A 144,179-nucleotide genomic window follows, 5' to 3' on the forward strand; every position below is an offset into this window, starting at 1 on the left:
GAAATTGAATGTTCGGAGCTCTGCTGAAGTCCGGCAGTGAGAAAATTGAAGAAGGCTCATACTTCTATCGGTTTGCCAAAAAACTTTTTGCATTGCCCACAAACCGCCCAAAACTGCCACGCCCACGCTTTCGAAAAATGTTTTGAAATTTTTCCATTTTCTTATTAGTATTGTAAATTTCTATCGATCTGGATATGGATATCAGATAGTCGGAACTCGACTATAGCGTTCTTTCTTGTTTTTAATAATGGAATTTGTATAATAAAAGCAAATGCACAAACGGTAATAGTGGGGACAATGGATCTGGAGAGCAAAGACCCCGAGGATTGACGAAGGCCTATTAAGCGGGCCGAGCGCAAGAAGTTGGACTGTCAACGAAAATCAAAAATTAACAACATGAAGCAAGTAAATTTCAAAAGAGATAAGGCCGTAAGTCAGCAAGAAGAGAGATCGTTACCTGAATTGAGACACAGGAGCCTGAGGTCCTCGAAGGCAGAGCTCGGACGGGTTGATACGCCTTGTTGAAAGTTTTCGTATATGAGTAATAGTATATTTTGTTTTCATTTTGTATACATATATACCACGTAACTTCACCGGAACAAAACTAAGGGGATACTTAAACTGGACCTGGGTTTTGTTTTTCTTTACTTCATTGTTTTAAATTTGTAAATTTCATTAATCGCATTGTTGGTGAATTAATAAATAAATAAATTACAGAAAAATATTGATAAATATTGATAAATATTAATTACAGAATAAAATCATTAGCAAAAAGAGGATAACTTTTTCGAGCTGGATCATGTTCCCACTGAATGCCAACTAACACCAGAGAAAAGATAGTGTGAAATACATTTTGTGGTACTTTTGACGCTCAAAACCTTAAATAATCCTATTCAAGTTCTTGGGCGATCTAGACAAATGGCTATAAAACGTTCTTACGACTTGGAACGAAAACTTTAGCATCAAACAGAATTGCGTTAGCAGTATGTAATTGTAATAGAGGAGTATTTCGAAATACACCAAATACAGAAGCTAGCGCTATGTTTTAGAGGCAGACATCCAAAAGTATGTACCGATGCATTGATATGCACCCGATCGACTCTTAATTTAAAAGAGACAACAGTTAGGTTTGAAACCTCATTAGCTCCGTATACTGCCATCCGCGTGATTCACTAGATCTCGAAGGACAGAAAATGTTTTACAATGGAGCAATACATCGTAAAGCTTAAAGTTGCATATGTTTTGCGATGGATCGTCCTCCGGATATCTACCTCCGACCTCTAAGTATGAACGGGACAACACATCCTAATTTACTCCTGCAGGTTGCGCAACACGTGCTTTAACCCCAGTACAGCTGTCGCAAATTCAATATACTATTGATTGTTTTTTAATGCTTTATTTGCTGCTATGAATAAATTATTTTAATAATATTTTAACAGGTATATAACAAATATGTAATTTCAAGGTGGGTTGTATTTTCGATTTTTCGTTTTTTAAACTCAGTTTTAGTTATCAATTATGTATATACTTTTTTAATTCTTTCTTCTCTCTTACTGTCTCATAATTTGGTTTCTCGCAGTTGACGCTTATTCCGGCAATGGTTGGCTAATTTTTTTATAGTTACTTTTAAAAATGGTTTATTTTCTGGTTTATTGTGCTAATGCAATCTTTCTCTATTCAAATAACCTACATGTCTATCATACGACACCTTATGCAATTAAAGAATATTTATTTATAATATTGAACTGTTGACTTCATTTTTTTTTAATTTTAAACCAGCGTAACAATGTGTTTCCTTGATTTTTATTGAACTATTTTATTTTAGAATTTAACAATTCAATCGTATTATATACATTTTCCAAAATTAAATGATTTTTTCTTCATATATTTTTAATTTTGACAGTGGCTATCTTGCAAATATATATCGATAGACATATCCAACTTTCTTATCGTTTAAATGTATTATTTAACACCTGTACCCGATTTCTTTTAAAAATGTTAGGATCGTATTCAAAAACACACAACAGTTTTAAATTTATAAAATGTTTTTTTTTTGAAGAAATGCATTTTTTAGCGAACTAGAATATTAACAAACTGAATGTAAATTCCTTAAGTTAAAGAAAGAACAAAATATAAACATTTTATGAAATATTTAATAAAAGTAATCGCGCATTATTTAACGCTTTTTAAAACCATTAATACACATTTTTACTTCTTTTCAACTTTATTAGGATTGAAATATGATCACGAAATTGATTAATTTCTCAAGATTCCACGCAAATGACACTCAGGAAAATACATTTTAAATAATTTGAAAGAAAGAACTCTAAAATTGCATTTGGTCATGTTTTTGAACGGGTTGTCTTTAACGCCTTAATAAAATAAAGTGATGGACAACAGTATTTTTCAACTTTAAGGACTTTTCCATCGAAAAGTGGTACATCTTTGTGGTACTTCAGTGTTTTAACGGGATTTTTGGAACGAATTTACAATCGTTTATAATATTTGTATAATAATAATATCCCTACAAAACATATATATATTATATTTATATGTTTTCTAAGGACAATATATATATATACGTATAAAACTATTGCTCTTATCAAAACAAATACTACATTTTATTTGTATAGCTATTTTGTAAAGGTACAATTTTTTTAAACAATAAACATTAATTTGTGCAGAATTAAATTATTTTCGTCTTTATACACTAATTTGGTATGATTATGATATTGCTATAAAAGCAACTATAAATAAACTAATGTATGTACATCCATTAATGTACGGTGTTATCCGATGTAGTTACTGGTGGTAATTATATGTTATTACGGAATTCGTATTAAAGTTACTCAGGTTTTAAGCGATGCCATTGTACTACAGTTTGTCTGGGCTTTGAGATCATGTCTTGCCAATGTTTAGTTTCCGATGCTCCAGAACCGTTTTTCCCTAGTAATTGCATACAAAAATAATGATTTTAGTAAGGAATCGTTACAATTGAGCTGTAGATAAATATTTCATTTTCATTATTACCAGCTAATAATATTCGTCCTATTAACTCGTTCCTTCCAATGTTATCAAAATCCATCACCATAACATCCAAGGAACATTCTCTTATTTTTTCCCATGGTACGTTAAAACTAAACGATTCATTAAATACTGGATTCAATGTACACGTAAATATAGGGGTTTTTCTCTTTTCTACCCTTTTATCGCCAAACTGAAGCCAAACCTTTACGTAAGGATCTATAAGTAAAGGAATATAACATTTGCATTTTTGGTGGAAAGTATTTAAACAAGTCAATAAAGAATTTGATGTTAAGCTTAAATCACTAAATCATGTTTTGGCGGATCAACTACGACTACAATATACAAAAGTAAAGGAATGCAAAATCTGCAGTAATCGTCCTATCATAATGAATCAAAACGTAATTTAATAGCGCAGTGAATCTGGCCATGTCCTGTTCTATACTTTTACTCCAAGAGTAACGGATATATTTATTCCATTTCTTAATTAAGTAAAAACATACGTAACAAAAATATTAAAAATGATATTATGTCAAAAACTAGTGCTCTTGCTTACCAGATTTTCCGTTGATATCTTTTGCCTTTAAATTTCTCGCTTTAATTAATGTTAAAGTCAAAATTGAGTTCGACGGGTGATAGCAAAGAGAGGAGAGAAGTTCTCCGCATTTATCCTTTGCAGGGGGCTTTAATGCCTTCCAAAAAGACTGTTTTCCAGCAAAGTCAACCTTATTAAATACACAACATAAACTTTAAGAAATACGTCTTAGATTATTTATTTACCTGACATAAAGGAAGAAATACTTCCCCTATGGAGTCATCTCTTGAGAACCGATCGTAATCAAAAACATGTAAGTGTAAAACCTTCACCATTTGGAATTGTCCATATAAAAATACAATAATATTTAAATTGTAATTGAAATTTCATTTAAAACTTGAAAGTAGTTTAAATTTATAAGTGTACCTTGGATTTCTATATTATACCCTCGCAAAAGATTTAAAATTTCCATCAGAAGATTACAGCGCCATGAATCACGTTACCGAGCGAATTTACATATTTTTGGTTAAAATCGCTAGACGAATCGAAATAGTTATATCCGCCCCTCCGTGCTTAAGATCACAAAGTATTTGATTGTTTAATTTAATATCGACAATTAAAAATAAAAATGTAATTCTGTACATCACCCAATAATAACGAAGGGTATATACAAAACAAACAATGTACAGTTTTTGTTAAAGTTGATGGATTGCTTGAATGGAAGCTACATATCGTTTTTCGACCCAAATCGTCCTTTCTTAAATACTACTTGCAATAAAAAGAGATTTAAACTAAAAGACTATATCGATTCGTCTAGGGAGATGGTCTAAAATACATTTACGCTTTAGGGATCTTACAACCCTCATAAAATAATGAACCAAATTTCATTTCAAATATTAATTTGTATAGTAATATTATAAATTTTTATTGCATAGTACATACATTTTTTGTGTAACTTTAAAATACAGTCTTAAAACAGTTCCAAGCATTCGTAAAGTATAAATATTAAATTTTCTTCTCAAGTTTTAAAAGCTTGTACTTGTAAATATAAGAATAGATGAATGCAAATTTGTAATTTAATCAACTTTTAGGTCCAAATGCCTGGAAATTTCTTCCTTTGCTTATAATAAGTCTTATTAGAATCAGTTCTAACTCGTTACTTACACGTGATTGAAGTTTTTGAATGGGAAAACCCTCAAAATAAAATGTTTCATTCCATCGTGGATTTAGGGTTCGCCGTTTTATTTTGGTTTCCAATCTATGCTTTTTGTCTGGTAATAGCGTTACACGAACATATGGATCAGAAGTACCGCTTAAATCCTTTGCTGGAAGCTCTTTTCCTTGAAGAACTTTTAAAATTAATGTTGTATTCTGGAAATCATACTCCAAAGAGAAATGTATTTGCCCAACATTTTCACTTGGATCGGTACTATCCAAATACATGTCTGTCATTGAGATACTTTTATTCTAGAAATTTTAAAGAAGGTAGGTAATTGTAAGTACATCGAACAAATTATCAAACACCTTCTCTAATCACCAAAACCAATAAAAGGTAAACAAAAGGATTGAATACAATCAAACGACAAATAATAAAAGTTCTGGAGGCCGTGGACGTGGTGGACATGCGCACACATCAACTTACGATGTCGGGAGGACTTTAGGGGAAATTACAAGTAAGTTAGAGTTGCTTCAGACAACTATGACAGCTCCATCTCCTCCGCCTCACTCAAGGATTTTAGTTAAGCAACCCGATTTTTGATAATTAGGGCCACTAATTAATTCTAACTATTATTTACAATTCTAACCATCCCTTCATGGGTTCATCCTTGATCGTCTATTTTTTAAGGAAAAGGTCAAAGTGAAAATTGTCTTGAAAATTAACAAAACACTAGCCCCGCAATCGGCGGCGCTTATAAGGTCGCACAGAAAGCAGACGTATGTAAATACGTATACGGTTACCTAATACTGTGAAATAATTGGTAGCTTTGAAGGACGGCAATGATGTAGGCAAGTTCGAACGGCGCCTTTCGTGGGGACCACACTGTACGGGAAGAATCTCGTTCTTGATATTGTCTCCATAGGTACTATATTTGGCGTGATACACTCCTAGCAAGTAGGTCCTTGTGGGTGCTCCAGTATGTACGCATTATTGTCAAAAGCCTCGACCACCTTCGCTTTCAGGACTTAACGTGCGAGCTCAGCACAAATTCCTACACTTTTCCCTATCCCCACTTGCATCTTGAAGTTTGGAGCTCTGGTTTCCCCACATTTGCAGACGAACTCACGTACCTGGATGGTTATCCCTGGCCAATAGAAGTATCGTCGCACGACCCCCAATGTCTTCGCCATTTGATGCTTCTTATTGGTCTCGTCTTCTTGCATTAACTCCAGATAATTTTCTGCAGCAAATTCGGTAGTCTCAAACCCCACAAACTTTGTTAGATCCGAGAGGACTTCCTCGACGAATCGGGACAGGTTATCGGCGACATCGTTCTAGCTTCCCTTGCGATGTTCGATGCTGAACTGGTATCCTTGCAGCTGAAGCGACCATCTGACGAGTCGTCCCGACAGCTCCTTATGCCGTATACAGAATATACGCAGGAAATGCTTGAAAGATCCAGTCGTCACTGACTGGAGTGACTGCGCGTGTCCCTCTCCGTAATCGGAGCATGTTGCACCGATTGCCCCCCGCGGAGAAAGTCCGATCGGCCCTCGATATTTTTGAGATCAATGCTAGTGTGAGCGAAGTTCTTTCGGAAGTCTGCAGATGTCAAATAGGACTTTAAAAAGAATGCCGAGAGATGGGGTTGTGGCAGAGCTTCTTCTCAGGTTGAAGCGCAGTTATCCGAAGCAGTTTTGGAATTTTAAATGTTCCAGTAACCAGGGCGTGTCCGCAGTGATCCATCAGAGGACCACACATTTGGGATCTGATGATAGATGTACTGCTCAGATGCCTTGTGCCTTGAGTGCTTTGCTGCTTCACGTCGAGGGAAATTCCCGATTCGTGCTCGATGAAAAAGTAGCGCAACTGATGTCTATCATTAAAACGTGGGGAGCGGAAGTCGGTGTGACCGTTTCGACCAGCAAGACGGTGATAATGCTGCGTAGATAATGCGTAGACCTAGAGGTGCGCTAAGTCGCACTCCTTCGGTAAGATTCGCTGGAGCAAATATACCATATGTCCGCACCTGCTGGTAACTTGGCATCACAGTCAGCGAGAGTTTAGGTTTTCTCAGCCATGTCGAATCTTTTTGACAGCGAATGACTGGGGTCGTTGAAGCATTGGCGTGCGTGCTTCGAGCTGACTGGGTATTTAGTCTTCGAGCCATATATCGGAGCATATTACTGCACTTATGGTGCCCGGTGCACTATTCAGTGCTTCGGTGTGGTAGGTTACGACGACAACGCAGGTAGTTCCTAGGCCTATTCTTCTTGGAAGGCGATTCACTGGAGGATTTGCAGCACGTTCTTTATATTGGCCCATGAAATTTCGGTAATTTCGTTACCACGGGTTAAGTATGCTTTCCAAGGGTCTACTCATACATCAGTAGAGATTTTAGTTAGATCTCACCAAGGAGAGTGTCTTTCCGGATTTAAATTGCTACACGCATTTAAATTGCTACCAGAGTGGTTGGTACCTATGCCGTAACGGCATACCTTGCACCAAACTTCCGAAAGGCTACAATGGCTGCCAGACACTCCCTCTCTGTGACCTGGTGTTTATTCATCTTGGCCGAGAAGAACGCGATCGGTGGTTCTTCACCGTCCTGGTTCCGCTGAAACAGTGTCGTTTCTAAACCAACGTGAAATGCGTCGCAATGGATGGCAAAATGTTTATTGAAATCCGCATGAACCAGGACCGGCGCGCTCGGCAGGGCCAACTTAAAAAACGGTCCAACGGTCTTCGAGGAACCGTAAACCCAGTTTATTCCTTGCTTTTGCCGTCCAGTTTGATTTTCCAGAACGCAAACTTGAGGTCCACACTGGAGATATAGTGCGTCAGGTCTATCCTAGAGAAGATTACATCGACGCTGGGTAGAGGGTATGTATCCTTCACCGTCTAAGCGTTCAGCTTCCGAGCATCCAGATAAAAACGATATTTTCCCGGTTCGGACACCAACGTTGTGCGATTGCCCAATGCCAGCATTTTGTTTTTCATTCTCAACCACCGTTTGTTATGCTGGAGTCATGTGATATGGTTGATCCTTGAAGATATTTTTCGACTAGCTCTATTGAATGCTTTTCCACGCTAGACACTCCTATGCCATCCCGTTAAAAAGTATAAAACCCCTTGCTTCGTCCATGTATTTTAGGTCAGCGTAGTGCTCCATTTGCCTGGCATACTCTTTTGCAGTTTCCTCCATTAGCATTGGCACGGATTTTTTACACCCGCTGGTGCTAGTTGAAACGGCTCGAAATCGATCCCAAAGTACGTAGCTTCTTCAAGGTAAGGAAAAAGTTAGAACGATATTGTCTAACTTATTAACCCCCATAATGATAATGATCCAAACTTCGTCAGACGCCGTTCTTATCACCCAGAAGTAAGGATGGCACCTAGTGCTTTTACGCTAGCACTGGCTCCCGTGTGCATCCCGGTGCCTACCCAGGATCGTCACTTCTGCGAAGGGTCCAGGATCCCAAGAACCGATGCGCTTTGTGGCAGCCGTCGTCGTTTAGATATCCTGATCCTGAAGCGGTCCCTCGCGTTTCAAACCTTCCTTGAAACTAGCCGCATGCCGCTCATCTGATGTGTAGTTTCGATTTCGAACTTTTAAATAGCGTTGCATCCTGACTCTCTGACATACCGTCACCGTCTCGGGTCTTCCTAAACCTCTGCGGACCTGCGGTCTTCGGTCCAACACGAGCGTGAAGGATGGTCACTTCTACCGGCAATATGTAATTCCGGTAAATAGCTCCCACTGCTCTCAACAAGCGGGGAGTTTAGGACTGGTGGCCGATGCCGCTACCTCTACCCCTCTCTGGTTGGTAAGGCCTCTCCACTGGTCTATACGCGTTAGCGTATGCCTTGGCCGGCTTGTTTGCTGTGAGCCTGTGCCTGGCGATCCAGGTCCTTTGGCAGCGACCGTTGGTTTTTTTGAGTTAGCCTCAATACCTCGATCAGCATCCTCATTATGCCAAGGAAACCGTTTCGGATCTTGTCCCTCAACACATCGCCTACTCCGGACTCCTACGCTGCGCGGTAGGTGCGCAAATGCTGCGTTTACTGCCGATTCCGCTGCAGTGTCGGTTCGGAATTCCGGTTCCTTTGAACCTCTTAATCCTGAGTCTGCGGCTGGCACATTTCCTCGACTTTTATACCCGTTACTCAAAGAGTAAAAGGGTATACTAGATTCCTTGAAAAGTATGTAACAGGCATAAGGAGACGTTTCCAATCATATAAAGAATCCATTATCAGGATCAATAGCCGAGTCGATCTGGCCATGTCCGTCTGTCTGTCCGTATGAATGGCGAGATCTTAGGAACCATAAAAGCTAGAATGTTGAAATTAAATATGCAGCTTCCAGAGACGTAGACGCACAGTTTCCAAATATTGCCAACGCCTACCCTAACGCTCACAAACCGCACAAAACTGTCACGACTACACTTTTAAAAAATGTTTTGAAATGTTGTCATTTTTGTATTAGACTCGTAAATTTCTATCGATTTGCCAATAAATTTTTGGCCACGCCACTCGAACGCTAACAACCACCCAAACCAGACATGACATCAAAAGTGGAAATAATTCTAATATAAATATCAATGACATAAATATCAATACCTTTCTTCGATTTCCTCAACTAACAGACAACCGTTACTGAGCTAGTCGTTGTACTAGGGAGAAATTTCAACCATTTTCTTGGATAGAGCAGAAATGGTAAAAAAGGAAAGTAGTAAAGGAAAAAAAAACATTTTCTAAAAGTGTGGGAGTGACGGCACTGAGCGGTTTCTGGGCGTTAAAGATGTGTATCCAAATATTTTTAAATATAAATTAAATATAAATAAATATGACATTTTTTGGGCTTGTGAGAGTGGGCGTAGAAACGAACGTTTTAACGAACTAGTATATCCATTTCTTTACGAGTATGAAGTTTTTGGTGGAAGCCGGTTTTGTGGCCTGAATACTAGGCCTAATAAAATACTAAATTTACACGAGTTTTTTAAAATAAATCACAACTCACTTATTTGTCTACCTGGTTTGCCCATTTTAGCCAAAGCATATCCTAATTGACAACAGTGGACAAGGACCAATATGTCAAGGTTCTAATAGGGCTGATTTGGAGGCCATACCACAAAATAATTATTAAAAAGTTTATTTTTATTTTAATATGTTATTAACTTATAATCTTATCCCACCACATAAGCAAAACTTAAATTTAGTTAAAGTTAAGAATGGGAAAAATAATACAACTTCGAGACGAAAGCTTTAACAGCAAGATCCAAAATCTACAGCACCTGTTTCCGAAACAGCGTTCGCCTGGATTCCCTTGAGGAGGACATCCCAGCAAAAGTGAAGACGATGGACCTCGCCCAGGCTTGATTAACGAAACATACGTACATAGGTATGGGCGGAATGTGGTAGCTTAAAATGAAAATACCTCCGTTTTATAACCCAGGAGGCGCGTCGATATAGTCATGTCCGTCTGTCCACTTTTCGATACAGTTTGAAAATCAGCAGATAAGTACATATGAAAAATGTTTACTGTCCTATATCTATACAGCCTATGTAACGGGAATTTGATTGTTTTTGATTTGTAGGTTCAAGACAAAAATGTAAATGTACTTACTGCAGAATCTTTTGTAGTCCCATCTCCAGGATTTGCAACAGAAGAAACGCTTTGCGGTTTTGTTTGAGAGGCTCCCGAAACGCTTTCAACGTTATAACAGTTTATAAATATTGACTCTTTGGCTGAAGTCATACTTGCGTACATACCCTATCAAAGGAGTTCTTAGACTTAAAAATCCATTTAGTTTTCGGTTAATATTGTTTTGCAGAGGAGTTGTGATAGCTTGTGTCACCGGCACTTGCGGTTTTGTAGGTGGATTTCCAGAGTCCACAATATCCTGAGCAGCCCTGAAAATTCGCATTAAAAAAATATATTAGGGGTTTTATGTTTCTGTCCATTTTTTGTACGCTTATGAATTTTCCTATCTAATTACAACGAAAATCAGTTAAGATCATCGGACATCGAATCAAAATACATGACACAATATTTGTGATGCCATTAAGCATGCCATGCTCTAAAACACGCTAACATTTTCAATTCGTGTCTGGCTGGGCTATGAAATAAGTCAAAAAGGGTCTAAGTACGTTTTGCACAGACTGCAGATTTGTTACATAGTCTTAGCATTGGGCTCTAGTGATGGGGAACATGTTGCGTTTTAGTTGGGCATAAGACTTGTCAATATATATATACTCGATATTCGAATCATTAGCTAACGTTGACAAACTTCTCTTAATTAATTTTGTTTACACTTTCGTATATATCTATATATATAAAAATTGAGAACAAGTTTGGTGAACGATTATAACTCCAGAACGCATGAGCCGATTTCAACGGTTTTGCATTCGTTGGAAAGGTCTCGGGCTCCGTTAGGACAAGAGCAAAGAAAATTCTGGAAAAACTCAAAAGAAAAGCGGGAAAACCGTTATTTACATGCAGCGCCATTTTTAAAACATAGGATGTCATTCTTCTCTGCTCATTTCGTTTTATTTAATTTATGAGACAAACTTTATTTGGTTCATAAATAAATTGTAACAGCAGGCATTTGTTTTTGAGGTGGTAAGTTGAACTGTGTTAATTATGTGTACCGTGCATTTGAGGTTAAACTCACCACTTCCACCTCCTTCGACTTCCTCATCCTCATCCTCCTTCTTCTTCATCAATTAGAAGATACACGAGCCGAACGCAATAAAGCAAGAAGACTAAAGCATCAACAATCACGCAGGTTTTCAGAAGAAGGAGGAGGAGGAAGATGAAGAAGGAAGAAGAAAAAGGTAGAGGAAGAAGAAAGAGGATGAAGAAAAAAAAAAAAGATGAAGAAGAAGAAGGAAGAGGAGGAAGACGAAGAAGGAAGAAGGAGACGGATTAAGAAGATGGAGGAGGAAGAAGAAGGAGAAGGATTAAGATGATAGAGGAGGAAGAAGGAGGATGAAGAAGAAGAAGGAAGAAGGAATAAGGAGCATGAAGAAGTCAGAAGAAGAAGGAGGAGGAAGAAGAAGGAAGAGGTGGAAGACGAAGGAGGAGGAGGAAGACGAAGAGGGATAAAACTGTGAATTTAACCTCAAATGCACGATCCACATCATTTACACAGTTCAACTTACCACTTTATTGAATCTAAAATTTCATTGGTTTAAGCTGCAGCGCCATTTCTGAAATATAGGATGTCATTTTTCTCTGCTCAGTTAGTTCTAGAGTGCTATTCTCTTTCATTCAATTTTGTGCTTTTGGAAATTAAATTGGATATTTTATTTGGAAAAACTGACATTGAACATAAACATGCGTGTTCAATTGCACAATGATCAATCTGCAGAACGGTTTTCGAAGCAATTATTAGAAATCGGAAGTGGCAAAGTTCCAAATACAAATGGCTTGATCACTTTGCCAAACAATTTTTGTACAATTCAACAATCTAAAGGCGAATTAATAGAAAGCGTTTTTCCAAATATAATTCAAAATCACAGAAATCACGATTGGTTGACAGATCGAGCAATATTGTCACCAAAAAATGTACATGTCAATGAAATCAATTTTCACATTCAAGAAAAATTGCCAGGCGCAATCATATAAATCTTTTGATAGCGCAATGAAAGAAGATGGTGCAGTGAATTATCCAGTTGAATTTTTAAATTCCCTAGAACCGCCTGGTAGTCCACCGCATTTTTTGAACTTAAAAATCGGCTCATCAATTATTTTACTGTGCAATGTCACAAGATTGGTTGTAAAAAAATTGATGCCGAAATTAATTGAAGCCACGATATTGACTGGAAAAGCGAAAGGAGAAATGGTGCTCATACCGCGTATTCCGTTGATACCAACAGACATGCCGTTTGAATTTAAGCGACTGATATTCCCAGTGCTTCTATCATTTGCCATGTCCATCAATAAGGCACAAGGACAAACGCTTCAAGTATGCGGGTTGAATTTGGAAGAGCCGTGTTTTTCTCATGAGCAGCTATATGTAGCCTGTTCAAGAGTTGGCATTCCAAACTCTTTATTTGTATTCGCTCCAAATGGACCAACGAAAAATATAGTTTATCCAAATGTTTTGGATTGAAAATAACAATTTTCAAATAAAATAAATGACTTTCATATAACAAATTCTAGGAATTTTTCATTGAATTTTGAGACTGCATGCGGCGAAGCGCATAGTGCCAACTAGTACATATATATGAAACACGTAGAAGGAACCTATAAAGTATATATATTATATTTTAGCCGAGTCGATCTGGCAATGTCTGTCCATCTTGGAAGGCATTGTTTTTTGGTATACAACTACTTAAGTCCTCTTTACCTTTTAATTATCAATTGTTATGATCGGACAACTACAGCACCTTGCTAATTTTGTTGTGTATATGTAGTAGACGCTTTCGCATACTCTAGTAGTGCGCAGTATTAAATGAATGCGTAGAGGTGATACAAACTGCGAGACAAAAAAATATTCAATTATTCAACATAGAAAATACAATAGCTGCCGTTATCTTTCAATTGGTGTATCATTCTTTAAGATTGGAAAATAGAGAAATTGAAGATGGGATATATAGAGGTTGCCTTCGCTTACTATTCTGGAGCTTCTTGCTCCCTACGTGGGCTACAGTCCATAATGATTTTTGATCAGGATCACTAGCTGAGATGATCTGGCCATTTCCCTCTGTCCTTCCGTCCGTCTGCCCGTCCGTCCGGTTTGTATACATATTAGTCTGTGGGTTTCGATGCTAACTGCATGAAACTCTCGCCAAAGTCTTCTTTCAATCGCATATTTATATATGTCGGAAGGGAATAGAGCTGACCACCATATCATATAGCTGGATGGATTACAACAAAAATGAATTGAAAAACAAATGTACCTTCGTTGTTTTCAATGATATTATTCGGCATACGTCAGTTTTTCGACAATATATTATTTTGGTTTTAGTTTAATCAAAATTAGATATCTATGTCATAGGCAAAGTTCATTTCATGAAATGATCTGCTAATTAATGAAACAAAATCGATGTTTTACTTGATACTTGTAGAGTAAAAGGGTATACTAAATTAGTTGAAAAGTGTGTACAAGGTAGAAGGAAGTGTTTTTGACCCAATAAAATATATATATTCTTGATCAAGATAATCAAGTCGATCTGACCATGTCCGGCTGTTTGTCCATATAAACGCTCTGATCTCGAAATCTCAAAAAGCTAGAGAGATTTAGCAAGCAGACTACAGAGACATAGACGCGGTGTAATATGGTTTCCTGATGTTATGTTATTGTTTATCTATGTATTTATTTATTTATCTATTTATTTAATTTATTATTTGTCTTGCCAATTTATAGATATATACTATAGGTATGCCAAAAATGTCTTAGCCAAGCCAATTTAACGAACTCAAATCGTTCAAAACTGCTGCATTTTGAAAAATGTTTTGATATTAATTCATTTGGCTTTGTATTGCCCATATATAATATATTATCCACGCCAAAAGGTCCGCCCAAAACTGATACGCCCACATTTTTAAAAAATGTTTTGATATTTTATGATTTTGTATGTCTTGTAAATTTCTATCGATATATCAAAAAACTTTGCCAAAAAAACTACCACGCCTATATTGTTCATATTATTTTCAATTATGTTCATATTATTAGTCTTGTAATTTATTATCGATTTGATAAAAAAAAACTTTTTTCAACGCACACAAACCCCTTAAATCTGTCACGTCCTCACTTTTAAAACATTTTAAAATTTTTGTTTATTTAAATTTTTTTCCAATATTTCTAAAAATATGTCAGAAAAATTTAAAAACTTCTTGTTTACACTTCCACTAGCTGAGTAACAGTTATCAGATAGTAACGGAACTCGACTATAGCATTTCTATTGTTTAATTTATACTATTACACTTTTAGCGCTTAACCTACTAAATTATTTTAATTAAATTGAAGTCTTGCTATGTAATCGCCTTTGATTACCTTACGATTGACCTCTCGCTCGTAATGTTTGGACAACCTTCTTTAATTTGTTCGTATATATTTAAATACGCCTTTTTTACCCCTCCGCGCTTTGCACATACACGATAGTTAAAATAGTTAGTTGTGCTAAGCAGAAACGTCAGTCCGGTCAGCTGTCCGTATGAACGTCAAGATCTCGAAAGATAGCCTGCAATACTAACTCCAAATCTTACACTTTTGAAAAATGGCTTGCTAATTATACCCGTTACTCGTAGAGTAAAAGGGTATACTAGATCGTTGAAAAATATGTAACAGGGAAAAGGAAGCGTTTCCGACCATATAAAGTATATATATTCTTGATCAGGATCAATAGCCGAGTCGATCTGACCATGTCCGTCTGTCCGTCCGTCTGTCTGTCTGTCCGACTGGGCTACCGTCCGGACCTATGCAATGGTACAATCACGCTAACACGAGTTTATTATCAATATCGAAGAAAAGGAACTCATAATGAAAATTTACCCTGCTTTTATTTTATAGCAATATATTATTATATTATATTGGTCCTTGGTATGAACTGAACAGCAAATTTACCGACGACCATCTAGATTAAAAATATATGTATATATTTTAATATGTTGGTTTTTTTTACTCCAAAATATACAACTACTTAATTATGGTATTTGTAAAGAAGTTAAATAAATAGAAAACTTTACAAATAAATGCACACTCAAAAATCCGTCGTTGACATAATTACAACTCTCAATCGATTATTAATTTGGACATTTGAATGATAACATATACATATACATATGTGGTACAATACTGAACAGCAAAAAAAAATTATGCAAAGATACAAAACAAACTTTATACTTACCGAAGACTATAACTACTAGATTCCTCGTCTTCATTTGGTTCAATAAACTGTAACTGGGATCTTTTATGCCTCCACCACAAGTATCCTCCAGCAAGAAAAAGAGCTATTGAAATAATTAAGCCCAATATAGCCAAGCAAGCTATAAGAACTATGCTTGCCATTTCTGTAATGGTATGAAATTATAGTCATATTTTAATTCAAGTAAATTCTCATGTTCAGGAGAAAGAAACGAAGAAATCGATTACGTAAGATATAACATCTTCATGCATACATATTAATTTCATGCAGATAAAAACGTAACTTTCTGAAACTAAGGCGTATAATAATATATAATAACAACACCCATCTTATTTAAGGCCAAAGACATATTTTATACCACAGTAATGATTAAGTCGTACTTTAAATTGTTAAGAATAGATTTTTGCAATTTAATGGCTTTCTATTTAATGGAGTACACATTGTTTTATGTTTAACTAATGTAAAACTCGAAAGCTTGGTCCAAAATTATTTGCGTAATTCGGTTGCACAAAGGTTGCAGCTGCCGGAGTGCTCAAATGAGTAATGAGCAGAAAAAACTAATACAACTTTCAGGAAAATAGTTTAAGTACTCTCTATTTAAACACCGTCTTGTTAGATTGCGTGTTGTTATTACAAATGTAAGTGTTTTCTTTAAATTTAATAGAAGGCAACCGATCCGATTTATTATAAAACAACTTTATTCTTAAAACAATATGTCGTATAAGTTAATATCGAGCTACTTATGCCAATGAAAACACGTCGAATACATATTTTTATAAGAGCTCGTTTGAATGAAAAGCTCGACTCCTTGCGCATGTCATTTGAAAATACTAGTGTATCTATGTACATAGGTAAGAGATATAATGCGGAGTACTTTGAAACATTCAAAGTTTTTCTAAATTTAATTGTGGTTCAGTTAGCTTACCAGTTATGGAGTTGTTCCATTCATTAGGAAATCCAAAAACTGCAATAAGGCGGAAACAAGCTAAAGAATTGTTCTCGAAATGGGTTGGAATACCATTCAACACTTCTTTGAAAAATGCATCGAAATATGTCCTTCCCCCATAAAATATATTTCCTGGCAAATCCCGATATGCCACGCACACTCTAATGCCCAGAAATATTATAAAAAAAAATTTTAATTCAGATCTTAAGCAATAGACAAACGCCGACAAATGGATCCCGTGAGCTATCTGGGGAACGGTCGCTATCCCTTTTATGTATATCCATTGCACTATATTTAGCTGAGATTGCAAAATATTTTAAAATATGTATATTTCATATCAATCTATTTTCTTTTTAAGTTAAATTATGAAAACTGGAGTTCCGGTCTACAGGAGGTATTATTGGTAAATAATAAATATGTAAATAATATCAATAAGTTGTATTAATGACAGACAGACAAACAAAAAAAAAACTTTGTATTATTAAGGATATTATAAATTACCAAATTACCAACCCTTCGGCGCAATATTTATAAAAACTCTGTAATAATTTGGTTTTACCTAAATATATATGACTTCCATTTTTTAAAAGTTTGTAGTTCCAAGATAATATTTAAGAAAGCATTGTCGTGAAAAGCTTTTCTGTATATCTATAAGTTAACTTGTTAATATAATAATGTACTAACTGCAGCTGGACCATTTTTAAAAAAGTTGGTTGACTAGTTACTGTAAATAATGCCTGATTATCTCGCTGCATTTCCATCAGCATGTGTGAATATGTTGTAAGAACTATTCGACAGTGTGGATCGTGCTGCGATTTGGTATCTTTAAGCAAGGTGGTATAATTTTTTAGTCCAAGTACGGTCATCCTGATGACAAATCGTTTTGTCAAGTGTTTTTGGGAAGCGCGAGTCAGCTTTTGCATATGTATATAAAATACAGTTTTGGTTTTGTCTAATACACAAGATGATTATTACAATAAAAAATCTTCAACAGCAAACTTTTACTATTGAGTTTGCCCCGGAAAAAACGGTATGTGTTTTATATAGGCATATACAAATATAATGACATATATGAACATACATATAATTATTGCAATATAAATATGTGTGTATATAAAATTATTTGCTACGAATAATTTGTGATATCATAATAAGCAGTGATTCTTTTTAACAAGGTTTTGGAACTCAAGAAGAAAATATTCGACGAGCGCGGTCCAGAATACGTCGCCGAAAAACAAAAACTGATTTATGCTGGCGTCATATTGACGGATGACCGTACCGTTGGTTCATACAATGTTGATGAAAAAAAGTTCATTGTGGTAATGTTGACACGCGATTCATCTAGTTCAAATACAAATCAGCTTAGTGTAAAAGAAAGTGACAAATTGACTAGCACTAACGATTTAAAGGATTCCATGCCCCGCGAAGAATCCAACCATAGTAATTCCCCTGTCACCAGAAATTCAGAAGAGTCAATTTTATCAAGTGAAACGGGACCTATATCTACTGACAATTTGATTGGCGAGTTGGCCCAGGCTTCCTTACAATCGCGCGCTGAATCTAATTTGCTTATGGGTGACGAATACAACCAGACTGTACTATCAATGGTGGAAATGGGTTACCCACGAGAGCAGGCGGAACGTGCGATGGCTGCTAGCTATAACAACCCGGAAAGAGCCGTTGAATATCTCATTAATGGCATACCTGCAGAGGAAGGTACTATTGACAATGACGTCAATGAATCAACGAATCCTAGTGTAATCGCTTCCGGACCACAAACTGGGTCGGCGTCCTCTGTCGAGCGTCCATCAGAATCAAATTCAGGTAACTTGAAAATTTCTAAATCAGTAGTAAATTAAAAAAATTAAGGGTGCACATATGTATGTATGCCACGGTCGCAGCTTCAACAAACATCATTTGTGATATCAACTTTATTAAGTGATATAATCAATACTATTTTGCTTGCTATATGACACATACAAGCTTAAACATAAATCATAATAGAGTTATCTTGGTACTGAAAATATGAGTATAAGTTTAGTACTGCATTATACCCCACAGTATAATTTACATACATACAGCTGTGTTCATTAAAATAGCAGTGCATGAGAAACTAAGAAATATTAAGGTATTTTCGTGAAGGATTTTATATTAATAATATAGTTATAATTAAAATAATTATATTGTAAAATAGACTTTAAAAGAAAAAAAAAAAAAGTAAATCCCGTTAGTTTTTTAAGTTATCCTTATTTTGTTTACATTCTTGAGCAAATTCACAACTGTTCATTGGAATAGCAGTATCTAGTTTTGTCCAACGAAGGGACCCGAAATGATCAGCATTTTGTAAAAAGTGAGTTTGATTAGTATATTTGAATGGGGAATACATAAAAATATTTATTTTTTTGGTAACGGTAGCACTGCTTCCAGGAAGAAAAAAAGTTGTGTTTTTAGCTTAGAGAGAAGAGAAAAATATTAACAGAAATTCAAAAATCCTTTAATGCTCTGGCGAAATGGTATCCAATGCCATAAGATATGATTTGAAGCCCGAAAATCATGGTGTTTCAGTGAACAGCAGAATTTAGGCCTTTTATGTCGTTTTTGTCCCTATTTTTAAAACTATTAAAGAAAAAAAAGTAAATCAATTTTTGATTTGTTTAAAATTAAATACCTAATGATATTAAACAGAAATTTGTTCCATTAAAAATGTAAATCATAGTTTAATCATAGATTAAACTCGCAGGTCATAAGCACTACTATTTTAATGAACACAGCTGTACACCAACATGTACACATGAATCGATAACCACCGAATTTTCGTCACAACTATCTTCAAGGACAGGGCATAACTATATGTTTTTAGTTAATTAATTAAAAATTACGTTTTCAGACCCCTTTGAATTTTTACGTAGTCAGCCACAGTTTCTTCAAATGCGTTCTTTAATATATCAAAACCCTCATCTTTTGCATGCGGTATTGCAGCAGGTAAGTACCATAATAATTACATGACGCGTATAGAATAACTATTTTTACGAATAGATTGGTCAGACAAACCCAGCCCTTTTACAACTTATTTCGGAGAACCAGGATGCGTTTCTTAATATGCTAAATCAACCGATTGAACGCGAATCAGAGTCAAGCGCAACAGTACCCCGCGTTTCGAGTGCGCGAACTCATTCAACTCTGGCTAATGTTAATAACCTGTTTTCGTCAGATTTAGGAGCCGCTACAGCCCAAAGGTCAACAGCGGCTACAAGTGCAGCACAGCAAAGTGGTAGCGCAGCGGAAAACGAAGATTTGGAACAACCTTTAGGAGTTTCAACCATTCGTTTAAATCGCCAAGATCAGGACGCAATAGAACGGGTATAAGACTGAATAATTATATAATGACTGTCGAGTTACACAATATTTTTCTATAGCTTAAAGCTCTTGGATTTCCAGAGACACTTGTAGTGCAAGCTTACTTCGCTTGTGAAAAGAACGAGGAACTAGCAGCTAATTTTTTGCTTTCTTCTAGCTTCGATGACTAAGATGACCAAATGTAAGAAGATAAATATAAAATACACCGGAAGCGTTACAATTAATGTTAGATGTTTTAAAATTAAATGTAAAATGTCAAACATACAAATAGTTCTATATTCTTTTAATATCGTCGACATGGTTAAATGCGTATTATTTAGTTGAAAATCGCAGCCAAAGGTAATATTCAGGCACAACTTCCTTTTTCTTAGAAATTGATTATAATTTGGTTAATTAATTTGATTAATATTTGGTTGTCTAAACCTTATTACCAAAAACAGTTGCGCAACGTTTTGGCATGGAGTTAACCAGGTGCAGGCATCTCGCTTTGTGAATATTTTGCTCCAGGAATCCTTAATTATAGCTCAAAAGTATTCCTTGTTAGTTGACATAGAAGCAACAACTGCCTTTTTAATATCAGACCAAAGATTTTCGATAGGATTACGGTCTGGGGACTGTGCAGGCCACTTCAAAACAGGAACAGATTTATTTTATAACCAATCCTTTCCTGCTGGTGTGCTTGGAGTCCTAGTCTTGTTGGAAGACCCAATTTAGCGGCATATCATAGGCTAAGGGCAGCATCACCGTCTCCCAAATATCCGCATACACATGTTGATCCATTATGGTTTTTATCTAACGATTGTCCCAACTCTATTACACGAGAATCAAGCCCCTACCGTTATACTGGATCCTCCTTGTTTAATTGTTTCTACTGTGTACACTGGCTTATATTCGGTGTTCTTAGGGCGCCTTACATACGGTAAAGATCCATTGACACCAAAAATAACAACCTTGCTCTCATCTAAACATTGAATGTTGCTCAATTTTTCGCATGGCCAATTTAAATATTAAGGCGAACTTAACGCGCTGGCGATGTATCTCCCATATAAAAGAAGGATTTTCCTTAGACTACAGGCTTTTAAACCATGTTTCCTGAGCGGATATGTTGAGCTCCTTTTTCAGTTCGGTAGCAGCTTTAAATGGATCCTTTTTGTTCTCGCGCACAAGTATTTTGACGTGATGGGTGCCCATTGATTTATCCCACGTCTTTCGGACTTCTCATTGTAAGTGATTGCAATACGTATCATTTTGTTCAAACATTGAAGGATTTTTTGTATGATTTTTCTTCAGACATTAAATTTTTTATGGTATGCTTTTAAAAATAATATTCGAGATAGGAATACAAATGTCAATTTTTTGACCCTAAAAATTATGCATATACATATATGTTTGCATTCTAGCCAAGTCAATCGAAAAAGCTTATCTGCCCCCAACTTTCCATCCTCGCGAAAAAAAATTACCACCACTATCTATATTTCAAATATTCGATACTTGTCCTTTCCACCGAATCGTTTACTTTTTTTACTCTACCATCGACAGTTGGTTTAATCATTACATATGTATGTACAGTAAGTACAGTCGAGTTCCCCGACTATCAGGTACCCGTTACACAGGTAGTGGAAGTTTTGGGCGGTTTATGGGCGTTGCTACATTTGGAAACAAACTTGCACTTCTCTGGAAACTGCATGCTTAATGTCAAAATTATAGCTTGTATAGTTCCTGAGATCGGGGCGTTTATATGGGCAGACGGACATGACCAGTTCTACTCGCCCATTGATTTCGATATACTATATGGTCGAAAACACTTCCTTTTGCCTGTTACATTCTTTACAACGAAGTAAGGAGTAACGGATATAAAAATAGAAGCGAATGCTCTTTCAAATTGGGGATATTAATATTTTGGTATGTGATTGACTTTTTTTTTTCTGTCACCTCTGTTATGAAATATTGAGAAATTAATACATAATTCGACTTCGAAATCCGACTCCGATCGGTCTTAAATGGAATTGAATCAAGGAATCACTCTCATCCGACTACATTGCCAACACATTGTGCTTAACACATTAGATTATATATAGTATGCATAATTGCATCATCTTATTTAAAAATTAGTTTTTTTTTATAGAACTTTTGGCGACCGGCTACGAGCAACACGAGAGCAAGGACCCAGCATCAACGGGAGTGTCGATACTAAAAATCGCATAATAATAAGAGGATGAGGGCAAAAGCAACTCACTCTAGTGCGTATAATGGTGCGGGCCAAGTATTACTGTGCATTTTGAAGTATGATAAAAAAAAGATTATTGATGAACATATATACGAATTAAACCCAACGTGTTGATTTCTACAAATAAGCGAGTTATTGCATAACCTATAAGCAAATCGTAGATCACCCCTTCCCAACAGAGCAACTCTACAGTACACATCGGCGGGATCATCGCAACCAGCGCAGTCACTTAGAATAGGGACATCCGCCATCGTCAGCCTTCTTGACCTTCGTCGGAATAAACAAAAAATAAAAGGCACTTAATCCAGACCCTCTCATTTGCTTTCTGAGTTTTGCGTACGACTTATTTACATATACACATATGTTAAAATTTAACAAGGGCAATCCGATTGCCGTTACAATACAATAACATAACAAAATCATTTATCTCTTAAAAAAATGTATGACTTAAATCGTGTCGTTTCATAGATATTGTTAAGGAACCAGTTACATTTTATTTGATAAGTTTAGTTTGATAAAAAATGTTTTCGTACAATGGTACATCAAATTAACAATTGGAGAATCGTATTTTTATTGAACACATTTATATATTTTTATATTTAAAATAAAAGACATAAAAAACTATGATCCAAGAACGTTTCGCTCTAACTTTCTTTCATCAGCGTTGCGTGGATCGTTATTGTCGGTAGAAACATAGGTAATTGTCGATCGATACTAATCCATCTTGTCTTGGAGATGAATTATTAGTACGGAGGAATATATATAGAGCTGGCAATATAAGGAATAGTCTGTTCCAATTGATAATTTGCTGCGATAGCGATTAACGTACATATAAGTAAAGAGGGCCTGCATTGCTGCGATATAGGGTTTTACCAACATGACAATGACTTAGGAACTAATCTTATAATTGAGACTATTCCTGACGTTCATTTATTACGCAACTGAACAGGCAAATACAACTTAGATAGAAGGGTCAGGAAGGAGCGAAAAAAAAGAAATAATGAAGAAATGGATTATCGAATTCCTTTGCTAAAGACACGCAGCCTTTTTCGCGGATTCACTGCAACTCACAAAAATTATCATGATTTTGTAGATACTAGATTTGATACTGGCCACAATTTTAGTCTGAAATCAAGAAATCATACATTTTCTTACTCGGGAGGGTTTTTTTTTACTCTATGAACTAAAATGTTTTTAAAATTCAAAAATGAACCGTCAAACTAGCTCCGAAAAACAAAATTCTGGATTAACACTTACACAATTGTAAAAAACATGGTTTAGAGAAAATGACATCTAAAGTTTGCGGTATCGGAAAGACTGGTTCGGCGCCAGTAACTTCCGGAAGGCATCCCTTTTGCAATTTCAGGAATTAGCATTTAAAACTTTCACTCGATTATCTGAGGCAATACACGTAACGATTAAAACTATAAAAATATTTGTTTAAGTTAGTTTAAGGAAGTTCCATCCTTGAGGTAATTACATACACACACACATAAAACACATACACAAACATTATTAATTGTTGTTTCTTTATTACTAATATTTTGTATTAATTTTACCAACCTATCATTTTTCTGAGCATACATACCTGGGGACAGGTGTCCTGCGGAGCGCGAGAGCTTCGATGACCCGCTGGCAAAGGCTACTTTCTAAGCTTACGGCAGTCAAACCTTCAACACACCAATTGGTCGGGAAAGTCTACTAAGTTCTTACTAACATTCTCAGCAATCGCACGTTTAAATACACAACCTTAACATACATACATTATACATCTATTCATTTACGGCAGGGTCTTAATTCTGATGCTTTTGGCTTGCTGGCCAATCACCAGCCAAGTCTTCATAAAACAAAACGGAAAAAGAAACAATATTTCTTGCATTATTTTTTGATCTTCCGCACTATGGTTGCTTTATTTGCATCCTCGGATAAGGCCTCTTAAATCACTAAAATATACAGAAAACTGAAAGAAGTTGACGTCGGTTCCAAACTTGGCATAAATTGGGCCCTTTTTTACAAAAATTACTTAATTTACTTACTTCATTGTGCAAAACACCTAATGTAAATAAATGTAAAACCGAGTAATTGAACGCAAACATATGTATATTGCTTGATATCCCTTAACTTTTACTTCTGGTTTGTCAAAAATGTCTAGACGCCTATACTAGTGCTTATGTCCAAGTGTTATAATCAGCGGAAGCAGTGCACCGCAAATCATAATAACCAATTCACTATATTTTAATGCTTGTATACTATTGCCTCCATTTGTATCATTCGTAGCATCGCGAGATTCCTCTAGCAAATGATAATTTTGCTGATCGCTCTTCGTCAATCCCCCTTGGGTAAGCTCTGGTAGAACATGAACAGTTGCTACGTACAAAAATGTTCCAGCGGAAAACAGCATAGCTATACCAGTAGCATTTACGGAGTTTAAAGTATCCTTCTGCTCCTGGCCGATTCCAAAATACGTTAAAATAGTCAAAAGGGGAGCCGACAGGGAAAACAAGACTAGGTGTCTGCGAATTTGATGTCTGTCAACTTTTTCGTGCAGTAGGAAAGTCACTAACCCAAATGCTGCTGGTGCCTTATGAAGCATTATAGCTAAAAATACAATTATCTCAACGTCTTGATGGCTAGTGGTGGCAGCTGCTCCCAAGGCAACTCCATCAGCTGCAGTGAAACACAAAGTTTTATGAATTGCTTAATACACATATAGTAGCATATTTACCTGCGGCGTGTACAACCAATCCTAGAGTTAGTGTGGCATTGTTTTTTTTATTACTTCCAACATTGCTCTTTCGCTGAGAAATGTCTACCAACATCATGAAGACAAATCCAAGCACAAGGGAAAGTCCAATGGTCTGTGAGTAATCTGGTTGCTCCGGAACCGATGTTAGATTTTGGGATTGCGCACTCCCCACATACAATGAACGAATACCCTCCGGTATAATAACGACTAGAGCAGTTCCCACTAACAATCCAGCTCCCAGCACAGTGACACATTTTAGCTTTTCCTAATAACATTTAGTGAGTAGAACAAATTAATGCCCAAGTGGTGCTCGGAATACCGCATTTAAAAATTTCTTTTGTATTTAAAATGCCCTTGTAAAGTACCAACCTCGCTTAGTTTCATCAACATCGGTATGCTACCTGCCAAATACGACCCCACAAGCATAACCAACACTAATAAAACTAGAATTATTGTCTCCTCAGTCATGATTGCCCAAATCAATTGTAATGGGCATAATATCATTCAGGTTACATCTTTTTGCCAACTCAATCAATTACTAGAGATGAGCCTTATTAACATTTTAAAATCGTTTATAGCGGCAACCAACTGTGGAACGTAATACCATATTCTACAAAAACACTTCACCCAAATTAGCATATCCTATAAAAGATAGGAGGACGGCAACCCGTTGGAACTATCCAATCATCTCTAATTTGGCATGTCAAGTATTACAAATAATCTATATATATATATAAATTGAGAACAAGTTTGGTGAATGATTATAACTCCAAGACGCATGAGCCGATTTCAACGGCTTTGCATTCGTTGGAAAGGTCTCGGGCTCCGTTAGGACAAGAGCAAAGAAAATTCTGGAAAAAGTCAAAAGAAAAGCGGGAAAACCGTTTTTTACATGCATCGCCATTTCTAAAACATAGGATGTCATTCTTCTCTGCTCGTTTCATTTTATTTAATTCATGAGACAAACTTTATTTGGTTCATAAATAAATTGTAACAGCAGGCATTTGTTTTTGAGGTGGTAAGTTGAACTGTGTTAATTATGTGTACCGTGCATTTGAGGTTAAACTCACCACTTCCACCTTCTTCGACTTCCTCATCCTCCTACTTCTTCATCAATTAGAAGATACACGAGCCGAACGCAATAAAGCAAGAAGACTAAAGCATCAGCAATCACGCAGGTTTTCAGAAGAAGGAGGAAGAGCAAGACGAAGAAGGAAGAAGAAAAGGGTAGAGGAAGAAGAAAAAGGATGAAGAAGAAAAAAGGATGAAGAAGAAGAAGGAAGAGGAGGAAGACGAAGAAGGACGAAGAAGAAGGAGAAGGAAGAAGAAGGAGGAGCATTAAGAAGATGGAGGAGGAAGAAGAAGAAGGATTAAGAAGATGGAGGAGGAAGAAGGAGGATGAAGAAGGAAGAAGGAATAAGGAGCATGAAGAAGTCAGAAGAAGAAGGAGGAAGAAGAAGGAAAAGGTGGAAGACGAAGGAGGAGGAGGAAGACGAAGAGGGATAAAACGGTGAATTTAACCTCAAATGCACGATCCACATCATTTACACAGTTCAACTTACCACTTTATTGAATCTAAAATTTCATTGGTTTAAGCTGCAGCGCCATTTCTGAAATATAGGATGTCATTTTTCTCTGCTCAGTTAGTTCTAGAGTGCTATTCTCTTTCATTCAATTTTGTGCTTTTGGAAATTAAATTGGATATTTTATTTGGAAAAACTGACGTTGAACATAAACATGCGTGTTCAATTGCACAATGATCAATCTGCAGAACGGTTTTCGAAGCAATTATTAGAAATCGGAAGTGGCAAAGTTCCAAATACAAATGGCTTTATCACTTTGCCAAACAATTTTTGTACAATTCTACAATCTTAAGGCGAATTAATAGAAAGTGTTTTTCCAAATTTAATTCAAAATCACAGAAATCACGATTGGTTGACAGAACGAACAATATTGTCACCAAAAAATGTACATGTCAATGAAATCAATATTCACATTCAAGAAAAATTCCCAGGCGCACTGACATCATATAAATCTTTTGATAGCGTAATGAAAGAAGATGATGCAGAGAATTATCCAGTTGAATTTTTAAATTCCCTAGAACCGCCTTGTATGCCGCCGCATTTTTTGAACTCATAAATCGGCTCATCAATTATTTTACTACGGAATTTAAATGCACCAAAATTGTGCAATGGCACAGGATTGGTTGTAAAAAAATTGATGCCGAATTTAATTGAAGCCACGATATTGACTGGAAAAGCGAAAGGAGAAATGGTGCTCATACCGCGTATTCCGTTGATACCAACAGACATGCCGTTTGAATTTAAGCGACTGCAATTCCCAGTGCGTCTATCATTTGCCATGTCCATCAATAAGGCACAAGGACAAACGCTTCAAGTATGCGGGTTGAATTTTGAAATTCTCATGGGCAGCTATACGTAGCCTGTTCAAGAGTTGGCATTCCAACTCATTATTTGTATTCGCTCCAAATGGACAAACGAAAAATATAGTTTATCCAAATGTTTTGGATTGAAAATAACAATTTTCAAATAAAATAAATGACTTTCATACAACAAATTCTAGGAATTTTTAACTGAATTTTAAGACTGCATGCGGCGAAGCGCATAGGGCCCACTAGTAACTTATAATTATATATAATAACTTAAAAATACATTGAGCTTGTCCTACATACCGCAAACCACTCTTCACTGGGCTTCTGAAAGATACTTTACTTAAAAAGCTGCAGTATTCTCTAAAACATCTGCATTAAAACATTATTTTTTATAATGGCAATGATTTTTTACTGTCTAGAAAAGTAACTTACTGAAATATATATATATTGGAAATGTGAAATTAAAAAAAAGAGTCATTAAAAACATTTTCAATCATTTAATGTTTACTCGGAAATATACTCTAAAATCTTGTTTTGTAATTATCGTTCGAATGAAGCACTAAACAAAAAACTCGTTTTTGTTTTAAACTTTTCTTTACCACTTTTTCTTCTTAACAATTGTTTTACAATTCACAAATATTAATATTGTAATTCGTGCGAGTATATTATAATCGACTTTGCACATTCTCCTGGTATGACTCGTCTCTTAGTGAATTATCGTTCTTTGGAAATTCCTATTCTGACTAATTAATATTACGTTAGATATCACAGAAGATCGGCAGGGTATGCATGCAACATAAGCATGTAACATAACATAAGCTCTTGGAATAAAATTGATTATAAAAAAACTTAATAAATGGATGGCGATCAATGAGAATGTAAATTATCTCAGTGCACAACTTGTATTATACAATTTACATGAAGCAGTTAAGGTCACACTATCAAACAGCACTGTTGATTTTGGTCTATTTATTGTCAAATAGGTAAATTCTCGACAAATATGTAATAAGTCGACTTTTCATAAGTTAAACGATTATCAGGTGGGTCCCTTGCATTTTAAAACAAAGTAACATTTTATAAGTTTATATAAGCACAACTAACTGCTTACACAAATGTTTATTAAGATCGTTGTGAATATGAACTTGAATTATGTGCATTTTATATACATACATGCATAAGTACCTTCAATCTTATTAATTTCCGAATTATTAAAAAAAGTGGTTTTTGAAATCCGATGTCCTTTTTTTGAGAAACATTTAAGTTTACTTTTTTTTAGCTAAAAGTGTTAAAATATTGAACAAAAACAGATTTATTGCCTATGACTCGTAGATTAATTATCATTTACCCGTTACTCGTTAAAGCTGCCAGTTTGGCTGCAAAACATTATTACTTTTCTCCCAATGGTGCCTCTTAGCCAAACTGGCAACAAAATACGGTTGATACTGTTTCCATGTAACACTTTTGCACGTATGCATGTATTTGGGTCCTTCTGTTTTATGTTTAAAATTAAACCGTACGTGATGGCAGTCCACTTCACCAGTTGTTTCTCTTCGCCGCCGAAGAGGAAAGACGGGGCCGTCTGTACCGACTTGCTGCAGCGGCACCACCTCCTATTCTTTCCTGACTAATCGGACAGCTACCTTATATTGTTGACTCGTGTTCTGATGACTGCCTGAACTTCCAGCGGTGAACCCGATTATATAGTTTTTATAGTGCGGTTATTCCTCAAAATCTTCATTCTTACGGTCCTTAGACCGTACGACCGGTGCAAAGTCCAGATTTTTACCGTTACTTTCTTGTAACCCGCACGCATATGTGTGCTGTTTTTGTTTTCCGATACAAAGCGCTGATTCGCGCTGATCCTAGCGAAGTCGATTTCTGAATTTCAGCAAAGCTATATCTACTTTTTATTTTGTGTTTGTTATGTTAAAATTTTAAAACACTACCACTCTCTATAAGTCCTAATTTTTACTAATTAATTGAATAAAAGCTAAAACGCTGCTTTATATTTTTTCTTTACGTGTGTATGTATTTCAGCTTAATCTTCGTAAATCGAATGAAATGGGTAATTGCTTAAAAATAAGAACTTCAGATGACATTTCACTTTTACGCGGCAATGACAGTGCTAACGGGCAAATCAGCGGGGCACAGCCAATGTATCATGTAAGTACCAATGCCCCGGTGCGGTTTTACCAATAATCGACAACTTTTGAAAGAAATACAGTACAGAAATACAGAAAAACAGTAAACCAATGAATGAATTCGTCGAAATATCACCTCAATGTTGTGAAAATCCTTTTTTTATACCCGTCACTCGTAGAGTAAAAGGCATAGCTCGCAAATAACTGTCAACCGTTTTTCGTTTCGCGGTCTGCACTCGAACACAACCGAAATAGACGACGCGCGAGTGCTCTCGCTCTGAACAGAACTTTTCGTTTCTCTTTGTTTTGGTTTTCGGTCAACTGTTCTCAGTCGCGTGGTTCTTGTTATGCTCACTCAACAACAACTCAGAGAGAGCGAGCCAGCTGAACGCTCGCTCGTTGAGGGTCAGCAGAAGACCGAAAAAACGAAAGACTCATCGTAAACGGTCTTTTAAACAAAGATTAGCAAAATTTTTTTTTTTTGGCACAAAAATTAAAACACTCCAAACGCACCGAATCCACAAGCACGTGTGACTTACAAGTTGACTGATAATTCGCATATACATACACAAATGCAAATGCAAAAGACTTTTATTTTCTTCGCTCGTTGCAAAACGGTCAGCGAATAAGCAGAGCAATAGGGAAACACGAAATTTGTTTTTGGTTGAGTACAGACCATTCGTTCAAGAGACACTGGTGGTTCTTGTCTGATTTTTTGCGCAAGTGGTGCGCATAAAACAGTTATTTGGTGACTGCAAGAAACGGTCAACTGTTATTTGCGAGCTCTGGTAAAAGGGTATACTAGATTCGTTGAAAAGTATGTAACAGGCAGAAGGAAGCGTTTCCGACCATATAAAGTGTATATATTCCTGATCAGGATCAATAGCCGAGTCGATCTAGCCATGTCCGTCTGTCCGTATGAACATCGAGATCTCAGGAACTATAAAAGCTAGAAAGTTGAGATTAAGCATGCACACTCCAGAGACATAGACGCAGCTTAAGTTTGTCGATTCATGTAATGCCTCTGTAATGCCCACATACCGCACAAAACTGCAACGCCCACACTTTTGAAAAATGATTTGATATTTTTTAATTTTTGCATTAGTATTGTAAATTTCTATCGATCTGCAGAAAAACTTTTTGCTACGCCCACCCTAACGCCCACAAACCGACAGAAACTGCCACGCCCACACTTTTGAATTTCTCTCGATTTTCCAAAAATCTTTTTGTCACGCCCACAATCCGCCAAAAACTGTCGGTGCTGAAATTTCTGTTTCGCACTTCCCTTAGCTGAGTAACGGGTATCAGATAGTCGGGGAACTCGACTGAAGCGTTCTCTCTTGTTTTGACTTTGAAATGAAGCAAACGGATTCTTGGTCAGTAAATATCTTCCTTTTGTATTATATTTTTCCCCAATTTTTACAGATTTTCCAAAAAAAAGTTGCAATTCTCGACTATTGCATTCTGTCTTGTTGATTATAAATTTGTAACTATAAATACGTGCTCTTTAAGAATGTGAAGATTTGTTATGACGAGAACCGTCTTTCTTTTTATTCTTTATCGCTCTAATTGCAAGGATGCACATTTTTGACCCAGTCAAAATAATAGCAGTGCCATTTAAGTCCGCAATAAAATTAAATTGTAATCACTTTTAAACAAGGTTTGTGGTATTTTACAATACTCTTGGGTGTTTTAGTTCCTTGCATTTTTATTTTTTAATGCCGGGAGGCTTAATATGAAAATTATATATGGCCCAAGTTATTGGTCAAAAGGTTAGGTCGTTGCTTAGGAGGACAGTCAAGGATTCAGCCTTTCGGGCCTGCTGCAAAAATCACTTGTAACATAAATGTAAGTTAATTAGTAATTAAAAGACGACTCAAAGATAATAACCTCATTTCAAGAAACCCAATAAAAGGCGTTAAACACAAAAAAACATGCAGGCAAACGTTTCAAGTTGGCAAGACACCACTTATTTTGGCCCTTGAAGAAGGGGAGGAATGTTTAGGGGTCGGTGAAAACCAGTATGGTTTTTTTCTAAGGAATAGGAAAGCACGGTGGTTCATCAATTATGATTTGGAGAAGAATTCTACATTATTATAGTGTCAAAACCGGATCACGGATCGTTATCTATACATCAGAATTTTTAACGTGATGCTCACATATGCCTTAGAAAACACTCCACTTGTTTAGACGTTCAAACAGGACAATGATTTAAAACAAGTAAACTTTACAAACAGTGCTTTGCCAAGTCGATGACATAGAGTGACCCGCACAGTCAATCCTATCATATCAATTTCATGTGATGTTATGGCAGAAGACTTGGAAATAATATCAAGTAATAAACTTTTGTAAGATTTACAAAAAGAGGCCTATATTAGATTTACATGGAACCCTATTCCTGTGAACAAACAGAATTTAGTTGATAATAAAAATAAAGAATACAAAACAAAATACCGAAGTAAGCCTGAAATATAGGGCTATGTCATAATTTGAATCATTTAAAACCATTTTTTGGCTCTGATGATTTTTGAAAGATTCAGTATTGTTATTTGGACCGAGTAATATTTTGTCCATTTTCCTTTCTTTTTATTTTTTTCTGAAAATTAAATGAATTAACCTAAGAGAATTTTAAAACGTTGCAAAATAATATTTTGACAGCAGCTGTATATACCAACCCCATTGCAAACGAACTCGTTGTTACTGACTATAAAATTATACAAATTATTTGGAAACCAAATCATGAAAAGTGTATCTTGATAGCTAAGCTTCATATAAAAAGAAACGGAGCGGGAATTTTTGGCGTGCCTTAATTAATATGCCAAGTGTAATTTGTTCCGCGCAATTCGATACCATGCAGTCAAAGGTTTCCGACCAATGTATCGTCAATGTATTTAAGATTTTAGCAGAAAGAGTGGTACCCGTTTCTCTTTACGTCATCAAAGATCGCGACTCAATAGATACCCGTTACGCAGAAATTAATTATTTTAAACTTTTTTGTGTTATATTTTTGGTCCCAACGTTATGAAAAAACTTAATAAATGGATGGCGATCAATGAGAATGTAAATTATTTCAGAGCACAACTTGTATTATACAATTTACATGAAGCAGTTAAGGTCACACTATCAAACAGCACTGTTGATTTTGGTCTATTTATTGTCAAATAGGTAAATACTCGACCAATATGTAATAAGTCTACTTTTCATAAGTTAAACGTTTATCAGGTGGGTCCCTTGTAACATTTTATAAGTTTATATAAGCACAACTAACTGCTTACACAAATGTTTATTAAGATCGTTGTGAATATGTACTTGAATTATGTGCATTTTATATACATACATGCATAAGTACCTTCAATCTTATTAATTTCCGAATTATTAACAAAGTGGTTTTTGAAATCCGATGTCCTTTTTTTGAGAAACATTTAAGTTTCCTTTTTTTTTAGCTAAAAGTGTTAAAATATTGAACAAACTTTTTTGTGTTATATTTTTTGTCCCAACGTTATTTTTATTATGATTATAAATATATATTATGCAATATCAATAGTAACAACGAGGTGATATATACTTTTATTATATTATTTAATAAAACTTTAATTTCAGCAGGGCGAGCATTATCAACGAGAATTTTACCCTTCCACGTCGGCTCCGGCAACGCGGCCATCTTCTAATATTCGTCAACTTTCCGATGAAAATCAAGTCAAAATTGCAAAGCGTATTGGATTAATGCAGTACTTGCCGATAGGAACATACGACGGGTGCTCGAAAAAAGAACGAGAATGTGTTATTTGCATGGCTGAATTTTCTATTAATGAAGCTGTGCGTTATCTTCCTTGCATGCATATTTATCATGTTAATTGTATAGATGATTGGTTATTGAGAAGTCTTACTTGTCCCAGTTGCTTAGAGCCTGTTGACGCTGCTTTACTGACGAGTTATGATTCGACATAGCGTTATAAAAATAATAATTTTGCCTCTGTAATGTGTTTTGGGATAACAAAAAAACTTTAGCTTACCAGGTATAAATTATTATTTTATTTAAATTGAATTCATTAATATATTCATTTGTTATTGCTTTATTATCGAAACGTGTTATAATATTTAATTCGTTTTAAACTAAAATAAAATTATATATAAATGCAAGCTCAAGAATTTAAAAGCTAAATTAGTTTGTGTACATATCTAAATGGTTTTACCAATAATAATGCGATAATGGGTATTTCATAAGTCATTGCAAAAAAGATTTAATAAAAGTGAGTTTTATTTAAATTCGTCATTATTTAATTTTGTCTGAATATGGTCTGGTATGATTCTGGGTAGCACCTATCGACGCTCTTCTAGGTGATAAATTCTTTCAGAATTATCTAATTCTATCTTATTATAATTCCAGAATTTTTTAACCGAGCTACCTTTTAAGGTTTACGAAGACTTATACTTTTAATTATACCATTTACTTACATATGCCAATATGAATTGAACAAAACAAAAAAATTTCTCTTTTATGGTTAGAAACTAGCATTAACTTAACAAATGGGTATAAACTCTTAAAACACGTAGATTTAGATGAATAAATTCCTGCTTTTGCTCACCAAAGCGTAACTGAGGATCCTTGCCGAAATAGCACGAACGGTTAAATCGTTCATGTATGCATCGCACCGGTAGAAAAATTTGTTGATACTCAGCCGTGCTCTTGCTATTAACCTTTTCCATGGGTAAGTAAATAAAAACATGTTTTTTGAGTTACTCATTTATTAAATGTAATACGATATAACATTAATTTATGGCTTCAGTGTGTGAGATAAAACCGCTTACATTTTGAGTTAGTTATAGGAAAAATTGTTATATTCAAGGTATGTTTGCCTTTGCATTACAATTATATTAATATTAAGTACCTTTTATATTTTGTTAGCACACATATTAACAAAAAAAATTCGAAAATATACATTTTCTGTACGGATTTTTGTATTATTTGCTGAATTACAGAATGATTTTTAAACAGTTCTTAGCTGCATTTTCTGGTATTTTGAACAAAACATTTTTATAAAAATTCAAAAGAAATTGTTTGTGAACTCACAATTAAGCTGTGCCAGGGATTTTTTTTGAATTGTTATTTTTTAGAATGTGTGCGGTTTGTATGTTTTCTATGGATAAGGATGCCAATGAACTTCAAACTGCGGTTTCAGTATGACTGTGGGATGATAGGCGTTCGACATCTATTTCCGGTATGGTCAGCTCATCAGGTATATTATCGGCATACTCAATGGAAGATGTTTCCGAAAGGCGTTTGCTCAACGAAGTCTGCTTACGCAGTACCTCTGCCAAGGATGTGTTTGTGTGATCACCGTACCGGGCGTCCAGACCCTGGCGGAATGCGTTTACCACACGAATCTAAGCGTACATTTAGTAAAAAGAAAAGAACAACACCAAGAACATTGACAAAAGAGACATAAAAAACAGTATAAGAAGAACATTTTTAATCATTCAAGCTAAAGATCCAATTGTGTATATATGAACATACGTTCATTTATGTATATGTATAGTTCAAATGAAATACAAAATAATGTTCACAATTTTTACTTCGAGCATATGCGCGCACATGAATTGTAATTTAGATCTTAAGCTAATAATGGAATATCCAAAAACCAATAAATTCAGACGGACAAATAATAGTAACGACAGTTCATATATGTAGCTTATCCTATTATATTGCGTTTAAGTTTGTCATAACTCGGACGACCGTAGTTCATCAAATTCCAAATAATTAACAATCTAAAAGCAATGTTCGTTTAATCATGCAATATGCAACAACTATTTCTTGATTTTCATTTAAGTGGTAACGAACAAACACATTAAACAAATTAAATCGTTTTTCTACAGGATAAAAGTTAAACCAAAAACCAGTGGGTAAGATGAACCAACAAAAATCATAGTTTACAAAGAAATGGAACCATCAATATGTTGGATATATTCGGGATTCCGAACCTTTTCTTTTATTACTATAAGTATTGTATCATTTCTATTAGGTGGATTAAATAAATCCGGCATATTTGTTTAAACCTGTGTTTGTCTTCCATTCAGAGATAATTATCACGGACAAACAGACGATTAAAACAAAAAATTTAAATTGTGTTCTTAATGAATGACAAACGTATTAAAAGTATATCATCATAGCTCACTCTAATGGTTACACTTTGGCCGAGATCAAACTTAATATTTCGGCTTATTATAAAACTGTAAAAATAACATAAAACAAAATTGTGAAGGCTTACAGCTTGATCAGTGTTGCTCTTGCTATATGGGACCGGAATTAAGCGTTCTTGCAATTCGCCGCCTATTACCTTTAAGAATGAAGAGAAAGAGAGGGAGATAGAAAGTAACATAGAAAAAATAAGTGGGAAAGAGTAAAATAGTCATAAGAAGGTTGAAATTTATATTAATCTTGCCGCTATAAAATGGATCACTACAAACATTCGGCTTTACTGTATTAATTTTCAATTGTTTAAAAGCAAATAAATATATGTTTTTATAAGTAGAATTTTGTTGTTTAAAAGTATACAAAAATATGTAATTATCATAACAATGTTTGTTTTTTGAAAATAATTTAAATACAAATATTCATGTGATATGATTAAGATTTTTACCTATTAATAATTCTGGAAAGGACACACCAGGTCTGTTATAAGAAATTGGACAATATATGCTAAAGACAAGTATTGATTATATAAAACCTTTTCTGAATTGTCCTGCAAAATGTATTAACATGCCAAGCCCTATTTGCTATGTATGCTCATTTGCACCTACGACCGCTTAATTAGAAGATCAATAGAAATACCTTATTTGTTATTCATTTGTATGCGCCTCTATGTAAATAATATATTTAATCATGTAAATGTCTTTACATCGTAAGATAATTCGCGTTTACAGGCATTTTCAGTATAAATGTAGACATTTGTAAATATATCATTATTAGATATGGAAGAGAACGCCATTGGAATTTTGTGATGTCGAAAGCTGCGATAAAAGTACTGAACAAAGCAGTTATGTTGACAAACAATCAAATGCTTAAAATTTCGGTAATACTACACATTAATCAGAGAAAATACACATAAGATTTGAAATGTGGTTAGTAAAAAAATACAACTAAAGTAATACATTTTTGTTTTTGCAAAAGACGAAGTTAGTTTCCTTAAATGCATGCTTGCTTAAATTTTCTAGATTGAAAAGTTAGGCAATATAAAATGGAACATCATTTTACTTAAACCTCTGGAAAATATTGGTTAATTTCTATTGGGTGTTTCATATACGGATACGGATAAAAACAAGTTAACTTATGTAAATAATGTTACATCTTCGAAATTGCTTACTATACATGCATTTCTGTATTAATAAGCTAAATAAATTCAAGTTGCCCCTTTAGAGTAACAAGTTTAATAGAAAAATTATGGCGCATACTCTTTTTTTTTGAAAAACTTTTTCGAAATAAGCATGTGGTTTCATATATTTTTTTAAACACGTTGAGTCGCTCATTTGGGATTGCGTTTAAAGAAGCATGTCCAGTCTTTTTTGGAATTGTTATTAAGCTTAACCACTTTTTGGTGCCTCAAATGAATTACAAAATTCATTTTAATTGGGACGCTACAATATTTCAAACACCCACTAAAACCGTTTAAATTCGAGTCTCATTCTGTCCATTGGAATGTTTAGTTTCGTTGTTATCACGTATTTCTTGTTGTAAGGTTTGTGCAGTTTTAGAGAAGCTTTGGCTCGAGGAAGGGTCGTCTGAGGGCATTGCTGAGCGCTGGAAAGTTAGTCCGTTGTGCAAAGTACGTTGTTGCTGCTGCGGGTCTTCGTCAATATAAGATATGTCCGGCGGCAGCATGGCACTTGACACGTTGTGTTGAGTCTGCGATGGTAGTTTTGGTTGCTGTTGTTGCTGGTGCTTGATGTAATTGGGGTTCAGTAGATTAAAATTGTACAACGGGTGACCACCGCCCACTGCAACTGGGATACCCGCACGGGGACTGCGTAAGCTATGTAAACTGTGCATCGATCGGCGTTCATTTAGGTCTTCCAATGTCGAACGGAAAGCACGAATCACACGCAACTGAAACAAACAAAATTAGACAAAAAACGAACAAAAACGGGAACATAAGCATAAAAGAAACAACAAACAAAACAACATTACAGTTTAAATATACATATATATTTTTGCATATACTTCATGTAAATTCCTATTTAAAAAATTAAATATGAAATGAATAATAAAAAAAAAAAAGCACAAAACAAATTAGTTTTTTTGGGTGTCTATAAAACGCTTTATATACAACTATTTAAATTTTCATCTTAGCAATATAAGTTCTTTGCATTTGCCGCTAAGGGAGTTGTTTCATACATACGTGTAGTGTAAAAAATAGAGTTTTTCACATGCATATAAGTTTTATTAGATAAGGCGGGCTCAAATTTTTGATATTTTCCAAATAAAGCGGACGAACAAATGTGTATAGAATTTGAGTTTATTTTTAGTTCGTAAACAATAAAAGTACCTTTCGCCTGTAAAAATTAATACTGTTAGATATATTATAATTATAATTCAAATGTAAGTTTCTTAGTACCTGGAAAAGGTATTTTATTAGATGATGAATGAGGTAGCGCATGATAAAACGGTTTAGGTTTTCGCGCTTATTATTCGTATGGTTTGATAAGTTTTAGATCAGGTTCTCTGCTGTTAGATAACCCGTGAATAATTATTGTAGCAATATTTTTTAAGAAGCTTTTACAGCATAGTCACCCCAAGATTATGATTTTTTTACCAAACTCGTAAGCCGTATAATTTGATTAATTAAAGCGCCGTTCTTTTTCTTGCATCTAAATTTAGGTAATTATGGTACCAGCTACCTAGATAACGTTAGATTTTGTTCATTGTATACATTACAATTTGTTCATTTAGTTTAATTGTATGATACGTAATTGCATGTGTCTCTCCATTTTATTATATAAAATAAATTGAAACTTAAAACGTGACATCAAAAATCAGTTAAGAACTCAAATAACGATTTCATGCGTTGGAAGAAAAACCAAAAATGTTTTCGACTTGCAATTAGAAATTTACAATTATAAAATTATATTGAAATTTTAAATGAAGCAATAACAAAAAAGCAAATTAGTTTGGGCAAGAAAAAAGTTAACCTACCGTTGCAGTAATAATATTTAGAAAAAAAAAAGAACGAGTCTAATATACCTTTTACCCTACGACTAACAAGTATAAACACTGATGTATACTGAATAAGAATACCTAATGATAAAAAAACAACAAAACTATGACTCTTTCATCATCTCTTCATATTTAATTATTTTCCGATTGCTCCTATAGCAGATACATGATGTACTCATCCGATTTTGATTAAATTAAAATTGATATTGAATATTAAAAATGTATGTATACTGTCTTAAAACGCAATGATCAAGGAAGGTACAATTAAACCGAGAAACTAGCAAAAAACGAACGTAAGGACATGGTGTGCGAGAGGTTGAAGTAAGTCACAATCAAAAAAAAGAGTCTACCATATGACTAGACCGTTTTGCAATTTGTGGACGTTTGACATGATTGTGGCATATCGATAGGAGTTGAAAAAAATACAAATAATAAAATAAATAATTTGCAGCATGTGGGCGTGATAGTTTCGGGCGTTTTGTGCTTTCGGGCGAATTGAGCTCGTGAAAATCTTCTGAAGCAATCTTGCGCTGCGTACTAGTCACTAAAATCTCCACGCTTAATCTTAACTGTACATTGTTTCCAAATTTTTGAAGATTTTACGAAAAGGAATCTAGTATACCCATTTACTCTACGAGTAGTAATGGGTTCAACCACAATAATTTCAAACGTCCCTGGCTTTCGGCTTTTGTTTTTAGCATATTTTTATCTCCTTTGCACGCCCCATTATGAAATACCCGGTACCATAATTGACTATGGCGTTATTTCTTGTTTTTCGTGAGGATTACCAAACTTTTTTTTTAGTTGTTTGCGCTATTACAATACTGCGGAAGTATGTACATAGTACAGAAACAGACAAACAGAAATATTTCATTTAGCATAGTCTTTTGACACAAATAGTTAAATCATTTATATGCATACAAAAATCCATCCGGAAAGTCAAAACTTTTCGTTTTTATGTGAAAGAATTCTAAATTTTCAGATAAACATTACGAGCAAAGGCCGAAACCAATATTAGTAAGATGTGATTAATAAATCAACAATCTATGCCTTAATTTAAAAATCTGCTATAAGAAATCTCAATTATAGAACATTTATAAAAAAGTTTATATAAAAAGGACTATATGACATCAACATGTTTGAGCATACATAAGCTAAATACAAAATGATTGTAATTTAGGTGGACTAAAAACAAATTATCGTACAAACCGAATGGTGAAATACTAACCAAATATATTTATTTATATTTTTATATATTTATTTATATATTTATATATTTATATATTTATATATTTATATATTTATATATTTATATATTTATATATTTATATATTTATATATTTATATATTTATATATTTATATATTTATATATTTTTATATTTTTATATTTATATATTTATATATTTATATATTTATATATATTTTCATGTATGATTTTTACCGTCACTTTGTAAAGACGACTGTTTTATTAAAGAAAATGTAATGTGTAAAGTGAGAATGTTTATTAAAGAGCTAAACCAGATGTTTGGAGAGGTGTCATACAGAACCATTTAAAAACCATTTATTAAATATTTATGATGTCCACTTTTTTTAACCGGTTCTTTACTAAATTTCCGCCATCTTTTTCTTGTAATTCTAGATATTACTTTATAAGAATAATAATAACGAACAAATTAAAACGTTCTGGTCGTAAGGGAGAAATTCGGACAGCATTTGTTATTAGTTGTGTGCTGGTATAGTTCAGTGTAAACTTCCGCGAACATGTAAGAAAACTATAGGTACATTTGTATATGCGAGCAGAGCTTTACTCTAAGCAGCATATGTACTCATTCGATTGTGAATGATTGACGATTTGTACTACTAAAGTTTTTACTTTTATCGACGTGCATGGTGGGTTTCGTTAATAAGGTTTTAAGTAAAGTAAAAATAAAAATATTTATTACGTACGTTTGAATGCCCTTTTGGAAGTTTAGAGATGGATTAGCTTTTGTTTTAAAGGTGGTTGTAGAAGAAAGTTTAGAAGAAATCAGAGAAATGGTAGTAAACATACAGAACTTGAAGCAGAGCAGAAGACACTTTTAGCCCGATGTTGCTGTTGTAGTTGTATATTGTAGTTTCAATTAGTAACTGATGCATCTTTTGATGGTGATCGATTGATTGTTTTTTGTCAGATTTATAGTTGTTTTAGTTTTTGATACCATTTAGTAATATTAAATATAGAAGTATGATTAATATAAATTTAAGTTGCCGTATTAATTTTATTTTTTTGTTGAATACTATTGTTTTGTTACAATCAAGTAGTGTCAATTTAATTGATTATACTAACACACATTTTCGAAGAACAAAAATTGAAGAAATTTATATGTAACTAAGTATAAAGACAGACAATCTGTCTACAAAACTATTTTATCGGTTCAAGAAGTTAATTACCTATACAATTTTACTATTGTCATTTCTTTCTACTTTGTTGTGGTCTATTCCAGTGCCATAAATTTATGTTATAATGAACATATGAAAATTTAATTTATATGCTTTTTGTAACGTTAAACACATACTTCATTTTAGCACTTAGATAAGTGTTGGACTTTGCGAGGATAATTGCGGGTTAGTTTCAATATTACATTTATGTAGATCTTGTTGAAATTTTATTGCAACTGTCAATTACACCTCAGTCTCTCGTATTGGTTCCGCCAGCTTTAAATTACAAAAATTAATAACAAATATCTCATAATTACTTTTGAAACAAACGATAATGAAATTTTAAAGCGGATCAATCAATAATTTTAGAATTGAAGAAGAATAATATTAATTGTAGAAAATAATCAAGAAAGTAAAAGGTATAGACTGGTGTATATGTATATAAATATATATGTATAATGAGCAGATCTTTTTCTAATGAAAGAAACAAAAAGTAAAAGTAAGTTTGTGTTAAATGTCATAAATTTATAACCTCTATGGTCATACGTAAAACAATTATACGTAAAACGTAGCAACCGGATACTTTAGTTTACATGTACTTTTTAAAATATCGCAATTATTTAAAAAAAGATTTCTTTCATTTTCTCTAAGATTAGTTTATCCAAATAGCCATATATCTATATAGTCAGCTGGCGACTAAAATAGGTACCTTTCCATGTTAGATTTTTGACATAGCTAATTTACTATTATAGGAAGTGAAACATTTAACCAAGAAAAAAAATTATTTATAAAAAAGGAGAGGAATAATGCGAATTCGAAGAGCTCCAACTATTTTTTGTCCAAAATCCACACCGAATCCAGAGTGCCACAGTATCAATAGTACCGTGACACAAGCAACAGACAGTTTTTTCCTATATAACGAACATTTTAGATTTTAGCCAATTTTAAAATTACTATTCATTAATTTGTGCCTTCCTGAAAACCTGTTATTGTAAATTATAATAGCTTCATTCATAGTAACCGCACCCTAATCGTAACCAGTAATAATGTTCTGTAAAACAAACGCCGCTAATAAAATTACGTAATGGAAAACATTGTTTCTTTTAATTTGAATCTTGGTGAAGCAGCAAAGAAGTAGAGAATTGCGTAATAGAGCTACTAATTTGTATAAGTTATAAATGTGTGTAAGTAAGGATACCCAGTTTACATGCAAATATTATAGTGCACTTGGTACAAAAATGAAATTAGTAACGCACGGACAAAAATAAAACATGTAATCGAAACTGTCTTTTTACCGGAGTTCGATGAGCTACAACTTTTAATGATTATTCGTATATTTGCCGATTTGTTTGCCTGAATACATTCATGATAATTTAGCTAAGCCGCTAGGAGATCAACAATTTGCATATATTATTTTGAAAATTACCGTTGAACAACAACGTTTTTCACGAGTTAAGGAATTACTTTTATTATGCTATTCTATACATAAGAAAATGTTCATTGATTTTATATTAACCTATTTACCAGAATTACAAAATAGTAGAAATAAGATACAAGTGAAAAAAGGTAAAATCACCATTGTATATACTTCCCATAGGACGCAGGCCCAGTTACAAAAAAAAAAAAAAAAATCCCCTTTTGACATTGCGCTTTTAAACGGCAATGAATCAGAAATTCAGGTGAAATAACTATAGATTATCTGTCATTGACTTAAAACAATAAAATCCAAGGATAAGATTTTTCAAAAAGTCTCCCGTATAGGACAAAGTCCAAGTAACTTTTATACATCAACTCCACACTAAAATATTGTTAGTATTATTATTAATATTAAAATAAAATAAGCCTTATATTCTTTTATACTATATTAGCGATAATTTAAGCTGTAAAAAATATATATCAAGACTTAAATTCACATTAGCATTTTCTTAAACATAAACTATTGTTCGATTTTGTGACTGATAATAGAAAACGAGGTAATCCGTTCGACATTTGATATATGTAGTGGTAAACAGTGGAGTAGCTCACATTTTGTAGATAACAAACCAAACCATTAAACGGACCACCGCGGCTGATTTCGTTAACAAATCGGACTACTTCGTTTTCTATGGAACGCCTAGCTTGAAATGAATTAAAACTTCTTACTGAAAGAAAACAAGAGATGGCGACGAAACTGGAAACAATTAAGAAAGAAGCCAGAGTTGACCCTCTAAATATTAATTGTTATCTTTTATAATAGAGAATAGAATAAAATACGCTTTACGATTTATTTAAAAACTTAATTATCAGCATGTCGCGGAACTAATTGGCAAATCGGAAGCCTATTATCAATCGTTAAGGCTCGAGCCTCAAACCGAAACCAAAGCCAAAATGATATGGGTTGGTTATAAAGTCGTGCTATTTGATAACAGGAAAATACATCTGTGAAATTCATTTCGGACAGCGGCTTTAAATATCTCATTATTTAGCAACTTTTGGTTCAACGGAGTTAGGAAGAGATCAACATATTAAATAGGCGAATGAAGGAAGATCTATAAAATATATAAGGATAACACAATCTGGATCATAAAAACAGCAAGTCAATCTGGTCCTTATGGTCTTTGCTTTTGTTGGTCGTAAGTGTCAGAGATATTTGTTAGCCTCTAAACTTGCACACTTTTCAACTGTGTCCTTTCCAGAATGGTACATATATGTACATCTTGCTTTTTATAACAAGCAACAGAAATGGTTAAAATGGTTTTTTGTAAACTAAAATTGTGTAGTACATAAATATGTATTTACAGTTAAAAAAACAATTTAAGCAAGAGCCCTTATTTTTCTGTAAATGTATAAATAAGCATGTTTCAGAGACTAGTCCGAAATGGGTAAGAATTAATGCATATTAACATAAGCAACACACAATAAGTTCTCATTAATGGCAGGGTGCGAATAATATAAAAGTCAATTTTAAAAACAAAACTGGAGATGATTTTGGTTTTTGATATAACAAAACACTGTCTAGCTGCCAATACATAAAATCATAGACAATTCTTACCGGTACTGAAATCTGGTCGTTAGTTGAGTTTGCACGTGAGTTTTCAATTGCAATTAATGATGGTAATGACGATAGTCATACGTACAAAGAAAATTCGTTAATTTTTGTAGGTTTATTAATTTTTTTTTGTTATGTTTTATATAGTTTTCCAATTAGTTTTTTATAGTAATTTATGTTGTAGGTTGAATCAATCGGGAATGGATAAGCAATAATTATAAAGGGATGAAAAATATTGAAATAAAATTAGAAGGTTTAGCAACATTTTTTGCATGATGTTTATGGTGATTGTGGTTCTTGTATTACTATATATTTGCTATCTAAACTCTTAAATTCGGTAATACAAATAATGTTGTGATGTTAATATAAACATTCCGATAAACATCCATCACTATATGATATATGACGTTTTAAGTTTTATTTCGAAATACTTATCCAAAGTTTAAAAAAAGTATCAACACATGAAACCAACAACATACGCCCTTATAGATTGAGTAAAGTTTATACTATAACATTAAAGAAATTTTTCACCGCCTCGAGTAAATAAAGTGGCAGACAAATATTGCAGATAGGATTATTGTAATGTGAGTATCTGGATGGTTCTAAACAAATCCGGATATTTTCGATTATCTCGGATAAAAATGTTAATCCACGAAACTAACGAAATCCATTATCTGAAATATACAATTGGTTCGGAACTATGAATAGGAGCTTTCCACCAAAGACATTAGAATAACAAGATGCGTAACGGGCCTAAATCAATTTTGATCTAATAAACGATTTGATTAATGTTTTGTTCAATTTCAATTTGATCTAATAAAATATTTCAGCTTTAAGCAAACGGATTTAGATAAGTTAAAAAAAACTACAAATTTGGCGCGCTTTTTTTCCCACCCAATATTGCGCCCTTTTTAAAAATATTAAATCAGAATATAACAAAATAATTCAACTGAATCTTATTTGCATTTTAAATACTGAAAATGAAATAAAATTGGTCATTTACATACTAGTGACTAGTTGTCTTAATAAATATACTAAATAATTAAAACATATACGAAGTAAATTATTATAACTACTGTAATTTATAAAAAATATGTTCCAATTGCGGAATAACCCAAGAATCATTGTCTTCTTATATATTTCACACGTCACAAGCTGAATACTCTAATGACAATTATTCTAATATAAGGTCATTTATGAAATTTATTATGTATTATTATGTACATAGATTCGGCTATTATTATTTCTTTGCTGTATTTTAAAAATGGTTGTGTTAAGGCAAAACTAGAGTTTTTACGTGGCAATTTATTAAAAATAAAAAGGGCATATTTTGTCAAATTTGCAATGCATAAGCATAGGTGTGCAGTGTACAGTGTACAGTGGTCGGCTGTCACTGTATGCGTACAAGAGAGCTGCTGGCTCTAGAGCTTTCCGCTTTCTGGCTCTTAAACAAAAATTCGAAAGAGCCTAGAGCCAGGTCTAGATCCAGCACAAAAAAATCGTCTGCAAAGAACTTGTTTGGCGTTACGCATCTTGTTATTCTAATGTCTTTGTTTCCACCCTGTTCCAATTTTCACTTCCGAAAGATTGTTACGGAATTGAATTGCCCTCTGAAAAAACATTTCACAAGGCATTCAGATGACGAATTTGAAATATGGAAAACGAAAATTAACTTTACAAGGAAATTATATTTGTATTATAATTCATGATAATCGCTGGACCTATATATTAAAAAACACTAATGTGAATATTTGGTCTTTATAAAAGTGAAAATTAAATTTTGTCAATGAAATAAGTTTTTATATTTAGAATAGCATTTTATTTAAAGAGAAATTCTCACGTGACGTTAGGCATAGGCTTTATTTTCGACTTTGTTAGAGGACGCATTTAGACTGATAAAATTATATTTTTATTCCTTTACATTTTTGATGTAAATGTGAATTGCCTTATTTCTTTTTATCTTATTTGTATTTATTAACTAGTTGTTTTAGCTGTAAGTATTTTGTTAAGTTTGAAGAAGTTTGGATGCAAACTTTTGTGTGGGCACAAGAGAGATACCTTTGACCGCACAAAAATGCAATATTTTTCTTAGATTTATTGGTTGAGGCAATTACGGTCGTTTCGCAACTCTGTCCTGTTAAAAACTTAGTAGGACTACCCTACAAATGACTTCGATTTACAAATGTTTAGAAAAAAGTATTTACTGCTTATCGTTTAGAATTGCATTTGTTCACACGTACACACATTCTATAAAAAGCGATCCAAAATTTTATCAACCATGAGGTTTAAAACTTGTAAAACTAGTAAAAGCATATGCTTTTGTTTAAGGCCCACTCATGACTATTGGGGGTTCAGTTTAACACGCAATGGAATTTTTATAAAATGTTCCTAACAATTAAGGATAATTTTGTTCTGTTACAATTTTTTTCATTGCTAACTTCGAGTAAAAATTGGAACTGGTCAGTTTGTTTATCGACTTTGCACCAATTTATTAAAACAAAAGTCATTTACTTAAAGTTTTGTTTTACAAGCGAAACAACAACGGAGAAGGCAAATATCTTTTATATTTTCAAGTGATAAACATGGAAACGAGACATTTCTTAATATCCTAATTTATGCTGCAATTTTATTTTAAATTACATTATTAAAATGAGACCTTAAAACTCCTAATGGTGCTCAAGTCAGCTTTTTAAAAAAACAGGCATAAGGAAACGCCTGCCTTTCGACACTCACGGCCTTCAGATACCCATTACTAGAGAAAGTGCAAAGAAGAAATTTCAAAATTTGTTTGGCATATCAATAGAAATGAGCAAGACAATAATCTAATGAAAGAAAATTAACACAGTTTTCAAAAGTGTGGGCGTGACAGTTGAAATCATCTTTGCATCTTTCAGAAGCAAACCTTGGACAGTGAGATAGCGACCTGTTGCACTACGTGCGGCTGGATAGGCTGGCAACCAGGCGAAGGATAACCCAACCGCAGGCACCAAATGCCCTTTAAATGGGAACCCATTTAGGTTAGGGCCATCCCAACTGCCAAACCACCAAGCTCGGCTGCAGTACACTTTCAGCTCATGGGGACGAACACTTGTGGCTGGCACTGTGGCCAACTGAGTTTAGCCATCCATAAATATTTATTTACCCGCTCGTCGGCTTGCGATTGTAATTGTTGTACCCGATTGTCAATAGCTGTGTAGAGCAACTACCCTCGGCCCAATTCTTGCTTGTTTGCTTTACAATTTTTACGAGTGAAATTAATTAATAAACACAAAAGAGCGCAGGCGGGAATTCGGCAATGGAGCACTAGAGCAATGAATCAGTGTACAAATAAACAAAAAAGCCTCAACATTTATTGTTTACAATAGCTAAATAACCAACACACGAATCACAAGATTTTTATGGAGACCAAAAATAGTTCTATGGCTGCCGTCGAAAATCTGGTATCTATATGGACCAGTCTACATTTTTTTGCTCTTTGTAGTGGCGGAAAATTAGTGAAGCACTGGTCAGCCGTGAAAGTCTTTCGCAGAGAGATATGGTAGATGGGCTAGAAGAGCATGACATATACTGTTGTGTCGATATTTTCTGCGCGGACCTTGAAAATTTATGGTGGGGACACGCAAACTTCTCAACAAGCCGTACCAATATCAGCAGCTGGTCTCATATTAGCCCGGTAAGGCTAAGGTAATGGCAATTGGATCCGTAACTTTGGGATAAGGATTGGCTCTGAAGATAGAGATAGTCGTGCTTGATTGGGAAACAATAAGAAAAATAGAGTTTCTAACTAGAATACTCACTAGAATATCCAAGCTTAATGTGAATATGAAACGGACGGGCATGTCTATATGGACTCGGCTGTTGATATTGATCAAGAATATACAAATATACTTTATATGATCGCCAATGTTTCCTTCATTGCGTTTCAAACTTCTGATTGAATTCACTATACCTCCTGCAAAGTCATCACCAGAATCTTTCAACTATAATGCAAGGAACTTAAAGACTTGCGAATATATGTAGTGTCATAAAAGTCCTACAAGTGGTACGAGAGACAGCAAAAGTCGGAAATACGGAGACTAAAATTTGCATTTAATTTAATGAGGTTAAGAAAGTAAGTTCCTTAGATCACAGACAGACATTACCAGATCGACATAAGTTGTGGTTATGATCAAGGATGTACATATATACTTTATATGGTCGAAAACCTTTCGCCTTCCTATTACGTAGTTTTCAACGAACCTTGTATAACAGTGTGAGCAAGACCAGCGGGGCAATCTTTTAAAATAAGATCAGAAAAACTAGGCGTTACAAAAATATATATACTTTATATCATGACTTTATTTTATTTATGACTAAAAAAAACGTTCAAAAGTTGTTGAAGTTTAAAAATCCAAAAGAAAACCCCCCTTGATTTAACTATAATTTCCTTAGGTCTAATTTAACTAATAATTATGCCAAATGAAAAACAATTTTACATCGACATATAGCACTTAATCGTTTAGAAACTGCGGGCATGGAAAAACAAGATTTTTTAGCCGTTTTTCTGAACCAAAGTTTTTCAGCTTGTGTGTAAAAAAATGTGTTTCAATTTCATATAAAACACGGGGACTTTCAATTTCAAAAACGTCCAGAATCTTGTTTTTTCTCTTAGGAATTTGGCTTCAACACCAGGCTCACCATCATTAATTCATTAATTCTCCTGTGTTATTTTTTATTTAATTAAATTATAGGTTTTATAAGCTAATCAAATATCATCAAAATGCCTTTAAATCGACATATAAATCGATTTTACGTTTCTGTTTAGTTGTCTTCCTACCCACCACACATTCTTGCCGATCGTCACAACGTGGACTGCCGTCCACAGTATTGACCTTGCTATGGCACTCTAAAGCCTGCAAAACAGCCACACTTTTGAAAAATATTGATTTCTTTAAAATTGTATTTTTTTGTCTTGTCAACTTCTATCGATATGCCACGCTTTGAGGAATTTATAATTAAAACTGACAACGAAGCCCGAAGTGACTTACTAAAACAGAATTTATTTAAAAACTTGAAGATATATATACCCTTATACTCTTGCAGTAATTAAAAATCGAATCACTTTTAATGTGTCACTTTGAATGTGTAATTTTTACCCGATTATTTCTATTGTATAATCCGCATTTTTTAATGATGTTTTTCTTTTATTAATAAGCCCTCAACCGAATCTTTAAATTAGTATGCAAGGAACATAAAGATACGCGATTATAGTTTCATAAAAGATACAAGTATAAGAAAAAGAAATGTATTCATGGCAAAACTATTCCGAATACGGAAAACTAAAATTTTAATTTCACTTAATGAGTTTTTTGTATAAAATTTACATGCAAATTGTTAAGAATGTATGAAAGAAAATCAATTTTTAAGGTATTAAAAAATGGAAATACCGATCGTTATAATATGTATAAATTTGAAAAATGTAACAGGTCGTAAGACATAAAAATGAATACAAAGTATTGCATTGTATTGGGACACTTCGACACATTTTACCTTATATTTCAATTAAGCTGGGATATGAAAATATATAATTACAGAATCAGAATGAATTAATTTAAAACGGTTTTTAGGATTAATATGACAGTACTGATGCTAATTTACGAGAAACAGATTGAAACTGGGTAGACAAAAAACTTGAAGGAACAGATAGAGCTGAATAGAAAGAAAAGCATTGAAAGCTTTACTTTACACCAAAGAAGTGTAGTTAGTTTTAAAAATCAATCTACAAAAGTTATTAATCTACAAAAGTAAACAGGCTTTTTACTTTGCCTACCTAAGTTAATTACGCCTTTAAATATGATACAGGAGCTTCGGCTTGCCGAGTATTTTAATCTCCTGATGGTGTGTGAGTCCTTACTTTTTACTTTATTTTGTTACTAATTTACGTGAATGTACTGTGTTCAATTCAAAGTGTTTAATTCAGAAAACACAAATACAATACAAATAGTTTAATTATAAGAGCGAATAATGGATTTAACGATGGATTATTAATTGTCTAAGCCGCCAACTGAAATTTACCCTGATCGAAAGTTTCGAAATTATATTTTATAATTTATATCGCACATACATATTGAATTGAAAATAAAATGATTATGACGAAACCGTATAATCCCATGTATTTTGAAATGCGTGAATAAATCTTAAATCTATTTTTGTCAGCGTCTAAATAAAAAACAATGTATATACAGTTGGAAAACAATAATAGCACCCCCATAACGTATTTTGTTATCGATCAAATAAATTAAGGTTGATGTACCGATAATACCAAATACTGATTTGTCGCATAATGCTAGATATTTTTCCCATCCAAAAATAAAAAAAAAATTTGAATTGTCCGTAACTTTATTTTGTATTTTTTTTGGGTGGCAAGGTCTAAAATGGGCCGAAAACAAAAATAGCACCACTATCGATTTTTTCAAATTTTCAATACTTGTCGGCGGTTTGTTTTGCTAAAAAGCACATAAAACTTGTAACTTGCACTTATAAAACTTGACATTTGTATTCCTATTTACAAAATTATTTTTGAAACTTACCTTAAAAAATCTATTAAAATAGGACGAGGAAAGCATTGAAACCAATTTCTGAAGGAAAATCACACAGAAATATTTGTCTAATCCTTCAATGCTAAAACAAAATGATAGGAAATGCAATCACCTACAACGAGAATCCCGAAAAACGTGGGAAACAATCATTGGGCACCCATCTCTTCAAAAGGCTAGTGCCAGAGAGCAAGAAGGATCCATTTAAAGCTGCTACCAAACTGAAAAAGGATCTCACATATCCGCAAACGCGCAAACAGTTCACCTATGTCTAAGGGAACATGGTTTAAATGGCTGTAGTCCAAGGAAGGCCCCTCTTTTAAATGGGAGACACATACCCAAGCTCATTAAGTTCGTCAAGGAACTTTTAAATTGGCCATGCGAAATATGGACGAACTTTTTATGGTCTGATGAGAGCAATGGATCTTAATCGTATGTAAGGCGACCTAAGAACACCGAATATAAGCCAAATTACACAGTAGAAGCAATTAAACACGGAGGATCCAGTGTAATGGTATGGGCTTGTTTCTCGTACTATATGGTTGGGGCTATACCATAATATACCGTGGTTAAAAACCATCATGGATCAACATGTGTTTGTGTATATTTTGGTGACGATGATGCTAACCTTTGCCGAATACAATTAACAAGACTATGATCCCAAGTAGCCCAGCAGGAAAGCCAAGGATTCGTTCCAAAATAAATCTGTTCCTGTTTCAGATTGGCCTGCACAGACCCCAGGCCGTAATCCCATAAAAAAGTCTTGGTCAGATATGAGAAAAGCAGTTGTAGCTTCAAATCCAATTAACAACGAATAACTTTGGGTATAATTAAGGAGTCCTGGAGCAAAATATCCCTAAAACGGTGCCCGGACCTGGTTGATTCCATGCCAAAACGTTGCGCTCCTGTTTTTGGTAATAAGGTATACACTACCAAATATTAAATTAATGGAATGGGTGTAGTTTTAGCACGCAAACATTTGTTATTAGTGAATTCGTTACTATCAAGTTTGAAATTGAACATTTAAGCATTTTTCATGAAGTGGTGCTATTTTATTTTTCGCCTAATTTTGTCGTTCTTAACAAAGTTCCTCATTTAAGATAAGAATAAATAAAACAATTGTAGTTATTTTTCTAAAAAGTGAATTGTTTAACCTTTCTAAAAAGGTATTTCAGCTCCTTTTAAACCCTAAATTGTAGGTAGGAGACCTATTCAAAGTTTTACTGGGCAAGTGGTGCTATTTTTTTCCACAGCTGTATATTCATATGTATATGTATATGTATATGTATATGTATATTTATATGTATATGTATATGTATATGTATATGTATATGTATATGTATATGTATATGTATATGTATATGTATATGTATATGTATATGTATATGTATATGTATATGTATATGTATATGTATATGTATATGTATATGTATATGTATATGTATATGTATATGTATATGCATATGCATATGTATATGTATATATTAAAATATATGACTAAGATAGCATATAAAATATCCATATGATAAATGTGATTAGTGTGTAGAAGTATAAATTTAAGAAAATATATCACAATAAAATAAAAATGTCATAACTTAAACGAATATTATAAAAAAGTTTTGATCCTCTTATTGGTAATTATTTTTAAGTTCTAGTATTTAAGTTCAAATAAATGTTGGTTTTAATGTGACACTTACTTGTGTTTGCAAGCGAGTTAGTCCACGAATCCACAGAATTTGTCCAGCCCTAGGCTTTTTGTCAGAATCAATAGAATCAAAGCGTTCCTCACCCAAATTCATTCCATCTGTGTACTCCTCGGGATGTCCGCGACCCCACCTAAAATATAAAAACTTTAATGAATATATTGCTTTCTTCTTATAATTTTAACAAACTCTGTAATTTTCAAAATATTAAAAAACTAACTTTTGAGCATAGTCGTCACGTGTATAGTTCAATCAAATACATGAAAACAAAAAGAAAAAAAACTCAGATGAGGCTTTATGCCTCGAGAATATAAGATATCTATTTTAATGAAGTTAGCTTGTAACGTTATTAAATGCACAAAAAAGAGGAACCACTCGTTTAACAATAATTTCAAATAAACGAGATCCGTGTTTAATAGCTAAAAGACCAGGGTCGACTGGTTTGGACGGCTACATACAAATTAACAAACAGAAAATTAATGGAAATCTAAAAATTTCAACCTTTTGTTGGCAAATCGATAAAAAATGGCAAAACAAATAATAAAATCCAAATGTTTTCCAACGTTGTGGGCGCGTCAGTTTTGTGTGCATTGTGTGCGTTAAATTGGCTACGTTCTGAAACAAACATACGCAACGTAGCGAAAGCGGTTTCTACTACCTGTTACAAACTATTTACGATTCTAGTAAAGCCTTTATTATGCGAGTACTGGGTATAAGTACCCGCCCACTGAAGACTTTGTGTTACCTAACGAAAATAGATTTGAAAGCAGCAAAGCTTTGCAGGTTTTCCTGAAACGAATTGAACCAGACGTGTTCATCTCCGAAACAATGCGACTTTAAACGAAAAGACTGCAATACGTGGTACATTGCCGTAGAAGAGTCGCACATGCGGAATGAAATCAAGTTGAGGCTTACTCAAACCTGCAGCACCAGCATCAACAAATATTAAATAGAATATGCTCAAGGGGAATATAAGAACTGCTATTCAAAAGTTTATCTCTGAATCCACCCCAATTTGGAATCATTGGTGATGTGGGCAAACATTAAACACATGAGCAACTTGTATCACAGCAAAAAAGGTATGCGCCAAGCACAATCTCTTCCCCCAAACAAATACCGCTTAATCAAATAAATACATTGGAACACACATACGCTCTATTGACAAACCACTAATAAATATTGTATAAGCATCCAAAAAGAAACTTAATCATTCCAGAGGATTGTCCGAAAAACAGACATATGTAAGGAACTTAATATTGCCTTTTGACCAATAAAATATACGCAAATCTACCCACCATCAACTATCGAAATACCTATTTACTTTTTATACCCGTTACCCGTAGAGTAAAAGGGTATACTAGATTCGTTGAAAAGTATATTACAGGCAGAAGGAAGCGTTTCCGACCATATAAAGTATATATATTCTTGATCAGGATCAATAGCCGAGTGGATCTGGCCATGTCCGTCTGTCCGTCCGTATGAACGCTGAGATCTCAGGAACTACAAAAGCTAGAAAGTTAAAATTAAGCATACAGACTCCAGAGACATTGAAGCAGCGCCAGTTTGTCGATTCATGTTGCCACGCCCAATCTAACGCCCAAACTTTTGAAAAATGTTTTGATATTTTTTCATTTTTGTATTAGTATTGTAAATTTCTATCGATTTGCCAAAAAAAAATTTTTTGCACGCCCACTCTAACGCCCATAAACCGCCAAAAACTGTCAGTGTTGAAGTCTCTCTTTTTTTGCTTTTATATTGAACATGCTTCTTTCTTTAGAAAAAATAAATACCTGTAAACTAACATTTACTAAATAAATTACACAAACAGAATAAACATTTTCAAATTATGTAGTTAACCACTATTTCTTAAATACTTAACATTACTTACATTTGGGTATTAGCTTTAAGGTAACTTATTGTATCTTACCCTTTACCAATTTCAAATATTTTTTTTTTTTATATTTAATAACTCACTTTTGAATAATATGCCTATATTTGTAAATTTTAAAAGGAAAAACTTTTAAACGTTGCATTTATTTTGGCTGAAAGGTATATTTAAAAAAATAAATACATGCATTTCTTATAAAAGTTGATAATAAGTATTAAGTCTATAGCAATAAAAAAAATTAAAGATTACAATATAGATATTGGTATTTAACTTAATTATAGACTAGACCTTATTTTGGGCCAAGCATCAATCAGTTATTAATTATACAAATATTTATGTAATAAACGTATGCAATCGAGCTTATATTTATAAATAATAATCATTTATAAATAATCGTAATAACTTCAAACATTTACTCACGATAATATTTTAGGTAATTTTCTTGTAGGCACTGAAGTAATCAGCTGTCCCCAGACAAGTGTACCAATTCCAAAAAATATACACCATAGCCACTGATCCAATGATAACGCCTTTGTCGAGAAAGCCATTTTACCATATTGGATGATTAACACCTTTAATTTTATAAAAATTATTTAAATGTATATGTATATAATGTAATAAAGAATACCTGTGATATCATAGTGAATATCCATATGGTGTAAAATATGGGATTTGTAAGAAGGCCTTCAATGACATTGCGCTGCCCATGGATTTTTCTAGCGTTTATTTCATTAAACAAAGTCATCATGACAAAGGTATTAAAGATAATAGTAAAGTGCTGTGTTGGTCCAGCGTTTAGTTCTTGTCCGCGTCCAGATTCAATATCGAGTATAACATCGCCTTCAATCATAAAAATATTTTATTTCAAACAAAGCAATGATTATGAATATAACTTACCAACAAATAGCAGTCCAAATATTATTATTAACTGATACAGCGCCTGACCCAATATGTTCTTCATCATTGTGCGGGAAATTAAAGGTTTAGTACGGCCATAGGGTTTACGGAGCAATAGATCTGGTGTAGGAAACTCTGTTGCTAATGCAAGTGATGCCAATGTATCCATTATTAAGTTCACCCACAACATTTGTACTGCCTGAAATTTTGCTTTATGATGTTAGATCTTTTTTTTTTTTTTCGTAGTAACTTACTTTAAGCGGTGAGTCTTGCACAGCACACGCACCAATAAATGCAACAATTACAGCGACTACGTTTACTGTTAACTGAAACTGCAAAAACTTAGCTATAGAGTCATATACGTTCCGACCCCACATTACAGCTTTAACAATGCTGCTAAAGTTATCATCAGTTAATATAATATCGGAAGCTTCTTTGGCAACATCTGTTCCGGCTATACCCATAGCAAATCCTACATCGGCTTTTTTCAAAGCTGGGCCATCATTGGTTCCGTCGCCAGTTACAGCAACAACTTCTCGGTTTTCACTAACGGTGCTGTCAATGATACCTATAAATACGTGATTTCAGTATATAAATTATAGTTAAAAAACATTTTTATTTTTGAGATATTCTTAAGATCTAATGTGGATTTTTTTTGGCAAGTCTTAAATAATTAATATTTTTCTTTAAAAAAAGGTTGCATCCGGATTTTTATTAATAACTTAAAATAACGAATTGATTTTCCTCTCCCAATCCTGGTTATAAAATTATGCAAGTTGAACGGAAGGCCTTAGCTGCTAATGCTCCTAGTTCTCAGTTACCTTATATATATGTATACTTTATACATATACTTTGAGTTAGCTTTAAATAAATAAATGAAGCAAGTTGTCACTTTTGAAGTCAGCATAAAATGTTTAAACAAACAATTCTTAAATTTATTTAATATACTTTAATGTGTATCAATGATTTTTAAATTAAATGCGTAATCTAATGCAAATGAGTTCGTGCTCATTTTATTAACGTTATAATGAAAAGGTTTTACTTTATAAAGTTATACTGCTAACGAATATTAAAATTCAGCCACTATAAATTAATTTTTCTTTACCATATATGTCAATGCGGAACACCGAGTACGTTCTATAAAAAGAAAATTACTACAAACCTTTTACCAAAGTATACTTGTCAGTTGGGGATGAGCGAGCTAAAACTCGGAGTTTGGGCCATACTTTATCAATAAGATGTTGTTGAATCTGTTCATAAATACCAAATGTTAAGATACAGAACGTTAGTAAGTACTCTTAGAACATACATCTCCATTGCTATCCCGAATACGCCTATTAAACTCTTTGCCTTCCAGAATAAGAAAGTCATCATTGGGACGCAAAATACCGCATTTGCTGGCTATTGAACGTGCTGTATTAATATTGTCTCCAGTGACCATGCGAACGGTAATACCAGCGCGTTGACATTTTCTAATTGCGTCTGGTACTTCGGGACGAACAGGATCTTCTATACCAACCACACAGAGGCACGTAAGATTTGTCATAATGTTTTCCTCATCATCCCAGTTAGGTTCGCCATCAATATGCACTTCGTTAATTCCGGCTTTGCCAGGCACAAAATCGCGATATGCTACAGATATAGTCCTCAAACCGTCACAGGCCATTGGTTCGATAACTTCACGTATTAAACGCTCCTGCATCTCTCTTGTAAACTTCTCCAAAGTGCCCTCATGTCCATAGATAAAAGCACACCTGCAATGATTTTATAGCATATTAATTGTTTGCTTTGTCAGTAACACTGCATAATTTTTAGGGAATCAAAAAGTAAATACAATTTAGTCTTCAGGGGCGGAAAGCATTCATCGAATCTAGTTTCATTCCTATTTGAGTTTCGTTGACTTATCTCGCGTTTAGCTGAAGTCAGAGAAAAATTACCTAACAAAAATTACCAACAAAAGCGTCCTCAATGGATCATTTGAAAAAGGTTTTTTGGCAATTATATTACGTTGACTTTCTAAATTACTGTTAAAGAGGTGAAATAAACATTTAAATTGGCTCACTGGCGAAAGTCAACGAAAGCGAAATGTGTTTTTCGATAAATACCTTCCGTATCTCAAGTCACTGTTGCAATGTCTAACAATACGAACTTTTTCATAATAATTTCTGAAGCTCCTTTAGTATACAGCCGATATCCTCCGTTAGGACGGGGTATCACTGTGCCCATACTCTTACGAACTGAATTAAACGTATACACGCGTGTAAATTTATCCTCTGTAATTTCGTCTCGAATAGATTGATACTTCACACCAAGCCCTTGGACAAACCCCAAAAGAGCACACTCCGTTTTATTGCCAACTTGAATTGGTAAGTCTCCTGGGTTGTGCCCAGCCTTAAAAAAGAGAATAAATATATAGCTAAATAGGCTAGAAATTACATCTTATTTACCATTATATTGGAGGTGTAAGCCGAGTTAACAGATATACCCATTGTAATTAAATTTCCTACATGTTGTGGTATATCGCTAAGGGTTGGCAAAACCTTGCACAATTTTTCACAGATGTAGGATTGTACAACAGTCATACGATTGGTGGTAAGTGTACCAGTCTTATCAGAGCAAATGGCAGTGGCATTACCCATTGTTTCACATGCATCTAAATGACGAACCAAGTTATTGTCCTTCATCATTTTCTATTTAAAAAAATACAATTAATCGTGGTTCCATTTACTTATATTAAACTAACCTTGACTGAGTATGCAAGAGATAGGGTTACTGCCAAGGGAAGCCCCTCGGGTACGGCCACTACTAATACTGTAACACCAATTATCAAATGCTTCACCAAGTTATTGGCATAAGTGTTTTTCCATGGCCTCTCGTCAATAACAAACGTTTTAATACAAAACTGAATGATCAGAATTATAACTGTAAGCACGGCAATAGTCGACCCTGCGTATCCAATCTGTATAGCTAATTTTGTCAGTTTAGCTTGAAGCACAGATTTTTCTTTTTTATGTCCTGTCTCAGCCGCTGCTGACGACGATGATTGCGGCAAATGATTTCCTTCAGACTCAGATTTGGTTACCTCACTTGTGGTTGTTTGGTGTTGAGATGGCGCTTGAGACCCCTTTATTTGCGATCGAACGTCGCTTTCACCTTACATTGTGCGAAAAGAAATATTACAAACAATGTAAACATAAGTTTACTAGCTGTATTTATTTAAATAAGTTAATAAAATAAAATGACTTACTTAGATTAATATGCCCCATATACCATTGCGTTTGGTCGTCACCCAATTTTGTATTTTTATATCCTATTTTTATATCAGAAATTTTCAAAGCTAACCCCATTTGCGTTCGTCTGCACCTGTCCTCTTAAACGCTAACTAGGTTCTCAGTATTAACAATTTTATTTCAGGCAATAAAGTATACATATACTATACAACAGGAGAAGGATTTTTATTCAACCCTATAAAGTAGAACTGGCATAGGTCCGTCTGTATGAACGTCAAGATCTTTGAAACTATGGAAGCTAATAAGTTAGACTCTAGTGACGCCTACGCTGCGCAAATTGGTTTAAGAGCATTGCCACGCCCTCCCTAACACCCACAAACCGTCCAAAACTGCGACGCCCACACTCTTCAAATATGTTTTATTATTTCTATTGAGTAACGGGTATCTGATAGTCGAGAAACTCGACTATAACGTTCACTTTTGTATTCAACTTAATAATTACAAGAGTATATAAGGTTCATCTTTTCTAAGCTAGCTTTCTTTCTTGTTTAATGTTAATTTGATTAAATAACCATCCCCTCATTATAATTTGAAGCTACCCCTCCGACATCATTTGTTATAGGAACATTTTCCAGCTTGTGACAAATAATTCAATTCTCATTAATCTTTTCGATAATTAAAATATAACACAAATATAAAAGAAATTATAAAAACAATTAAAATACAAATAAAGCAATGTAAATTTAAATCGTCCAAGACTGGAAAGCTTTCAAGATTTCGAAATAAATACTCCTCTTTTCAAGTTCAAGTAAATTTTAAAAGCAAAAAAACTGTGTTGGAGTTTTTTAACATCCAGTAGAAGTAATTTTCTGCTGGAACCTATTTTGATCAAAAACTTATATATGATTTTTTCTTAATATGTTACTTGACAATGAAATAAATATTTCAATTTAAAAAAATGTATTTAAAAGAACATTATTTCTTGTCTCGTACGACTTTACACTATTTTTTGAAATTGTTGTTAAATGGATATTTAATATTGAAAAAATTCGCCTTTTATTTAAGCCGATTGTTCTGCCAAAGATACCGTAAATAAAACAATTTATGAAACACCTAAAAACTTGTTTTTATATTGTAAAGTTATAAAAGTAATAAATCCAATTCTCTTCAATATACCAAAATTGAAACGTCATCATATTGCCCCAAACATCATTACTGATAACAAAACGTTATTAGTGAGTAAAAGTGTATACTTAAGTTTTCACTAGTATACTATTACTCGCAATATATGTTTGTTGGATAGTAAAATAATTAAAATAAGTATTACGCTAAAATTCACCTGTCAGATTCTTTTGCTTGTTGGCCCTTTTCGCATCTGGGATCGACAATATTTTAAAACCATAAATTTTATGGTTTTATTTGTTGAAGATATTGGTTGGTAGTATTGTGGTAGGTTGCAGGTTATATTTGGTGGGTTGGTTGACAGATTGGTTGGTTGATTGGGTTGATGAAGGGTGATAGGTCAATCAATTCACATCATGTATTTCACAAAAGGAATAGGTGAACAATTGGAATATGAAAAATTAGCAACAAAAAAGAAAACAAATAATAAATATATAATATACATCTCAACAAAAATTTCGATGTATCAAAAAACATTGGTAGGATCTTTTTTATATTCCTTTACATGGTTTTAAATCATACACACTATTATTTTGCAAAATTTAATTTAGTACTAACCCTTTTTCATTTTTTTAATTTCCGCTTCTTGTTCGTCAACTGCCGCACCAAGGAGCGTAAAAATTATACCAGCTTGTGAGTTTACCCCTACGGCTGTAACCACCATTTTTCCGCTTCCTTCCATAACATGCGTTCCGGATAGAACCATGGGATCAACATCTGGCCCCTTTTTGACATGATCAGATTCGCCAGTCAACGACGATTCGTCCACCTACAGAATTAACAGTAACGACCATCAATATAAATGAGATACGGAAATTTTTTTAAAAATTATTATCTTACATATAAAGCCTATTTATTTCATTACTGATGAAATAGTCTATATCAGAGTTTTCTCTTAACTTACCTTTAAGTCGTTACTTTGAATAAGACACCCATCAGCCGGCAATAAATCTCCATATTTAACTTGAGCAATATCGCCAACAAGAATATCACCAACTGAAATTTGGCACACCTCCCCTCCTCGGATAACCGAAAACTTGTGCTCGCCCTCTATACGATTTTGCAGACCTCGAAATTGTCTTTCTTTTGAGTAATCATTAAAAGCTGTCACTATGACTACGACAATAACAGAAATAAGAATGGCCAATCCTTCAATCCAACCATGGTGTTCTTCCTCCTCCTGTAACACAGCTGTAAAATAAAACATTAAAATACAATATTTTATTATGTATCTTATTAAGTATTATGTATTTTATTAAGTATCTTATTAAAATTAAACTACTTACGCGCATCCTCGTCGGCGGGTTTATAAAATGATAGACCAAGCGATACTAATGCAGCTACCTCTAAAATAATAAGGGTCACATCCTGAAGAGCCTCCCAGACTAGGGTCAAAAAGGTCTTTGGTGGCTTCGGTGGTATTACATTGGAACCGAATGTTTCACGTCTATGCTCTTCGTCAGCTCTCGATCCACTTAGGCCTTATGGTAAATCAATTAAAGGCAGTCAATACTCAATATAAATGAAATATATAAATAGTGTAAATAGAAAACCACTTACCTTCATTGGGAGATGTGTATAACTTTTTACATAATTCGTGAATGCCACCAATTTCCGCAATCTTAATTACACCCTCACGGCCACGATGCTCCATGAGCTCGCGCAGTTGTTTAAGTGAAATACCATATTGCGCCGGTCTTCCATCTATAGTGGCCATTGGTTATGGTCTTATCTGTATATGAAAATATATAAATTCAATAGAAGCGTAACATTTGAATAAAATTAGAATAATTTATTTTTTAGAGTACTTCCCAAAGAATATTTGCAAGTTAAGAAGTTAATGTTTCCCAGATTACGATTTATGTATGTGTATATTTGTTGCTTGCGACTGTCTGAAATCTTTATTCATTTAAACGTTGTCAGTAATACAACGCTGAACAAGCAAGCACTATATGCGATCATGTGGCTCCAGCTGAAGCGTTTGGATGTATATACTATATAGAACTTAATAGACTTAATACTTAATAGAAATGGAAACCTTAGATAGTATTCTTTTTGTGTGTACGAGTCTGCTTAAGGTTAATATAAATAATGTTGATTTAGAACAACATAAATACAAAGGTAAGTCGAAGTTTGAGGTCCCATTTTACGGCATCTTTGCTTCACTAAATTATTTTGTGACCATACTCGCAATATATGCTTCGTAATCAACCAAATTTGTCAATGTACTTTTTAAAAGGTTTCATTTTGTAACGGTGTAATAGTTTGTGTAATTTGTGGAATCTCCAGAGATACTAGTCTCAAATTGCTGGTCAACTGGAAAATTATTGATGAGATGTAAGGCTTTTAAATGGGTTCAAACCATAATTTGTTTCTTTGTACTAGCTACAAAGGCTCTGCGATGTAAAACGCAAATGCTGATTAGCACAGAAGAAATGTTAATTTTGGTAGTTTTATGGAAAAATGCAGATCAGTTGTCTAAATACAAGTATACCAGCAAATTTTCAGTGGTTAGTTTTTTAAATCTAAACAAAAACAAATATTTTAAATCAAGAAAAAAATCTCGTATACTTAAAAAATCAATATTTGACATGTACTTCTTAGTATTAAGCTTGTGCCATGCCATAGTCTACGTTCTTAAAATTAAGTTAAAAAAAATGTTGTATTGTTTCCAGGTTCTGAAGCTGAAATATCCTGACGACCGTCACACCGGCAGTGGTGCATTCAATGACAAAATGGCAAAATTTGACGACAATTTCATCAGGTTTTTTTATTTTTTTTGAGTTTAAGCATTAATTAATCAAATAATTTGTTCAAATATCATGTGTAGTTTTTTTGCAATCCATCCTTGAATAAGAGGCACGAAATTTGAGCGCGAAGGTAGACGACCCCTTAATATTGTACCTAGTTATAAATAGTGTTTACCTAAAGATTACATTTTTAAATGTGTATAGACCGTGAATCCCAAGCCGTATACTGTAGTCATACATACAAATAACGTTTGTGACGCATTTACGCGTTCAAGATAATGCAATAAATATCTAGCTGAAAGTAGATTGATCCGATACTATTTTTTTTATGAAAGTGGTGTTTAACTTTACCTATTAATGATAAGCTTCCACTTCGATTAAACAAATGACCTAATACTTTCAAAAATCAATTCTGACTGAATTATTTAAAGGTGTAACTTTTAGACTTTTACTCCTAAACCCTATACTCCGTTAAAAAGAGTGCGGTAGATTTAGATTTCTTCAAGTGGAACCAGACTAGCCAATTTAAACAACTGCACCACCACATGATGGTACAGAATTTGCGAGAAGGACATACATATTTGATTAACTACTGTCATCTTTAAAGTTCTTAACATCCTTGCGAGTAAGCTTCCAAAGAAATGATTCCCATATTAAAAAAAAAAATAAGACAAGGACGTAGTTGAGTTCCTCGACTATTAAATACTTTTTACTTATCTGGTGCGATGGCAAGGAAGATAGTTTATGACATTTTATGGGAGTGGCAATGTTCTGAAATAAAACTTGAACAGTGTAGACGTCACTAGAATAATTTATAGATGCCATGATCACAGCGTTCATACAGACAAACAACAATCCAGAACACCTTTTTATTCTACGAGTAACGGGTATGATGAACAACATTTGTTGGGAAAAATTAAATTTTGAACATCCAAATTCTGTAATAACCAAAATAAACAGGGATTCGACCTCGCAAACGCTTTTCTACGTCAATTTTTGTAACTTTGATTATAAAAAGTAAACCACTTTTTTCACAGTTCGTTGCTCGGAAGAAAAAATTACGCCAATTTTTCTTTAACACGATTGTATAAGAACTAAAATTTTATTATATTGACGAGGTGTAAACGTTTTTCATAAATAGATATTCAGATATTCATGCATTTATACGTCTGGTACCTTACTTTGAATTTACACATTTCTGTCCTAATTGACAAAAGGGGATATCATATTTAAGCAATTTCCCAAAATTCTTGCAACAATTACAAGCTAGCCGGTAACTGGGCCTCCACTCTATTTTCTGCATGTGTCAAATTTAGATATACACACACAAATGGAGATATGTATATAATTATTTACATATGTAGATACACAATTCTAAGATGTATATGTACACTATACCACACATACCAAAAGGAAATGTATACAATACCATAGGTTATACAGTTCCTTATTAAAAGCATAAACATAATTAAGGTAAAAGGTTCATTATATCAATTCAAATGAGAAAATATATTCAAGACTTTTACAAACGAAGTGCACGCCACCTTATATTGTTTAACTCTTCACCATCAGGAATCTTACGTCATGCCACAGAAGCTACATACATATGTATGTACATATGCACTTGTGTTGCCCATATTCGCAATGAAATAAAATATGCATACATACGTATTTATGAAGAACCTTTAAGCAAATATCAATTGTACACATTAGTTATATATGCATTTGATTCTACGTGAGTCTATCAGTAATTTCACTTTTAATTTTTTCGAGGGCGGCGTATGGTCGAAAAAATACAGCATGGTATGATATCATATTAATTTAGTGACCACATTATAATTATTCTTTTGCATACCCTTTGCCGAATCTGTTGTTTTTATAAAGTATCCTTGTTTTGGCATACATACACAATCAGAAGGCGATTTATTTGCACACGACTCAAGTTAAACGCAGCAAAGTATAGCGAAATATTTAATATGAATTAATGACACTGTAACGCCTTCCCTTTCAGCAATATTTATTTTTTCACTGGGAGATATATATATCGATATATCGAAAGTTCTACTATCGAACAAATTTAGTTTTCACAAAACCGGAAAATCCGATATCAATGTATTTGCACATGGCCCTACCAATAAGCTTGCTTCCGCAGTTAATTCGCTTCACCTTTAATTTTTAGTTAAGCTGGCCAATAAGCGGTGATGCTTAAATATAATTTTACACTGTACTGCGGGGTAAAATAAACGACACAGGTTTTTAAAGAAAAGAACTGAAAGATAGCTGTCCAGCTGCTTGTCTTGATTGTCGCATCAGCTTATCATTCGCTTGCCTATCTTAAGATAATACTGCGGCGTCCACTTACCTGTGCGATAAGCAGCATAAACGTTTCTGTACACTAGGAGAAAATATATTTGGTTGTCACTACCATAATTTAAATAAAAATGTAGAAGTCAAATATTATTGAAGTTCATACTTTATACTCCCTAATGTAATACACGCAAACATTATACATAGGACGTATAGATTAAACTTACCTATAAAGTTGTTGTAATATTTTCCTTTTCATAAGTGAATACTAAAGCGTCTGTGTCGGCAGCACAATTTTAGGCTTAATAGTAAATATAACCCGCATTGCTTAGACAATAACACCAAATTTCATATAGTAATACTACTAGTGAAAGAAGTGCAAGGACGGAGATAAGTGAGGAACTCGACAATAGCGTTTTCTCATCTTTAATTTGTGGTCATCAAATGTATTTATTAGTATAAACGAAGAAAGCGCTACTCTGTGCGACAGAGAGGAATTGATTGATCACTTATCGAAAAACCCGCTACTTTAGTGTGAAAACAGCTAAAAGTAGCTAAATTTTTTACGGTAATGACTTATGAACACCTAAGGCTAAAGACATTTTATAGTCACTGATAAAGTATTTATTAAATATTTTAACTTTTTGGAGAATTTCTTGAAAACGAGTATATTTATTTATTTTAATATTCTTGTTTTATTTTCTTCAAAGCTTAATATATAACTGCATAAAGTCACTTTTAGAAATATCAAACAAACACAACACCTCTTGACAACGTTTACCTATCAACCCATTTAAGTTCGGATATACATGTTAAGCAATTATATACATATCCAGCAAAATATCGATAATTCGGCAGGCATTAATTGAAAATTAATTTAAATAATTATATAACACATAATAATAGTAAAAAAACAGCACTGTTCTGCGTCTCATACGAGATTTACACAAAATAAATTGTTACTTTATTGTAATAGTTAGTATGAATAATATATTTACACAATTAAAATATCTATCCAAAGTTGAAGTTCCAGCTGGATTTTTACTTCTTTGCGTAACATGACAAATCTCCGCCATTTCAACCAAATGCGTGCTTAACTAACATCACACCTAAAACTATTAAAAAAATTATTTCTCTCAGTGTCTACAGGACACGGTGACTTTCCTTAAGGGCTCGAAACACTTTATTCCATCTGTTACATATATTTGACCAGTATGGGGTGTTCAAGAATTATATAAAAAATACCTAGACCCACATGTCTTAGCACAGTATCGAACTTTGTATAGATATAACAGTAAACAATTACTAACGCTCATATCAAAATTTAAAAAGCTACAAACGAGGATCCTTACAACATAATTTCCAACATAAAATTTCTATGCTTAACTTATGTTAATCATTATCGGTGTTTGGCCCAAATAACAAACTCCAGTACAGGCCCTATCTGATTCGTTATTATTTGTTTATTTGCTAATTGAAATTGAACTTATATATTTACTTACTTTTCATAGACATCCATAGATATGTTCATTTTTGTATTGGCTGCAGTGGAATCGTTTCGTTATTCTGTCAAAGCAGCTTATTTACTGATACCGCTGTTTCTTTAAAATAGGTGGATATATACTGATTTTAGTTTTGGTACAATCGATGTATCGATATTTTGCTGGATATTTTTCACCTCTAATAAGTAAGTGCGTGTGGTGTAGGGCTCTGTTCGGCATTTAATTTTGTCAAATCCTAAATATATTTATTTTTTGAACATTAAATTACCAATTTGGTGTACAGCATTTAAATATGTACTTCATATGAATAATTACGCAACTATCAAACATATTCCAAGATAATTGGCTCATATGTTAAAGATTGCGCGTAGACCTAATCAAACATAGGGCAGCGTCTAGTTCCAGCATTGCCAGGCAAAAACAAATTGTTAAGTATATAGAGTATTTCATGTTACACCAAAGACAGTATTTTGCAGTATTAAAGGAAAAGCAAAAGTACACAACCAGTTGGTATATTCATACTCATTCAGATGTTAGCATACATTTGTACCAGCTTTTGTTTTCTTATTAGAGTAGCGTGCAAACCTTTTTTAAACGAATATAGTAAAATTACATATACTCGATTTATATCGAGTAAAAAGTATACGATCTAATACTTGAATTCAAACTGTATTTTGAGGACAAGCAGTTCTGTGAATAACAGAAGTTAGACTGTACAAGTAATAGTTGTGGGGTTTAAAATTTTGCCCGGATGCTTTGTGAATTCTAAATGTGTGTTTTTAAATTGTAATAATCTTAAATTTGTAATTTCGCAGATGACCTAACTTGTAACTGTATAGAATAATCCAGTTATAAATATTTTCAAAACGATACATATCTGGCCATAATATGGAAGGCTCAGACTTTGTGGGTCCATCTTTTCCTTCAGGAGAACGAATATCAGCATCTGATCTAAATTCGGAGCATATTCTTCAAGCCGAAAATAATAGCTTTGCTAATCGAGTTTCTATGGATATAGATGTCCCTGATGGACACCAACTGGACAGCAATTTAACCGGGTTTCGATGGAAGCGCGTTCTTAACCCAACCGGTCCGCAGCCCCGCCCGAGACATGGACACCGTGCGATAAATATTAAAGAGCTCATGGTCGTCTTCGGCGGCGGAAACGAAGGAATTGTTGACGAATTGCACGTCTATAATACTGGTAAATAAATTAGGATTACAAAAATCTGGTTATATGTACATATGCCGAATTGAATTCGGTCGAAGTACTTAAAATGTGAGCAGTATATCAACAGATATACTGATATATATTGTAGGGATAGGATGTGTGAGCACATTTAGGAAAGAATTGTGTTAAATTATTTTTTAAAAGGTTTTAAAGAAAAATAGCGCTTTTTTTAGTGTAAAGAATTAAAGGAAAAATAAATAACATAAAATTAAAAACTTTAAAATAAAACAAAAGAGAACGCTATTATCCAGTTACTCGACTATCAGATAGATACATATTGACAAACAAAACTAATAAAAAACAACAAGAGAGAACGCTATAGTCGAGTTCCCCGACTATCTGATACCCGTTACTCAGCTAGTGAAAGTGCGAAGGAGTCTTCAGCACTGACAGTTTTTGGCGGTTTGTGGGCGCTAGAGTGGGCGTGGCAAAATGTTTTTTGGCAAATCGATAGAAATTTAGAAGACTAATACAAAAATGAAAAAATATCAAAACATTTTTCAAAAGTGTGGGCGTAGCAGCTTTGGGCGGTTTGTGGGCGTTAGAGTGGGCGTGGCAAAAAGTTGTTCGGCAAATCGTTAGAAATTTATAAGACTAATACAAAAATGAAAAAATATCAAAACATTTTTCAAAAGTGTGGGCGTAGCAGCTTTGGGCGGTTTGTGGGCGTTAGAGTGGGCGTGGCAAAAAGTTGTTCGGCAAATCGTTAGAAATTTATAAGACTAATACAAAAATGAAAAAATATCAGAACATTTTTCAAAAGTGTGGGCGTGGCAGTTTTGCGCGGTTTGTGGGCGTTAGAGGGGGCGTGGCAACATGAATCGACAAACTTGCGCTGCGTCTATGTCTCAGGAGTCAGTATTCTTAATCTCAACTTTCTACCTTTTGTAGTTCCTGAGATCTCGACGTTCATACGGACGGACAGACGGACAGACGGACAGACGGACGGACAGACGGACATGGCCAGATCGACTCGGCTATTGATCCTGATCAAGAATATATATACTTTATATGGTCGGAAACGCTTCTTTCTGCCTGTTACATACTTTTCAACGAATCTAGTATACCCTTTTACTCTACGAGTAACGGGTATAAAAATAATAAAATGAACAAAAAATCATCATATTATATATTATTCTTGATCTATTCTTATATATATATATATATATATTCTTGATCTATTCTTATATATATATATATATATATATTCTTGATCAGGATCAATAGCCGAGTCGACCTCGCCATGTCCGTCTGTCCGTCCGGCGGTCAGTCCGTCCGTATGAACGTCAAGATAAAAGCTTGAAAGTTGAGATTCAGCATGCAAACTCCAGAGACATAGAAGCAGCGCAAGTTTGTCGATTCATGTTGCCACGCCCACTCTAACGCCCAAAACTGCCACGCCCACACTTTTGAAAAATTTTTGGGTATTTTTTATTTTTGTATTAATCTTGTAAATTTCGAACGATTTGCCAAAAAACTTTTTGGCACGCCCACTATAACGCCCACGGACGGGCCAAAACTTCCACGCCCACACTTTTTAGAATTTTTTTTGTTTTTTTTTTATTTTTGTATTAATCTTGTAAATTTCTAACGATTTGCCAAAAAACTTTTTGCCACGCCCCGTCTAGCGCCCACAAATCGCCAAAAACTGTTAGTGCTGAAGACTCCTTCGCACTTTCACTAGCTTAGTTACGGGTATCAGATAGTCGGGGAACTCGACTATAGCATTCTCTCTTGTTTAAAACTGTGGACATAACAGTTTTGTGCGTTGAAATGGTTTTAACACAAAATTGTGGGTGTGGAAGTTTTGAGCTTTTTGTGGGCATGGCGAAAAAATTTGGCATACCGATAGGATTTGGCAAAACAACATTGTAGGCGTGGCAGTTTTGAGCGTTTTGTGGGAGTTAGAGTGGGCGTGGCAGCATCAACATTAACTGCCTCTGGAATCTGCATTTCTAATCTTGACGTTCATACGGACGGACATGGCCAATTCGACTCGCCTATTGATCCCGATTAAGAGGGTTGGAAAGGCTTTACTCTGCCTGTTAAGTACTTTTCAACGCGTCTAGTATAATCTTTTAGTCAACCCAGGTAGAAGTGGATTTCTTATAAATCTAGCAAAAAATGGTGGCTGACACAGCCGGGGAAACTAGTAAAGTGTGTAGCAGGTTTCCCACCCTAAAAAAGTATATACAATCTTGACCAGGATCATTAGTATGACCATTACGACCTGTCCTTCCGTATGAACGTCCAGTTATTTAATTAGTCGCTAATTCTTAAGAAATCAATCAAATTGTGCATTTTAAACTTAAAGTCATATATTTCAACGTATTTGTTTATATATTTTCCTTTTTTAATTGAAGTTACTAATCAGTGGTACGTCCCAGTGCTAAAAGGAGATGTACCGAACGGATGCGCTGCTTATGGATTTGTTGTTGAGGGTACTCGCATGTTTGTGTTTGGGGGAATGATCGAATACGGAAAATATTCAAATGAGCTCTATGAGCTTCAGGCAACTAAATGGGAATGGAGAAAAATGTACCCGGAGTCACCGGACAGTGGGATGTCACCGTGCCCTCGCTTGGGTCACAGTTTTACAATGGTTGGTGAAAAAATATTTCTTTTTGGCGGACTAGCAAATGAATCAGACGACCCAAAAAATAATATTCCAAAGTAAGTAATATGTTTTCAAAAGAAGGGTGAAGTCATGCTTTTTTAATATGTTCCCTAGATACTTAAACGACTTGTACATACTGGATACTCGAGGAGTTCACAGTCATAACGGAAAGTGGATAGTACCTAAAACATATGGGGATAGTCCTCCACCACGAGAGTCACACACAGGCATTTCGTTTGCTACCAAAAGCAACGGGAATTTAAATCTTTTGATTTATGGTGGAATGAGTGGTTGCCGCTTGGGAGATTTATGGTTGTTAGAAACAGGTAACACGATTAGATATTTTTAATGAAGTTTTTTAATATGTTTATACATTATTTAAAGACTCGATGACGTGGTCGAAGCCGAGAACTTCAGGGGAGGCGCCGTTACCGCGTTCGTTGCACAGTTCTACAATGATTGGCAACAAAATGTATGTGTTTGGTGGTTGGGTTCCCTTGGTTATCAATGATTCAAAATCGACAACAGAGCGTGAATGGAAATGTACAAACACTCTTGCAGTCCTTGACTTAGGTAAGTATATTTGTTTTACCATAACCATTTAATTACAAAAGGTATACAATTTTGATATTTACCCAAGATTCAGCCATAAAGTTTTTGCTTCTAATTCGAAGTAGCTATGCTTCTCTAAATTATGGTCGGAAAATAAGCGGACATTTAATTGGTATCGGAAGTGTAAACTAAATTATGTGCCAGAACATGGCCAATTTAGTACAGTCTTACTTAATTATTTTAAGTCTTTCTGGCGACAAATCAGACACTTGCTTGTTAAACTAAACTTACCAATCTAAATTATTAATTTCAGAAACAATGACATGGGACAATGTTACATTAGACACTGTAGAGGAAAATGTTCCGCGTGCTCGTGCTGGCCACTGTGCAGTTGGCATTCAAAGTCGTCTATATGTGTGGTCAGGTCGTGATGGTTACCGCAAAGCGTGGAACAACCAGGTTAGGGTGAGACACTTTATTTCTGAACAAACTTTTTACCTATAGTTATTTATTATTACATGAAAGATTTCCGAATATTTGCCAAAATAGTGTCGTAGATTGAACCTTTGTGTTTCTCCATTTCCAACTTGGAAATAGCTTTAAAGTTTGCCTTTATTCTCAACTTATATCTTGCACATAACCTATATGCGTTTTTTTACGTATGTACATATATACAAAATAAATATATTACTTTTACAGGTTTGCTGCAAAGACCTGTGGTACTTAGAGGTCTCCAAGCCCCTATATGCAGTAAAAGTTGCGCTAGTCCGCGCTTCTACTCACGCCTTGGAGCTCTCATGGACGGCGACAACTTTTGCAGCCGCCTACGTTTTGCAAATCCAAAAAATTGAGCAGCCCCTAACTTCAAGCTCGAAACCGTCAAGCAACAACATTGTTCAACAGGGAACCTCGACATCTGCTGAAACTTCTGGAATAAATGTTTCAACAAACAGCTCTGGGAGTGCTTTGGCTCTTGGAGTCGAAGCGACATCTGCAGTCTTAAAACTAGAAAAGGAATCTTTGCAACTGACTGGGTGCCAACCAGAATCAAATGTTCAACCATCTGTAAATGACTTGTTCCAATCAATTTCGCCACCTTCATCGCCAACGTTACGTACTGATAAGAAGACGCTTTCATCAAGGGATGGAACTACCTTTAACCTATCAACATCGGTCGCTTCAGTGCAGCCTCAAATATCTGTAATCAGTAGTACAGCCGTAGTAACAGGCAACAACACAGCGTCCACAAGTGGCGCCATTAATAGTATATTGCAACAGTTTCGGCCAGCTGTTACCGCTGTAAGAACGTCCACTACTACTACGGTATCTATTTCTACCAGCACGGCTGACACTTTATCTGTGCGAGTGCCAAGTACGACGACGGCAAACGTTGTTCTCAGCTCCTCTAGTAGTGCTTTGCGTATTGTCCCAAGCGTATCTGCATCGCAATCACTACGCCTATCTTCTTCTCAAGCGAGTGGCAGCAGCTGCCGTAGCAGCTCTGTCAATGTATTAAAAACAGCTCTTCCAACCGTTGCCGTGCAATCTCAGTCTGCATTATCGGCTACAACCTCCATTGGTGGAAAACAGTACTTCATTCAAAAGCCGCTAACACTTGCTCCAAATGTTCAGCTCCAATTTGTTAAGACCAGTGGTGGAATGACTGTTCAAACTCTTCCAAAGGTCAACTTTACTGCTTCAAAAGGAACGCCCACACATGGCATTTCAATTACAAACCCACAATTGGCGTCTGGTACCACCCAAGTTCAGGTAAGCATGATAAGTAGCGTAAAAAAAAAATATATATATATATATACACAATTGATGAATGATATAAAAACTGTTCAATCGAGTAAGCTACACTTTAACTACAATTAATGTTACCTGAATCCTTGTTTATATAAGCTTACCGACAAGTTTGTCTGATTCAGATCAGGTATGACCACAAAATAAAAATAAAAGAGAGAACGCTATATTGGAGTTTCTCGACTATTAGATACCCTTACTCATCTAGTAGGAGTGCGAGAGAGAAATTTAAACATTATTTGTTTATACCGATATCGATTCAGCAAACGATTATTCTTATAAACAACATGGAATAGAAAGATGACTTTTGGGGAAGCTTCATGCAGATAGCTTTAAAACTAAGAGTGGTTTGCGTAGAAATGGACGTACGGACAGAGAGAGAGAGAGAGAGAACAGACGGGCATGGCTATATCCTGTTAATACTGATATTATATTATGTATGTAATATACTATGTCTTTACGGCGTTTCAAACTATTCACAGAAATTAAAAAACTCTCCTTTTTGAGAAAACAATCAAAGAGCCATTAGCTTGCGGGGTTCGATTGCTATGATCTGAGATAGTTGAACTATTTAAGCTGGTAAAACTAAAGTTGAACTATAATATTTTAGCTGGTAACACTAGAGCTTTTTTCTTTCAATACAGCAAATTTTCTAAGACACTTACATATATATGGCGTTTTGTATCAAAAGAAAAAACTGAAAAAAATTGTCCTATGTTTCAATGTCCCTAAAATATATGAATGCCCTATTTTTCGCAATTTAACAAATGAGGTGTTATTCAATGCTTATTTTTAGAAAAAATTTGTTCTATTTTTATACAATCTTAAGTATACTAGATTCGTTGAAAAGTATATAACAGGCAGAAGGAAGCGTTTCCGACCATATAAAGTATATATATTCTTGATCAGGATCAATAGCCAAGTCAATCTGGCCATGTCCGTCTGTCCGTCCGTATGAACGTCGAGATCTAAGGAACAATGAAAGCTAGAAATTTGAGATTCAGCATGCAAACTCCAGAGACATAGAAGCAGCGCAAGTTTGTCGATTCATAGTCGGGGAATTAGACTATAGCGTTCTCTCTTGTTTTTATTGTTTTGCTATTTCTTCTTTAACATTAGGGATTTCTAACTCTTTATGGATACTTGCATTTGAGATTTAAAATGGAGCATTAACAATTTGTCTTAATATTTTTGATTGGTAGCGTTGTAGAATCTCAATATTTGAGTTGCAAGCAACCAGGTCATCTTCAAACTTTTTTAATTTAGTTGTTGGCGCTTTGCTTTTATGTGGTTTGTCCACGTTAGTCTGCGATCGAGGTACAAGCCAAGGTACTTTATGCAATTACTTTGTGGGATTGCTGATCCATTAAATGACACTTCTGGGCAGTCACCTCTTCTTAATGCAAAAGTTATATGCGCAGATTTCAGGGCGTTGACTTTAATTTTCCAAAGAAGGAACCAGCTTTCAATAAGGCGTAGCTCTGCTTGCAGGAGTTGTGAGGCTTACTCTTTAGATGAGCTGGTAGCTAATATAGCTGCATATCGGCCGTGTACAGGGTGTATAAGACAGGTCCTAAGACGCTTCCTTGAGGGACTCCAGCTTTTATAAAATGCAAGGGCGAGTATTAATTTTTTTGTTGCACGTGAAAGTGTCTATTGATTAAGTATGACTTTAATAATAAAAAATATGGAGCAGGTAACCACTTTTTGATTTTATATAATAAGCCGTCATGCCAGACTCGATCAAACGCTTGTTGAACGTCAAGAAATGTTGCAGTGCAGTATTTTTTGATAAAATTTCATTTACAATCCTGTGACATTGCTCAGGGGTTCCGTGGCCTCTTTTAAATCCAAACTGGTGTTCGGGTATGATAGCGAATTCGTCCAAGATTGGCAACATTCTATTTAAAAGTATTTTTTCAAATGCTTTAAAAAATATTGACAACAAACTAATGGGACGGTACGATGCCACTTCATTTTCTGCCTTGTTTGGTTTAAGTATCATTCTAATTTCTGCACATTTCCATTGGCTTGGGAAATGGTCAACTCTTAAGATCGCATTAAATATAAGCGTAAGAAATCGTATACACTTTGGTGGTAGATTTTTCAAGGTTATGCCATCTATTTTGTCCGAACCTCAAGCCTTTTTACTATTCAGCCATTTAATTTCTGATGAAACTTAATTAATACCGATTTCACGAATGGGTAAGCTCATTTGGCAGGGCGACGAGATAGTTATCTACTTCCCTTTCTGTTTGCGGGCTATCAATATCATTGGGCTTAAATACCGAGTGCAGGTGTTGAGCAAATGCTTTGGCTTGTTTATCATCAGATCTACACCATTTTTCCATTACAGTTTCTGACTACTTTGTTTCTTTTTGCAGGTCGCTTAAGATATTTGGTTGCTCTCCATAAATTATGTTCGTAGTTACAAGAATGTGGATCTAGATTTCTAAGCTATTCAGCGAGAGATTCATTTCTTAAAGTTGACAGTAGTTTTTTAAGATCAGATGCAGCCTTGTTATACGATCTTTTGTCGGCAGAGAGTTTCTTGCCATCTTTTACGCAAATTTCTCTTGCGTTGTGTTTGTTGTCGGATTTCAGAAATCAGATAGAGCTGATTTGATTGTGAGTTTCTGGCTGGAAGCTTCGTACATATATAGCTTGCTTTATGGATCTTGTTTGTGAGAAGCTCCACAGCGTGGTCTATCTCCTCTACTGATTTTAGCGAGATATCCAGACTGATAGCTGTTTCCAGATAGCTTTTAAACGCATTGATATCAATATTTGCAGAAATTACTTCGTATGGTTTTGTCAATATATGAGCTACTGTACTGTATGTCACTATTTGCCAAACAACTGTCAGTGCTGAAGACTCTCCTGCGCACTTCCACCAGCTGAGTAACGGGTATAAGATAGTCGGGGACTTCGACTATAGCGTTCTCTCTTGTTTGTATTGGATGGTACTATCCAAGAGACCCATCAGTTCCAGTTTAATTTTCGTGCGAAGGCGCTCCATTACAACGGACTGGCGTCTAAGGGTGTTGTATAAGGGTGTTTTAACAGACAGAAGGTAGCGATGCCGGCACTACAAAGTATAGAATATTCTGTCCGTTAAGTGTGAAGTCTAAATAGGTCGACGCACAATGGCCCAAAAAATACGATACTATACAAAAATCTAATTTTTGATGACAACGGATCGTTGCATGGGATATTGCATTCGACAGGTAATAGTTCAAAAGGGTTGAATTAAAAAATGATTTAAATCGGTTCAGTATTTTAGAAGTTACACGTGTTCAAAGTTGAACCTTTTTTGGGTTGCAAAAGAAGCAGGTTTTTTTTAATAGAAACTTCAGTCTTTGCGGTCGATTTTTAGGTAAAATATGTAACCGACCGACTTGGTTATGGTCTCTATGGAAAGGGTCATCTCGGTAAAACCAAGGTAGAATAAATGTATAATATTCTTTGCACGTGCAGGCATACCTGTTTTACTTTGATGGAGAAAGTAAAGCGAATCCCCACTGTTCCCTGGGTTTGGCGTATGAGGTGTTGTTCTTGAATATGTTCTTTATCATAGTTAAAGGAGATCGGGTCCACCCACGTCCCACCCCGAATTTCCCAGGCAAAACTTTTAGCTCAGCGTAAAAAACGCGCGGCTTAGTGCAAATTCTGCTACAAGCGCAGTCGCTGCGCAGTGCGAAATTGTATGGCGGGCATACATTTTTTCCTGTATTGGCGGTTTGTTTTTCAATCCCTGACTTTGTAATGATTTTAAATGAATGAATAATGATTAATTATTCTTCAAAAATATTATTATTATTTTTATACCCGTTACTCGTAGAGTAAAAGGGTATACTAGATTCGTTGAAAAGTATGTAACAGGCAGAAGGAAGCGTTTCCGACCATATAAAGTATATATATTCATGATCAGGATCAATAGCCGAGTCGATCTGGCCATGTCCGTCTGTCCGTCCGTATGAACGTCGAGATCTCAGGAACTACTGACTCCTGAGACATAGACGCAGCGCAAGTTTGTCGATTCATGTTGCCACGCCCACTCTAACGCCCACAAACCGCCCAAAACTGCCACGCCCACACTATTGAAAAATGTTTTGATATTTTTTATATTTTTGTATTAGTCTTATAAATTTCTATCGATTTGCCAAAAAACCTTTGTGCCACGCCCACAAACCGCCCAAAGCTGCTACGCCCACACTATTGAAAAATGTTTTGATATTTTTTCATTTTTGTATTAGTCTTATAAATTTCTATCGATTTGCCAAAAAACTTTTTGCCACGCCCACTCTAGCGCCCACAAACCGCCAAAAACTGTCAGTGCTGAAGACTCCTTCGCACTTTCACTAGCTGAGTAACGGGTATCAGATAGTCGGGGAACTCGACTATAGCGTTTTCTCTTGTTTTTTTTTACTTTGCTTTTATTTATTGAATCTTCTTGTATAAGAACTAACAATAAGTTTAAAAATCTTAACTATAAAAGTTCTGAACAGTTTATTTTTCCAACTGTTCTATGATTAGACGGCCCTAAAAATTTCTTCGCTTGGTTGGTTGGTCCTTTCGCCGGGGACGGGAACGCCTGCTGAGCTGGGTTAGACCTCTCGCTAGGTGATTGAGGTGCGAGTAAAGCTTGCTATAGTATTTTTCCTTAAGTTCCGTAATTGCATTGATAACTGGTGGGATATTTAACTCAGTTTGGATGTTTTCGTTCCGAACGTACCACGGTGACCCAGTGATGGTTCTCAGAGTCTTTGATTGTGCTCGCTGTATGAAGTCAATATTGCTGTTGCTGGCGTTGCCCCATAACTGTGAGCCATAGGTCCAGATAGGTTTTAATACAGAATTGTAAAGTAAGACCTTGTGATCTAGGCTGAGCGGAGAACCAGAGTTGATGAGCCAGTGTAAGCTGTTGGCTTTGAGTTTAAGTTGAGTTTTTTTGGCTTCAATGTGCCTGCGCCAGTCTTCTGTCAAGGTGTTCAATGGTTCCGTGGCTTTCCTGAAATCCAAATTGATGGGCTGGGATTATGTTGTGGGTTCTCAGATGTAGATTAGGTCGGATCAGCAGGCATTTTTTGAATAGTTTCGAAATACATGAGAGTAGACTTATTGGTCTGTAAGATGAAGGGATGTAAGATGTGATCCTTACCAGGCTTTGGAATCATTATGATAATCGAACTCTTCCATCGTTGCGGAAAGTAACAATGTTTGGAGATGGCATTAAAGAGCTGGGTTATGTAGCGAACTGCAGAGTGTGGCAGCTCCATGATCATTTCCGGTGTTATAAGGTCGCAGCCGGGGGATTTTTTCGGGCTGAGACTGCCTTTGATTATTTTAATGACTTCTTTTGGACGAAACACAATTGGGGTGTGTTGCTGGTGGCAGTTTACGGGTGAGGACGGTAGCGCGAATGTGTTAGTAGCCTGGTTTGGCGTGAATACATTTTGTAGGTGTGAGGCAAATGTGGTGGCTCTGTCTGCATCACTACGGGCCCAGCCGCCTGCGCCTGCACCTGAGCCAATGTTTGTTTTGTGTGAAGTCAGTCTGTATGGTGGTTTCACGTTTTTTGCGTACCGGCGGACGTGAATTAGTACTGGCGAGTGATCAGAAGACAGATGTGGCAGACATTCAGCTTTGACCAAGCTGCGGGAAATATTTTTCGTAACTACGAAGTTGATCAGGACAGGCAGCCTATTGAGGTCTGATGGCCAGTATGTAGGACTCCCAGGAGAAACATGGTCAAGTTTATTAGTGGCTTTTATTATAGTCTTATAAAGCTGTTTTCCTTTTGGATTCACAAGTCGCGATCCCCAGTGAGTATGTTTAGCGTTGTAGTCCCCTGCTGCAATGAAGTGTGGCCCGTGTGGCCCTAGTGCTTGGAAGACATCCAGGAATTGATCTTCCAATACTGTGAAACGGGGAGGGCAGTATACGGCCGCTAGTGTGAGGTGAGTGTTGTCCTCCAGCTGTATGTTGATAGATGTGGCCTGAAGATGATTTTCAGCAAGCTCTTTGTAAAAGTGGTGCTTTATACGGTTCCCTATGAGTATGGCGGTCACACCGTGTGCTTTTCGGGATGATTTGTACCATAGAAGTGGTAGTCTCTCATTTAAAAATTGTACTTGCTTGTGAGATGAGTTTCCGAAAGAAGCATTACGTCGATATGCTTCTCATGTAGGAATTGAGCCAGCTCAAGTTTGCGCTGTGAATAGCTATTGGCGTTCCACGTAGCTATGCGTAAGGTAGCTATTGTTTATTTGGATTGTTGGGCTACAAGCATTTGTATCAAAAGGTTTTGATTACGCATCATGTCATGAATGGTGGTCCTCGTGAATGTCATAAACTCCATCATGCTCTATTGTAAGGCTTGCATCATGGCTTCAGTTTTTGTTTCTTGCTGTTCAGGTGTGCTATAGTTTTGTTGTGTGTTTTGGGTTGGAGGCGTCATACCTGATTTTAAAACGTTAGCAAATGTCATCTTATTAGTGGTGGGTATAGGCAAAGACATTAGAATAACAAGATGCGTAACGCCATACGATTTTTTTGCACACGATTTTTTCGTGGTGGCTTTTCAAGTGGCTCCAGGCTCTCGAAATTTTGTTCAAAAGCCACAGAGCGGAGAGCACTAGAGCCAGCAGCTCTCTTGTACGCGTACAGTGACAGCTGACCACTGTATTGGTGCACACGTATGCACATGCATTGTAAAAATGACAAAATATGCCCTTGATCTTAGAAGTTCTTAGACTTTAAATCTATATTATTTTTTATAAATTGACACCACTTAAAAACTCTAGTCTTGCATTGCCTTAACATAACAATTATTCAAATTTAACACAGAAATAATAATAGCACAATCTATGTACAAAAAAATGCATAATAATTTTAAAAGATGACTTTATATTAGAATAATTGCCATTAGAGTATTCAGCGTGCGACGTGTGAAAAATATAAGAAGACAATGATTCTTCGGTGCTTATGTCCGCACTTCGTGCTTCAAGAAATCAATTTTGCAACAAACAGATTCCATATTTTTATTTATTTTATAAATATTAATTTTTTAATATGATTTATTTGTATGATATATTTACTTTTGAAATGTAATTTCTTTTTTTGGAAATTCTTTGTTTTAAATTACAGTAGTAATAATAATTTACTTTGTATACGTTTTATTTATTTACTGTAGTTATTTAGTCAAATTACTAGTATGAAAATGATCCATTTTCAGTATTTAAAATGCAACTAAGATTCATTTAAATTATTTTCTTATATTTCATTTTGTTGTTTTTAAAACAGCGCGCAATTATGGGTAGGCAGAAAAGCGCGCCAATTTTTTTGTTTTTTCTTTTAATACGTTTTTTTTTTCTCTTAAAACGCTTGCTTAAATCTGACTATACGTATAGCTCCTCTTTTTTTTTAATAATAAATCATCATAAATAAAAAATAATCACAATTGTTCTATGAATTCTTAACTTATTTAAGGAACTTTATGAAAAGTGACAAAATAAGGCGAAAAAAATAATAGCACCACTTCATAAAAAATGCTTTAAACATAAAATATAAACTTAACAGTAAGAAATTCATTAATAACAAGTGATTGTATATTAAAACTACGCCCATCCCATTAATTTAATATTTGGTAGTGTATCCTTTATTAGCAATAACAGCTGCGCAACGTTTTGGCATGGAGTCAACCAGGTCCTGGCACCGTTTTAGGGATATTTTGCTCCAGGACTTCTTAATTGTACCCAAAGTTATTCGTTGTTAGTTGGCTTTGAAGCTACAACTGCTTTTCTCATATCTGACCAAGAATTTTTGATGGGATTACGGCCTGGGGACTGTACAGGCCAATCCAAAACAGGAACAGATTTATTTTGGAACGAATCCTTGGCTTTCCTGCTGGTCTACTTGGGATCATAGTCTTTTAATTGTATTCGGCAAAGGGTAGCATCATCGTCACCAAAATATCCACAAACACATGTTGATCCCTGATGGTTTTTAACCATGGTATATTATGGTATAGCCCCAACTACATAGTACGAGAAACAAGCCCATACCATTATACTGGATCCTCCGTGTTTAATTGCTTCTACTGTGTAATTTGGCTTATAATCGGTGTTCTTAGGTCGTCTTACATACGATTAAGATCCATTACCACCAAAAAAAAACCACCTTGCTCTCATCTGACCATAAGAAGTTCCTCCATTTTTCGCAAGACCAATTTAAATGTTCCTTGACGAACTTAATGCGCTTGGGTATGTGTCTCCCATTTAAAAGAGGGACCTTCCTGGGACTACAGACTTTTAATCCATGTTTCCTGAGACATGTGTGAACTGTTTGCACTGTTGCGGATATGTTGAGATCCTTTTTCAGTTCGGTAGTAGCTTTAAATGGATCCTTCTTGCTCTCGGGCACTAGCCTTTTGAAGAGATGGGTGTCCAATGATTGTTTTCTCCCACGTTTTTCGGGATTCTTGTTGTAGGTGATTGCATTTCCTATCATTTTGTTTTAGAATTGAAGGATTAGACCAATATTTCTGTGTGATTTTCCTTCAGAAATTGGTTTTTGAACATGACACGCTTATCTGAAGAGCAATGCTTTCCTCGTCCCATTTTAATCATTTTTTTTAGGGTATGTTTTTAAAAATAATGTTGGAAATAGTAATAGAAATGTCAAGTTTTATAACCATGTGCTTTACACCAAAACAAACCGCCGAAAAGTATTGAATATTTGAAAAAATCGATAGTGGTGCTATTTTTGTTTTCGCCTCATTTTAGACCTTGCCGCCCAAAAAAAATTATTAAAAATCAAGGTATGGACAATTCAAATTTTTTTTTCCATTTTTGGATAGGAAAAATATCTAGCATTATGAGAAAAATCAGTATTTGGTACTATCGGTACCTCAACCTTAATTTATTTGATCGAGAACAAAATACGTTATGGTGGTGCTATTATTTGTTTCGCAACTGTATATTACATATATTACATATTAATAATTATCAATATAAATATAAATATGTAACCGGTAGCTAATTCGAGCGGCGATTTTATCAAACGAATATTAAAAAAACTTTATTCAAACCATAATAGTTTTGAATCGAAATTGACCAAAACATTGATCAAATTCGTTTCTTAGATCAAAATTGATTTCGGCCCGAAAATCGTCTTCTAGCAGAAGCACGCACACATACACACTATCTCCTTTAATGTTTTAACTCACACAAGTAAGACAATTCTATTTTTAGATTTTTACGCTCTCAATTTTAGGCGAGCGAAAAGAGAGCAATTTTGGTCGTCACCAAAAAAGTGGCTGCATAGTGCAAAACTAATGTATGGCCGTTACGCATCTTGTTATTATAATGTCTTTGGTATAGGCCATGTTGCTTTCGAAAAAAATACTTCGGGGTTTGTTTCTGATGGTGTCAGCGTATCTGTTCCTTGGTTTGCCCGCGCCGTGTTCATTCTTTTGTGAAGACGGCTCTTCAGCTCTTTGTAGATTGGACAGCCTCTGTAGTTTGCTGTGTGATTGCCCCCACAGTTATTGCACTTTTTCTCGCTTGGATTTTCTTTATTGGTTTGACAGTGTGTGGAGTCGTGGAGATCTCCACAGACTACGCACATCGGGCTAAGTGTGCAATACGATCTCGTGTGGCCGTATTCTTGGCAGTTTGTACAGGAGCGTTCCGTTTATGTTAAACGGAAAATATTAAATGAAGTAAACTTGAATGATATGATGAATTTGGTTTTAAAACATTAAATATGTACCATATTAGCATTTTCAAGATAAAAAAAAATGAAAAGTATTTGTCGAAATCGGATACAAATGGAGAAAACTGCCTCAAAAACATAAATTTTCGAGTATAAAATCTACTATTTATCATACCATACCACTCCTGCCTAAAATTATACGACACCCCGAAAATATTAGTTTCGACTCTTGTACGTCGATGGGGAAACCAACAAAATCAAGTATGCAGAATGAAAGCTTTATCAATTCTGTTTAAAATGAGATCTTCTTATCTCTGATTTCATCATTCGTTTTCAATCAGGAGCAAAAAAAGCACAAAAGCCCGATTTTTGGCATGCCTGCAACTGTATCAAAATTATACGACACTTTTCGATTATTGCGGCTAGAGAGGAAGATTTGATTTCAAATAACTTTTTTTATATTTCACTTATTAATTTAATTAATTTGTTATAAAATGCCGCGTGGAAGTTCGTTAGGACTCTTCGTCCGAAGAGGAAAAGGGAAGAATAAAAGCCTACAACAATGCTGGCTTTAATGTAAGCGAAATATCGCGGAAAATTGGCCAAACACGTTGTGTTATCACAACATTTTTGGAAAATCCGGATGAATTTCACACCGTATTCACCGTAGGTCTGGAAGAAAACCAAAGTTGTCCGACCGCGATAAACGTCGTATTATTGTGAAAGCTAGCAATTCGTTTGCCTCGTGCTCCGCACTTGCGACAAGTTGCAGTAAGCCTATGTCACGAATGACTGTTTGGCGGACGCTGCAATCATCGGAGTGCATTGTGAGAGGAGTCTTAAAAAAGGCTCTGTTCCTAAAACCGCACCACAAAACTGCTCGGCTGCAATTTGTTGAAAATAACTTAGAGAGAATCTGGGCCTTGGTAGGCAATTTTGACTCTATTTTCATTTTACATCTTTGGTTAATAGTTATAAAACGACAAATCTAGTTGTTTTCATTTAGATAATTTTTTCTGATGAAAAAAAATGTAATCTGGACGCCCAGATGGATTTCGACACGATTGGAGGGATTTACTCAACTTATGTTCCCTAAGCGGAATTTCGGTGGCGGATCCGCAATGGTTTAGGGAGCATTCACTTCTTCTGGAACTCTTGATTTGGCTTTCACAAGCTCCCGAATGAATAGTTCAGAGTATTGAAGGTATTGAGTATTGAAGGAGCGTCTTCTGACATTTTTGGAGCCAAATGGGGAAACAAATCATGTTTTTATGCAAGATAATGCATCGATACACCGGAGCAGAGAGACCCAGTGCTTCATAAATGACCACAGAATACGTGTTTTGGATTGACCAGCTTGCTTCCCGGACCTAAACCCAATTGAGAACATCTGGGGTATCTTAGCATGGCGAGTTTACGCTAATAACAAAAAATTTCAGAGCGTCCAAAGCCTTAAATCGGAAATTTTGGCACAATGGTCATTCTTAGACCAAAATGTACCTACAAAATTAATAAATTTAATGCCTAAGAGGCTTTTTGAGGTTGCAAAGGCTCTAGGTGACCCGATTAATTATTAAAAATTATTTAAAAATTATTATAAAAATAAAAAACTATTACAATCTAACAAATTGGAATGTGTCGTATAATTTTGATAAGAAGATCTCATTTTAAACAGAATTGATAAAGCTTTCATTCTGCATACTTGGTTTTGTTGTACTAGGTTTCCCCACCTCAAATGCACGGTACACATAATTAACACAGTTCAACTTAGCACCTCAAAAACAAATGCCTGCTGTTACAATTTATTTATGAATCAAATAAAGTTTGTCTCATGAATTAAATAAAACGAAATGAGCAGAGAAGAATGACATCCTATGTTTTAGAAATGGCTCTGCATGTAAAAAACGGTTTTCCCGCTTTAAAGATTCCAAATAAAGATTTTGGAATGTCAACTTTTGAACAGGCTACGTATAGCTGCCCATGAGAAAAACACGGCTCTTCCAAATGCAACCCGCATACTTGAAGCGTTTGTCCTTGTGCCTTATTGATGGACATGGCAAATGATAGACTGGGAATTGCAGTCGCTTAAATTCAAACGGCATGTCCGTTGGTATCAACGGAATACGCGGTATGAGCACCATTTCTCCTTTCGCTTTTCCAGTCAATATCATGGCTTCAATAAAATACGGCATACAATTTTTTTACAACCAATCTTGTGTCATTGCACAATTTTGGTGCATTTAAATTCCGTAGTAAAATAATTGATTAGTTCTTTCATTACGCTATCAAAAGATTTATATGATGTCAGTGCGCCGGGCAATTTTTCTTGAATGTGAAAATTGATTTCATTGACATGTACATTTTTTGGTGACAATATTGCTCGTTCTGTCAACCAATCGTGATTTCTGTGATTTTGAATTATATTTGGAAAAACGCTTTCTATTAATCGCCTTTAGATTGTAGAATTGTACAAAAATTGTTTGGCAAAGTGATTTGTATTTGGAACTTTGCCACTTCCGATTTCTAATAATTGCTTCGAAAACCGTTTTGCAGATTGATCATTGTGCAATTGAACACGCATGTTTATGTTCAATGTCAATTTTTGGACATATCGCCACAGGAAATAATACTTCAAGCACGCATTGACCTGATCCGCTAACGTTGCACGTGGAATGACGGGCAATGTTTGTCGGAAATCTCCTGACAAAAATTTTATTGCACCACCAAAAATTTGTTGATTGCGACGTAGATCTTGCATTGTTCTGTTTAATGCTTCCAGGGATTTTTTATGGGTCATAGTACATTCATCCAATAGAATAATTGCTGCTTGCTGCAAAACTTTTGCCATTGCAGAATTTCTTGATATGTTGCATGTGGGATTGTCAATCACCTGTACGTTCAAAAATAATATAGTAATTAGCACTAATGTATTTTAAATAGATCACCTGCACATTTAACGGCAATTTTAATGCTGAGTGTGCTGTTCGTCCACCATTCAATTTGATTTCCAAAAGCACAAAATAATTTGATATTTTTTCATTATTGTATTAGTTTTGTAAATTTCTATCGATTTGCAGAAAAACGTTTTGCCACGCCACCTCTAACGCCCACGAGCCGCCTAAACCGGCCACTCCCACACTTTTGAGAAATGTTCTGATATTTTGTTATTTTTGTATTAGTCTTGTAAATTTCTCTCGATTTGTCAAAAATCTTATTGCCACGCCCACTCTAACACCCACAAACCACCAAAAACTGTCAGTGTGGAATTTTTCCTTTGTACTTCCACAAGCAGAGTAAAAATTAAATTTTTACGGATCGGCGCTAAGGGTTTGGTTCACATTTGAGGATGAATTTATGTATATATAGCAAAATATGTATGTACGTATATCAAAATAAATATTTTTTGTCGAATAATCGCCCACCCACCACTTTATTACGCCCTTTTATTTTAACTGAGCCACAATTTCAAGTCGGTATACCACGTGTATCGCCAAGGAGAATAGCCCATAAGCGGTGCTCCTCGCACTAACTCGCACTAACACTATGTTCTTTATTTAGCTACTTCTTGACGAAATAAGAAAATAAGGAAAATAAGAAAATCGTTGACAATATTAGATGTAGGCAAAACAGCTCATTCAGCATTTGAGCTGCCGTTGAATATATAAAATTATCAATGTGCAACATAAAAAAAACATCGTATATGGCAACAGAGCTAAAACCATTCCAATAATTTATCTGAGTACATTAAGTGCGAACATTAAAATGTTGACTTTTTCTGGCATATTGATAGAAATTGGTAGTCGAGTTCCCCGACAATCTGATACCCGTTACTCAGTTAGTAAAAGTGCGAAGGAGTGGGCATGACAAAAAGATTTTTGGCAAATCAAGAGAAATTTACAAGACTAACAAAAATGTGAAAAAATATCAAAACATTTTGTAAAAGTGTGGGCGTGGCAGTACTGGGCGGTTTGTGGACGTTAGGGTGGGCCTGGCAACAGGCTTTGGGTCAACAAACTTGCGCTGCGTCTATGTCTATGGAGTCTCTGCCTACTGAATCTGAACTAGCTTTTAAAATTCCTGAGATCTCGACGTTAATACGAACGGACAGACAGAAGGACATGTCCAGATCGACTCGGCTATTCCTGATCAATCATTTAAATACTTTATATGGTCGGAAACGCTTCTTTCTGCCGGTTAAATACTTTTCAATGAATCTAGTATGATAAAAATAAAGAAATAATAAAGTGTTCTTTTTCGGCATTTTTCAAATATTTTTTATGATTACTGCAATGGTATCGCAAATTTTACAGTTAGAATTTGACATACTTTTTTTTGCTGCAATAAAATTCTGCGTTCATATTAATAGGTCTTTAAATCCTCAGGAAAGTGTCTATAATGTTCCTCTGTGATTTTATTGTGTAGTGCATTCTGAATGACTACAAAAAAAAACCAGGAATAACTTTGAAAAAAGTTTTACTAACCGTGTTTATATTTCTTATTTGCCAGGGATCGACTTTGCCCGGAAATCAACTTCAAAAACCCATTGTGTCCGGAAACGTTCTAAAGCTTGTATCGCCACATACGATGGCCAGTGGTAAATTGATTATGAAGAATTCAAACATCTTACAGATGGGCAAGGTAACGCCAAACGTTATGGGTGGAAAACCAGCATTTGTCATAACTAATAAACAAGGTACGCCATTGGGAAACCAACAGATAATTATTGTAACCACTGGAGGCAGCGTGCGATCCGTTCCAGCTAGCACGGTTATGACAAGTGCTGGTGGCTCTGCATCAGGGACAAATATTGTAAGTATAGTTAGCTCAACGTCGACCACGCCTAGTCCGCTGCAGGCATTAAGTGGACAAAAAACTTTAATATCCAACCAAAGTGGAGTTAAGATGCTGCGAAATATATCATCGGTACAAGCATCATCAATGGCTTTTGGGCAAAAACAAAGTGGCACTCCCATTCACCAAAAAACGGCATTGTATATAGGAGGCAAAGCTGTTACTGTTATGAGCACTAATGCAAATATGGCGGCTTCTGGAAACGTCTCAAATAAGCTTATGGTAGTATCAGGAACAAGCTCGAATAATTCTCCTACTACAACGGCGTTGAGTGCCAGAAAAAGCTTTGTTTTCAATGCCGGAGGTAGCCCTCGAGCCGTCACTTTAGCAACAAAAAGTGTTAATGCAAAATTTTTACAACAAGCACAATCAGTAACGGAAACTAATAATCATTCAGTCGCTAGTATGAAAGATACCGATCCAATGGATGATATTATTGAGCAGTTGGATGGAGCCGGCGATCTGCTAAAGCTTTCCGAAACTGAAGCTCAGCCTGGATCAGAGGAGAATGATAATAATGGTGAAAACGCCACGTGTTCATCTGCCTCTGGTTCCCTATGTACCGGAGGTGATGTGACAGGGCCATCGAGAGCTCAAAATCCTACAGTAACGGAACAGCCGGTTGATATTATTGAAGATGTCTCCGGTGTGAGCAGCACAACTGACGTTAACGAAACTGCAATCGTAAGTGGTGATACAATAGAATCGCTTAAGATATCGGAAAAGGGAAACGGTGATGTGGAATTTAAGGTACGTGCATATGCATATTTAACTCGAAATTATTCATTGCTCGTTTCTTTCCATAATTTTCACAAAAATTTGTAATTTTTTACCGCTTTCTTATAATGATTTACTTATGCTTGCTATGTACATTGAGCATGCTTAATTTAATGAATATATCTAATTAATTATATGATTGTTTGTAATAATAAAAGGGCAAATAATGAAATATTTAATTCTTACAGGATCATGCATATATACAGTATGTTTGTGTACGTATAATAAGCAGTCTTTACTCTTTTAATAATATAAATAAATAGATATATATTCTGATAGCGTATTGTTAGACAAATCCTAGGATATATCTGTGTATTTCAAAAAAGTGGCAAAAGAAAATGTTTTAACGTTCCTATTTCTCAAAATCCTATCTCGGATCGTAATTTACCTAATCATCATAATAATGTCGTTTTACGTATTGTTTTGGTTTTAATTCCAACAATAAAATATTTGAAGCACTTACATTTAGTTTTAAAACAAGAGAAAACGCTATAGTCGATTTCCTCAAATACCATACTCAGGTAGTATCAGTACGTATCAGGTACGCAGAAATTTTAACGTTTCTGTTATAGATAAAATGTAATTAAAAATAATATTCAAACATATTTTAAAAGTGTGTGCGTGACAGATATGTATAGTAGGATGGAGTGGCCGGACCAAGATGTTTTATATTCTTTTTTTGTATTGTCAATACGTAAAATTCTTTTTTATTCTTCACAATAACAAAAGTAGCTTTACTCTAAATGCTAGAAATGATGACAAATTTATATATGTACGTGCATTTTAAAGGTTAGGGCTTACAAAAAATCATATGGACTTAATTTAAAAATATTTTTTACTATGGTAGGCTGGGTAGACTTATTAATTGAATTATATTCTTTATAGGGTCGGAAATGCTGTATCTTTTCAACGAAAATAGTATACCCTCTTACTCTATAGTCCAAGGCACTAGCTAAGCCGAACAAACATTTATATTTAGGTTATTCCTTAAAATTAATTTCCAATAAAAAGAGAAAGTAGTGAAAGTGAAAGTTTCTCGACTATTAGATACCCGTTAATCAGCTAATGGGAGTGCAAAGGAGATACAACCTGGGGGCGGTTACATTGGTTAGATTTACAATTTCTGATTCTGGTCATCAGACATTTATGAAATATATTCAAAAAACAGGAGAATAGTCATATAGGTCCTTACGATAAAGAAACCAAATGGTCCTTTCCTGTCTTTGTTATCATTTCTATGATCGACTTTTTCAATTCCTATGGAAATTACCCGAGTTTTGTGATAGCTTTAAAGAGCAGAAGAGCATACATCACAGTATGGAAGCTTATTATTATATCTCATCCTTTGGATCTCTTCGGATTAAGTTGATTCTTTATACTTTTTGCTATTTCATTCGCTCGAAATTCGATGGGCTCATGTGGTGCTTGGTTGTCGTCTCTTACTGTCGGTAATACAAACAAGCTAAGCTCTATAGTTTGCTGTGTGGTGTTCGGCACAGTTTCCGCACTTTCTGGTACTGGGACCGCTTTTATTTATCATTCTATAAGCAGAGTCATAAAGTTCACCATAGGCGACACAACCTGAACGCATTGTGCATTATGCTCTTGGCAAGCAGTTCCGCTTGTGTGGTTCTTCTACGGTAATTCTACGATGCAAAATAAACTGTACCTTGTAAATAGGATGCACTTCGTTTTTCTTGATAGCTTTAGTGTCAGATTGCAGCTCGACTTTAAAGGTACTTTGCTGTTTTCTATCTATGTTCAGTATGTCAAAAACATTGAAACTCTTGAAACGTCTTGAAACCTTTATCATTTAATGCCTGCGCAATCTCAGCAGGTGTTACTTTAGACTTTATAACCTATAGAACGCCTTGATGGCCCTTTCTACTTTTTATTTTGTAAGTTTAGCAGTTTTTGTTATTATCGCTGTAATATTACTTGGACTTTTGTTTTGAGGATGATGCCCCTTTTTTGGGGTATTATGTGTAAGTTGTCTATCCAAAAAAGTTCAATTATGTTGTTTACAAAAGTATTGAAGCTTTTCACTTGAATGTATGTAGGTCGGGGTTTTTTATGTCGCCTTTACCAATGCCATATCGTTGTCTGCCAAAATTCAAAATCTGTTGGTGTATTCTTGGGCCTCAGTTCGCTGACTTAGGTTGTTCCGGTTGATCCTTGTTTTGTTTTCCACGTGAGAGTTTTGAGGGCTTTACTTTTTATTTCGATGTAGCGATCCAATTCAGTTTGCGGTGTTCTTGGCTTGATTATTAATTCATCAAAAACAAGCGGTGAATTGACATCGTGCCTTCGGCCGATACCATTGCAGTATTTGTTGTTGTTGCGAATGCATTGGTTAATGAGGTCGTCTTGTAAGACAGTTTTTTTTGGTTCATCGTTGGTACTGAAGGTGAGCTGTAGTTCGTTGTTGGTATAATTTGGTTTTTCGGGTTGGAGGTGATTGACTGTAGCCGATTTGCCTTTATTTCGTGCCATTTCGGCCAACATGCTTTTGACACGTCAGCACATGTGCGCCAGGAATAAATTAGTTTTATATGCGTCAGTTCTATATTATAGACGGTCTGTTAAAACAGGTGTATGGAATCGTTTTTGCACGTCTTTCATTTTGCAAAAAGGCTAATATAAAGGCTTATTAGCTCAACATTTGTATATATACACTTGTTACATTATCGGCATATAGTCGTATTCCTTGAAAAATGTTGTTCATTATTCATTTAAATATACATTTTATATAGGGTAAAAAGACACCAGCTTCCGATGATTGTCATCAGCCGACAACTTCGGAGACGGAGGCGGCCACCATCCTAACCACAATTAAGTCTGCTGAGGCTTTAGTGTTGGACACTACGGAAATAAGCAAAGACCATACCGGATGCTCTAAAGGTATTTCGAAACAAAATCAAGATGAAAATAAAAAGTTTAAACAGCGGCAAGAATCTTCACCGTCACAAATTATACACCAATTCCAAAATGGTTTGTTTATTTTTGGAAAACGCTTTATAAGTTCAAAAAGTTTTATATATATTATACTTTTATATAGTCGATGGTTCACAATTAGAGGCTCTTGCTTCCGCGGCATTGCTTCAAGCTGCAACATCAGACGCCACAGCATTGGCTTTCAAAGAATTCATAGAACGACCGGACAGTGAAACAAATAGCAAAAGTAGCAGCATTGCTGAGATTCAACAAAAAAAAGTATGTCAAACTATATATTACCTACCTTTCATTAGTAGCAAAGCTTTATTTTTTTGTATATAAACAAAATTTTTTCATTATATTATATTTTAATAGTTGCAATTTTGCAAAATATGGATAATGAATTAGAGTAATAATAGGGTAGAATAAAATTACGTTGGTCTTTTTTATATTTTACAGGTTCAATCCACATTAGCGGTCGTAGTTCCCAACACCGCCCAAAACGAAAACCAAAAATGGCACACTGTAGGTGTGTTTAGGGACCTTTCGCACACAGTCACCAGCTACGTTGATTCGAATTGTATTAGTGATTCCCTTCTTGACGGAATAGATGTGGATAATCTTCCAGATTTTAGCAAGTTTCCACGCACCAATTTGGATCCTGGAACGGCTTATCGTTTTCGGCTGAGTGCTATTAATTCTTGCGGACGAGGAGAATGGGGAGAGGTTTGTGATTAACTTATTTTATTTAAGATATTATAAACATTAACTTATTTTATTCAAGATATTTAAAACATATTAAAAAAAGTATATGTTGTCTTATAAATTTAATAGTTATATACATTACTGGTAGAGTGTATTAAAATAATTTTTAAAATACGTAAAATGTTGAAAAGATTTTTTCTACCATATAAGCAAATATATTCTTGATCACTAGGCGAGTCAGTCTGGTCTGTCTCTCCGCAAGAACTATGTGGTTTCGGAAACTATAAAAGCATAAAAGATGAGACAAAGAATTGCATTAAGCAAACAAAAGATTGACATCTTTTCCACCGTTTACATCTATCAACATGATGTCATGCCCAAAATTTTTTGATTTCTTTAATTTTATTATCTTGTCAATCTCTTTTTTTTTATAGTCGAACAATTTACAATTGACAAAAAGAAAACATTTTTACCAAATTGGGGTGTGCCAGTTTTGATCGGTTCGTAGGCGTTAGAAATAAACATTTTTGGCATACCGAAAAAAAATTGACAAAGCAAAAAATAAAATTAAAAAAAAAACATTTTTTAAAAGTCTGGGCGTGGGTAATTTTGGGCGGTTTGTACTCGTTAGAGAGAACTTGGCAATATCAGAACAATCTTAGGCTGCGTCTATGTCTCCGGAATCTGCATGCCTAATCTCCATTTTCTGCCTTTTATAGTTCCTGAGATCTCGACGTTCATACGGACGGACATGGCCAGATCCAGTCGGGTAGGGATCCTAATTAAAAATATATATATATATATATAGCATAGCATAGGGTCGACAACATTACTCTACGAGTATTACAATGTACTAAATTTCCTATATATTACATATTTTTCCGTATCTTTAGATATCCAGTTTTAAAACCTGTTTACCGGGCTTTCCGGGTGCCCCCTCAGCTATTAAAATTTCAAAGGATGTAAAGGAGGGCGCTCACTTAACGTGGGAGCCACCACCGGCTCAAAAAACTAAGGAGATCATTGAATATTCAGTATACCTTGCAGTTAAGCCGACTGCCAAGGATAAGGCGTTGTCCACTCCACAATTGGCTTTTGTGCGGGTTTATGTCGGTGCGGCAAATCAATGCACAGTGCCGAACGCTTCCCTATCCAATGCACATGTGGATTGCTCAAATAAACCAGCAATTATATTCCGGATTGCTGCTCGGAATCAAAAGGGCTACGGACCTGCCACTCAAGTTAGATGGCTGCAGGGTAGGGTTTTGATTTAATTTAATTAGATTTGAATGTTTAGTTTTCAGTTATTGATTTTTAAAATCTTTTGCAGATCCCGCGGCAACAAAACAGCAAGCTCCCACAGTTACGCCAAATCTAAAACGTGGACAAGAAAAAACAACTATTGGAAGCAGCAACATAGCAAACACCTTCTGTTCACCACACAAGCGTGGACGCAACGGACCGCATGATTGACATACCGATTAGTAGCATATTCACTCATATATACGCTAAGAAATTATGGCTTAAATGTAAAGCTTGTTATTAGCTTTGATGTTATTTCAGCTTCCAATAGACTCTACGCTGAATTCAAAATGATTACAACGATACTTGAATATTATTAATTGCGATTAATGCTGTTTTATAAGAAACTACTATGTATGATGCATGTACATTAAGCCAGTTTAGTTTGCTTAAATGCTGAAAATATTAAATTGATGTTGACAATTTTTTGCAAACATTTTGCGTCAAACTGAACATTTTATAATTAAGTTGTAGCAGTGTAAAATATGTTAGATTTACCAAGTAAAAAACGCGATTGTTTTCTGGTAAATAATAATATATAATATTTTCCTTATATTGAACTCTAAGACTCCCATTTTCAAAAATACCACTCTAGTGTACATGCTACACTTTGGTAAAATAAAAATTAGTTTAAAAAAAATGTAATTACATACAATAAAAATACATTTGAAATAAAAACTAGAGAGAATTTCCACAGATCTTAACGTTCGTACAGATGGATATACGGAGACTGCCAGGTGACTCGGCTAGTGATTCTGATCAAAAACATATGTTTACAATTTGTATGGTTTTTTAGTAACAGTATAAGTATGAAACATATGTTCGGAATTTGTACGGTTTTTTAGTAACAGTATTAGTATGACAGACGGACATGGCCAGATCGACTCGGCTATTGATCCTGATCAAGAATATATATACAACTCCTGGAAGCTACTGACAGCTCATCTTTACCAGTATATGACATTTCGTTATTTTGTGTCCATAGCAATTGTTGTGCAGTATCATACATTTTGAAGTTTGTGCCTGAAAAATAGTTTTTGCGGGAACTATTACTTTATTATTTTAAAATGAAGAAAAGTGCCGCGGAAAGATATCGTATTTTAGTGAAGTATACGGTAAATATGCAGAAATTGGTTTGCCCGGTCATAAAGTGGAAATTTTAACGTTTTTAATAACGATTGTTTCCTAGGTTTGTCGCTACCACACCTAGCGGCTGTTCCCGAGTTCTCGCTCGACACGGAAGGACAAATCGATCATTAGTAATGCTGATCAAGAATATACTCATACGCTTCCTTGTAACTGTTGAATACTTTTTGACGAATAACGACGAATAGCGCAGTAATAGTACTAAGGTCGCTTTTAGGGTACTATTTCAGAGTTTTTTTTTTAGGTTTTTTTATTGGTTAGCTATGCTTGCTTTAGAACCCCTTTGACATAAAGCCATAAAAATTCCGTTTAAATGATTTTCGCGCTTTTATCTTTACTCTTATTATAAACGTAAACATAACACGAAATTTTTTACATTTATTTTTCTGCCGACATTGACGGTAGATGATATTGCACAATAAATGGGGTAGTAACTTAGGGCATGTTTGCCTATTTAAACTTACATACATACATAATCTCATTTACATCAATTGCCATAAATTTATTAATTTATGAGGGTTACTCATTCACATGCATTGAATCCTATTGTATCAGTTGCAATCGACGCAATAGGAAAATCGTTGTACTTGATTTTGTATCTATCCTCAGTCCACATCCTTAGAGGAATCAATAGGCGAGCCTCATGAGTCCGATGGTCGTTGATTCTCTTGATGATTCGAATTCGCATGGAATCGATGTTGTTGGTTTCTTCCCCCACTATTGCCACCAGCATTGCCGTTACTACTCAGCTTGTTTTGATCCGCCTCGCATTTTACTCCGGTGCCAGGACCAGATCCAGTTGCCAGTCGGAATGCCGCTTCGGTATGCGAGCGTAAGATTGCTTCAGCCTGGTGCATTCGGAGCGCTGTTTCCGGACTCGGATGGTGGTGGGATGTGTGGTGTGTCTGGGAGTTGGGGTGAGTCTGCTGGTTGGTAGGCGTTACGGCGTGCTGCGGGTAGTTTGACGTGTGGTGGTGATGATGGTGGTGCTGCTGGTGTTGGTGAAGTACTTCTATCGCATGCATTCCTCCCAAACTCGTGTCCGGCTCAAGCGAACCGCGCATCATATGCACGTTCATGTTCATAGCGATTGATGCGGAAGAGGATGATTCGTTCTGCAAAGTTGGCACATTTATATTTGGTGAACTTTGCGAACGGCAGTTGCTATTGCTGGGGTGAGTATGGACTAGCAAATGGGACAACTGTTGCTGCTGGTGCTGCGGAGCCTGCTGCTGTTGATGGTGATGTGGATGTGCATGTGGATGGATATGTGGTTGGAGTGCCTGGGTTTGATCGCCGTGCTGAAAAAGGAAAAAACGGATAACTAAAGTAAGTTAAATCCAAATTTCAATGTAATGGAAATTCGCATACGTATGTCTCTTCACGATTATACGATTGATTTTTAAATGCTATTACTAGTAGTTGGTCAGAATAACTGGTTTTCTGTAAAAAATGTTATTTATTTAGGATTGTTATACCATAAAAGAAAAATGGGCTACTGTTACAAAATTTAGCACGTAAATAGGCATTGCTAGGCTTAATAAAAGCGCGAGAACAACCTTAAGTTTTGTGGATGTTTCCTTAAACGGTCAGATGATGGACCGCTGCTCATGCTTTATTTCACTTGTTACAGCTTACGAGCTTAGTATACCATTTACTCTACTAGTTATATGAATTTATTTTAATATATTGTAATTAGGTACATATTCCATTCGTAAAAGAATGTAACAAGTAGAAGAAAGTGATTCTATTATGTGTTGCTGTTTACAAGAGTTTTTTACACTGTGTGTAAAACGAACAAATGCGAGTGCTAACTAAGTATTTCCCTTCCGCCCTCTCTCATAGCTGTCAAACGGAATTTCGTCAAAAAAGAATAAGGGTAAGCGACTGCTTTTTGACTTGATTCTTCCTTCCTTGACTTGATTCTTTCTTCTTTGCAAAATGGTTTCTCCTTGTATATTATTCTTACCTGTTGTTGGTAGGAGGAGGTAGCACCGTTGCTGGAATTGTTCATTCGCATTGCAGCCGCCAGATTAACCACAGCGGCTTGAACCGCCGCGCTGGGCACTGCTGAAGGGTCCACTCCGTCTTGTGGTCGTGACGCAGCAACTGCAGCAGCAGCAGCGGCCATTAGTGACATCCGGTTGGCGACGTGCAATTCTGCGTCCATGGTATATTGGCCGGATCCCGGAAGTCGAAGCTCAGCCATTTTATGAGAGCTAGAGTTGTTGTTATTTGTGCAATTATTGTTGTTATTCGTGCTACTGCTAATGTGATTCTGGTTGCTGTTTTCATTTTCACTTAAGCCGTGCTCAATGTCTTGGTCTTGATCTGATGTGGTCGATGACGAGAGGCGTCCGTTTGAAGAGCATTCCGAGTTAGCCGAAGGGGAAGGACACTTCGAGTTGGATCCTTCCGAGTTGTGAGCTCCCATAGGCAAAACGTTTCCGGCCTCCGCAATTCCGATTCTTGGACCAGCAGCGCCACTGCTGGCGGCCAAGGTTACTGCTAAAAGGGATTCTCGTTCTCTCTGTTCCGCAGCTGCCCGGGACTAAAAAGTTGTTATATTTTTTGATAATATTAGGCGTTGTGTATTAAATATTTGTAGTATATACTTTGCTAAAAACTTACCAATACGTATTGAGCGGCGAACTGATGTTTCGGATCCATACGCATCGACTCCATATGGGTAAGAAGGCCTGGACAAAAAAAAATTAATAAAGTCAATTCCTTGTTAGGATCAGTCATATTGAGGAGTACCGTTTTCATGTGTGAAGACAGCCTGGCAAACGCTACATGGCCACATACGCAGGCTGTTTGTAAGCTGTGAGCTCTCGGCGTGGCATGCCAGATGTTTTCTTAGGGAACCCTCGTTGACGTAATGTTTGCCGCAAACTGGGCAAGGATGGTTGGCAGTTCTTCGTTTGCCCAAAAAACTGTCGATTAAGCTAGAGCCAACAGTGGCCTGATGCGAGTTCGATTCAGTTGTGCATTGGGTAGCGATTTGTTCGGTGCTAGGCCCAGTTCCATTTCCGTTCCCATTGCCCGTAGCTATCTGATTAAGCTCGCTGAACTGGGATGGGGCTGAACAGAAAAGTACAACACAAAATGAAATGGTTGGATAATTATGGGAGTATTTAAAGCTAGTGCAAAAACAAACGTGGCGAAGCGCAACAGGAGATTGTGCAAAGGCAAATACATACATATGTATGTACATGATCAAATTTAAATATGCTGTGATGATTATCCGATAATAAAATGTACACAGAAGTGTAAAGAAAATGGCAAAACTTTATAAGCATATCGATGGACAATTTCAAAACTGTCAGCGTGATAGTTGTTTCCCACTTGTGAGCGTTAAATAGCATACAAATTACAATAATTACAGAAATGATCCTCGGGGTCTAATATTGTAGGTAAATATATATATATACATAATTTTATAAATATATATGTTACTTTAGCAGTTTCACAGCGAATTTAAGTTCACTTCAGTTAAATTCGGGGAAATCAGCAGCAATTTTCTTACCTGAGCCACCAGGTGGGGGACTCTTTTCCTTATGAACATGTTTCATGTGGTCCAGAAGGGCCTCAGTGCCAAGAAAAAGTTTATGGCACACAGGACAAGACGTAGCGTTTGGACCACCTATTAGTGCGGCATGCTGCTGCAAGACACCAAGATGCAGCTGTAGCTCCTGTTCGCAATGCGCGGTGTTTTACGGGTGCGAGAAAATTATTGATAGGTGGAGAAGGAAAATGGGATAAATACAAAGATCAGGTTCGAGGTTCAGGACGATATTAAAGAATGTAATATAAAAGGCAATGAAAAAATGCATGATATGCTGAAAATAATGCGTACTAACCTTCGATGTATGTGTGCGCAGACTAGATTCAGTGGCGAAACCCTTTCCACAAATATTGCAGTGAAAGGGACGATTTTTAGCACGTTCAACCTGAGCGTCATGGTTTCTTAAATGCTGTTGTAAATTTGAAAGTTGTATAAAGGCTCGACCGCAGTTTGGCAGATGACATTTATAGGGCCGTTCTCCTAAAAATTCATAAAGTGTAAAACCCTTAGATATTTTATCTTTATCGAAATAAAAGTGACACTAACTCTGTTTATGTACTTTGGTTTTGCGGAGATTACTTTATTTTGGGATCAAAGAGTTGTAGAGAATCATATGATAAGCTTCTATTTTAAAACACAAATTAAAAAAAATTTGCAAAAACCACCGAGATGTGTCCGTATGAACGTCGAGATCTCAGGAACTATAAAAGCTAGAAAGTTTAGATTCAGCATCAGACTCCAGAGACATAGACGCAGCGCAGGCTTGTTGACCCATATTGCCACGCCCACTCTAACACCCAAAAACTGCTCAAAACTGCCACGAACACACTTTAAAAAAAAAAAAATATTTGATATATTTTCATTTATTTATTAGTCTTCTAAATTGCTATCGATTCGCGCACAAACCGCCCAAAGCTGACAAGCCCACGCTCTTGTAAAATGTTTTGATATTTTTTAATTTTTGTATTAGTATTGTAAATTATTATCGATCTACACAAAAACCTTTTTGCCACGCCACCCCTAACGCCCGCAAGCCGCCTTTGCATGTACAAAAATATATTTAAAACAAGAGAGAACGCTATAGTCGAGTTCCCCGACTATCTGATACCCGTTACTCAGCTAGTGGAAGGGGGAAGGAGAGTCTAAAACACTGACAGTTTTTGACGGTTTGTAGGCGTTAGAGTACGCGTGGCAGAAAGTTTTTTGGCAAATCGAAAGAAATTTACAAGACTAATACAAAATGAAAAAACATTTTTCAAGTGTGGGCGTAGCAGCTTTGGGCGGTTTGTGGGCGTTAGAGTGGGCGTGGCAAAAAGTTGTTTGGCAAATCGATAAAAATTTACAAGACTATTACAAAAATGGAAAAATATTAAAACATTTTTTAAAAGTGTAGGCGTGGCAGTTTTGTGCGGTTTGTAGGCGTAAGTGTGGGCGTGGCAACATGAATCGACAAACTTGCGCTGCGTCTATGTCTCTGGAGTCTGTATGCTTAGTCTCAACTTTCTAGCTTTGGTAGTTCCTGAGATCTCAGCGTTCATACGGACGGACAGACAGACGGACAGACGGACGGACGGACGGTCGGACAGACGGACATGGTCATATCGACTCGGCTATTGATCCTGATCAAGAATATATATACTTTATATGGTCGGAAACGCTTCCTTCTGCCTGTTACATACTTTTCAACGAATCTAGTATACCCTTTTACTCTACGAGTAACGGGTATAAAAATTGTAAAATGTTTGGATGGTCGTGTAAGGGTCCTGTAAAAGATATTTATACCTTCGCACTTCGAATAGCTGAGTAGCGGGTATCAGATAGTCAGGGAACTCGACTATAGCGTTTTCTCTTGTTTTCTATGTTTTTAATAACAAAACAAATTAAAAAAAATCGAAAATTAATAAAATGAAAATTATTTAAAAAATGTTTACAAAGTTTGGCGCGGCTTGTGTGCTTTAAAAAAGCCGTAGCTAAACTGTTTTTTAGTGTACCAATAGAAATTTGCAAGACAAATAATAAAACGAAGCAATATCAAAACATTTTTTTAAAGTGTGGGCGTGGCGGTTTGTGCGCGTCCCAATGAACTTTGCAAATTGCGTTGCGTCCTTGTATCTGGAATCTGCAGCCTTAATCTTAACTTTCTGGATCTTATAGTTCTTGAGAATGAGGGGTTCATATGGACATGGCCAGATCGGTACTCTACGTGTATACATAGATAATAATTTCAAAAGTAAGGCAGTGGAAGTTTTGGTTTGTGGGCTCTGCGTCGAAGTCTCTGGAATCTGCATGCCTAATCTTAGCTTTATAGTTTTTATAGTTCCTGAGATCTCGACGCATATACGGACGAACGGTCAGAAAAACATGGCCAGATCGACTCGGCTAGTGATATATATTTATATAGTATATATATTTACTATATATATATATTTTATAGGATCGGAAACGCTTCCATATACCTGTTAATTACTTTTCAACGAATCTAGTTTACCTTTTTAATCTACAAGTAACTGGCGTATAATCTGCATGCTTAGTATTAACATCCATACACTTTAAGTTTCTTACATCATAGGAAGAGACAGAGTAATATATTTTAAGGCTTAATAACCTGAGATAATGACCAACATACCCCAAAGTCACATAGCTGCTTAAGTATGCCCACAATATGGGTAAGTAGTTACAACGCCTAATTGACTGACTGACATCACTTAGAAAGACTAAAAGCAACCGGTCGAAAATAATGAAGATTACTTAACATACTATAAGACTCCTTTGATGAGAGTTGCTGCAACGCAAGATCAAGAAAAAGTGCAAAAGAGAGAGCGTCAAATTTCAGTTTTAAAGCTCAATTAATTTCATTTAATCGCGCAATTAATTAAAATGTGGATGGTCAGCAACAACATCAGCGACAGAAGGATATAGCGACTAAAACATTTAGGCTACTTAGTGACACTTTGCCTTTGAGTAAAACTAAATACAAATAAATAGTTGCAAAGTGCAGTCGTGTATACGAACCTGTGGTCGCGGTCACCCTTGGGCCAGAGGAAAGACCACGTCCGCGTCCCAAGAGCAACCCTTCGCCAAGTCGTCGACTAAGAAATCTGGAATAAGTGCGGGCTTACACCTCAAAGGCACGTAGTCGATGTCTAAACGACACTTTATTGGAGCTGCCTCTTTAAGCGCCTTTAAGACTGCACTGACTGGGCTGCAGCTCCAATAAGTGCGAAGCCCTTCCTCGTCTAATGGTCTTTGCTATCCATTATCTTTCTACCCGCACCGCGCCGTCAGCGTTTAAGAAACCGGCCGGGCCAGTATACTGTATGGTATAATTACCCTATCCTCCGCGGCGACGGGAAACTCGTCCGTAAAAAAGGTAGAATTCCGTTGCTGCCGAGGTACTTTATTAAGAGGGAAGGGACCAAACTGGTTTTCAATTAAAGCGTTTTTGATTTCTTTTTGACTGTGTCTAAAGCAGTGGGAAGGCGCAGAAGTCATAAATGGCAATTGTAAGGTTGCAATCAGGTGTGAACAAGAAATGGTTAAGGTAAGCGGAAAATAATTGGGACTGTGCGTATAGAAACATGAAATGACATTGAATGCAGCTAATGACGTCGAATATTTTGTATGGTGCTAGATACGTTCATGTATTCATCCCCACCAGCTGTCCTAATTCAACAAACTTTGTGAATCCCAGCTACGAGGGTGAACGGGAACGGCTACTGACTTAAAAAGCTCTTGAAGTTTATTTAATTATCTTTGTCATTTTCATTTGCAATGCCGACCCAGCTGCAAAAATGTGTTGAATGCGAGTGCAAAAATACAAGTCCTTATTTATATACGGTGGGATTTGTAGAAAGAAGGCGAAGTCCAAGGTCAGTCGAGGCTCTTTTTTAAACCAAAATAATCTTGAAAATAGTACTGGACTGAGACGAGTATCCATTTTAATTATTTAAGGACGAGCTCTGAGTGTTTTTAATCATCTTGGTAATTAAAACTAATACAATTAGAAATAACTTATAATTTGTCAAATCGGGACCGGAATTAGCAAAAAATTTTGTAATACGGCCGCTTATTAAAAACGACTAAGCAATCCAAAATTGTGTATTGCTTACTTGACTACAAGTTAAATTTTGCAAGCGAAAGGTTGCTACTTTTACAAAGCGATGGGCTGTGAAAAATAATATATGTTGAACACAAGGTAGTCGAGTTTTTCGACTATTAAACACCCGTTACTCAGCTCGTGGGAATTCGAATAAGACTTATTAACATTTTTAAGAATATTAATAAAAATTGGCAAAACAAATAAAATAAATGAAAAAATTTCAAAAATTACGGCGTGGCAGTTTTGGGCGGTTTGTGAGCTTTAGAGCTGGCGTTGGCAAAATGTTTTTTGTTTACCGATATAAATTGACCAGACAAATAATAAAACGAACAAAAACATAAAAGATTTTCCTAAAGTGTGGGCTGGCAACATCAGGAAACAAACTTGCGTTGTGTCCATTTCTCTGGAATCTACATGCTTCATCCCAACATTCTAGCTTCTACATCTCGATGTTCAACACATCGAGATTTTAGAAATAATAAGAGCTATAGTGGCATTAAATGTATGATTCAAGAATAAGATTACGCCTACGCAATATATTTTTCTTTGGAAATTTTGTCACGCCTCTTTATCTCTGGCGCTTAAGTTGGGATACTAGATTCGTTGAAAAGTATGTAACAGGCAGAAGAAAGCGTTTCCGACCACATAAAGTATATATATTCTTGATCAGGATCAATAGCCGAGTCGATATGACCATGTCAGTCTGTCCGTCCGTATGAACGCTGAGATCTCAGGAACTACTTAAGCTAGAATGTTGAGATTAAGCATACAGACTCCAGAGACATAGACGCAGCTCAAGTTTGTTGATTCATGTTGCCACGCCCACTAATGCCCAAAAACCTCCTAAAACTGCTACGTCCACACTATTGAAAAATGTTTTGATATTTTTTCATTTTTGTATTAGTCTTGTAAATTTCTATCGATTTGCCAAAAAACTTTTTGATATCATTTACTCAGCTATTGGGTACTAGTGTTTTTGTTAAGTATAGAAGTTGGTAAGATAAATAATAAGAATCAAAACCTTTTTAAAAAGTTTGTGCGTGACAGCTTTAAGCGGTTTGTGCGCGTTCACGTGGGTTTTGCACTTTTTGAAACAAACCCTAAAATCTAAATGCTTAACGAACTTTTTTGCTTATAGTTCCCGTGATAACTACGTTCATACGGGTGTAAAACCATTGAAGATAATCCTATATGAGATCGATAAGGTCGCCTTCACAACGTTGCAAACTTCTCACTAAAATTTCTTATTTATAAGAAACAAATCGGAATCGAAAAGTGGATCTACCAAAAATTGATATGGTTAACCAAAAGTTTTTTTAAATTCGTTGCTTGTCCAAACACAGATAGTTTTGTACCTGGCGGTGCGATTACTCACCTGTGTGCAGGCGCGTGTGCTGCTGGACGTGCGACAACTGCTTAAATCTACGATCACAGTAGGAGCACTTGTATGGCTTCTCTCCAGTGTGTACTCTGATGTGTTGCACTAGTTGGTGGTTACTGGAAAAACTCTTCATGCATTGCTGACACTGATGCGGCTTAGTATCCGAGCTAGGCGTAATACTGCCACCCAAGCTGGCCGAGCCGGTCACGCCGTGTGTTCCCAGGCCGACGCGGGGAATCTGCTGCTGTATTTGCTGCATCGCGCTTTTGTGCATAAAAAGCTGCAAGTGCAAACAACATATTCAAAAGAAGCCGATTAGCTTAACAAAACAATTTTCAATATGCTCTTGGCCGATGGTAGTGTACACCTCAACCTCAAGACCCCATTATACCTTTCCGTACCGGGCTTACTGTCAGTGTGTCTGTCGTAACCAGATATATTTATAAACTTCTCTTCTTCACCTTTAGCGGTAATGGCCAGTTTTATGTGTTACTTTTTGTGTAGTTTCGATAAAAATGTGTACAGTCGCATGTCAGACATGTGAAAAACATGTCAGCATAATCTTAAACTTTTGTGGAAAGTCGAAATCATAATTATTTATTGTAAATAAACATATATGTATGCAGTGTTAAGGTAACGTTTTTGGTTTCACATTGTGAGGTCATCATACGTTTTGCTGATTTTTACTATTTTATTATTGGGGCCAATAACAAGCCAATAAGTATACTTAAAAACCAATCATCTCATATATGACCATTATAAGATTATTTCAGTGACCATGTAGTCGCCGAACAAAAGAAAAAGATAAAAAAGACTTTATTTAAGTGCCTCGACTATCGTTACTCCTAATACAATTTCTCAGCTTTAAGAGAACAAATTGTGTTGATAATTTACATTATATACATGATGCCGCTAAATGTTGAATATATAATTTACATTTTATTTTCTTATAGCTTTTAATTTATTAGCATTGTCAGAGCAGTAGATGAACTAAATAATGATGACTAGAATGAGTAAGTAAGAAATCCCTTTCCATGAAAAGGTATAACATTTCTAACATATTCTTCTATACCAGATAGAAAAGATAAAAGTATATTGTTGTTGATTCAAAACTTTTGTGTGTTAAATTTTAACATTCTCAGTCTATTGAAAATCATTATTTTAAAATTTGTGGACATCATACTAGCCGTCTACGGCAACATCTAAAACCGGGGAGAACGCTATAGTCGAGTTGATATACCCGTTATTTAGCTAGTGGGAATTTCAACACTGACAGTTTTTGGCGGTTTGTGGGCTTTAGAATGGGCGTGGCAAAAAGATTTTTGGAAAATCGAGAAAAAATTACAAGACTAACACAAATGTGAATAAATATAAAACGATTTTATAAAAGTGTGGGCGTGGCAGTATTGGGTGGTTTGTGGACGTTAGAGTGGGCGTAACAAAAATTTTTTTTTGCAAATCGATAAAAATTTTGTGGTAGTTTTCTCAACTTTTTAGCTTTTATAGTTTACGAGATTCGACGTTCATACGGACGGACAGACGGGCATGGCCAGAACGACTCGGCTATTGATCATAATTAAGAGAATATATGTGCTGAAAGCTACTATTTATTATTTTTAGATTTATATTTTTTAAATATATATTAACTAATTGCGATTTGGATCTATCTGCCAAAGATAGAATAAAAGGTGCATAACGCCAGACAATAAGCAGCTTGAATAACTATTATCTGCATGCCTTCCATATATAGAAATTATAATTATAATTTCGAAGATCTCGACGTTCGTTGCTACTGGGCGATCACCAGGTGTATGATCGACGGATCACTTACGTAATCCTCTTTGCAGGTCGCTTCTCTAGTCTTTGGAAGTCTAACCACCCATCCTTCTAGCATGTACATTTGTAGCGATTCAAGTTACTTTTATAATTAATTTATAAAGATTTTGTGCGGTAAAATGTATATATCTTACTGCACTGGCTGCACTTATATAGATCTTTATGATATAAAAAACGAAACGGCATGTCGTTACTTTCCGATGCCGCATATTCCGTCTCCTTTATTTTCGTTTCAGAAAGTAGTTAGGGAGTATTATCAGTGCTCATACAAGAGAATAGAATTAGGTGCAGTGCGATGACGAGAAAAAAGGACAGGCAGATTTTGTGTGGCTCTCTGGTTGGTTGGCGGGCAAGCGGTGGTTTGTTTCCACTGGTAGCGGCATTAGCAACCTTCCATCGTATCGCCGCGGCCACTCGGGTTTGGTTCGAGACAGAGTGCACTTTTTATACATTTCATTTTGGTGGGTATATGGCAAGCACGAGTAAAGCGGTCTGTCTTCGTATTTTTCATAAGAGTTTGTCGAGGTGTAAGAGCGACAAATAAATATCACAGGACTGAACCAACAGTAGTTACGAATTTTCGGCAAACGGGATTGCTATAAAATAACAGGTCCAGTACAGATAATTTGGGGAATGTACAAGGCTTTACCTATGACGATATTTTATCAGAGTAGCAACTAAAAATAGCTACATTTATAGCCAACTTGTTTTAACATTAGGGCCAAGAGATGGGCATTTTTATGTTATTAGGTATAATTATGTTATTATTTAGTGTTACCATTAAAAATCAAATCATCGAAATCGTATAAAAAGACAAAGTTAAAAACAATGAGGAGAAAGGGAAAGAGAGAGCTATAAGAATGTTGCAATTCTATGCATGCATTTTCCCTACTCTGGTTCCCCTTGGCTTGCTTTTTATTTCCAATTCCCCTTCACTGTCTTCAGCAAGCACTCGACCCCTAGTGCCAGTGCCAGGGACGCTAACTCAAAGAGGGATGGACTTATGTCCGCCGGACCTCTTTCGCTGTATCTTAGGGGTAGCAGGAGGCGGTAACCATCTCCGTGTGGACGAGGTGAGTGAAATAAAAATGGTTGAAAAAATGTGAGGGGTGGACAAATGAGTTCGAACGAGTGCGAGTTCGTTTGTTCTTATGTGAGCGGCACATATACATGGAACGTATATATTGACGCATACATAGGCAAGGCCATGAAAATATGTTTACGTCTGCTCCTAAGTCGTAGAAGACAAAACATTTGAGGGAAGGTCAAACGTTTGGGACGGGTGTCCTTAATTGTACGGAAAACCGTCGTTGCTCCGCTGCTAACTGAATAATTTTTTCAATTTCAGCTATATGTACATACATATGTTCGCTTATCAGTGTCCATGATGAGGTTCAAAAAAACTAACTTGCGAATAAAAGTGGGAACAGAGGTATTTTTTTAAAACCTATGTCGATTTTAATATTACTTTTTCGATCTTCCGATTTGTGAGAAACTTAGAACTTTGTTTTAATATTATATAAACTTCTTACAAATGTATACCAATTTTCAAAAAGATGTCTTAGACGAACGATTAAAGTTGAGGTCTTAAGCGAACGATTAAAGTCAGATAGTTAAACTACATTTGGAATAAAAGTGGTCGTGTGACAGTCACTTTAAACAAAAAAGGATTGAATTTTGTCAAAACTTCCCAGTAAAAATGTTGCAAATAAAGGTAAATAAAATAAAACAGTGAATAATTTTATCTAAACATTTTTAATTAATAAGTTTTTACAATTTTTGCAGATGAAGTACACAATATACGTGATATATTCAAGAACGGGTTATAGTTCGGTTAATAAAAATAAAAGATGGAAGGACTCGGTGTCTGGCATTTAATTAGCAAATGACTAGAACATAAAATTAATAAAGCTAAAAAGACTGTTCTGTTAACTTAAACTTAATAGTTAACAAAGCATAAAACTACTGTTTTAATCCTTAACGTGGTTTAAGTGTACAAAAATATAAAGTAACAGATTCTGCTCATCTACTGGTCTGTGCGAAAGCTCACATATTAGGTTTAGTTAGTTGTGCGTTAGTGTTCGGTGATGTTCTGTGCTGCAGCTGTGTACATGTGTCATTGACGAGGAAGAGTACTATACACAACGGAACAGATGCCAACTCACTCGTTGCAGGGTTGACCAACATTCTTCGAGGGTGCGTTCACTGATCGCTGCTGCGCTGCTCGACCGGGATAGCTGAAGCTGAAAAACAAACAAGGAATACATCATTATCTTTCATGCGGAGGTCGGCGAACAATACCGATGCGGAGGCTCACACATCTATCTAACCAAGCAGTTTAAGCTATCCCATATATGTATGTGTTGCAAGTTTGCCCTTTTTCCACTTCTAGGTGTAGCTTAGTACAAATTTTAAAATGCTAAAACCGGCTCTTAAAATTATATCTGCATACATTTTAAAATACGTCGATTCCTGTCTAAGTTTCGTTGTTAAAAGTGGTAATTTCAATTTAATTTATTTATCATAAATATCTAGTCTATTGATTTCTACAGCGTGGTACCCACATCTAATTCAAGTACTGTCCTTCCAACTGGACCTTAATTTTAAAATGCCTACCGCCACTGAAGTTTTATCTTAATATATAAAATTATTAATTTTTTTATACCTGTTACTCGTAAAGTAAAAGAGTATACTAAATTCGTTCAAAAATATATTAAAAATAGAAAAAAGTGTTTCACACCCTGAAAAGAATTCTTAATCGGGATTACTTCGTCCGTATGAACGCTGTATTTTTAAAAACTGAAAGCTTCTTTTCAAAGTTCCCACTTCCACGCACCGCCCGAAATTGTCACGCCCACACATTTTTAATATTGCTTTGATTACATTTTTACAATTTATGTTGCAGATTTCAATCGATATGCAGAAAATATTTTTTTTACTCCCACTCTAACATCCACAAGCTGCAAAAATTTGTCAAGCCCACAAAATTTGGCAAATTCTGATTTTTGTACTATTCTTGCCAATTTCTACCGCCATTCTATTTTACATATATTAAATTCACATATACGTATACTTCTTTCTATTTCTCGGATCAAACATATTTAAAATAAAGAACAAAAAGTTCGATAGAAATGACTTGTATTTTATTTTTTTAGCCATTAAAATATAAGATTAAGATCCTGTTTAATGGTTATGGCAGATTGAGTCACTTTGAAAAAATCGTTAAGTAGATTGTGAAGTTTAAATGAGTAAAGAAAAATTACATCGTGCTCCTTTTCACAGTCAAGGGTCATTGTATATATGATTCGGACTAGAGAGCCGATCGAAGCGAAATGGAACGAATATCACACCAGCTCCCTTGCAGTGTGATTATTTTCAATTTAATTCGAAGATTTCTTTTGATGAACTTTTCTTTTTCCGAGTTATACACTTGCGAAATTTGCGGCACTTTTTATTTATATATCATCTTAAGCGAATTCTATAATCGGTTAGTTGCACGGGCGACGCAATACCCTCATCTGCGCCATCACTGAAAGACACCATTCATCCTGAATTTTGGAACGTGAAGAGTCTCTTGGAAAAGCTTAATTGATGGGAGGGCACTTAACCACGGTTGCCATTCATAAATGCAGTGGTAAATGCAACAAAATTACTTGGGCCCGCGACCTCAAAAGCGCTGGCGCCCGAACGAACTGACTTTAGATTTTTTGGGAATTTAGCTACGCGAAGCACACCGGAGCACACAACCTTACGGTCTGATGTCCTTTGAACTTCTGCCGGCTCGGCGAATTATCATCACCAAACGGGACACTGCTTGACTGCCATGGGGTTCTTCTTAAACTATCCTGTTGTTGCGTCGTTTTCGTCGTCGACAACGTCGCCTCTGCAGCTGCCGTCGCCGCCGTTGAGCTTCTAATTTGGCATCTCTTTCTCTATGCGTTATTATTGTTTTCTTTAAGAAATAAGCACGGACGAAGATATATAAAAAAAAGACGGTAAGGAAAAGCTCCCGAAAGAATGGCATCTTGCGCTCTCATTTCTCTCTCCCCACGCACGAAGTGGGAGGAAGGGAGACAAGTCGAGGAAAATAAAAATTATGGCAGCGGCAGAGAAAACGTCTGGACTAGAAAAAGTAAACTAACTTGTATATCCTTTTACATAAGTGTGCCAGAGTGTGTGAGTGTATGCCATTAAGCTATGCCCGAACTTGCATCCCCGTTTTGGCACCCGTAACTTACTGTACAAGTACACGAAGGTGAAGACTCTCAGACTTCCGCACACATAGTATGCGTCTATTCGACAATGGGGGTTACTTCTGTGCTGTAAGAAATGGTACCTGAGAACTAAACAAGACTGCTCTTCATTCCTTATTCTCTCTTATCCTCTCTGTCTCTCGGTCATCGCTCTCCCTCGCTTTCACGCTGATAATAGTTTCTAACACGACCAACCCCCCATTTTTATTACCCCTCACTAATAATAGTAGAAGAGAAACAACAAAGCTACCTTAGCACGAAGAACAAGAATGGCTCCAAAGGCTTCAGAATTTAACGAAGAAAAAGTTGAACGCAATTCACCCCTTTTGAGATGCTTTCCAGGGAGCTTTCAAAATATCCCTTGACAGGGGTGTGTTGATCTACTCTTATAACATAACTTTACTGAATTAGGGGCGGTAAAAGAGAATATTCGAATTAAGAGAAAAAACTAAATAATGGGAAAATTCGTTGGATGGTGGAGACGTAAAAAATGCACCCTCTTACTAAAAAAATAGCATGGTCAAAAACAAGTTGTTCACTTAAAACGTTTCTGAAAGGATGAACAGGCCAAAGCTTTCAAGGTCGTTTGTTTCGGTACATACAAACCTTAAGATCCCTTTAGCGGCAACCTTTTCGAACGGTTTCGTTTCATCTTTATTTTAGATGTGATAGCAATAGTAATAGTAATTCATTATATCCGTTACGCGTACAATAAAAGGGTGTAATAAATTCGACGACAAGAAATTAACATGTAAAATGATGCGTTTCCGACCCTATGAAGTAAATACATATGTATAGTCAATAGGCAGTCAATCGGCAATGTCCGTCTGTCAGTTTGTATGGTAACTACAAAAGCTAGAAAGTTGAAATTAGACATTCAGATTCTAGTTGTTTTTGCATTGTTGAGATTAGGAATTGAGATTCTAGTTGCTTTTGCATTTCATAATTTATCTTGGCAATTTATATCGATATGCCGCATACATATTGGATACGCATACAACCCCCCCAAACCTCTTAAAAACTGTTACGTCTTCAATTCTTAAAAATGTTTTGATACGTTTTAATTTATTATTTCTCTAAAAAGAATTTTAAAATTTCATTTTTGCACTTCTAATAGCTAAGTATCGGGTATGCAGTCGATAAACTCTTTCTTGTTTTATTACTATGTTTGAATTGCATCTAACAATTTGTTATCAAGTTCCCCAAAAACATGTAGATCTCTATTGTTTCTATCCAGAATAATACAGAGAAACAAAGAAAATCTTCAATATAATACCTGAATTTCATTGGTCATTTTGTCGTTATTGTATTTGATGTCGGGCGTCGTGCTGCCGCCGGATGGCGTTGTGGAGTGCTGAGGGGACTGCTGACCCTGCGAAAAGGTCTTGTTGATTGTTGTGGGTGCCGATCTGCGTCCTGCGCCCGAATTCGAGCTACCACCTATTTCAGGGGACATCGGCTTGCACTGACGTGTCTGCAATGCTCGACCAGTCCCCGACAGTTGCTGAGTCTGCAAACTGGACTGCGCGTCGTCGGTGGACCCCGCACTAGGTACTCCGAGTCCGATGATCAGTGCTCTGCCTACAGGTTCAGAGACTTCTCTAGCCTGTGGGTCGACAACGTCGTAAAAGTCACCGCCGTACTGGGGCTGGGACTGCGCGTGCACTACCGGCTGGGAACACACGTCTAGCGGTTGGAGGAGCGTCTTAGCATCCATCTCCTGCTTGGGCTTGATCCCACCTAAGACGTTTAAGGATCCTTGACCGTAGTTTCGAAGGTTATTTTGCGCCTGATCGCCTATTGGCGAGAGGTTATTCTGCATCGCCGTGGACTTGAGGTGAGCCGCCGCAGCAGCGGCAGCAGCAGCGTTAAACAACAGGTGGTGGCTGCTCAGCTGGGGCGACTGGGCGCCTCGAAAGGAGTCGGATCCATAGGACTGCTGCTCTAAATGCTGCTGCAGCATGTGACTGGACTCTGCCTTGCTGCCCACAGTAGGATTGATGCCGGAAATAGCCATGGAACTGCTGTTGCCCACTGCGCCCGATACTGCGGCTGGTCCTTCAGGGTGGGATTCGGCCAACTGCTCGTGCTCCTGCGGAAGGGAGTGGTGCAAAGCGTGGTGGGATATAGGCTGTTGACTCGAGGGGGAAGAGTATTGCAGGCCAAACGGGGCGCGCGCCTGCTGCCAGAAGTCTGAGGAGTCCATTTTATACATTCGAAGAAGATTTGTTGGGGGATGGCCAATTAAGATTTGCCAGCTCTCTGGGCTTAGCCGATCTTTTCGATCAAGAGGACAACTGCTTACGACCCTGAACACGGATCTGGGATGCCAACTTTGCGTAGTTTGGGCCTGATTAAAGCATCGTAATTTCATATCATTTTATTGCCTGCAAAACAAACAAAAAACGTTGCTTAGCATAAAATAGTTACTGGAACAAGTTTTTTTATTTCCCTTAAATGTACACCCATACATACATACATACATATGTAGTTTTAAGAATTCTAATTATCTTCCAAAATGTGAGTAAAATCCGAATGATAGGACCAAATTTCTTTTCAAGGTAAAAGGTGGCCTTAAAAATACGTGATTCAAATTTGAGTATTTAATTTAAAGTCAAACCAGAGAGAACGATATAGTCGAGTTCCCCGACCATCTGATACTCAGCTAGTGAAAGTGCGAAGGAGAAATTTGAAAACTAACAGTTTTTGTCGGTTTGTAGTCGTTACAGTATGCGAGGTAAAACCATATTTGGCAAATCGAGAGAAATTTACAAGACTAACAAAAATGTGGAAGAATATCAAAAAAAAAATTTTTAAGTTTGGGCGCGGCAGTATTGGGCGGTTTGTGGGCGTTAGGGTGGGCGTGTCAAAAGGTTTTTCTGCAGATCGATAATAATTTACAATACTAATTTTAAAATATATTTATAGCAAACCACAAAATGTTTTTATACCTATTTAAGTTTGATAAATTTTTAGGGGCTCGTATCAGTGATTTTATTATTCGATTCTGAAATGCTATGTTTTGAGCCCTAGTTCTAACGACGGACTAATTTGACTGTTTTTGATAAAGTACCAACCATCCATTTAAAAAAAAAAAAACTAACCAAAATTGCTGTAGTCCTAAAAGTATATCGATTCATATTTAATTATAGACAATGGGATTTAAATACATGCGTGTATTTGCTTAATTGACTCAAAAATACGATTACTTGCATATTTTTATACCCGTTACTCGTAGAGTAAAAGGGTATACTAGATTCGTTGAAAAGTATGTAACAGGCAGAAGGAAGTGTTTCCGACCATATAAAGTATATATATTCTAGATCAGGATCAGTAGCCGAGTCGATCTGGCCATGTCCGTCTGTCCGTCTGTCCGTATGAACGTCGAGATCTCAGGAACTACAAAAGCTAGAAAGTTGAGATTAAGCATACAGACTCCAGGGACATAGACGCAGCGCAAGTTTGTCGATTCATGTTGCCACGCCCACTCTCACGCCCACAAACCGCCTAAAACTGCCACGTCCACACTTTTGAAAAATAATTCGATACTTTTTCATTTTTGTATTAGTGTTCTAAATTTCTAACGATTTGCTAAAAAACTTTTTGCCACGCCCTCTCTAACGCCCACAAACCGCCCAAAGCTGCCACGCCCACACTTTTGAAAAATGTTTTGATATTTTTTCATTTTTGTATTAGTCTTGTAAATTTCTATCGATTTGCCAAAACTTTTTGCCACGCCCACTCTAACTCCCACAAAACCGCCAAAAACTGTATGTGCTGAAGACTCTCCTTTGCACTTCGAATAGCTGAGTAACGGGTATCAGATAGTCGGGGAACTCGACTCTCTTGTTTTTTTTCTCGAAGGTGTAGTTGCGGCGAATTAAATAAAACACACAGGTCAATAAGCAAACTAATTTTTGAAAATCCTATCTCCGCACTAGTTTTTTAATAACATGGACGCCTTTTGCAATTAATGGGGGTGAAACATAGTCGCCAAGTTGTTTCAATCACTATTGTATTAAAAATTTAAAATCAATTTGTTATAAGCTCGTTCGTTGTTAACGAGAAAGCAATTAATGTAAACAAAAACTAAAATCATAAAAAAAACAAAATTTGAGAATAAAATGTCAGAACCATGCCTCGAAAAAATGTGTTCGATTAAAAGCGAAATATTATTTTGTTGCCATTTCAATAGTTGGTGAATTAGCGAGTTATTCGACCGCTTTTACCTCTTTACGAGGTTCTTTTGATGGACAAATACAGTGACTGTCAGTATACACGGCCTCGATTACGGTTACTATTACGGCTGAGACTTAGAGGTCGCTTCCAGCAAACAACTACAGATAACCTGGCGGCACGCGAGTCATAGAAAAACTAATTTGGCCGCCGCCTCGGCCATGTATAAATATGACTGTTGCTGGGGGTTCAGACACGTCTCGTTTAGAAATAGAACTTGCACGCAAAGTGGAGTCGGCCTGAAGTCGAGTCATCGCTGTCGCCATCGTCGTTGGCGCAAAGTAAGCCAAACGTCTTCGTTTCAGGACTCAGCGGTAAGGCCTTCGGCAAAATATCTTCGTTCCGTCTTCGTGTTTACCCAAAATAGCATCTGTGCTCAGCGGAACGAGTTTCCACGGATATGGATATTAATGCTCTCTTTCGAATTGCTCTTAGTTGCCAAATCAGACCACCTCGGAATAACGGTCAAGCCGGAAACAGAAACCTCGTTCTTTTTACACATATACATATGAATACATTTGCTTATGTACATAAGATATGATCGCCAATGTGACAGCATGGATTCTATTTTAACATGGGATTTGGGATCAATAATTACCTCGAAAAAACGCGTATCCACAGTCGGCTACAGTACGATGACGGTTAGGGTGCGGGTGATGTGCGGCATCAATCAAGTGGTTAATGGTCCTATTTAAGTAATCCTATTGACCTTTTACATACGACGGTTTTGTAGTAAGAATGACCGTGGGCTTAATGTTCATGATTTGGGTTTTTGATGTATTATTAAAAGTCATTTAAACTTAAGGCCGGAATAAGGCACACGTTACGGTGTCGCGATATATTGGTTATAAAAATTCATTGATCACCTATATCTCCCCAAACATGGAGTTAGATTGATGCAGTTTTTATTTGAATTTGTTTACTTATAAATTTTAAAATTTTGTAAACTTTTTAATCACAATTTGTTACCCGATTCCCTCTACTATTTTGATGCCCAAAAGTATCACTTAACTAACGAATTTGTCTTGTTCAGAAATTCCTACATATATGCGCATTGTGACGCTTTTATAATTTAATATATATAAAAATATAATATGATATATTGAAATTTTAAAATGTATTAAGGGGCACCAAAAACTGTTTACATTTGTAACTTAAATAAATATCTATTTTAAAACATCGTCCGTTATTTCGTTATTTTACTGAATGATATTGGTGTGGTGTTTTGATTATTTATAGTTTTACTTTACTTTTATAAACTATTTTATGTACTGTTTACTTCACTAACCACTATCTTCCATATATATATTCAAGCTTAATAATACATTTAAAGTATTATTTTTTAATATTGCTTCTATCATTAAAAAATAAAAAGCAACTTGTAGATTGTGTAGTTACGTATGGGTATTGTAGTGCTAGCTGTAGGGTATGTGATATTCCAAACTGTCTGTTCCGGTGTCAGTGTGTCTTTGGTAATCATTCAGGGAATGTATTTTGTAGCTGTGGGAATTTATACTGTATCTAAATGTTTTAGTATATACTGTTAAATATTTGATTAAAAGGCTAGCTTTCCATACAATGTAAATGACTATATATACACAAATAAATTATCTTTTCGATCAGTAGCCTAGCTTGGACTTATTTCAATCTTCACGTAATCGTTGATCAAACCTACATTAATCCATTAAAAGATTAAAAGTTTTCGGCGTAAAATTTTTCTGCTTGCCTTTATTTTTCCATTTATATTGTATTATATTTATAATTATTTTTCATTCATATATAGTGTTTTGTACTTTTGATTTCAATTTTGCAACATTTTTTGTTGTAAATTATATTTTTCATTTGTCTAAAAAAAACGTTTAAACGGGTTTTCTCGTTGGTCTGTTTTTTTGTTGAGTTATATTGGTTTAGATGTTCATTTTCGGATTCATGAAGTTAAGGTTAATGTTGTTCTCCCTTTTTGGTAATAGGTGTAGAAAACTTAGATAATTAATGCATCTGTTCTATTGCGTTTAAAACTGAAAGATGGTTGAGTTGAGTTAAGTTTGTCGATTTTATCGTTTGTTATGGATTCTTCTTTAATGTTAAAAAAGATTTTTGGTCTATTGTGTTTGATAAAATTATGATGATCTGAAATTAAATTAAAAGAAAAAGTTTTTTCGTATTTTCAATCTGAATTCAGTAAAACACAAATGCAATTGTCCAAGTACGCATTAGCAAAGCAATTCATTTGTGCTTTGTCTTTTTATAAAATTTTTTTTAATTGATTAGTTTATTAGCACAGTCCACAATTATTTTATATCTGGGTTTAAGCACATTTGATAAAATAAAAATGCTCCGCGAGGTCAGGACGATCCGCAGTCTGTTGTTCTACTCCATGGAATATAGCGTTTCTGAATGCCGCATCCAAAATAATTGAGAATAAAAATCATCGCCTCGACAATACGTTGTTTCGCAAGCAGGAGACTGGGAAGGAGACAGCTGGGTGCCGTATTGGGGGAATGGATGGGAGGCAGCGGTGTGCTTATTATAAGATAAAAATTGTGTGTGTTAAACAAAAAGTGACAACAGCGGCAGAAACAACAGCAGCGAAAGCATCGAATGTGGATTCAGGTCCTTGCACTCGTACAGAGAGCATGAGCCAGCGCCGGCGCTGTTGGCAACTGCAGTTGCAGTGTCAGTTGTTTCTGCATTTGCTGTTGCAGTTCCACACTCAGAGAAATTGAACTTCCTCTGAAGCTACGTTGAGAAACTTTCAAAAGAGGAACGCTCAATTTGGTTTATACAAATAATTTCTCCTATATCTGTAAATCTGTGGGATAGCGAACTCGACATAAACATGTTAGACTTATTTACAATTTCGGTTATGCTGTCTTATTGCTATTCATATTGCAGCTCGATTACAGCCTGTATCCCTACCCGTTCGCATATTCGACTAAGGTGCATGATATGACTTTCTAGTCTCCGAGTTTTTTCGAGTGCATTAAGCTGCATGCTGTTGATGCCCACCGCACATTCACTCCTTTTGATTGTGTGTGTAAAGTGTTCAACATATATGTCTGGCCCATGCCGCTATTCTGATGCGTTTTCGTTGTACCATCCCTTACGCCGCCCGCGCCAACTGATAACTCTCACACAGACAGGTGGAGTGGGCTGTTGCACTCGTCGATGGTCGTCGGCTCCCGTCAGCGCTGCAATTCCGCAGTAACATCCCTTATATGGCGGCAGTGCAGCGTGATGACCACTGCAACCACCCAGCGAACCGCCCTTCTCCCTGCTGTATTGCTGCAACCACAGCAGAGGCCGTACTGGCCGGTGGAATGCATGATTTAATGTCTACTTCAAGGCCTCTCTGGCACCTCCCTGCTACTGCCAGTGTTCCAGCTCCTGCCCCTCCCAGATCCTGTTCCTGTCCACGTCCTGCCATCTCCCTTTCACCGCCGGACTGCCAACTGTTTCTGTCTAGCTCGAGTTGTGCGCTGCACTTGTGCATGTGTGTGCGATCTGGCTGCATTCGGTCTGGTCTTCGTCACGGTGCGGCCATATGCATTTTAATGCTTATGTGAAGTCCTTATGTACAAACACGTACACGTTTATGTGGGCGGCTCGCAAAGCACATAGACAGCCGGCAAACACTATCGAACCTTAACTTTTCGAAACGCAAGTATGGCCGTGAATGCTGCAGCACGTACATACATATGTATATATTCAGGTACCGTTAGCTGCCACCTCAATCGATTTTGGTCTGTGGCAATCGACCCCAATCGATTTTCTTTAATATTATATGTATGTATGCACATACATACATGCATATATATATGCCCGTTCAAAAAGCTAAACAGAATGGAAAGAAAACTGGAAACGTCGGGTGTACATATTTATGTATTTATGTAAATTTGAATATATTTTTCTATAATGGAAGCGTGCTTTATAGGAATGTTAAAGTTAAAGAAAGATTAGTTAAGTTAAAGTTAATTAGTTAAATAGTTAAACGAGATCATATCAAAAATAAGCTGCTTTGGTTCCCCACTATTTTTAGTTCGGATATCGAAATTATATCAGTCCAGATTAACTACACGTATTCAATGTCATATGGAAATAATCTGAGGTTCATATCAGTCGACAGCTACACATATATTATACGTCTCACGATACTCGTACAACAAATTTAAGGAATAATCAGTTTCGGGACCAAACATGGCTGCCGCGGCCTTTCATATGGGCTCACAGCTAAATACAAGGACAATGCCAGCATACCAACTGTCCAAACTTACTTAATGACTTAATTATTTAAGCAGAAGAATTGTGTTCAGAAAACGTATTACTAGGTTGGCTCAATCACGCACGTCAAACCTGGTCTCAAGCTTACCTCAAAGTGTCCAAATGGTACTATTGTGTATTGTCTTTCACTGGAAAGAAGTTGTAGCTTCCTCTTCCTCACTGTCAAGCAACTATAATAATGAGGGCCAGTTTGTCTAGAAGTGCAATGCGAAAGAGATAAAGGGACGATCCGACCACTACTACTACCTATCTTCCTTTGCTTTAAATCGTCATAGTCTAACTAAGTACAGTCAACCTTAATAAAAGAAGCGGTCTCAAACTGAGGGTTATAAACACAATTTCTGATTTTCCGCACACTCTTCGTTGGGGGATAACACAATGCATGCCTATGTAAAACAATACAGCCATCCAGATTTAGATTCCAACCTCTAATTATGTACATAAAAAAGCCCAGCGCTTTACTTTAGAAACTGTATACGAAGTGTACCAAATGCACTTATGCATATGTATGTGTGTGCAGTTTGAGTATGTGTTTGACTGCACATGTATGGTAAACTCATAATTGGTGCGGGTTCGGTATTTGTGTGCGAACGGTCATAATGTTGCAGTTCAACTATGTGGCCTGCACGAATTAATACTTATAAATTAATAAGCATATTCACATTGCGCGCATCCTTCCCATCTCTCTTTTTGTCTATGTATTAGTACCTATATCGGCTTACATGCGTATAAGTTAAAAATTTAGATGCGTATGTTATTAAATTCAGTTATTTGAATACGACAAGAGAAGACACACATATTATAGGTTATGAAAATGTGCACTAGTCTCTTCAAATCTTTTGCAATCGATTAAACGAACTATCCATTTACTGATCAAGCTGACCATCCATCCAAATCAATTGATCCATTGTCTGTCTGCTTGTGAAAGGCATTCGAAGTACTGACGAGGCATCAATAGAACACGAAGTTCCAAAGTTAGCATTCCAATCGTTGGTGTTGTGAAGCCGTGTGCTTGGGATGGTAACATTTTATGAAAATAATATATTATAGTATACCTTACTATATTATTAAATTAAATTAAAAAGTTAAAAAGTTATTGAAATAAGTAGAAAACTGGTTGTAATCGGATAAAGAATGTGCTTTGACAAAATCTTCTCCAGAAATCAATCAAGCTCACGCTCACATATGTATTCTAAAAGAATCTAGAGCCAACAGTACGCAACAACAAGTATATCCCTGCTTACAAATTGCAGTACGATTCTCCCGCCTAGTTTTTCACCCACATCAGTTTTTAAGGCATGGCAATGAAAATTCCTGTACACCACTTTTTTATTTTCCGATATATATATCATATCGGATATTATCATGCATTCGGACGGTACACCGCTGCCAGCAGCCGTGCAATGCGTAAATTATATAATATATGTTTTTGCATAAGCAATTGCTAAGCACAAAGAATGTAGCTCTGCGTTAGTTGGTGTTCATATGTATATGCACCTACTTATATGTATACATTAAATAAGGTATTATACAAACATTGTAATCACTTATGTATATAATGCATGGCGGCTATATATGTATGTACATACATACATATGTCCAAACATTCACATTTGCGGGAAGGTTTTTTGTTTCCTATGTGACAAGTGTGGCTTGTTCAATAATTTACACGTGAACCACCTTTATCTACTTTATTTTTAAATAAGTTATTGAAAGTAATTTCATGTTGCGTTTAAAATAATAAAAATTAATTATTTTAATTTAATGATTTTATTATATAGTCAATAAGATCTTAGGGCTCAAAATATGTATGACTTCTTTTCCTAAATATTTTTTTAGGGTAAACCAAAAATTTCATTTTTAACAAAAAATTATGTGTTTGGTTCTTTTGAATTTACTTTATGTTTTTGTCTTGAAACTGAGTCTTGCACTGAGTAGTTGTTTACGTAGTGACGGTGAGTGCAGTGAGAGTATGCGCAGACGACTTCGGGGTACATACATACAACGTAGTGATACTACAATCACTACTACGTAGTGATATTACAATGGGGATTAGTTTAGATAATATAGGGTAGAGTCCAAAATGAACATTTTGAAAACTGGAGCTGTTCGGACTAAATTTCCCATCTTTTATACATTATTGTATACGCTATTGTATTTTCAAATACTCAAGTAGCATTTCATTGATCCTAATCCAAGAGATTTTCAAAAAAACAAGACTAACGGCGTTTTCAAAATGCGAGCGTTTGTCTGTAGTTCTGTATGAAACCTTCGTTTTAGAGTCCTGGAACAATTTTATTTTATAAAACTGCTCTGCCAACTACAAAAATAATTATTTTCCTATAACAATAATAATGTATGAGAAAACAATTTGCTGCTGAAATCAATTATTGACATCGGTATCTATGTATATGTATATTTATACATTTAATTGATATCTTTGCTAAATGAAATTTGGGTCGTACGCAAAATTATGTATTCGCAAAGAATGACATCCAAGGGAACATGTAGAGAAGTATAAATTACTATTCTACTATTTTTCAAAAGTGTGGGCGTGGCAGTTTTGGGCGGTTTGGGCGTGGCAAAAAGTTGTTTGGCAAATCGATAGAAATTTACAAGACTATTAAATGTAATTTGGTTAAATAAACAAGTAGTTGCATTCGCGTTCACAGTTTTACGACCATTACCTTTTCTAATTGGCCGACATGATTGTAAAGAGCAAGCACAGCGCAAGTAAAGGGAACCAAAAGGCCAACAAATGTTTTTAGCATACTCCGACACTGTTTATTAACTATAACAAGAGAGAACGCTATAGTCGTGTTCCCCGACTATCTGATACCCGTTACTCAGCTAGTGGAAGTGCGAAGGCGAGTCTTCAACACTGACAGTTTTTTTCGGTTTGAGGGCGTTAGAGTGGGCGTGGCAAAAAGTTTTTTGGCAAATCGATAGAAATTTACAAATGAAATACAAAAATGAAAAAATATCAAAACATTTTTCAAAATTGTGGGCGTGGCAGTTTTGGGCGGTTTGTGGGCGTTAGAGTGGGCGTGGCAAAAAGTTTTTTGGCAAATCGATAGAAATTTACAAGACTAATACAAAAATGAAAAAATATCAAAACATTTTTCAAAAGTGTGGGCGTGGCAGTTTTATGTGGTTTGTGGGCGTTAGAGTGGGCGTGGCAACATGAATCAATAAACTTGCGCTGCGTCTATGTCTCTGGAGTCCGTATGTTTAATCTCAACTTTCTAGCTTTTGTAGTTCCTGAGATCTCGACGTTCATACGGACAGACGGACGGACAGACGGACATGGCCAGATCGACTCGGCTACTGATCCTGATCAAGAATATATATACTTTATATGGTCGGAAACGCTTCCTTCTGCCTGTTACATACTTTTCAACGAATCTAGTATACCCTTTTACTCTACGAGTAACGGGTATAAAAACTATATGGCGGCCTCGACGCCAGCAATCGCGACCACTATTTGCGGTCAAAAGCAGATGGTGGAATACTGGCCCACGGAAAGGATCGAAGGAATGAAAGAAAAATGAGTGGAGCAAGGCACAAATACACATTGCAAAGTGACCTGTATCTATAAATTGAGTTTGTATACGTCCATCGACAAGTGCACAGCTGTTTCCGCAGCTTTAATGTGAATACAAAATGAGCTGGAGAAAAAATGGGATAAACTTTCATAATATCTTTTGTGGATTTAAATATAAATATATCCGTCAGTCTTCTGGTGTCTTAAAGGTTGCTTCTGTACCAAAACACACTCTAATCATTCCGACTATCTGATTATCTGAGATGGCACATTTATTATTTGGATATACTGTAGAAACCTTCAAAATTGAAATGTGAAGATTTTTGGGAAGAAAATTTGTACTGTAAAAAAAAGGCTTGCTGATCGAGTTAGTTTGGATTTTCTAACCCTGGAAAAGATTTTTCTACGTGTACGCAAGCACAGATACACACATGTGTAAGGTCACGCAGGCGCAAGCGCAGCCAATTGGCAGCAGTATCAACCCCTGAAGGGTCAGGTCACCCAGCCCCAATCCGGTCCAGTCCCTCATTTAAGTTTCAAGGGGACAAAGAACCAGATGGCACCGGCGCCGGTGCGAACGCGGCTCCAGTGCGTAACGGTACCAGTACCGGTATCAGCGATCAGTGTCAGTGGTTCAGTGGTGTCCCGTTTGCGCCTAGGGTCGCTGCTTCTCAGTAATTTATGCATAAAGCGGACAGCTAGCTGCAAAAGGGTCAGAACGCGCTCTTCAGGACAAAGGAAAAGTAATCACTCTGACAGACATATGTAGGTAGATGGGTCAGGCAAACGCAAGACCTCGACATGTTAAAGGGTTGATATTCGGACACTGATTTGCCCACAGCTTTGCATACCTCGGGCTTGAATCATTTACATATTCTACGTTCAAATTTATTTTGAATTTTTCACCTTTTGATCAAACCCGAACCCGCTGGTGTTTCATAGCTTATTTGACAAAAATTTAAAGTCGTAGTCCAAAAAAAATATACATTTTCCTATTCCAGCCATATCCATTCGAATGCATACCGTTTGCGGTCTTAGTTTAACTTGGCAACTGGGCCACAGGGACTACTGAAATTATTTATAATAGATAACTGGGTTATCGTATTGTATTAAAATCTAGCCAAAACAAGAAAGAACGCTATAGTCGAGTTCCCCGACTATCTGATACCCGTTACTCAGCTAGTGGAAGTGAGAAGGGGAGTCTTCAACACTGACAGATTTTGCGGTTTGTGGGCGATAGAGTGGGCGTGGCAAAATGTTTTTTGGCAAATCGATAGAACTTTACAAGACTAATACAAAAAAGAAAAAATATCAAAACATTTTTAAAAAGTGTGGGCGTGGCAGCTTTGGGCGGTTTGTGGTCGTTAGAGTGGGCGTGGCAAAAAGTTTTTTGGCAAATCGATAGAAATTTATGAGACTAACACAAAAATGAAAAAATATCAACACATTTTTTAAAAGTGTGGGCGTGGCAGTTTTATGCGGTTTGTGGGCGTTAGAGTGGGCTTGGCAACATGAATTGACAAACTTGCGCTGCTTCTATGTCTCTGGAGTCTGCATGCTGAATCTAGCTTTTATAGTTCCTGATATTTCGACGTTCATACGGACGGACATGGCCAGATCGACTCGGCTATTGATCCTGATAAAGAAGATATATACTTTATATGGTCAGAAACGCTTCCTTCTGCCTGTTACATACTTTTCAACCAATCTAGTATACCCTTTTACCAAAGACATTATAATTATAATAATTATTCCAATGTCGTTGCATTTACTCTACGAGTAACGGGTGCAAATATATTTTCGTTAAAATATAAACGATTTAATAAAAAATACTTTATAAATAATATAAAATCTTGACACAGTCACACTGCCATTTTGTTTTACTGGTATAGTAGAAGCAGCCCATTTACACAACCATCCAACTGCCCACCACCCATCCGCAGAACACACCATCCAAAAATCTATACGCACCCACCCACCGTCCGGTGAACCGACCGCCCGGCTAGCCGACTACCCTTTTTGTTCACGAGATCCAAGTCATCGTTAGTTGTAGTTGCCCTTTTTGTTGTTTCTGTTTTATATTCTTTCTTTTTCTTTATTTTTTATACTTTCTGTTTTGAATAAATGTTGGCATGGCGCGCTTCCTCCCGCAAGAAAAGCAAGCGAGGGCTGCCAAGGCCGCCTTGATGGATGACGATAGCAATGCCATGGCAATGGAACCCCCTTGCTCCAAGTTTGAGTTGTGCTGAGTTGAGTTGAGCAAAGTGGTGTGGAGTTTGAACGGGGTAGGGAGACAGCTTCGCGCAAATAAAATGTAATTGAGGGGAGAATAAGCCTAAGACGATGCTGCCACTGACAAAACTTGTGATTGTCGACCGGCCTTTTACTGGGATAGGAGAGTAGGGTTACTTGAAAAGCCGCATTCGGGCTGGGGAATGGGGTTGGTAACACTCTGATAATATTAAACCGGACGCGGCCCAGTTCTGGGCCTGCTGAAAACAATTTAAAATTTAATTTCAGCGAAGAGCAGAAAAATCAACAGAGAAATGGATGTGGGAAAGGAAAGAGCCATGAGCATGTTTCGAATTCGTCCCACTTTCATTGCTTTAGGAAACACCAGGGAAGACGTAGTTCAGTTCCAAAGAAATAGAGAACGCTATAGTCGATTGATTTCCTTGACTATATTTTCTAAAGGGCGTGACAGTTTTCGGTGGTTACTATACTATTGGTATAAAAAGAATATAGCCTAAGTTCCTTGAAAATCCCTATTTTAATTTATGTTTAAATTAATTTTTGTCTGTTGTTTAAGTTTTTTCAATTTTTCTTTTACCTTTTAAATTTTAACTTTTACTGAAGAACTTAAGAAGTCCTCGATCTAGATTTACCTGCAGATTCGATTTACCTTCTCTTTTTAACTATGTTCGTTTGTTAGTTAGATAGATAGATTGATAGATATCTGATACTTGTTACTCAGCTAGTGAAAGTGCTGAAGAGAAATTTCAACACTGACAGTTTGTTTTAGTTTTTCACTTAGAATGAACGTGGCAAAAAGTTGTTTGGCAAATCAAGCAATATTTACAAGACCAACACAAATGTAAAAAAATATCAAAACATTTTGCAAAAGTGTCGGCGTAGCAACATGGGTCAACAAACTTGTACTGCATCTATGTCTCTGGAGTCTGCATGCTTAATCTCTTTTTAGCTTTTATAGTTCCTCAGATCTTGACGATCTTTAAGAGCTAGAAACAGCTATATTAACGAAGCAGATCTATTACAAAGCACACTATAGCGTTTACATGTCTGGAAATATTGTACAAGAGCATGGCAACTCATTCATTTAAAATCTGTGAGCGCTTTTATACCCGTTACTCGTAGAGTAAAAGGGTATAATAAATTCGTTGAAAAGTATGTAACACGCAGAAGGACGCGTTTCCGACCATATATTTTTTATTAGTATTGTAAATTTTTATCGATTTGCCAAAAAACGTTTTCCCACGCCCACAAACAGTCAAAAAATGCCACGCCCACACTTTTGAAAAATGTCCTGATATTTTTTTACATTTTTGTTAATCTTTAACTTTCTCTCGTTTTGCCAAAAATCTTTTTGCCACGCCCATACTAACTAAAAAACTAAAAAAAAAACTGTCAGTGCTGAAGAGCTTCCCTCGCACTTCCACTAGCTGAGTAACGGGTATCAGATAGTCGGGGATAACGACATATGTGTACATATTTGCAATGTCTTTCCAACTGTTGTATTTAGACAAATTAAGTTGGGAAAGCATGCATAAAAAATGTTATCTTTTTTTACTCAGATATAGCTTAAGTTGCTCAGATATAGCTTAAGTTGCTCAGCAACAGACAAATGCAAAATTTTCGTTAGGTTTACAAGCTGAATTTTTGAATAGTCATTGAAATCTTTAACACAATAAAAATGGTTTCCAAGGCACAAAAATGGAAAATAGCATCGCACAACTAGAAGAAAATAGCGCAAGTCTGGTTGAATGAACTATAACAGATCAAATGTCAAATCAAACTGTCAACATTTTCGAAGAGTTAAGCCCAAAGCTATTGTTATACTTACTTTTGGATGTAGCACTGCTTGATCGAACTACCACAGAATATATAAAATTCTTCATATATACATACATATATATAACGCCGTCACTACGCGTAATGTCCTAGCACAGGAGAAAAGGCCGACCTAAGAGCGCTGCCTCTTAAAAAGAAACTAAAGAGTCCTCGATTCTTTAACCAAAGCGAAAAAGCAGAGACACCTAGCGGTTGGTAGATACTCAAATTTATTTTGACCCTTCAGTAAGTAGTAAGTAACGTGCACTTCAAAATTTATATTTTTAGTTTGGTATTCATACACATACTTTTAAGGTAATTTAAAATAATTTTTTTTAAAGTACGTATTTATGTCAAAGTGTTTTTCCGCAGTGTAGATCAAAAAATGCTTTAGCATAGGTTTTTTTTAACTTATCTTTTACCAAGCAGAATATACTTTTATTTGTATGTGATAGCACACCAGGTCGTGGGTGCCATTTTCTTTTTTTAGACTGGCAAACGAGTTTTTGTGGATCTGCCCGTTCCACTCAAACTTGGTTCTTAGTTTAAAGCTTCCTGCGTGACAGCCCTAACACTCTTTCCGGTTGCAGGTAGTAAATGGAAATGGGTCGGATTGGTCTATAACCATTTTATTAATGCTAAGAATCGAATTTTGTTCGACATTCGTTCTAGGTCTACAATTTTTTTGACAACCCGTTTTGCTATGACTTCTGCTGCGAGCAGCTGTTCTATTCTTGGCGCTAATTGACAAAGCTGTTTCACGTGTATATACATAGGTAATTTTTCATTCTTAAAACTAATTTCATATGGGTATAACTTAATTTTCTGTACCAATGCTGTTGTTCTGATTTGCGCTGTAAAATAAAAAAAATTGTCAAGATCTTCATAGTGTCGTAGCGTCGGTTAAATATGTAACATGCTTGACCTATCTACTTGTGAGTGGAAATTAAATTGTAAATGGAAGTTATAAAGATTATCTTCTCTGAAAGAAAACATCACCTCAAAAAAGTAGTCGTAAATGCCATCTTAAAACTCAAAAGGTTATACACTTTTGCTTTGCAATATCTGCAAATTGGTGGTCGCAAATTGGATTTCCTTAATAATTGTATACCTTATTAATTGTGCACTTCTTTGGTTAAACATAATAGCATTTACGCTTAAGCAGGTCAACATAGTTTTCAATGTTTTTTCAAAACCAATGCCGTGCCACTTGCTTAAAAATGGATTAAAAGTGCAAGCGGGATTTTGTTTTGGGTATCTGTACCCATCGACATGCCGAAAATTCATTTCAGCTCAACTGCAAAGCTGCCGCTGATTTGGATATTTAAGCCATGGTTTTTGCGTTTCTAACTAATTGGATCACAAATGTAGCACAACGTATGCATGAATAACGACAGTTGACTGCTGTGCAGGTCGTTTGGCACTGATGCTTATGGACCGAATATGGGAGTAAAATTTTCTGTGAAAGCCTACCAAGTTAGCGAAGCCAACACCCTTTTACATGAGAGGAGAAGAGGACTTTTCCATGGAGGTGCCTCAACCTAGAATCAGATCCAATGTGAAAAAAGTGAAAGGAAATTGGGCTGGGTGCTCGCAAAGGTTCTAACCAGGAGGGGTGAATCAACAGGCGACTGGCTCAATAAATACCCTTCCAGGGATGTGCAGGTAAACGAGCTGGGGTACTTTTTATTCATTGCTGTTTTTTCAATACTGTTCTACCGTTTTTATTTTCAATCCCCTCTCATATCTTTCGTTAAAATTGTGTTTGCTATGTTCAAGCACGGATTTTCGAGTATTAACGCGTTTAAAGCAGAGTACAAATCTGACCCCAATTATGGTATAATAAACTTGCCAATTTAAGATGAGTTAGAAGTCGTCATCAGTGTTCAAAATCGAACGCAACTAAGAATGGTTTATTTTTCACCGAGTAATTTTCAGCGTAGTCTGAAAAGTCCAATAAAAACTTCTATTATTCTAGTTTAACTTTCGAGACTTGACTTGAATGAAATATATGTTGCCCAATTTTTCACTAAGCACGGGATTATGATTAATATAGAAAAACAAGAGAGAACGCTATAGTCGAGTTCCCCGACTATCTGATACCCGTTACTCAGCTAGTGAAAGTGCGAAGGAGTCTTCAGCACTGACAGTTTTTGGCGGTTTGTGGGCGCTAGAGTGGGCGTGGCAAAAAGTTTTTTTGCAAATCGATAAAAATTTAGAAGACTAATACAAAAATGAAAAAATATCAAAACATTTTTCAAAAGTGTGGGCGTAGCAGCTTTGGGCGGTTTGTGGGCGCTAGAGTGGGCGTGGCAAAAAGGTTTTTGGCAAATCAATAGAAATTTATAAGACTAATACAAAAATGAAAAAATATCAAAACATTTTTCAAAAGTGTGGGCGTGGCAGTTTTGCGCGGTTTGTGGGCGTTAGAGTGGGCGTGGCAACATGAATCGACAAACTTGCACTGCGTCTATTTCTCAGGAGTCTGTATGCTTAATCTCAACTTTCTAGCTTTTGTAGTTCTTGAGATCTCGACGTTCATACGGACAGACAGACGGACAGACGGACGGACAGACGGACATGGCCAGATCGACTCGGCTATTGATCCTGATCAAGAATATATATACTTTATATGGTCGGAAACGCTTCCTTCTGCCTGTTACATACTTTTCAACGAATCTAGTATACCCTTTTACTCTACGAGTAACGGGTATAACAAGAGAGAACGCTATAGTCGAGTTCCCCGACTATCTGATACCCGTTACTCAGATGGTGAAAGTGCGCAGGAGAGTCTTCAACACTGACAGTTTTTGCGGTTTGTGGGCCTTAAAGTGGGCGTGGCAAAAAGTTTTTTGGCAAAGCGATAGAATTTTACAAAACTAATGCAAAAATGAAAAAATATCAAAACATTTTTCTAAAGTGTGGGCGTGGCAGCTTTGGGCGGTTTGTGGGCGTTAGAGTGGGCGTGGCAAGAAGTTTTTTGGCAAACCGATAGAAATTAAGAAGATTAACACAAAAATAAAAAAATATCCAAACATTTTTCAAAAGTGTGGGTATGGCAGTTTCAGGCGGTTTGTGGGCGTTAGAGTGGGCGTGGCAACATGAATCGACAAACTTGCGCTGCTTCTATGTCTCTGGAGTCTGCATGCTGAGTCTTAACTTTCTAGCTTTTATAGTTCCTGAGATCTCGACGTTCATACGGACGGACAGACAGACGGACAGACAGACGGACAGACGGACGGACAGACAGACGGACAGACAGACGGACAGACGGACGGACAGACGGACATGGTCAGATCGACTCGGCTATTGATCCTGATCAAGAATATATATACTTTATATGGTCGGAAACGCTTCCTTCTGCCTGTTACATACTTTTCAACGAATCTAGTATACCCTTTTACTCTACGAGTAACGGGTATAATTATTTTCTAATGTATCGTAGAAACGAGGAAATTATATTGTAGTTATTTTATTCAGACGCTTCCTGACATAAAAATACCTTCCTGCAAAATGCTACAGGTTGGAAAAGAGCGATTTCTTTTATCTTTTAATATCTAACTGTACATCAAACAGGGAAACTTTAGTCTGAATTCCAAATGAATTGTGTTCACCAGTGACGCCCTTGCATCGTGTACATTTTTAAAAATCGCATTCTATGTTAAATGCATTTTACTGTTTTTTGGATGTCAGCGTAATGATTTAAAGTATTACAAAGTTATATAGGTAGTTCTTATCTGAATCTATTTTTTTGGCGCCATCTTTGCATATTTGAAGGCATATGTATGCTGAAATTAAATTAAACTTATATACGATTATGGAGCTTTCGAAAAAGTTAGAACTCTAAGCTCAAACAGCAATTTATATAAATAATGCTACAACTTGCTTCAATACTTCTTGCAGGTCCAAAGACATTCAGATAAAGTTAACCTATTCGGCGTTCTACTGCTCAAATAAACAAATTTATTGCAATTAATAGCAATATCTTTTTTAGCCGATCTATTAGTCTCTAGGTTTAAAAGTCTAATGAAATCTTTCTCAACACAAATTGAATAACAGGCACTTATATAATCGGCTTCGCATACATGGGCGAAACCGCGTCCAATTATTTGGTGTGCTGAAAAAACTCGTAACAAGGCCCATCGAAAATGTGGTTGGGGCAGAGGTGGGTTACTTGTTCGGCAGTAAAACGAAAACGCGAGGCGTGGTTTGTCTATGGGGCCCAGCAACGAGTTTTTTGTGCCAAAACATTTTCACACTTGCGATTTTAAGTGGCAGCTGAAGCAACAGGAGATCCCTATTCCCAGCAGCATTTTTTTTCGAATCCCTTTTCAGTGTTTTTTTCCGTACCGACCTTTCGCGTACCCTTACCTGCAGCATGTCTCTCCGTCTCATCTCTATTTTCTCTGGCCATGGCCGCATGTTAATTAATGTGAATTGCGGCACTTCTAAGCCAGTGGACAGGCCGGCAGTCGTGGCTGGTGCTGCGCACAATATTTGTCCAACAACATAATGTGTTTGTTTAACTGGCACGGTAACGGGAGTTGTTCACTCTGTCGGTCCCATGTCAGTGATTGACCAATGGGAATGCATTAAAAAATGCTGAAAAAGTCAACCAGACATTTAAAAGTCGGAAAATCGCGGCAATTACTTCTCTTGAGCCCCACCACCGAATTGCGTGCCAAATTCCGTCCACTAATTTCCCTTATTACTCATTTCCCGAAACTTTTTTTTTCACAGCCCTCTAAAAGTAAATCGGATTTATTTAACACACTCAAAAAGGTTAGAAGTAAATGAATTGTTTTGTGCCTTCCACTTTTAATCAATTTCGGCTATTTATAGTCTTTAAATAAAATGCCTTCTCCGATAAGAAAACCGTTTAACCTCGTCTTTCATAAAAAAAAATCACAGATGTCGCTTTGATATTGCGATGTGCACTTTCTAAAATGGTTTTAATTTCCTACAGAGGGCGCCTGTAATTCAATTCATGATTATATTACCAAGAGATTAGTCAACTTTTAGGCGCAGACAATTAACCCTTCAATCTTCACTTTTGTTGCTTTCCTTCTTATTAATGTAAATTCGCATTAAAAATAAATGTAATGTTCTTTGGCTCAAAGGCTGTTACATGAATACCAAACATTACTGAATCACTGTGGATGCTAGTCCACGTTATTATATATTTATAATTATATAATTTAAATAATACATGTATATGTAATATTATATTATAAATAATTGTATGTAGCCAAAAACCTGGTGTTAAAGGAACATTTTTTTTTTCTCTTTTTCCGTTTATTCCAATGGCAGCTATACGATATGGTGGTCAGATCCGGCCCGTTCAAGCTCAATAGAAAAATGACTTGGGAGTTTCATTCATTGCAGGGTTAAGGCTGATTTGGCGCACTCGACTTGGTTAAAATTGTATTAGTTTTCTTGTTATCTTCTTTCGATATGCCAAATTATGTTGAAATTTCTACGACAAACTCCGCCGACTTGAAAATTTTAGGGGTTGAAGGATGAAGAACATTACGTAAGAGATGTTAAGAAAGGACAATGAATTACTTGACCAGTTGACCACCACCGAAGTGAATTCTAAATTCGAATACAAGAAAAATCCAAGTGATAAGTAATTCTTGTACCTAAAGAAACCAACTGGTTTTTATAATTCAACTGTTGGGAAAATAAACCCGTTTTTGGACATTGCCAGCTGGACTCGCCAAAATAGAAAGCAAAGTCTGAATTCTGACACAACAAAAATGAATTTGCAGCCGGCTCGAGAGGTCGACCAATTTCCCAGAGCTGTTGCCCCTTTTTCTGTGTTTTTCAACCCTTTCTCATTTTATTAAAATCTAGAGTTTTATAGATTTTATGGACTCTTTTTGAACCTTATTAGCATAAATTTTTTCAAAAGAACGAAACTGGACACCAGCTTGACCGTTCATGGATTCAGGCGACATCTGCCAGAAGCGAACTCACAGTTTAATGTTAAGTCGAACGATTCGGAGTAAAAGGGTATACTAGTTTCTTTGAAAAGTATGTAACAAGTAGGACGTAACATTTCCGACATTATAAAGTGTGCCCGTTCGATTATCCGTCTGTTCGAATGATCGCATCCCTCTCAGAAACCAAAAAAAGTAAGAAAGTTTGGACTAAGCATGCAAATTCCACTTTGTTTCCTGTTTAGTTTTCTCTAATATAAAAAAAAAATATCAAAAGTTTTAACGTAGAAGTCCGCTCAAAACTATTATTTTTTTTCAAATTATATCGGTAAAAATGTTGACTTATTGCCGTGATAACGAGCTAAACTTAAATGGCTCCAAGTCTAACATTATGACCCTTTGTAGTGTAACCCAATAAACGCGACTTACACTTTAGTGGGTGCTCTTTGGACAGAATAGCACGGGTTGATGATCTTGATGTTCTTCTAGACCTTAAACTTAAATTTTCAAATCATATTTCGCCTATTGTCAATAAGGTGTGCTTGGTTTTATAAAAAGGTGGTTAAAGTGATTTTGATTATCCCTACATGACTAATCTTTTTCATTTCGCTAGTCAGACCGATTCTTGAGTATATGTTATTTAACATGCTTTCCTAGCTAACCGTAGAAAAATGCCTGGAACAGTTCTTATTTGTAATCTTATTCGTGGTCAAGTTGATAATCCCGACTTTGTTAGTTGGCAAAACTTCTCTGTTCCAAGCTAAGTTACTAGAAACTACGTACCCCTAATTATACCCGTTACTCGTAGAGTAAAAGAGTATACTAGATTCGTTGAAAAGTATGTAACAGGCAGAAGGAAGCGTTTCCGACCATATAAAGTATATATATTCTTGATCAGGATCAATAGCCGAGTCGATCTGGCCATGTCCGTCTGTCCGTCTGTCTGTCCGTATGAACGTCGAGATCTCAGGAACTACAAAAGGTAGAAAGTTGAGACTAAGCATACTGACTCCTGAGACATAGACGCAGCGCAAGTTTGTCGATTCATGTTGCCACGCCCACTCTAACGCCCACAAACCGCGCAAAACTACCACGCCCACACTTTTGAAAAATGTTTTGATATTTTTTCATTTTTGTATTAGTCTTATAAATTTCTATCGAATTGCCAAAAAACTTTTTGCCACGCCCACTTTAGCGCCCACAAACCGTCCAAAGCTGCTAAGCCCACACTTTTGAAAAATGTTTTGATATTTTTTCATTTTTGTATTAGTCTTCTAAATTTCTATCGATTTGCCAAAAAACTTTTTGCCACGCCCACTCTAGCGCCCACAAACCGCCAAAAACTGTCAGTCCTTCGCACTTTCACTAGCTGAGTAACGGGTATCAGATAGTCGGGGAACTCGACTATAGCGTTCTCTCTTGTTTTAATTCATTGTAGATCTAACTATTGATTACACATTAGCAATGCCTTGTGCCCAATCTAAGTATAAACAAGAAAGAACTCTAGCTTCGACGCGCCGAAGCTCTACATATGGTGGACTGATTTTAATCAAAAGAAGAAAGAATGCTATAGTCGCGTTCCCCGACTATCAGATACCGGTTAGTCAGCTAGTGCAAGTGCAAATGAGAACTTTGAACATAAAAAAAAACAAGAGAGAACGCTATAGTCGAGTTTCCCGACTATCTGATACCCGTTATACTGCTATTGGAAGTGCGCAGGAGAGTCTTCACACTGACAGTTTTTGGCGGTTTGTGGGCGTTAGAGTGGGCGTGGTAATTTTTTTTGGCAAATCGATAGAAATTTACAAGGCTAATACAAAAATGAAAAAATATCAAAACATTTCTTAAAACTGTGGGCGTGGCAGTTTTGGGCGGTTTGTGGGCGTTAGAGTGGGCATGAATAACATGAATCGATAAACTTTCGCTGCGTCTATGTCTCTGGAGTCTGTATGCTTAACTCAACTTTCTAGCTTTTGTAGTTCCTGAGATCTCAGCGTTCATACGTTCATGCGTTCAAATCGAGCTAAATTTACAAGACTAAAACAAAAATAAAAAAATATCAATACATTTTTCAAAAGTGTGGGCAGTTTTGGGCTGTTTGTGGTCGTTAGAGTCAGCGTGGCACCATGTGTCAACAAACTTGCGCTGCGTCTCTAGTCTCTCTAGTTTTTTTAATAATTAATAACAGCGGACGAACCGTATTGTAAAAACTAGTGTATAACGAATTTATATGATAAACAACAAAAACGGCAACTTTTACAACCCACTTATTTTTGGGTTATTCCAATATACGTAGGTATATATGTAGGTGTCTTATCCGGCCGGTGTCGACTTATAGATTGTATGTTTTCAAAATGAAAGAAAAGTTTGCGTATGTCGGCTTGACTGTTAATACTAAGCAAGAATATCTACTGTAAATAGTCGCAAATATGATCTTAACAGCATTGAAAACTTCTAATTAAATTGATTTTCCCTCTGCAAGTGTAGCAGAATAACAATACCTTTGTTTCTATCGTTAACGAAGCCGGTTTTCGATAATATTTGCCACTATTTATTCTATTAGATATAAAGCTTTGGTTTGAGGAGGGCTTAATTTATACATTTGTTTCCTGACCATAGATTTTAGTATGTTTAATTACATTTTCTTATAATGAATAGTTATTGTGAATAGTTGTTGATAATGTGAATTAGTTTTTTAATCAAATAATATAGGCTATATACATTTAGGGGTGGAAGTTTAAAAATTTGAAACCCATTGTGATTTCCTCCTCAACTTAACGGTACTATATAAAACCACCCTATATATAGTACTCTTTCATAGCGAAGGTCGCCATTTTGAACTTTTAAAAATGCATACCTACCAACTAAACTTATTCACCCCCATTCTAAAGATTGAAAAAAAAAGCAATTTTGTAAAAGTATAAGCAAAAAATAATAAAAGCTTTTTTAATTAATTAAGCTTTTTACTCATAAAATTAATTTGACACTATTTAAGACTTTTCTCGAGAGAGCTAGTTTTGGTAAGCTAAGTATTACAAAATTGTTGTTGTTTAATTATAAAATATTAAAATAAACATAAATATTTTAAATGCGAAGGAAATTAGACATATTTGACCCAATTGTTATGCCAATTATTATGGCAGCTAAATTAAATGTTTAAGTTTATTTATTAATTACTTCTATATGTTGTCTAAATGAATTTGTTTGCCTTGACGAATTATCTACCATGTCCTTACAGGGTTTTGCAAGTTGTGGCCGTTTAACTGTACGTGGCATGTTAGTTTGATTGACTGCAAATAATAAAATCAACAAACAACAACAAAATGTTAACAAATTTGCACAGCGTAATCCAAGCTTTATAGGTCGTAGTGCTCCTCGATGTTTACTAGCCGAAAGTGTGGAAACGAAAAGGGGAGTCCTGTATCGAGCAGTATCTGGAATAGTCCAATCGGATATGTATACATACTTTGGCTCATAGTTCGCATCAGACCGGACCCCAAGAATCCAAATCCTGTACTCCGTTTACAAGTAATTGAAAACAAGAGAGAACGCTATAGTCGAGTTCCCCGACTATCTGATACCCGTTACTCAGCTAGTGGAAGTGCGAAGGAGAAATTTCAGCACTGACAGTTGGCGGTTTGTGGGCGTTAGAGTGGGCGTGGCAAAAAGTTTTTTGGCAAATCAATAGAAATTTTCAAGACTAATTAATAAATGAAAAAATATCAAAACAGTTTTTAAAAATGTGGGCGTGACAGCCTTGTGCGGTTTGTGGGCGTTAAAGTGGGCGTGGCAAAAAGTTTTTTGGCAAATCGATAGAAATTTACAAGACTAATACAAAAATGAAAAATATCAACACATTTTTAAAAAATGTGGGCGTGACAGTTTTGGGCGGTTTGTGGGCGTTAGAGTGGGCGTGGCAACATGAATCGACAAGTTTGCGCTGCTTCTATGTCTCTGGAGTCTGTATGCTTAATCTGAACTTTCTAGCTTTTGTAGTTTCTGAGATCTCGACGTTCATACGGACGGACAGACGGACGGACAGACGGACATGGCCAGATCGATTCGGCTATTGATCCTGATCAAGAATATATATACTTTATATGGTCGGAAACGCTTCCTTCTGCCTGTTACATACTTTTCAACGAATCTAGTATACCCTTTTACTCTACGAGTAACGGGTATAATTAAGAGAGAACGCTTTAGTCGAGTTCCCCGACTATCTGAACTACCCGTTACTCAGTTAGTGGAAGTGCAAAGAAGAAAGTGCCAAGTAAAAAGATTTTTTACAAATCAAGAGAAATTTGAAGACTAATAAAAATGTGAAAAAATATCAAAACAATTTTAAAAATGGTGGGTGGTTTGTGGGAGGAAGGGTGGGCGTGGCAAAACATTTTTTTGGCAAATCGGTAGAAATGTACAAGACTAATAATGAAAAAATATCAACACATTTCAAAAGTAAGGAAGTGGCAGTTTAGGGCGGTTTGTGGGCGTTAGGAAGGCAAAAAGGGTCAACAAATTGGCGTCTATGTCTCTGGAGTCTGCATGCTTAGTCTACATGCTGAGTATCAACTTTCTAGCTTTTATAGTTCCTCAGATCTCGACGTTCATACGAACATGGCCAGATTTTTAAAATAATATTAAAACTGCAAATAGACAAGCAGTTACTTCTTACGATAAGATGGAGAAGATGGTTTTAATTACTCATGTCATGCAAGTGCATAAGAAAAGATAATCACCATTTGAGATCGAAGTAATGGTGTGGGGTGAATTAGTTTGACATCGAGTTAGTTGCGACATGTTACTTCTATAAACACCATTTTTCCAATACACCAATTTCAAATCCATTACCCAGAAATTATCAGCAAGCCAATGCACCTATACATCCTGTGAAAAAATAAATTAGTGAGCAATGTGTGCTTTTGATAGAACGGCAATGTTTGGCTTTGACTCGTAAGTTTATAAAGGGGGGCGACAAAGGTGCATTGCTGACCGAAACTATGAATGTAAATCAAATAAAGGTCTTCTTAAAGGTCTAATAATTACAAATTTAGTCATATACAAATTATATTGCCAGTGTGTCATTGACCGATAAAAATATGTACATTAATATGGCTTAAACTGATTTCATAAAAAAACGCGTAGAACATAACATCTTTTTACTTTCATATTTGGGCCCTAAATAATAGAAAAAGTTTATTTTTATAAGAAATATTTATTTGTTATTTTGATTATCCCAATTCAGGTTAGGCCATAAAATGTTCAAATCTATTTTATTGATTTTTCTGCGGAATCAAATACATCTGTTATGCAAATTTCTACGAAAGACGGGGAATATTTAAAAGACACTCATAAAAGAGGTACATACATACATATGTACATATCTGGCAATTGTACTTTAAAATGTATAGGAATTTATTTATTACCCTGTGTCTGTAGTTATTATTACATTGGAAATAAAGTAAAAAATTGATGCGGCTTTCTTTGAAAATACGCAAAACTACCCAATATCTTAATATGGTATTTAAGAGTGTATACTGATCTGAAGTTACTAAATACACATTTCACGAGGTTATCAAGAATAATTTGAAGTCATTGAATCAAACAAGATTGGTAGTTATTCCGCCGATAGAAAATACACGATTAAGTTCATAATTCTACAGGTTAAGCAATGCAAGTTCTTTATTTTTGGATTGATAAAGCGTTCATTATTCAACCGAACTACCACCCTTTTTTTAAAAAGAAATAAGGAGGAAGGAAAGTCCCTGTATCTTTATGTACAAGCACTGTAACTTCTCTTCTGTTCTCAGATGAAATGAAAAGAAACACATGGGTACGTGTACATACATACTTAAAGGCGAGACATTGCAACATTCTTATTGCCTGATTGCAAATTTGATGGAACGGAGCAAGTACTTGTCGAAACAATTTTGTTGTATTCAGCAATTGTAGATCAGTAAACCAACTTGAATAATATATATTAAATAATTTATAGCTGTATTATCGCGCGTATCGTAGTTTCATGGTTAATTTGAATACTTTTTTTGTATTGTATTGAAAAATATGTAACATGTAAAACGCAGCGTTTTTTGAACGCCATTGAGGATACATATTCTTGTCACTATCACTGACTCTTGCATATCCTTCAGTTTAGTAGGCGTATCCAATTGTCGAGACACTTGCCTTAACCGTTACTCCTTATCAGCATTTACTAGTAATGCTTGTAATGCATATACCATATTCTTTTTTCAGTTCATTTTCTACTGGGGGCCCATTTACATCCGCACAGCAACCACATTTTCGCGTACAGAACGAGGTGTATGAGATAATGGTTTGGTGCTTTACATACAGGCATCTGCGCACAGATATACATTACACACACACATGCTGCCTCCATTTTTGTTACCGCCAAATGCCATAGCTACTTTTTTAGTTGAATATTTTCAAGCTACTTTCTTCAATTCCTTCACCAGCGGAGGATTTTTTCGTCCTTTCCCTTTGTTTCCTCTTTTTCTCTATTCCTCTTTTCGTATACGGAGACTTATACTTATGCTGCAGAGACCGAAAACGCTTGCTGGTGCTGTTTTTTAATGAAACACAACCCACTCAAGTGGCGGCTTAAGTTTCCAAATGCCAAAAGGAAAGCGGCGAAACAACTGTGGTGCCGATGGGAGCGGTTGGGATAGGTGGGGATGGTTTTGTAAGGTTTTGGATGGTTTTAGATGGCTTGGGGTTGGGACGAGAGAAAGGCGTTAGATCTGAAGAGTGGGAGTGGGAATGGGAATGCGCAATCGGGCTGTAGACTGGGAATAGGGGTGCAAAGACGCTTGTATCCGCTGCGAAGTTATGCCCATTCTCATGGCCGTGTCCCCTTAGTTTTATATTTATGCAGAGCGAAAGGGAGCAACTTATTGAGAGACTAAAATCAGAAACGTACACGAGCAGTGTACAAAAAAGGTATAAGAAGTTTGGAAAAATGAACACAAGCCTTGTGCATAAGATAAAGGATAACTTTCTATATAATGTGAGTTTATGTGCACGTAAATACCTATATTTATACAGACGCACATATACTTTTTTGTAGTTACAGGAAGTATTAAGAAAAATTAAACAAGTTCATATTATTTTATAGCCCTGCCTGAATAAATACTTTAAAAACGGTCTTAGATCAGGATTACATATTTATAAAATACTTTTATATACGGAAATTTAATTTGAAATTTAACATTGTGGTAGAGTTCAAATCTCATACAAGAATAATTTAACAACGAGTACATAGATAAATTCAATTTAACAAGCTATTGCCTTTAGGATTTTGACCCGATAGTTTAGATATTCATAACTTATCATTTGAAACCAGTTACTATCTTCTTATCCTAAGCGTTCAAATATTCCTAACTTCTAAATGTAATCTAGGTATGGCTCTTTGTAGGATACTACAACTCTCCATTTCCTTCGTCCGATTATGTTCATAAGGCACTAAACGATTTCAGCGCAAATAGATTTAAAAAACAAGAGAGAACGCTATAGTCGAGTTCCCCGACTATCTGATACCCGTTAATTAGCTAGTGGAAGTCCGAAGCAGAAATTCCAGCACCAACAGTTTTTGGCGGTTTATGGGCGTTAGAGTTAGAAATCGTTAGAAATTGACACAACTTATAGAAAATGCAAAAATTTCATAGCATTTTTCAAAAGTGTGGGCGTTAAAGTGGGGGTGGCAACATGAATCAACAAAATTACGCTGCATCTCTCTGGGAACTGTATGCTTAATCTCAACTCTCTAGCTTCTATAGTTCCTGAGATCTCGACGTTCATACAGACAGACAGACGGACATGGCTCGGCTCGACTCGGCTATACATCCTAATTTAAGAATATTATATACTTTATATGGTCGGAAACGATTTCTTCCGCCTGTTACATACTTTTCAACGAATCTAGTATACTCTTTTAATCTACGAGTACCGGGTATAAATATTTGTAGGTTCTCTAGTTTTTCGAAAGTTTTTGTTTTTTCTTCAATGTTGAATATTGTAACTGTCAAGTAGTTAACTTTTAGGTAAAATGCTGTGATTAATACCATTTTATTCCAACTATATAGACAGCTTTTACTGAATTTGGAAGAATAACAGCGAAATTCATAGCAGCTGCAAAGTCATGTGATCCCAAAACTTTTTATATTTTATATATTCTTCTTATATAAATGATTAGAAAGTATACAGTTAAATCCAGACGGCTTAGTCTTAAATCGAACCGTTTTGGTCTTCGTAAGAAGACGTCTAAATAGCTAGCTAGGAAAGGAACGGACCGACAAGGCAATTTCGAATCGGATGATCCTAATTATCGCTATAAATACACTTAAAGAGGTTTGAAAATGCCCTCCTTGCAGCGATCCGAACCTCGTCCTAAATTAAAATACTCTACGTCAAAAACATAAAGGTTTATTCCCAATATGAATTCATTCCCTATTTAAAGTTTTGCCTACCGTGCTCATGCCAGACTTGTTGGGCTTTGATGTAGAAATCAGGAAAGGATTTGGATAAAACATTCTTTTCTCATTTCTCATAAACTTTGGAGTTGCATTACCATTGCTACACATTTCGGGAGCTGCCATCCTAATTTGTTGTGCATTTAACTCCCTTCGATAATATTACTTGCTATAAAATATTTATATTTTGTTCCTTATATGTTTAGAAATAACGATGCTCGCTCCAGAAATCCAATAATAGGCTCATTGTTGCATACTCATAGGCTTAGAATTTTTAATGCCACGCAATCTGATTTCTCACCCCAAGCCCGAAAACAGGCAACGGTCGTCAGAAATGAACACATTCGCCAACATAATTTTTGATGCATACTTTTCGGCGACTGTACCGCCCTTCAATTGGACTTCCCAATTTTCTTTTTCGTTTCCATCCTCCACTAGCACTTTTTCGGGGGAGGGGAAGAAAGACATTGTCTAAGAAAGCAAACGAAAACCTAACGAAAAATAACATGGCAGCATGATGGGCCGCGATTAAGAAGGAGGTGCGGCTGCGGCAGCGAAAAAAAACGTGGGTCCCAAGAAAACGGACGAAAACGAAAGGCAGAAACAGCTGGGCGGAGCTACGTTTCAGATATCAAGCCAATCCCCGGACTGAGAGCAGGCGACGTTTTGCCTCTGCCTTCCGCCTCTGCGCGAGTTTTAATTTTACAGAGCCAACAGCTGAACTTGTTTTTATTTTTGAAGTTCCTTTTCCGTTCACCACACACCAGAATAATTAAGCGCCGACGTGACCCTTGGTTTCAAAAATGGCTGGGGCACTCAAAAAATGTATTTGTTACCCAAAAACAACGTCATTACTATGTGAATATTTGGCAATGCTTAAAGCAAATAAAATATAGTTTTACTTAATTTGAAATCACTAGTTCGCAAATATGACATATCTCTCAAAAAATTTTAAAAGCTCGCTAAACTTTAATGTTTATAATTCGCCTAGGCTCGCTTGAATTCGCTTAGGCAAAGCTTTGTGGAAAGCTCAACACGTTAAGCTTTTCCAGCTCTAATATAACATTTTGCACAACCCCTTTTTGTATTTCTTTAAAAGAGGTAGCGGTGAGGCCCAACCACTCCACAATTTTTTACGAGCGCTAAAACTGAAAATAAAATTACAAATTTTAAAACTCATAAATTAAAAATAATAATAACGCAATAGACAAGTTCCTTGACTAAACAATACCCGTTGCTTAGACAATCAATTAAAAAATAAAGGTGGCTTCAGATATAGATGTCGCCCAGTATTATTTGACATACGCATCTACAAATGTTTTTATTTACTGCCTATTGTTAGCTGATATACCATTTCAAAATATATATGTATATATTACATTGCAGATTAAATTATATTGTATTACAGATTATATTATATTATATATATACAAAAAAAAAGTATACACCAACCATCTAACCAAATGATTTGGTACTCTTTTTTTTAAATTTTATTTATTAAGGCATACGGGGAAATCTTGGAGCCCCTTTGTGTCCTTCTTTTCTATTAATTCAGCCCATTTGGGCGCGCCGGCTAACTATAGTTATTCGTAGAGTAATAGGGTGCACTAGATTCTTATAAAGTGTATAGCAGGTTGAAGGACACGTTTCGACCCTATAAAGTATAAACATTCTTGATCAGAATATATCTTATTGATCGTCGATCTGGCGACGAATATATGAACAGACCATGTGATTGACCTAGGCTGTGCAATTACATAATGTTGTCACGCCCACATTTTTTACAAATATTTTAATTTTGTTTGATGCGACAATTTGCGTTGTCCATTTTTATAGATATGTATGCTAAAAATGTTTACGCACACTTTTAGAATATTTTTTGTTGTTATACCCTTGGAAAAGACATGTTGATTTGTGTCAAAAGTTTGTTACGCTATGGAAATATTTCGTAGATATATATTATATGTTTATACATATATTCTTATATACCCATGTCAGTTGGTTCGTCTGTATTTTACAACTTTCTGAATAAAAATGTTACGATTCTTTTTCTTGTCGATTAAACCATTACGTTGTTTGTGAGTAATAATTATGTGCGACGACGAGAACCTTTGATTTGGGCTATAAAAACCCTTCCCCACCTAAAAGTAAGTATTAATATATTTGTGGTATCAGTTGCGGGAATGTGTTCATATATTCGTACATACATATATGTATGTATTTATAAATACGTGTATCTATGTATATAAATAAATGTGCTTCACACTTACAACTATATACATATGTATAAAAATGTACATATTTTTTTTAACATTTATAGAATATATTCAACTAATATAACTTGTGTTTGCATTTTATGTTATTTTAATTTAATATACATAAATATATATATAGGAAGGTAAGATTATATTCGACATAAGCAAACTGAATGAAATACATTTTTGTTGGTACAATGTTTCGAGAAGATAAATCTCCACCAGAAAGTTAAAAGGCCTCACCCGAAGCGCAAACAACTTAATTTAATTTTAACAGTAATGTTTTTTGCTTGGCAAATTATTTGGTATTAGTTAAATTTTTAATTAATTATTTTTAAGAAGATTGTTTGGTTTGTAAAATATGCAAATATTATGTTAAATTAATTATTTATTATTATGTTAAATAAATAGAATTTTTAAAAAAATAATTTATATTTTGGATTGGAATCGGGATCGAGATCGGTTCTTCTCGATACTAAGATCGCTTCGTCTCGTTAGCAAGAAGACATTTTTTCTGAGAATGCTGAGCATGAGTCGATATTGGCTCGATTTTGAGATCGAAAATACTTAAGTCCAGATCACTGAGATCTGTTTTTTCTCTGACTGTAGTATTTTTATACCCATTACTCGTAGAGTAAAAGGGTATACTAGATTAGAAAGCGTTTCCGAGCATATAATGTACATATGTATATTCTTGATCAGGATCAATAGCCGAGTTTATCTGGCCATGTCCGTCCGAATGAACGTCGAGAAAGCTAGAAAGTTTAGATTCAGCATGCAGACTCCAGAGATATAGACGCAGCAAAACGCATGTTGCCAAGCCCACTCTAACGCCTACAAATCGCTTAAAACTACCACGCACACACTTTAAAAAATGTTTTGATTTTTTTGACACTTTTGTTAGTTTTGCAAATTCCTCTTCTTCCACTAGCTGAATAACAGGTATTTGATAGTCGGGGAACTCGACTATAGCGTTCTCTCTTGTTATTATATACATATTTTTTTGTTATGACCAATTTAAAGCCCACAATCTGCTCGCCCGGAATTTTTGTTGTTCTACCGAAATTATTTTTCTTTTAATCGAAATAGGAACGCTTGAATACTTACATTGAATACTTATACCGTGTGCACAAACACACAAAAGTAACGCATCGTATACCTTAGACTGAGACAGAGATTACTTCATATCACGCCCGCCTTGTCATTTTTCCGCGAGAACAGTGACTTGAGAAACCTCAACCAATGCCGAACTAGGGGTTGGTTTTTAGCCTCTGACTGCGCGTTTTCCAGACATTTCTCTTTCTTCGCCTTCTTTTTCTTCAAAGTAAGCATAGCCGCAAGTTTCTAGATGCGCTGCTTAACATAATGAGGGTGTTTTTGTATGTACAACCTCTTGCACATACTCAGAATTTTATGTAGAAACTTATGTGTATACAGCAATGTAGATTGAGGAACCATACAAGTACATGGCCGGGTTTAATATACAGTCTACTAATGTGTACAGTGTGCATACTTTTGAACACATGTGCGCTAAGTGCTCACGAACAAGTCCCAAACTTTCTTCGACCCTAAAACCTTTTCCACCGATGACTTCGCGTCGCGGTGCTGTTAGTTCCCAGTCTATGCGTCAGAATTCTTTAAATCTCTCCGCCATTACCATTTTAACTTTACAATTTTAGGCTTATGCAAGGAAAACTCACCCCTATCCCAAAAACCCGCCCCACCCAACCAACTTGTTCCTTCCTTAAATAGCGTGCGCGACAAGCTGCGAGACCACGCCCCTTGAACAGCCAGCGAGAATTTTCGTTGGCGTTTGGAAAAATATCCTCTCAATCTAAGTAGTACATAGTGTGGAAACGCCTTTTCTTAGGAACGGAAATAGAATAGAAATATAGTTATGGTAGTTTTAAATGTTAATAATCTTTCTTGATTGCACGGATTTTCAACCTTTAAGCTTTTTGTTACAGTTGTAATTTTACAAGGCATTTATAACACGTTGTATGAATTCCTTCAAATAGTGTTAAAAACCAAGAGAGGACGATATTGCCAAGTTTCTCGAAATCACATACCAGTTACTCAGCTAGTGAGAGTACGAGGGCGAAATTGCACTTCCGATCATTACTTTATTACTTTATAGGGTCGGAAACGCATCTCTTTACCAGTTACATTTTTTTTAGCGAATCTGGTACACGCGTTTAATCTACAAGCAACGCATATAAATACCATTGATATCTACATATGACCCGAGGTCTTGACCCTCATATAGACATTGATAGTTCGGCGCGGCCGGTTATCCTAGTCAAGAATATACATACATTGTTGTATACAACTATACAAAGTATACTTTTATTTCTTTGTTGTACATTGGCTGAAACACATCCTTCCGCTTGTTATTTGGTCTCGACGGTTTCAGCCAGTATTGTAACTCCCCTAAATAACCTAATTTTTTCTCGGATTCTTTTATTAATTACTCTACTATTATCGCCTTTACGAATTAAGTTTAA

General features: G+C 35.8%; 7 protein-coding genes across 34 annotated transcripts; 3 read left to right on the forward strand and 4 right to left on the reverse strand.

Annotated features, from left to right (window-relative positions):
- Positions 1-2,599: 2,599 nt before the first annotated feature.
- Positions 2,600-16,538, reverse strand: LOC122622892 (synaptotagmin-7). 8 transcript variants are annotated; one of them, XM_043801544.1, is made up of 9 exons: positions 16,519-16,538; positions 15,576-15,738; positions 10,491-10,631; positions 10,345-10,426; positions 4,724-5,026; positions 3,805-3,885; positions 3,581-3,749; positions 3,031-3,243; positions 2,600-2,946 (listed from the first exon to the last, which is right to left on the reverse strand). In XM_043801544.1, the coding sequence occupies exons 2-9, from the start codon at positions 15,734-15,736 to the stop codon at positions 2,846-2,848; spliced, it is 1,251 nt and encodes a 416-aa protein (XP_043657479.1). In that variant the 5' UTR covers positions 15,737-15,738; positions 16,519-16,538; the 3' UTR covers positions 2,600-2,845. The 8 variants fall into 8 exon arrangements, with proteins under 8 accessions (XP_043657479.1, XP_043657475.1, XP_043657480.1 ...); XM_043801540.1 differs by lacking the exon at positions 16,519-16,538 and adding an exon at positions 16,334-16,426; XM_043801545.1 differs by lacking the exon at positions 16,519-16,538 and adding an exon at positions 16,290-16,304.
- An 853-nt stretch (positions 16,539-17,391) lies between these two features.
- LOC122622936 (UV excision repair protein RAD23 homolog A) lies at positions 17,392-22,514 on the forward strand. 5 transcript variants are annotated; one of them, XM_043801739.1, is made up of 6 exons: positions 17,392-17,569; positions 17,715-18,363; positions 19,427-19,521; positions 19,585-19,699; positions 19,751-19,899; positions 19,956-20,166. In XM_043801739.1, exons 1-6 carry the CDS (start codon positions 17,504-17,506, stop codon positions 20,064-20,066), a joined length of 1,185 nt encoding a protein of 394 aa, XP_043657674.1. In that variant the 5' UTR covers positions 17,392-17,503; the 3' UTR covers positions 20,067-20,166. The 5 variants fall into 5 exon arrangements, with proteins under 5 accessions (XP_043657674.1, XP_043657677.1, XP_043657676.1 ...); XM_043801741.1 differs by adding an exon at positions 22,022-22,514 and having other exon boundaries at positions 17,393-17,569; positions 19,576-19,899; positions 19,956-20,077; XM_043801743.1 differs by having other exon boundaries at positions 17,394-17,569; positions 19,576-19,699.
- A 1,487-nt stretch (positions 22,515-24,001) lies between these two features.
- LOC122622865 (zinc transporter ZIP9-B) lies at positions 24,002-25,410 on the reverse strand. The gene is made up of 3 exons (XM_043801482.1): positions 25,239-25,410; positions 24,849-25,134; positions 24,002-24,790 (listed from the first exon to the last, which is right to left on the reverse strand). The coding sequence occupies exons 1-3, from the start codon at positions 25,371-25,373 to the stop codon at positions 24,285-24,287; spliced, it is 927 nt and encodes a 308-aa protein (XP_043657417.1). The 5' UTR covers positions 25,374-25,410; the 3' UTR covers positions 24,002-24,284.
- Positions 25,411-28,182: 2,772 nt separating this feature from the next.
- LOC122622849 (RING finger protein 11) lies at positions 28,183-33,619 on the forward strand. Of its 3 annotated transcripts, none has more exons than XM_043801431.1 (3): positions 28,183-28,301; positions 29,299-29,424; positions 33,003-33,502. In XM_043801431.1, the coding sequence occupies exons 2-3, from the start codon at positions 29,323-29,325 to the stop codon at positions 33,348-33,350; spliced, it is 450 nt and encodes a 149-aa protein (XP_043657366.1). In that variant the 5' UTR covers positions 28,183-28,301; positions 29,299-29,322; the 3' UTR covers positions 33,351-33,502. The 3 variants fall into 3 exon arrangements, with proteins under 3 accessions (XP_043657366.1, XP_043657367.1, XP_043657368.1); XM_043801432.1 differs by having other exon boundaries at positions 28,220-28,244; positions 33,003-33,509; XM_043801433.1 differs by lacking the exon at positions 28,183-28,301 and adding an exon at positions 28,814-28,947 and having other exon boundaries at positions 33,006-33,619.
- A 566-nt stretch (positions 33,620-34,185) lies between these two features.
- Positions 34,186-64,572, reverse strand: LOC122622848 (plasma membrane calcium-transporting ATPase 1). Of its 10 annotated transcripts, XM_043801426.1 has the most exons (19): positions 64,138-64,309; positions 61,093-61,264; positions 60,819-61,013; positions 60,437-60,723; positions 60,091-60,301; positions 59,690-59,725; positions 57,864-58,273; positions 57,568-57,810; positions 57,270-57,511; positions 56,430-56,874; positions 56,283-56,370; positions 55,375-55,688; positions 55,121-55,319; positions 54,852-55,063; positions 54,644-54,795; positions 52,330-52,468; positions 44,061-44,072; positions 35,669-35,737; positions 34,186-34,787 (listed from the first exon to the last, which is right to left on the reverse strand). In XM_043801426.1, exons 2-19 carry the CDS (start codon positions 61,247-61,249, stop codon positions 34,566-34,568), a joined length of 3,633 nt encoding a protein of 1,210 aa, XP_043657361.1. In that variant the 5' UTR covers positions 61,250-61,264; positions 64,138-64,309; the 3' UTR covers positions 34,186-34,565. The 10 variants fall into 10 exon arrangements, with proteins under 10 accessions (XP_043657361.1, XP_043657362.1, XP_043657363.1 ...); XM_043801427.1 differs by lacking the exon at positions 44,061-44,072; XM_043801428.1 differs by lacking the exons at positions 44,061-44,072; positions 59,690-59,725 and having other exon boundaries at positions 64,138-64,310.
- A 1,722-nt stretch (positions 64,573-66,294) lies between these two features.
- LOC122622925 (host cell factor) lies at positions 66,295-93,136 on the forward strand. Of its 5 annotated transcripts, XM_043801697.1 has the most exons (14): positions 66,296-66,518; positions 66,907-67,295; positions 69,686-69,995; positions 70,054-70,265; positions 70,324-70,512; positions 70,805-70,956; positions 71,191-72,261; positions 86,521-86,652; positions 86,731-87,615; positions 90,396-90,633; positions 90,701-90,855; positions 91,036-91,302; positions 92,175-92,538; positions 92,612-93,136. In XM_043801697.1, the coding sequence occupies exons 2-14, from the start codon at positions 66,980-66,982 to the stop codon at positions 92,752-92,754; spliced, it is 4,434 nt and encodes a 1,477-aa protein (XP_043657632.1). In that variant the 5' UTR covers positions 66,296-66,518; positions 66,907-66,979; the 3' UTR covers positions 92,755-93,136. The 5 variants fall into 5 exon arrangements, with proteins under 5 accessions (XP_043657633.1, XP_043657632.1, XP_043657629.1 ...); XM_043801698.1 differs by having other exon boundaries at positions 66,295-66,518; positions 86,521-87,615; positions 90,396-90,543; XM_043801694.1 differs by having other exon boundaries at positions 86,521-87,615.
- A 907-nt stretch (positions 93,137-94,043) lies between these two features.
- LOC122622842 (zinc finger protein 592) lies at positions 94,044-111,240 on the reverse strand. 2 transcript variants are annotated; one of them, XM_043801406.1, is made up of 9 exons: positions 110,143-111,240; positions 106,779-106,856; positions 102,772-103,057; positions 97,593-97,777; positions 97,259-97,424; positions 96,490-96,813; positions 96,361-96,428; positions 95,699-96,280; positions 94,044-95,030 (listed from the first exon to the last, which is right to left on the reverse strand). In XM_043801406.1, the coding sequence occupies exons 1-9, from the start codon at positions 111,238-111,240 to the stop codon at positions 94,371-94,373; spliced, it is 3,447 nt and encodes a 1,148-aa protein (XP_043657341.1). In that variant the 3' UTR covers positions 94,044-94,370. The 2 variants fall into 2 exon arrangements, with proteins under 2 accessions (XP_043657341.1, XP_043657342.1); XM_043801407.1 differs by lacking the exon at positions 110,143-111,240 and adding an exon at positions 107,877-107,921.
- Between the last annotated feature and the right edge of the window lie 32,939 nt (positions 111,241-144,179).

This window comes from Drosophila teissieri, chromosome 4 (assembly GCF_016746235.2).
Source record: "Drosophila teissieri strain GT53w chromosome 4, Prin_Dtei_1.1, whole genome shotgun sequence".
Taxonomy (NCBI): Eukaryota; Metazoa; Arthropoda; class Insecta; order Diptera; family Drosophilidae; genus Drosophila; species Drosophila teissieri.

Excerpts from the sequence above, each read along its gene's own strand:
- LOC122622892 (XM_043801540.1), bottom strand. The coding sequence starts at position 16,409 with ATGCGCAAGGAGTCGAGCTTTTCATTCAAACGAGCTCTTATAAAAATA. Across the intron at positions 10,427-10,490 it reads CTAAGAACTCCTTTGATAGG|CGTTTCGGGAGCCTCTCAAA; the intron begins GTATGTACGCAA and ends TAACGTTGAAAG. Across the intron at positions 5,027-10,344 it reads GGACTACAAAAGATTCTGCA|AATAAAAGTATCTCAATGAC; the intron begins GTAAGTACATTT and ends TAAAATTTCTAG.
- LOC122622936 (XM_043801741.1), top strand. The coding sequence starts at position 17,504 with ATGATTATTACAATAAAAAATCTTCAACAGCAAACTTTTACTATTGAG. Across the intron at positions 19,522-19,575 it reads TGCATGCGGTATTGCAGCAG|ATTGGTCAGACAAACCCAGC; the intron begins GTAAGTACCATA and ends TTTTACGAATAG. Across the intron at positions 19,900-19,955 it reads ATCAGGACGCAATAGAACGG|CTTAAAGCTCTTGGATTTCC; the intron begins GTATAAGACTGA and ends ATTTTTCTATAG.
- LOC122622865 (XM_043801482.1), bottom strand. The coding sequence starts at position 25,373 with ATGATATTATGCCCATTACAATTGATTTGGGCAATCATGACTGAGGAG. Across the intron at positions 25,135-25,238 it reads TGTTGATGAAACTAAGCGAG|GAAAAGCTAAAATGTGTCAC; the intron begins GTTGGTACTTTA and ends AAATGTTATTAG. Across the intron at positions 24,791-24,848 it reads ATTGGTTGTACACGCCGCAG|CTGATGGAGTTGCCTTGGGA; the intron begins GTAAATATGCTA and ends GTTTCACTGCAG.
- LOC122622849 (XM_043801431.1), top strand. The coding sequence starts at position 29,323 with ATGGGTAATTGCTTAAAAATAAGAACTTCAGATGACATTTCACTTTTA. Across the intron at positions 29,425-33,002 it reads GGGCACAGCCAATGTATCAT|CAGGGCGAGCATTATCAACG; the intron begins GTAAGTACCAAT and ends CTTTAATTTCAG.
- LOC122622848 (XM_043801424.1), bottom strand. The coding sequence starts at position 61,249 with ATGGCCACTATAGATGGAAGACCGGCGCAATATGGTATTTCACTTAAA. Across the intron at positions 61,014-61,092 it reads ATACACATCTCCCAATGAAG|GCCTAAGTGGATCGAGAGCT; the intron begins GTAAGTGGTTTT and ends ATTTACCATAAG. Across the intron at positions 52,469-54,643 it reads AAATTACCTAAAATATTATC|GTGGGGTCGCGGACATCCCG; the intron begins GTGAGTAAATGT and ends TTTATATTTTAG.
- LOC122622925 (XM_043801694.1), top strand. The coding sequence starts at position 66,980 with ATGGAAGGCTCAGACTTTGTGGGTCCATCTTTTCCTTCAGGAGAACGA. Across the intron at positions 90,856-91,035 it reads CTGAGATTCAACAAAAAAAA|GTTCAATCCACATTAGCGGT; the intron begins GTATGTCAAACT and ends TATATTTTACAG. Across the intron at positions 91,303-92,174 it reads GACGAGGAGAATGGGGAGAG|ATATCCAGTTTTAAAACCTG; the intron begins GTTTGTGATTAA and ends CCGTATCTTTAG.
- LOC122622842 (XM_043801406.1), bottom strand. The coding sequence starts at position 111,240 with ATGAAATTACGATGCTTTAATCAGGCCCAAACTACGCAAAGTTGGCAT. Across the intron at positions 106,857-110,142 it reads AAATGACCAATGAAATTCAG|CTTCAGCTATCCCGGTCGAG; the intron begins GTATTATATTGA and ends TTTGTTTTTCAG. Across the intron at positions 96,281-96,360 it reads TCGCCGCTCAATACGTATTG|TCCCGGGCAGCTGCGGAACA; the intron begins GTAAGTTTTTAG and ends ACAACTTTTTAG.